The sequence below is a fragment of the Topomyia yanbarensis genome, chromosome 3, assembly GCF_030247195.1.
Source record: "Topomyia yanbarensis strain Yona2022 chromosome 3, ASM3024719v1, whole genome shotgun sequence".
NCBI lineage: Eukaryota > Metazoa > Arthropoda > Insecta > Diptera > Culicidae > Topomyia > Topomyia yanbarensis.
The window spans coordinates 290120898-290259486 of NC_080672.1; the positions used below are offsets into that span (position 1 = coordinate 290120898).

The 138589-nt window shown below is 36.8% G+C and overlaps 3 protein-coding genes across 7 annotated transcripts; 2 read left to right on the forward strand and 1 right to left on the reverse strand.

The window, feature by feature from the left end:
- Positions 1-6034: 6034 nt before the first annotated feature.
- On the forward strand, positions 6035-110395 carry LOC131692754 (arginine kinase 1). Of its 5 annotated transcripts, XM_058979992.1 has the most exons (5): positions 6035-6270; positions 14524-14607; positions 43158-43850; positions 105768-105949; positions 109390-110395. In XM_058979992.1, the coding sequence occupies exons 2-5, from the start codon at positions 14564-14566 to the stop codon at positions 110289-110291; spliced, it is 1821 nt and encodes a 606-aa protein (XP_058835975.1). In that variant the 5' UTR covers positions 6035-6270; positions 14524-14563; the 3' UTR covers positions 110292-110395. The 5 variants fall into 5 exon arrangements, with proteins under 5 accessions (XP_058835975.1, XP_058835978.1, XP_058835979.1 ...); XM_058979995.1 differs by lacking the exon at positions 43158-43850 and having other exon boundaries at positions 6058-6270; XM_058979996.1 differs by lacking the exons at positions 6035-6270; positions 14524-14607; positions 43158-43850 and adding an exon at positions 69265-69402.
- Positions 110396-113656: 3261 nt separating this feature from the next.
- Positions 113657-115989, forward strand: LOC131692758 (putative nuclease HARBI1). Its single transcript, XM_058979999.1, has 6 exons — positions 113657-113869; positions 114194-114510; positions 114645-114748; positions 114810-114954; positions 115009-115146; positions 115204-115989. The coding sequence occupies exons 1-6, from the start codon at positions 113691-113693 to the stop codon at positions 115446-115448; spliced, it is 1128 nt and encodes a 375-aa protein (XP_058835982.1). The 5' UTR covers positions 113657-113690; the 3' UTR covers positions 115449-115989.
- A 562-nt stretch (positions 115990-116551) lies between these two features.
- On the reverse strand, positions 116552-117785 carry LOC131687974 (uncharacterized). The gene is made up of 3 exons (XM_058972082.1): positions 117766-117785; positions 117506-117698; positions 116552-117262 (listed from the first exon to the last, which is right to left on the reverse strand). Exons 1-3 carry the CDS (start codon positions 117783-117785, stop codon positions 116552-116554), a joined length of 924 nt encoding a protein of 307 aa, XP_058828065.1.
- Positions 117786-138589: the final 20804 nt, after the last annotated feature.

Below are 138589 nucleotides of genomic sequence, written 5' to 3' on the forward strand. Positions count from 1 at the left end.
AAAGTAAACTGCATCTGCGATAGGGGCAGTCGGCTTAGAAATACTCCATGTTTTTTTTTATAAATTTAACAAGGATTTTGCTATTGAATAGGTATTCAGGATAACGCACTGTTTTATTGGCGGTAACCAATTTTTTAACTCTCCGGAAGTTCTGTAGCGCACTGATTGCACATCGTTATAAAATACAAAAGATACCGTCTTCGAGTTCAATAGAATCCATACTCCCTCCAAGAATTAAATTAACAATTGATTGCATATTTTGTATTGATAAGAACTTGTATTTCCTACGAAAACACTTAAGAAACTCTATTGACGTCTCTTGTAACAGGTAAAATATGAATTGATAAGGCATAGCAGACTAAGCCAAGAGAATAAATGGGTCATACATAGTTTGACTTTCCGTTAAATGCTATTATTTTATGTATCTGTTGTACTGGTTGGATAAAGGATCCAATTTAGTTTGTATGGATTGTACACATTTGGAGCAAGATCAGATGTTGCTTGAAGTTATTGTCAATTCCTAGTCGCCAATTTTCACCTCCCTCGTTATGGCTTGGTAAGTCTCGGCAGATAGCCCATAAAAATAACAAAATAAAAAAAATCTGCACTTCAATATTTGAATTCCATTACTGAATTGTATGCTGAATCCGAAAATGAACAGTTTTCGAGTTAGAGCAAAAAATGAATTTTACCTTTAAAATAAAAAGTAGTAAAATCCAAATATCTTCGGTTATAGTGCTTCGATATGAAACATTAATTTGTTACATCAAAGATAAATGAATGTACTTTCGGTCATTTGAATATTTTCTTTTATTGCGACTAATAGTTCTGACGTTATTTATGAGTTTGTTGAACTTTTTCATAATTTTTTGGTCAAGATTTTGGGCAAGATAAAGCCATCTTAAAAATATTTCCTTTTTTTATTTCGACTGATTTAGTCACCAAAAGTGCAAAATGCCTACCTTTTCTAAGGCTGTAATTTTTCTGCCTGCTGTCGTTCGCTAGTGCAGGACACCCAGCGCTGCACAGAGGAGTAACTAGAACAAATTTTTGGCCAAAAACCAAAATATTTTTTTCGATTTTTTTGTTTTGTTATATTTTTTTACATACCTGAGAACCTACTGTATAACGTGGCAAAATTAGGAGTATATCAAAAATTGTTAAAGAGTTTTTGCATGTATGCCCAATGGTGATATTTTAAGGGATATTTTAATCGTTTTCGTTATATATTCAGCAAAATCGCTTTCTAGTGATGATGACTGTATTAAATAAGACAATATTATTACAAACCTAGTTCAACACAACCGTTTGTTTAACTTCAGCTTAAAACTAACTAAAAAAGTAGACTTGCTGTGTATTGCACCAACTTTAAAAAATACCTTTTTTAAACATTTTATTCCAAATTTGAATGATAAAAAAGTTATATTATACGGCTAGATTCGGCAAAATTTCAGGAACAGTATTACAAAACAAGATTTCAGCTATACAAAAAATATTCGAACTCTTCCGATCTTGTCCGATCCACCAATCCTAAGCGATTTGAAAATATTGAAATTTTTACTAATTTGAGGTACACCGAAATGCTGTAGGACCAAATATTATGTTTGTCGAAATGTATCTCTATGAAAATATGCACAGGCGTCCCTTTTCTTCTCCCTTTCTCACTGATCAAATGTTTATGCAACTGGAAAAACAAATGTATTCACAAAGATCACCTAGAAATTACTAGTATTCGAAACGATATAGAAAATTGGCCTCTGCACTGGTAGGTGGGTAGATGCCAAATATTTCCAAAAACTAGTAATTGTCTATTTTTAGTTCATACTAGCTAATACCCATCGCGCGTTGCTGCGATTTTCAACGAAATAGGAGGAAAGCACAATTTGTTCCAAAGCGCCAGCTGGCGGGTATATAATCTCCAACTAATAGTACACAAACACGCCCCATAACAAATACCTACTGTGTATAATTTTTTACGGAAATCGGTTAAGCCGTTTGGGAGCCTATAAATCATATACATACAAACTTTGACTTTTATATGTATAGATAGATAGATAGATTAAGGCATAATAACAACAATTGCAGCAGCAAATAATTTTGGCCAGGATTCGACCCCAATTACTCCTCTGTGCGCTGTACGACAGCCTGTAAGCAAAGCAGTAACATGACCAAAAATACTGCCCCCAGTACAGCCACCAGATGCGAGCGGTACAGCTTTCGTGTGCGGGCCTCTCTCTTTGACAGTGCAGAGAAAAGTGTACAAAGCGAGAGAACAAACTTTACTACGCCACACTCTCACCGAGCAGTCGGGGTACAGCAGCAAAACCAAAAAAATATATTTTACTGCTGTACGGAAAAGTGTACTCGGGTTGGCTATCGTTCTGGCAAGAGCAGTAGTGATGCGTCACTGTAGCGGGCTGTTCGGCTTGTGCAAATGTAAATGTACCGGAAAAAATGTAGTTTACCGGTACCGTACGCATCCCTGCTAGTCACATGTTCTTTTTTACTTTTTAACGACATTCAATTAGCTAGAGATTTGGTTAGCAAAGCTGTATTATAGAGCAGTCTTCCCAAATGAACATCGTACACAATGTTCATTTTGACTCTGTGCTCATATTATACCAACATTTTGTGTACGAACTCGAAAACTTTATTTCGTACCAAAACACGTGCACATGTTCACCTGTACAACCAAACCCTGACGTAAACACAAGTTCGTGGCACCAGTTTTCTCTTTCTCACTCTCATAATCACTAGTGTTGACTCTTTCTGCCTCGTATTTTTCTCGTGTACGCACTCGGTGTACGTTCACGAATGTTTGAACTAGAGTTTGTACCAGGGTGGCCTACGGATTTTTCCGCAGATCTACGGATTTTTGTCCTTTCTACGGATCTACGGATTAACATGTGGAATCTATGGAGATTTCGTAACTTCTGCGAAATTCTACGGAAGTTTAGTAAAAATAACACGTATTCAATTTTTTGAATCGAATTTCTATCATGTACGTCCAATAATTGTTTCTTTTTTGAACTTAATATTGGTTTACTTTTCATGGTATTCCTTAACTCAGACATCATATAGACAATCATGCATGCTTTGCTCGATTGGATTCCGAAACCAATCGAACCGAAATCAGTTGATGCACTAAAGTAGCGTCAGTGAACGAGCATACCGAATAACATTTGAATTGAAGACTTTTTCCGAATATTGATCATTTTTAAATTTAAATTTAACAGTTAAAAAACATACTAGTTCATTTGAAGTACAGACTAACGTGAATTCCTAGAATGCACGAAGTAAGGTTTCTCTCACAAAGACAAATATGGAGTGCTGTTGCGACCAATTGCGAGCCAATATTATTTCCTGGTTGCAAATGTGGATACTTTCTTCATTGCTTTAAAAATACAATAAATATTATCGGTTTATATTAGTGAGCTTCATGGAATTTCTTAACATTGCCATGACTGATCAAACCAAACCAACCACGTTATGCATCCATCGAAGACACAGGCTAGTACTACAATCGGACGGTACACCTTGGAAGATGCCAAGTTAAACACATCACTACAAAAACAGCGTCCAGCTCCTTCAAATCAAAAGCCAGCCCCATCCACGAGGAAGCCAATGCCAATGACGGAGAGTTTATGATCGTTACCCATGTGTAAAAGAACAACTGATCGCGAGCGTCAAGATAGCTTTAACGATGTTAACTTTGATGAGACATGAGGTATTTGAATGATCTTCACGATGCGCTGACAAGCAAACAAATGTGGAGATCTCCACGCGCAATAGCAAGTTGCGTATAAGAGATTCGACGGGTACTCAGTAATGTTTTAGCCTATTTTCCAATTGCGTTGTTTTTGAATTGACTATGATCGTGTTCTTTTAATTACTTTAATGGGCGGTAAAGGTTTCAGCATGAAAAAAACACTTTTTTTGCGATTTTTTTAGAACTTTGCGCGAAGCAAATTATAAAAACTTTTGTACATTATAGTGTATCATTTCAAAAACACGCTGTAATTTCTCCTTGCAAAAATATCGACAAACGACTCGGTGACGAAGCTTTTTGTAGAACGTCTCTGGAAAAAAACATGATTTGCGGTGTTACCTGCCATTCAAAAAATGCCTAACCACTACGTTGAGTTTTTGGGATAAAGAAATCGATCCAGTAGTTTTGGAATGGCAGGTAACACTGCAAATCATGTTTTCCAGAGAATAATTACAGCATTTTATTCAAATGATACACTATAATGTACAAAAGTTTTGATCAATTCGCTTCATATAAAGTTCTAAAAAAAATCGCAAAAAATGTGTGTTTTTTCACGCTGAAACCCTTACCAACCGCCCCTCCCCCCTCAATATTCTTTACGATTTCATTATGCATCCATATACTCTAGAACGATTTTACGTGTTGGAATTTTCTACTAAAGATGAGTGTTCGGTTGAGAAAACTTTTTGCAGTTTTCTTCCTAGAAACCATCTTTTCAGATAAAGCAGATTTTTGGGTATAGGTTTGCAATCAAAGTGAACAGCCTATTCGATATGATGAAAAGTCAGAGGAGACCTTAAAGACTCCATTGCATCCTTAAAAGTGACCGTATAGTGACCGATCTCGGATGAACTCAACAGATTATTCCAATCGGGAAAGTCTGAAACAGTATTAGAGAACAGTACATTGACGAATAATGTCAAACAAATATTGGGATATTTTGTGCAACCAGAAAATCTTCAGATTTGTGCTATATACAATTTTCTAAGTAAATTTTCAAAATCTCAATGAAGTATATTTTGTAGTATGTTACTGCATGCGAACCCGAAAACTTTGAACATGTTCGAAGAAGCTGTTTTGTTGGGTTTTGTGCTATATTTACACGACTCTCGATTTCAATATTTGCTCATTACAAACCCTGGATCCCGAAATCACAACTTGCAAACTCATCATCTATTTGAGGATTTTAAGGCAGTGTACAATTCAGGGCAACGAAACGAACAGTGGTGCATGATAATTGTTAAATATGGCTTTCCGACAAACTAACTTTGTTGGCCAAAAGTGCTCAAAAGTGCGTTGCTAAAAGTTGGTGTGCACAGGAACGGAACTATTATTACGGGATCTCACAAACTTCTTAGCATTCGGGATGACATAGACACCATTGGTGTCGACCGTAGAGTAGTTGAAGAGTCTTTTGTGACTTTAAAAAGAGAGGCTGCCAAAATCGGACTGACTATAATTAGCCGACAGAATTCAGGCAGCGTTGTTTCCGACGTAGAAATGAGTGCGGTACATTGTTGTCGACAATTTCAGATATCTTGGAACACAAGTGACATTAGTGACATGTGATGACGCAGATAACCTTTGTTGGGCTTGTTGCTAGGAATGTTGGAAATCTTGATGAATAGAAAAACATTCATAATAGCAAACATTTTCTGTATAGTAAATTTATGATTTGTGGATATAATATGTATATGTAATTGTGAAGTAATTTGGTTTCATCGATTTTTGCAGACTTGTTTTATGAAATATGCGTACCATTGTAACGTAACAGACAAAAGTACCAGCCTTATAGTCCCACAATCAACTTATTCACCTTACCAGGTTTGCTGAAAAAATGCACCATCAGCGTCTCCATCAAAGTATATTCAACCATGCGCTCTCTTCATTACTGTCCACCACTATCTTACATTGTCCCATTTCCCCAAAAGCTCCAGTTTTACTCAATAAACCGTAGTGGTGAGTATCCAGCTTGAAGCTTTTCTATCCATCTACCATTTGTTTGGATCATAACAGAGAGCTGTTCTCCGGTACTCTAGGCTTGCGTATAGATAGTAAAACGTCAAAAACGCTTTTAGATACTTACCGCACACCACCCCGATACCATTGATTTGGTGGCGGTCTACGAGAATGAGAGAACGCGATGATTCAGAGCTGAACACAGTCTGGTTGAGAGTTTTTTCTGCCCGAAAAGTCATTACCGTGCGGTCAGATACTATACGGCGAGATTCGCGAATAAGAGTACTATTGGGTTGGTGTTCATTATTGATGTTTCAGGCTGTCGCACAAATCCGTGATATTTGAATGTTTTTCTTCGGTAGAAGTTAAAGTTGTATAGCAAACAAAACATTTTCGGAATAGGTGAGATTGTATTCGAAACATCGCGATAGATTGTCGTACCTGCCGCCAATATTGTATTAACATTGTGCTAATCGTCGAGTTGTGTTCAGTGAGTTCCAGGTGTAACTACAGCAAGATTTAAACATTTTCTCGAAAAAACTGTGAGTATCTAAATTAGTGGGTGAGGTAAGACATTAATTCCCTGTCACACAGAGTCACCACATAACACAGATTCACCCATATATAGCGAACTCTCTTCTCCGGCTTACGATTACATCACAGAACCGAAATGCTAGGAGGAGTGCATCGAAAATAGATATCTGTCTGAGGAGTTTCTTACTGATAAACGCTAGGATTAGTCATCCGAAGATTGTTTGCAAACTGACTAATTAACATGTGACCAAATAGTGTTCGGTTCCCTCAATTGTTCTAAATTGCTTTCACAGGTCAAAGGGTTACGTTCTTTTGGTGAGTCTGGCAGTGAACTCATAATGCCTCTTTGTTGTTGGCGAGTTTATTAATTCATCACGGTTAGTCGTTTAGCGGGATTGGTAAAAAAATATTTCTACCTTGTTGATTTGTCATTTCAGGCGTTAAAATCTTGGAATCAAAGTACAGTGCTTGCTGAGTTTGGTGAACGGCGCACAGTGGTCGAAAACCGAAAAATCTATTTTAATGCACCTAGTGATGTCTTTTTCACTATTGAGCAGTTCAGTATAAATTTTTAAATGCCGATTATGTTGTTACGCCTGGTATCTATATACAACACTCACAATCGATATTTAATTTATAGGACAAGAAGAAATCCGAGCGTCCATGGGAAAATTGGGTTACCAATTGTCCTTATTTTAAAGGACATTTCCTTAATTTCAACGATTTTGGGGAGCGTCCTTTATTTAACTTCAAATGAAGAATTACACGAAGATCTGTCCGAAAATCTTCAAAATCGCGACCGAACGTCTTCGATACCGATGAAATATTACACATTTCACCGGCATAGAAGACTAAACATTTTCCACAGTCAATGAGATCATTTAGTCTTAGGAGCAATTTCTTGAAAGGGCATAGAAGTTTTTGCATGCAGCGCTTCATAAAAAAATTGTTTGATTACCGTATTTTATATAGGAAAACTTTTCGAGAATGAGTTACAGGAAATAAATGCTTTAGCAGGAAAAAATATGCATTAAAAAAATGTCATTTTTCATAAAAACAAAAATTTATGTTAAAATTAAAATTGCAAACAACTCATTTTATTAATTGTTTTTGTATAATGTCAACAAAAACCTAAAGAGAAAAAACACATTATGAATGGAATTTTATGATGAGGAAATTATCAAAAAAGTTTTTCTAACAAAAACATACATGTTTTTAAATTTCATTTATTTATATTTGACAAATAACACTGTTATTTTATTACAGAACACGATACTGTCATTTAATATTCAAATGCAATTAATACATTTTGCGCTAACAAAAAAATTGATCCCTGATATTATGCTCTTTTTAATAGTTATTCGCATTTTTTCATCCCGCTTTGTACAGGAGGGAAAAGTTTCCATAGCTTTAGTTCAAGAACTGTAGTTCCATAAAGCTGTTGGAAAGCTAGTCTTCGAAGCTTTCAACAAAAATGGCATGACAAACCCACGTGAATAGCATACCCTCTGTCCAACGAACGAATTTGATTCGCTAGTTGGACCGAAACTGCATCTGCTCACATCTCTAATTATTGTCAGTTTGATTATCAAAGTGAAGTTGACACGAGATTTTGACATTCAGATGCTTTTTAGTTTAACAATGGTCCAATTAGCAGAGGTCCAACTAAAAAGCAGCCCAGTTAAAAAGTGACCAACCAGCGAATCACGACTACTACAGCACTACTTATGACGCATGTCATATCCGACATCAGAACTCGTGATATTTGTGCTGTCACGGTCAATATGATTATTGATAAAATTAACAGGAAATACGACTATTGTACGACGTATTTGCCGCATAATGAACCATCACCTTCTGATGATTTCAAAAGAGTTGTATCATACTGTGGCTGAAAAGGGTTTCCACTCATAATCGGCAGTGATGCAAATACCCACCACAGAATTTGAGGTAGTTAACAAATCATTTAGAGAGGCACCGAATTGATGGAATACTTAAGTAGTACGAATTTGCATATACTTAATGCGACAAATCGCCTAACATTTGTGCGACCTGGCAGAGAAGATGTGTTAGATGTAACACTTGCTATGTCGGTATTACGCATGAGTTTGCAAACTGGCTCGTACCCAACGAGCTCGAACCGTCGTTTTCTGATCATAAGTATATTATATTTGATCATTTAAACGTCTCGCTAGACGTCGTCATTTATGGTAATTTCAAATCTACGAACTGACTCCTCTACGAAGAGGGCTAGGCGACTAGCTCTCATGGGTATCTTCGGACGATTGAATCTCAATGTGACTTGAATGAGGTCATGGATTAAACAAATTCACTCATAACACTAGTTTACAAGAAAAATAAAGCTTCAAGAAAAAGTATTTTTTAGACTAATTTTGGGTCGCTGAACACGAAAACAATATTCATTTTTTTGTTCAAAGAAGCGATTTTGTGATTTTCTCAAAAACTCGTTTTTGAGCATTTTTTGTAGTTTTTAATCAATATTTCGTGTCAAAATCATTCAATTATTTTAGTCAATATGCAGTTTGAAAGGTGTTGAGATGCATTTTCCAAAAACATATAATATGTGTCGATCATATGAAAAAATTTTAGTGTTGCAAGCGACCAAAGTCTAAAAAAGTGCATTTTTGACCATTTTTAAAAGTTACTCATTTTTAAATGATTTTTTTACCGAAAACTTTTTTTTTCGTATCTTTTAGAATCTAAGATGACAAATAATATGTTTACGTTAATTTTAAGCCTAATATCACTAACATCGGATGGAAAATGTTGATGCTATGGCACATTGAGCGAAATGGAAATTTTATGATTTTAGCGGACCCTGCCCTAGTGCGGCGGTTTAGAGGGTGTAGCACTGGTCTCATAATTCGAGTCCCCATCGGGAAGGAGTCTCAGTGGGATCGTAGCACTAACCACGTAATATTCTGTGAACTGAGAATCTGCTATGAAGCCTGTTGAAGCAGAAGGCTAAAATTCCTTTAATTCGTAAAATATTTACTCACCACAGACAAAACAAAACATTCCCAACGATATTTCCACATTTTAAAAAGAGCACATAGTTGTACAATGAAATATCCAAAACCATTCAAATGCCGCAGGATGGATGGATGCAAGCTCGAGAAGACAGTACCCAACACAAACAATAACTATCAAGTATAGAAGATTATTTCAGCCGAAAGTATGAATGCGCGAAAAATAAAAAGTTACAATTTTTACTCAGTGCTTCATACCATCTACATTTTTCATCCGACTTTTGTGACTATTGGATTAAAATTTATGCAAAAAGATTATTTATCTCATTAGATTCTAAAAGAATTTTCTTCTGTTCTTGATTTATTACAAAAAAATTACTAGAAATATGCATTTTTTAAAAAAGGTGGAACATTAGACTTCAAGTCTCCAGGAAAAGATGGAATCATTCCAGTTCTACTTCAAAGAGGATATGAACACTACAAGCATATTTTGAAAAACATTCTTACCTGTAGTCTTGCATGTCATTAGCGTGGCGGGTAATAGTTATAAACTTCATTCCCAAAGGTAGCCGCGTTACTTATGAAAATGCAAAGAGCTTTAGACCGAGCAGTCTTACCACCTTCATTCTCAAATTAGCGGAACGTTTAATGGAACACTACATTCGGAATGTTAGTTTGGGCGAACACTCGCTGCATGCAATGCAACATGTATATCAGCGGGGGAAGTCTACTACTACCCTGTCACACAATATTGACTACAACTTTTTCGCAAAACCAATAAAGCTTAGGGGTTTTTCTTGATATTGTGGCTGCTTTTGACAACGTGTCTTTTGGATCCATTTTGGAAGCAGAACGAAGTCTTGGAGTACCTTTAAATATATTGAACTGGGTACACGCAATGCTTAACAAACGACATTTGTACTTATCTTGATGGCAAGTAAAGATAAAGAAACTGAGTGTCCTCAAGGTTGTGCGTTGTCACCACTTCTATGGAATCTTGTCACCAATGGCTTGTTGAGAAAACTTAATGAGCTTGAGTTTCCGACGTTTGGTATCGCCGATGATAATCATTTAATGATCACCGGTTGATGCAGTAGGCTTTATGTGTTATTGGGCGATGGTATTTTCATGTTGGACTATCAGTTAATCCAAATAAAACATATACGGAGCTTTTCATGCAACAAAGGATTACAAACGGGGCTCGTCCGTTGCAGCCTTTTCACTCTGAAATTATTGTCGCAGATCAAGTTAAGTACGTTGGGTTAATTCTTGACACTGAACTAAATTGGGCAGCTCACATCAAGGATAGGAAGAATCGCATCGTTTTACGCTCACTCAAGGCTCATGCGCACTCACCTACCTCCGATGCTTTATTCTGTTGTTCTTGTTTATGAGTGTGCATCTGTTGAGCGCCCGATCGGCCAGAGCCAAGTGAATATGGTATCTCACATGTTCGTATTTTTTCTCTCTTACGCTCACCTTGGATCGCTGCGATTTAGGTTCTTTCCGATACATGTTCGGAATTGGATCCGAACAATGATGATCGGATCCGTTCGGCAATGCGATTCTTCCTCAAAAATTTGGATCGCGATCTATGTTCGCCCAAATCGAAAATCGATTCAATTCCCACCGCATGCGAGCGGGAGCGGTGCTTGCGATTGTTTGCATTGACGCTGCCGCGGTGTTTTGTATCGATGGAGTGGTGTAGTGTTAGTCGAGTGCATGTGCGTGTTTGTAATTTGCTAAGCGAGCAGATTGTCCCTTTGTTTATCATTCATATTCCACATAGGTATAAATGAATAGCGGACTTTACGCGTTCAATATTTTTGATGCACATCATCAATCCAACTTTGTTATACCACAATGGATTATTGAACGCTTAAGAGCCGCTAATCATTAACAGACTTTGGAGTTTTTGTTTTCAATACAGTTTGATGTTTTGCATAATTTGTAGTATGATAGTACAGTAAGTTGACTTTGTGGCCAAGCCAAGGTGCGCGGAATCGGTTTCTTTTACTAGGCTGTTCACAGTGATGTCATGTGGATCTAATTCGGAATGATGAGCGGTCAAGAATGGATCTGTTCTAAATATTGTTTTCCCGATGTTTTGATTGCTTATGCGTTTTGTAGCGCTTTTTGTGGCGCTTTTTGTTATTTCTGCTGTCAATCATCATATATACTAGTAAAGAATGTTTGATTTTGTTTGTGTTCCGTATTAGCGGTCCTTACACGTTCAATTGTTTTGTCAATACTGGAGCGTATTGACAAGGTTTTTCAACGTGTAATGGAATGGAGGAAGTATTGACGATAGGGTGATGAGCCTATTTGCGCCATGTTTCTATTATCACCCTACCCATTTGAAGCCGTTGGTTAGAGCAGTGTCTGCCATCTTTGTTCAACGCATTGAGTCAAATAGTAGCGCAACAATAGGGGCACTCGATATAGCCGAAGACTGTCCAAATTGATAGTATTTATAAGTTCTTCAGTTCTACGCAGTTCTGTATCGTAAGTGCCCCAGTTATCGCAATGAACACCATTCTCAGCAGATAGCTAAGCTTTTACAGGATTGTCATCACTTCTTCCATCTGACACCACACATTATTAAACATACAATTTTTTATATAAACTCAAAGATGTAATTCGGTTTGAGACTCCAAGTTTTCCTAATAGCTTTTCTGTGCTGTCTGAAGGCTTTTCACATTTTTTTTGATCTGACCCTAATGAGAACAGTTTAGTTTAAATTCTAATATAATTCACACAATACTCACAATCATAGAATTGCGACCTGGATTAAAATTCGCATCTTCGTAAAACCATGTAACATTTTTCAAATTTGAATCTTAGGAAAGTATCTTTATACCGTGAGATTTAACCAATTTTCTCTGAAAGTATTATATAACATGGGGTCTACTATTAATATTAGATTCAAACTCAACTGATCTTGTCCGATTCAGAAATTCCAATCGATTTGAAAATACTGTGATTTTAAACAATTTGAGGCGGATCGAAGTGTTGTTGGCCAGTTATCATGATTGGAAAAATATATGGCTACGAAAGTTGCACACGTTTTCCATCCCCGGTTTTTGAATGATGTCTATAAACAAATTCATTCACACCGATCATTCGAAACCTTTTATGCTAAACTTTTTTTTTGGTTTGTTTGTATCAAGAAACACTAGAAACCTCTGATTATCAAGAGTAATGCTTCTATCAGAGTGCTATGACCTGCCCAATTGTTCAATAGCCCATAGCATAGGAAAGATAGACAAAGATTGTTTACATTTATGTGTTTTTATCAGTTTTCAATAATAATGCAATATAACGAAAATATCTATACAAATATCATTTTCACTGCTAACTGAAAATGTCCCTGGCAGCACTGCTCCAGCGGAATCCTTTCAGTATAAGCATTTTTTTGTGCGACTCTATGATGATAGCTCGTTTTTCTAGGCTCAGCTCTACTCTACCCATTTTTCTATACTAGACATAAAACATATATTATTTTCCTCAAATTTTACTTGGTGAGTAAAATAAAATTTCATAGCCATTATTTAACTCCACCGAAATAATGCTGTATTTACCCTTTTTGTATAGCAACACAAGAACAAAGATAAAAAATAATTTATCGGAGTGTATTATTGCAGCGCAAACATGTTAAATTGCATATTAATAATTGTAATGGTTATAAATACACGATACCTATGTACTGATAAGCAATGAAATATTTTGTTTGTATTGTAGCATAACATTGAACTTTATTGTACCTAAATTATTGTAAAATTACTGTGGGGGAAGGTGAGGACACTTGATCCTTGGGGATATTTGATTCCCTGGCCATATCTCACAATCTATACACAAATAGTTATCACAAGATGAAAATAAAATAAAATATTTGATCGCTAAGATTTTTAAAAAACAAATCTAATATATTACATTTGGTTTAGAAAAGTTGTATAATCTATTTATATTCTATATTTTCACATTTCTATATTTCTATATTTCTATATAACCGGTATGTATAAATTTTAACGGCTTAGCCGATTGCCGTAAACATTTATACATAGTATTTGTGTGCTATTGGTTGGGATTATATGCGCGCCAGATGGCGCTTCGGAACAAATTGTGTTTTCCTCCTATTTCGTTGAAAGTTGCAGCAACGCGCGATGGGTAATAGATTATTTTAGAAGTATTAGATTATTTTAGACAATATGTGTTTGAATCCATCTAGAAAATCTTTTTACGAATTTTTTGAACGGTTGTATGCGATCGTCGAACTAATTTACTATTCTTATTTTCAAGTACGATTGCTTTTTAAGGACTTTGTCTAGAAAAACTCGTTTTTCCAATAAAGTGTTCCACAACACATACAATAAAATTTAAGTTTTGTTTACCTCCTACAACAGGTATCTTTGTTCCCTGTAACACTGGTTATTCTTGATCCCTATCATTAGCTCTATCAAAACCTTTCAAAATTTATAGAAATAGAAAAAAACTTCATTTTCATAAAGTACCTGGCACTATTGATTGATCCAAAATGTTTTTTTCCGTGAACAAATTATGGTATAAATTAATGAAGTTTGGAAAAGCCAGTTAAACAGTATTGATTTACCGCAAATACTTTTCTTGACTTTCTACTGTGGTTAAAGTTTTTCGTGCATCTGAAAATGATAGTCTTATTAATTAATTTGTCAGGGTAGGTGATTAGCTGAACTTTCGTGTCTATAAGTCATAGTGTGTTTTGTTTCTTTAGCCCTAGTAGGCAGGGAACCAAGTTACCACACGTTTTTACTAATGTGGTTTTCGTTTGAGGCGAAACTGAGTCAGTTCCTAACCCCGACTGCTGTCAAAATGTATGAACTGACAGCGGTTGGGGTTAGAACCTGACTCAGTTTCAGGTTCAAGCGAAATCGCCATAAAAAACTCGTTTTAGCATGATTTTCAAAACTGTCATATTACTGATAGGAGATAGTATATTATTCAGAGCTCTTGCAATTTGAATTTTGCAATCAAAATTTTTATTTCATTTAAAAGTTATGAGAAAATACAAAAGGCGAATCAAGTGTATCCATTCTATCCTACTGTCACAGTGAAAATTATGGTTTTGTTACTGTACATCGCTGTTCCATACTAATTTCTTTAACCAATTGAGCTCAAATTTTGTAAAGTTTATTTGGGGTCCCAAAAAACACTTAACAAGAACAATGTTACCTCACCCAACTTTATTCATTCCGCACCATATTCAATAATTTTCTATATATTATTTTATTTCAGAGAATTGTTAGCTCAATTTATACTTATACCAATATTAACAATGTTCGCACTTTGGTACTTCTCGCTTGCTGTGGACGAATTAAGGTAAGCGAAGCATGATAATAATCATCAAATGCCTGAGCCTAAATAATACACAGATTAACATCTAGATTTGCTTAAAAATTAACAACGCTGTGGTTCTGCGTTGCAATCAGTTTGTTGTTCGTTATAGTTAATCATTGCAAAGCATGTCAGGCAAGCGCTAGGTATTGGAGCAGATAAGCAATTGTCAGCTTACAACGATATGATTTTGTGCAGTAAAAAGTGTATTCTAAACATTTTTCAATTGTGTCGGTGTCCTAACTTATTTTGTTCATTGTCTATTACGAACTAGTCATGTTTTGAGCATATGTCTGGTATATTAAGGCACTAATTATTATCCAACATATACGGTAGCGCACTGAATTGAATGCTAGAACTCTGTCGACCTATGTGTCAGAAAGTAATTTGCTGTCAGTCTGTTGGATCTGATTTTGACAGCTAGCCATTTGATCTATAAACAATCGGTGAGATGCATTTTGAATTTAGAAAAAATAGTTATTTTTGGTTACAGTGCTGCAAAATATGCCAAATTTCCAGTTTAAAACAAACTGCATTTTTCTCACAATTCGTGTATTTTTGTTTTGAAAATGATGTCATTGTGTTTCTCAGATAGTTTTACACAAAAAACAAGATAACTTGAGCCAATCTCCAGACACCGTTATTTAAAGAAAAAAATTAAAATTTGTTAGCACGTTTCTCACTCTATCTCAGTAACCAAACAGAATGTCAAAATTCTGAAAACGCCACTTTGTAGAGATTTTTTAGACAAGTGATGTGACATAACTAACTCAGTTTACCCCAAAATGGCGTTTGTCATAAAATAGCACAACAGCGACGAGGTGTCAATGAAATTTTTTTCAGAAAATCAGAAGAATGGTTTCTCTAGGCAGAGGCGACGCGTGGATCGACCGTCAACCTGTTCAATACCGCAAAATCCCTCAAAAACGACGATTCTAACATCGAACGAATAGTACCAACGAAAGATGTTCGGCGGACGGGTTTTTCTGATCGCAGGAGTTGAGCAAAACAAATTTGTTGTCAAAACCCATCGGTGAATTATCAAACAAACATCTTGTGGAATACCTAATTCAAGAAAGTCCCGCAGAAAAAAGCAAAAAAGGTATATTACATCCGTATAGGCAACCACTTACTTCGTATTGAAAAAGATTTCTCAACTTAAATTTCAACAACCATGTCTAAAGGCATTATTGAATACTCATAAGTCATGTTATGATTCGAATTAACCTCCAATGTAGAATCTAATTTTTTACACCAAGAATTATTCCTTTTTCTGTATAAGATAGGTTGAAACATTTATTAACCTGTTTGAAATCATCTATTAATTCTACCAAACAAACAATTTCTACGAAACAGAAAGATGGTTCATTACTTTCTTTGAACCAACCAAATTCATACGTGCTTATAACTAATATGTCCCAAGTGCAGAAACATCTGGTTAGACTACCCAAGAAAACAATCGTTCGACCGACAGCTGTGAACGTATGGCACAACTGCGAAGCGTATTGGAAAATTAAAAAGCGCTCTCGTTTCGCACACAGAGCTCTAGCGAGCAAATGGACATCACTACACCGCACGCTGGTTCAATATTTGATTTGAACCGGTGCAAAAGAGAACAAAAAAACCGTCGTTCATGGCTCTCAGGCTGCTGTTGCAGCCATCACCCATGCTGCTGCTGCTGCTCCATCCAAAGCATGTGGTGAGAGTACAAAATGCGTGCATGTTTGAGGATGAACTGGTGAAACCATTTTCTGAAATTTTACTGGAGACCGGTTGGTTTATCGTTCAATTCTGAATAACTTTAGTGTTTTATTTTTCCCTTCATTGAAAATATTTTGCAGAGTTCTACAGTTAATTTAAACTTTAAATGGGTTTCGGTTTGTCTGATTTGGCTTACCTGTTCAATGAACAGTTGGAACACACCGACGCGTCGCCTCTGTCTCTAGGATATATTTTCTTTATAGGCCGTTCAAAATACTAAAGCTTTCGGAAATCTGAACTCAATTTATATCTATATTTGGGTTTATGTGATATCTCAGAGCATATTAGGTAAATTCTCGTAATATCTCAGATCATTCTACGGCTACCCATTGCCACTGATCTTGTTATATATTCAGTACCATTTTGGTGGAAATTTCTTATCGAATCCTACAATTGAATAGTTAAGGGGGGCGTCTGGTGTAAAGTGCTCAAAACGAAGATGATTTTGGTTTACGATTTTGAAGGCAAGGTAACAATGGATTTTTTTGTAATGTTGAGATTTATTTATATTCAGTGTGCGAAAAAAATAATATTTTCAGTCACGCAGAGCCACACATACAAGCATTCCAAGAATAGACGTCCAATCATTTCCACGTCGAGGAGCACTGCGGCGAACACTCGATAAAATGTTTTGTAAAGCTTAGCTTTTCGTCAAAATAATAGGGAGAAATTTTTTTTATTCTGTTTTCTGTAGTTCATCGACAGACTACACATATTGTGCATTTTCATACCAAAAATCAAGTCAATTCGTTGATTAGTTTTTGAGTTATCGTGTTCGTCGATTTGAAAAACGCGGTTTCAAGAAAAACGCTATTTAAGGGTGCCCCATATCAAAATGCATTACAGAAAAAACGCTGTAGAAAATGATCCATTGGGTATTTTCTCTTGAAAGTTTTGGTAGAAGTAGTTTAGAGTGTATTGTTTACACTGTATTTTTATTGCCGTCGGTTTTTTGAAAATCAGCGCCGATAAATTAAAAAATGTGCGTGTTATTGCAAATATGCTCGAGCAATGCATGGCTGCTTAAAACAAAAGAAGTGCAGCGTGGCTTCAAGATTGCGGAAGACTATTCTAGAGGTTCAATACTAAAAATTAAGCGGATAAAAAAGAAGTCGATTTTTTTGCCCACTACACCAGGCGCCCTCCTTAATACGAAGTCTCGTAAAATGCCATAATAATTTTAGCCTATTTAGTGATGATATACATTATCTAATGCAATACAAAAATATTAGCTTTTAACGTTTAGGTCATTCTTTTAGAGTTTGACTAATAAATCTTCTTTAATATGCGATCAAGTAAAGCACACACAACAAATAACATGTTTAGCTGACTGAATAACGATGCCATTTTTTTCAAACCTGAATCACCTACCAACCCTTTCCTTCTAGGCATAATTAACAATATATTTACTTCCACACTCATGTGCTACATGCGATAGAATAAAAAATAAGACCTCGTGGGCATGGCTTATCAATTATGGATTGCTTTAAGCTCGTATTACTCACAAATATAGGCATCCTACAAAATGCTTGCAGCTTGACCTCGAGTACAAGTTTTCTTTCTGTTGCTGTTGAATACAAGAAAAGCAAGCTCATTCCAACTTGTATGCGAATTCAAGCAGCACGTGAGAGAGAAAACCCAAAGGAGATCATAACATTTAGAGGGCGCAAAGCGCTAGTGTCACCATTCATTCGCCAATGAAACCATACTGTCTCGATACGGCATATCATTGAATGTGTGCACATGTCAGATCAGTGCCAGTGCGTCCTCTGTAAGCTATAATCTCTTGGAAAAACCACTGAAAATATGTATAGGGGTTGCTTATCATTTCTCTTATTCCAATTCACGAATAAAGCTGTAGGGTAGTGTTTCATGTCATTACTAAAATTATAACAATTCTGTCGAGATGGAAATTAATCTTATCTAAATTGTCTCGTTTTCGAGTAATTAATTTGTCTCATACATTTTTGAACAGTTGTTACTATAATGTAGTGTTTCAGACGAGTGTGTTGATGAAAGTTCATTAACGAAAATGAAGGAACCTTCTATAGAAAGGCGACCTAAAGTCTTCATGAAAAGAACAAAATTCATTTCGGACCAATGCCAAAAATTAATAGGTATCGCTCTTTCTCAAGTGTGTTCAAACGTTTGACTTATTTATTATACGTGTAGGTACAAGAAAGTGGTATGTGCTGACGTTCTCCCTCACATGATGATAAATGAAAATTACATTGGAGCGATTGCGTACAATATTCGATGGACCAAAATAGGTTTTTTTTTCTTGCGTAACAGCCTAAGGCAACACGCCAGGAAATCTGTAAATAATGTACTTGCACAGTGTACACAGCTAACCCTACTTCCATTGTATTTATCCTGTGTGGATTCGAACGGTAACCGATTCAACGCATTTCTTCTGCATGCTTGAACTGATGGTTTCAATAATCGATAATCCCTCATTCTTAAACCAATGATAATAAATCAACGCACCTGTAGAGAGTTCAACGTTGTCAGAATTTGTTATCATACCAATTTATAGCTAATATCGTTGTATTTCATTTGTTTGCCTTCCGCGCCGAACTTGAAGATTGATTTATCTCTGCTGTAGGTATGTACATTCGTATGTATTTATCACCCGGGATGCATCTTCGAGCTTATTTGTCGGCCGTATCACGTGCTTTAGCACTGCTATCGTCGATTACGTGGGAGACTTGGGTGATAAGTGCTGTCACAGGTTCGTCACATTCACCTGGAATGATTTTGCTATTGAATAACCGGCATGTAGAAAATGGTGCCAATCCGCATACAAGTTGATACAGATGTTTAAAACGCTGCCAATATAAAAGCAAAACCACAATGCTACATTAGTAGTGTATATAAATACTAATTTGGTGTTGGTCCAACTCACTGCAATTGAATTTCAGACTTTGTTGCAGTAACGTCTGGTTTTATCAGTTGGCCGTGTACCTACGATATGAGTTTTGCACATGTTTATTTTAAACTATGTTACCGACGTGTTGAATCCTTATCGTCTACTACGTTACTTCAGGGTGTAGTATAAGAGCCGACAGGGCGCGGCTTGTGGATTTTTTGTCACGTACGCCTTAATTTTAGATACACATTGCTGTGAAAAATATTGTTGATTTGCAAATTCGCTTCTTCGATGCAATTGGGAAGTTGAGATGTTTGCAACGGAAATTCACCGGGATTTAACTGCTGTTGTCGAGAAACCATCAGTTGCTGTCTATCCGAAATATGGGTAGAAAAAAAAGCTTTTCTAATTTTATGAGTAAGGATTAATTTGATGAATCATAACGTTTTTAATCTACCTATCAGTGTGATGAGACATTTCTTATAGCTCAGATATTATAACCATTGAGAACATTTAGAACATAATGTTTTGTCATATTTTTGATAAAACATACTACATGGAATAGTGGCAGGGCTCACAAAACTCTCTAAACCCTTCGGGAAAATCATCACCATAAATGGAACATTTTTTTACGCGAAACTCTTCGGTCACTCGCGCACTGGAAGGACGCTGCTCTGAAAATCTAGCGAAATCGTCTTAGGGCACCAGCAGGTCTCGTTTAGAGCCACTTGCGCGATATCCGGAATTCTAAATCAGTAAAGAATACTAAAAACTACCGTCTATCGTGTAGATTTCGATTCAGCAATTCGCGGGACATCATGTACACCGCAAACTATGAAAAATAATCTGGGTTGTAGAGCGACGGTCACTACTCCGCTTATTAAAAATAATTCAATTTAAAATTTTCACATATGTTATAATACTCACAACCTTATCATGGAAAGTTTGTTTAATAAACTTTTGTAATATTGGTTAAAGAAAATGATGAAAATTCCTGAACTTTTTCAATTCGCATCATATAAAAACTCTCGAGCGTACCAATTAATTTAAGATGGGTGGCAGGCATAGCGCAGTTGGTAGATCGAATGCATTGTACGCAGCTCACTTGGGTTTGTTTCCCAGCCTCGCACATAACGTTAGAGACTTTTGAAAAATGATTTTTCTGACACTTGTCGGGCGCATAATCATTTTAACATAAACTATCGTAGCAAACGCAAGAATGGGAGTAGGTTCGCCAAATTTTGGAAGAAGTCACTATGATAACTCCTTTAAAAACTACCAAAAAATCGGTGTAGTTAATTGCAATAGAAAAAATATCCTATAAAATGGGATGCACCTATTAATGTGGGACACAGTGAATAATAAATATTATACTAAATGGACAGTATGCGAAGAAGCTTCTTGTAGACGAGTGTAGAACGACTTTGTTTCTACTAGTGAAGTCAGTGGCGGAAAATGCTCAAAATCAAACTTGCGACCAAAATGGCATAATTCCGGAACCGTCATATTTGAAGTTTTAAAATTTCGAAGTTTTCCAACATAAATCACCGCATCTTCTGATTTTTTAATTCCATTCCTTTATTTGATAAGGCACGTTTGCGTTAGCTTAAAGGTGCCATTTTTTTCTTTGTTTTACATTTTGAATTTCTTAAAACTTACACAAAATCTCGACCCACATCCATCTTCTTGAACCAAGGTTTCGTCGATACCTTAGGGATTATCCAATATAGCCACCTGCCTAGTTCCCAATTGCTCCCTAAAATTTTCCAACTTTCGAAGGTTCTCTCATGAGTAATACTGAAAAATTCGTTGAAGCAAATTGGTCTTTCATATATGTCACCTTCTAAAGCGCCTGCCTTAGCTAAAGAGTCCGCTTCTTCATTATCTGGAATGCAGCAATGCGAGGAAACCCAAACTAAGGTAATCTTGTACGATCTTACAGACAAAGCACGCAGGCGCTCCCAGATTTTTCCCAGAAAATATGGAATGTGCTTTCTAGGTGTCATTGAACGGAGAGCTTCGATTGAGCTGAGGCTATCCGAGACAATAAAGTAATGATCGGTGGGCTCGTCTTTCATAGATGTGTCGAAGAATACAGTTGAATCAGAAGCATGAGGGAGATTGACAGGGTTGGGATAATATGAAGGATTGATATTTTGTGCCATGTAATTAAAGTGCAAGGACATAAATCGGGTTTGAGAATTGAGCTCGCCAAGCCTCTCGAAATTTGCAATTACTAACGGGTTCAAGATATCGTATCGGATGAGCAATCGATATGAGAGGTCCAGAATCGATTTTTCAGCGGAAGTACGCCCGCCAGCACTTCTACACTCATCGTATGTATCGAGTGCCGGCAAACCAAATCAATCCACAAACAACAATATTGGATTCGCTCTAGTTTGATGAAATGTATGTTCGCAGCGGAGCGGAAACAGAATCTCTCGACTCTATCACCCACAATATCGTTGTTTGGTATAGCCTGATCAGGTCAAGAGTCGAACCAGACCCCGAGATATTTGAAAGTTGAAACCTGAGCAATAGCTTGACCCATTAATTGCAGCTGTAGTTGCGCTGGTTTACGCTTCCTTGAAAATAAGACTAACTCAGTTTTCTCTTTGGAGGACTCGATAACGAGCTGGCAGGCCCAATCAGACAAATTGTCCAAGGTATCTTGCAATGGTACTTGCAAATCGACAGCTTTGGAACAGAGACCACACCGTCATCTGCAAGCTGCCTTAGCGTGCAGGAATTGACAAGACATTCGTCAGTTATTCACGACAGCATTGCAATCGGTCGATACGAGTTGTGGTCGGCGGCTGGTTTTCCTGATTTTTGGATGGCGATGACCTTCACTTGCCCCCAGTAATGAGGGACAATATTACCCTAAAGGAACTTATTAAATAAATTCAACAAGCGTCTCTTGGCAGTCTGGTAGACTCTTTAACAAGTCAAATTTGATTCTGTCTGGCCCTGGGGCTTTATTGTTACATCGTCGCTGTTGTGCTGTCTTATGACAAGCGCCATTTAGCATATTACTAGAAAAACGACTTTTGAAGTTTGTGATGGAATATCTTGAAACTTGTAAATGGTATAAACAATTCAAAGAAGACAATTCATGCTTCTATCTATTTTGTATTAATCCCTCAAATATTACGAAGATCGGTTGACTATGTTGCGAGTTTTTACTATAAATGTAAACAAAAGTGGCACTCACACGTGTCAGCTGTGTATTGATGACAAAATTTGTATGGCGTGTCATAATCGTGCACAGAAAATTTTCCATAGAAAGAAGCATTAATTTTTAACTTTAACTTTAACTTTTTGCATATCTTTGGCTTCATTTGATCTATAAACAATCGGTGAGATGCATTTTGAAGGAATTGAGTCAGGCAATCTAGAAAAATAGTTACTTTTCTTTATATTGTTGCCAAATATGCTATATTTACAGTTTAAAACTTAAACTGCATTTTTCTCACAATTTGTGTATTTTTGTTTTGAAAAAATGGTTTTGCCATTGTGTTTCTCAGATAGTTTTACCCATAAAAACATTTTATACATCAATATAACTTGAGCCAATCCCCAGAAATAGTCATTTGAACCAAAAAATCGAAAATTTCTCAGCACGTTTGTCACTATATCTTAGTCATCAAGCAGAATGTAAAAATTCTGAAAATGCCAGTTTGTAGAGAGTTTTTAGACAAGTAATGTGGCATATCTATCTCAGTTTACCCAAAAATGGCGTTTGTCATAAGATAGCACAGTTTACCCAAACAGATGTTCGTTCGCATTGTCGTGAGGGAACTGTCGGTAGCTGGCTGGTAGTTCGTCAACTCGGAAGGTCTTATACGCGGTGTCCTTCTCCACGTACACGTCTGAGCACTCTTTGTCCCACCATGGGCTGGGACACACAGTGGAATCCTGGAAAAGCTGGCCAAAAGTAAATATCTCGCGAGTGTTGCATTTTAGGCTAGCGATGTCTTCGGGAAAGTTTCTGCACATAAGCAGCACCTGCTTTTGCCATTGACAGATCAATGATTAATCACCCTAAAAGTGAGATCCGAATTTTATTTTTTCAAATATTTCATATTCAAGATCGGTATCTTCGGTAGTTTTAGCAAATATCACCACAAGTAATTTTGCTGAAGACACCAAGTGTCCTTTTCATGAACTAATTGAAATATTAAACGTTTTTTGCAGAAGAACTCTACACAACGGTTTTTACTTAATAATTATTTTTCTTTGACATTCACATGTTTGAAATGTTCCATACTATGATACGCAAAAAATCTCTTAACATTTTAGTACACTAGATCGTGAATCTGGCAAGTTTTTTGAGCGAGAATCAAGCCAGTCAGGAACCCGTACTCTTCCTCCGGAGGAAGCTCTTGTGTCAACTCAACTTTTCCGGATATCGCGGACGCGTAGCACCTCCAATCAATATTTCGTGTGAGGTCATACGAAACATTGATTGTATTCGGTGGCCCTGAACCGTTACCAATATTAATTACGATTGGCAGGTGGTCGCTGCCGTGGGGATCAGACACTACCTTCCACATGCAATCTAACCGCAGCGATGTCGAGCAGAGGAACAGGTCTAAAAGGCTCGGACGCGCTGGACGGGCTGGAATCCGTGTCATTTCACCCGTGTTCAAAATGGTCATGTTGTCGCAAGGCTCATGGAGTGAGGTACATCGATTATCGTCATGAAGGCAACCCCATGCCACACCGTGGGAGTTGAAGTCATCTAAAAATAGCCTCGGTGTGGGGAGGAGTTCCGCAATATCGCAAAGACGTCGGTGGCTAAATGAGGTTCTAGGGGATGTAGGTGGAAGCAATGCAAAAGTCATTGCCTTCAATTCTGGTTTGACAAGCAACAACTTCAATACCTGGTGTCGAGGGGAGGTCGATTCGATTGAAAGAATAGCACTTTTTGATCCCCAAAAGTACTCCTCCGTAAGAGTCTTCTCGATCCAAGCGAATAATGTTAAAATCATGGAAGTTTAGGTCTATTTCTGAAGTAAGCCATGCCTCACATAGTGCGAATGCATCGCATTTCAAGCTATTTAGTAAGATTTAAAAGGAATCGTTGCCGGGATAATGTTTCTGTAATTCCATTGTAAAACAGTGATTACATCCGTGACCTCGTTCGATGAATTAGCCATTGAAGGATACAATCGCTGAAAGGAGGGGTCATTTCGCAGTGAACTGCATTATAAATGTTTTAGTGCGGGGAGGAAGCTTATTCAAATGTTTTTAAGAGTGTCAGAAATATTTAGTGCTGCAAAAATTCGGTCCACAATGTCAGAGAAATTTATTAAGCCAGCGCTGGTTTCTTTCTCTGGCTGAGGTATGGGAATACTTGGGGTTCTTGATGCTCCTGAAAGTGCTGGGAACTCTTTTTCTGAACTCAGGATTCTAATACCGTGAGTGAATTGCTTCGGTTTTGCACCAGTATTTCCTTGAGTAGTTATTTTAGGGGGGGGGGGGGGGGCATGAAGAGACAACTTCTGGCCTTTACGATGACGATTGGGAGAGGAAATGTTCCTCCTTTTTCGTTTGCTTCTAGGCACAGCAGAAGATGTTCCCTCCTGGGGTTCATCACAGTCGCTTTCGTCAGTAGACAAGTTGGTATAGATGTTCGTAGAGGCCGGTGGCGTAGCTATCTTAAGCATTTCTGCAAAAGATCTCTTAGAGCGTCCCTGAAGGGAACGCTTAAGATTCTCCTCGCGCTGTTTGTACGCATGACATGCCGGGAAATCATGTGGGTTTCCCCCACAGTAGAGACACATTTCGACATCCCTTCGACAGGAATCACCCGCATGCTCCTGCCGCATTCCCCACAACGGGCCTTATTAATACAATGGGAGGATGTGTGTCCCAATTGTTTGTAATCAGTACAGTTCATAACCCGCGGCACAAAGAGGCGAACAGGTAGTCGAACCTTGTCAAAGAGGAGGTAGTTGGATAGAGCAAAACCAGCGAAGGTCACCCGATAAGAGTCTGAGCTGACGTATGTTTTCTTCCCGTCAGCTGCGACTGATGCTGAATGCAAACGTTTGCACTCCAGTATCTTCACTGACTTAAGCATGGGGTCTTTGAAATAGCCAGTCCCATGTTTCAGCAGGTCCTCGCAACTCAGACTCGAATCGGAAACGACCCCTCTGTTAGCTGGAATATACACTTTGTACTCCTTCGTAAAGGGCCCGTAGCCAGCAATATCATTTGCCTGATTTAAACTGTCAACAACCACCCGCTTATCAGGGCGAATTTTCGATATTTCTGTCACGGCCGAATACCGATACGTCAGAGCTCGAAAAATACTTTTTTCTTTGGTCCAGAAGAAGATCACGAAGGGCCCGGTGGACTAGCTTGGATATACTTTGGGCCGGGGAGCCGATTTTGTTTCGACGTCCATCTCACCTTGAGATGAACCGCCGTCAGGGGAAGTTATTTTTGCATGGGCCTATTGCCCAGATCAGGTTAGTAGGAGAATCAAGAAGGGGAAACGTAAAATAATACTTAACTTGTGTATGTGATGGTATCCAGATGGCTTACTAGAAGAACACTGCTTCACTGGCCAGCTAACGGTACTCAGAAACAGAAACACAAAAGAAGGGAAAAAATACTGATACCTCGACGAGGCGGAGAAGATAACCTTGAACGCGGATTAGAACTATTCTTAGTCGCTATACACTGCACGGACTGGCAACAAAACACTTGTGTCTCGACCGAGTGCTCGAAAACGAAAGAGCGCATCTTCTGACATAATTATTTGAGTAATTAATTCTTCTAGAAGTAATTACCCCGAACAAAACTCGTCCATTAACAAAGAATCTGCTGCAGATGTAAGCCTCTCTGAAGACGTCAGACCTCTTCCCAAGGTGAGTGCAGAATCTGATTCGAAGAAGTGGCAAGTTCGTAAACGCCGATCGTCTCCAATTTTGACCGATTCCCCAATAAAAGCTGTATTGGAGGAGCAGAAAAATGAAGTCAAACGTAAGCGTACGCTGGCGGAGGAAAAAAATCAGCGAGAGCTGGTAAAAGTTCACTAACGCTGCCAACAGTAAGTCCAAAAAGGTTAAAAAGACTAAAAAGTGAAGAGTGGATTTTATTTTCCTTACTTATATACGAAAAAACGATATTTTTTTTGAATTAAAAGTTTTCCACTGATACATTTGACGCGTTTAACTTATTTTACAGAACTCGGCCAACCTACCCCAGCCCTGGGGTTGGTTGGCCGATTTTTCTTTCCGCATTTGTTTGCTAGTAACTTTTTCCCTAATTTTTTTTTTCATCAATGAAAAAAATTACATATGTGCTCAAGGGTTGTATCTTCATGACAGCGCAAACCGGTTTTCAAAACGTCTAACCAGAATGAATACAGAAATTCCGAAAGCAAAACTGGGCCAACCAGCCCCGGTCTCCCCTACTTTTAACAATGTTACTCCCACTTAGTACTAGTACACAAGGTTGCGAAAGAAAAAAAAATATATTGTTGGGTAAAAAATGTTTCTAGAACTGGGAGTACACTCTTAAGAATTGTGAAGGTGTTAATCGATTTTTGAGCGTAATCTAGCTTCATGAAACTTACCTGACGACACTTAATCACGAAAGCATCAACGAGAGCTAAAAAATACTTCACCATTTTTCAGTTTAGAACCACGGTGCGGTATCTCACCTGCACATGCGGCATCTCTCCCGCAATGACCTTTTTTGAAATGGTCTTGGAAATTTGATGATTTTTTTTCTTAGCAAAACCCATTTCAGTGTTTTGTTTTAGTGTTTCGGATTCTCCTCGTCAGTAACTAGCACCAACTGGGTGTCTAGTTAGACGATGTATCTAAGCTAGTACCCAAATTAGCACTAGTTAGACACTAAAATCCAAAAAAGTCACACGTCTTGTGTGAACTCTAAACAACTGGCTTATACCGAGTGATGTCTCGATAGTAAGCACAGAAGTTCTGTTTGCCGACGAAGAATATGAACCGAAACTGTCTTGTGGTTTGAAGACCCAAACGCCTGAAATTATGCAAATCCCCAAAGGGAAAATTTTGGACGATGCCAAATTTTTTTGTGCATAAGGGCACATACCTTACATTAAGTACGGTTTTTTGTTTTAGTGTTTCGGATTCTCCTCGTCAGTAACTAGCACCAACTGGGTGTCTAGTTAGACGATGTATCTAAGCTAGTACCCAAATTAGCACTAGTTAGACACTAAAATCCAAAAAGTCACACGTCTTGTGTGAACTCTAAACAACTGGCTTATACCGAGTGATGTCTCGATAGTAAGCACAGAAGTTCTGTTTGCCGACGAAGAATATGAACCGAAACTGTCTTGTGGTTTGAAGACCCAAACGCCTGAAATTATGCAAATCCCCAAAGGGAAAATTTTGGACGATGCCAAATTTTTTTGTGCATAAGGGCACATACCTTACATTAAGTACGGTTTTTTGTTTTAGTGTTTCGGATTCTCCTCGTCAGTAACTAGCACCAACTGGGTGTCTAGTTAGACGATGTATCTAAGCTAGTACCCCCGTACTTAATGTAAGGTATGTGCCCTTATGCACAAAAAAAAATTTGGCATCGTCCAAAATTTTCCCTTTGGGGATTTGCATAATTTCAGGCGTTTGGGTCTTCAAACCACAAGACAGTTTCGGTTCATATTCTTCGTCGGCAAACAGAACTTCTGTGCTTACTATCGAGACATCACTCGGTATAAGCCAGTTGTTTAGAGTTCACACAAGACGTGTGACTTTTTGGATTTTAGTGTCTAACTAGTGCTAATTTGGGTACTAGCTTAGATACATCGTCTAACTAGACACCCAGTTGGTGCTAGTTACTGACGAGGAGAATCCGAAACACTAAAACAAAAAACCGTACTTAATGTAAGGTATGTGCCCTTATGCACAAAAAAATTTGGCATCGTCCAAAATTTTCCCTTTGGGGATTTGCACCATTTCAGTGTATTTGAGATAGGGTTACGGTTCCCTTGGTTGGGAAGAGTCTTCTCTAAATATGAGGTCTTGAGAACGAAAGTTTTTTACAGAACTTCAAAGGTGAAATAGATTATGAATTCTGAAAAAAACTGTATTCAAATCTTATTCAAAAGAATATATCATTTTAGTAAAGATTCCGATTTAAAATAAAATTATAATGTTCAAAGTGCTGTACTTTTTTCTTGAAACAGTTCGGAAAGATTACTTGTAATTCATGACATTTGAAAATTAGTGTACTTTCCGTGAATGATTTTTTTGGCCCCTTTCTACCCCGAGGTATGAAAAAAAATTGTTTTCATATGTCTGAAGGAGACGCATGGTAGTGTACGATTACCCATGGTTCGTAATATAATGTATAAATATCTCTCAGCATTATGTACTACAGAAACAGGTCGAACTATTGATGAGTTGTTAATTATGTGAAAAATCCTTTTAGAGGCAGTATTCGTATTGCCTGTAAATTTTGGATCTCCGGCACTAACCCTTATGCTATCCGTGGGCCATTCCTGTAAAAGCAAATGGTTATTATATTGGTGACTATGATACTCATCCGCCTCTCAAGTGACATCACTTCACCACGGCCCCCAAACCACGCATGTATTCTATATCAGGGATGAAGAAGATATGTTTATAGAATCCCACAGTGCGGGACAATGCTTCACTAACCCCTCAATAATTAATGCAAGTTAATGCACGTTTTTGGTTTGGAAAAAAAATAATAACTTACTTTACAACCGGTTTTGATAATAAACAGGTCGTTAAATGCAGAACTTTTTCGTAATGCGGGACATCCAAGATCGATCGTATCATGTACATATTTACATTCTCATTTTTGTTTTGTTTGTGTTTATTATTAGTATTCTGTCAATAAACCTGTCATTTATGATGAAGGATTTGTCTACATTTTATGGATGCCAAACATGACTCCATTCGGCACCGATTCTCACTGACCAACCGGGTGAAAAACGGTAATATTTAGGGGCCATACACTAATTACGTAAGGGCATATGGAGGGAGGGGGAGTTTCAAAATATCTTATAAATTTTTATCTGAGGAGGAGGGAGGGTTCGTCGTTTCTTACGTAATATCATAAAACAAGTATGAAAAATGAAATCAATAAGAAAAATATTCTTTTCATAAGAAAAGAAATTTCTAATTTATACCTGAACATTCTGAATATCAAACAAAATGAGCACATATTGCACATCATGGTCAAGGAAGACATCATGGTCGAATTGCAGTGTATTTGCAGCGGCAGAATATGATTGGTAAATTGCCAACGTCAGGCGCGTCTTAATTGACGACGGTTTAGGAGTAGTTACAGCAATTTCTTGACTCTAGGTGGTATATTGTTCTAATCGGGAACTGGGGTCACAATCTGCCACTTTCGTTTCACACCTGCGAGGTACCCGGAAAATCTTGTCAAAGATCTTGGGCCGAATATTTCCAGAGTGTGAACTATATTTTACTTCGAAGATGGCCATGTCGGAACTATGCGTAGGATAAGCGCTATGGTTGGAACTTAGAATAAATTCACGCCAGACAAGATTATAAATTCTTTTGAGCTCTACATCACAAGGAAATAGATTCCAAGTAAGTGGAATATAGCGATTATGTGCACTAAATCGGAGTTTCTGGTTATTCTGAAATTTCTACTGGGTGATGCAAAAAAAATACTACAGATGATTACAGTTAAATTTAGTCCTGAATTTTCTTGTAATAGCTCTATAAGTATTGTTATTGTTATATTATTATTTAATGAATCAACAATATAATTTTTTAATCACGAAAATCATGATAAGATCTTATGTAGGGGGAGGGGTAGTTCACCAAAATCTTACGAACTCTTATCTGGGGGAGGGGGAGTTGAAAAGTCTTGAAAAAGCTTTACGTAATTAGTGTACGGCCTCTTAGCAGAAACTGAAAATTGAAACTCTAACAAACAATTTAAGTACCAGTTCATACAGATTTGGTTGAAAATGTGTTTTAAAACTGAGTTCGAAATCGGTGTCAATTTGACCCGCTAACACCTTATTCGTTACAAAAAGTTAACACCTAAATAAGGTTAACACCGTTCAATTATTATTCTTCAAGTCTTTTTCGTTTACTTACTTTATTCACAATCAACAGTAGCAACAAATATTGTCCAATTAGGTGATTTAATTCATTTCGTGGTGTCTATTTAAAGAAACATCTATAAGATTGAGAAGCACGAACTTGACACCGGGTTGAATCCATTATTTACTGGCACTGTGAAATTGATCACGCACCTTCACAAGTAACCAAATTTTCAAGCGTCTATAAACGTAGCTAGAAACAAAGATTAAAAATACCTTGCTGGCATTTTCATTTTCGCTCACACTTTGCCCTTTTGTCCTATACTGCTACTGTTCAAGTCAATGTGTATGAGGTTATGTTATAGTTTAACAATTATATTTCTGGTTCTACATTTTGGTTTTTGAATTGTGTCTACATTTATATAAACATTCTCAGCATTTAAGGGTCTAGCTTTCGAAGGATCAAATTTTAGAATTTGATAGACACAGAAATAATGACCATGTTGTTTATGTATAGACAAAAATGTTTATATACCACTAGATATAAGTAAGTACACGACAATGAAATAGTGTGGATTTTGACCAGACAAAGCTTCTAGAATCTAAATAAGCCGTTAATATCCGCTGTAATACTAATTAATATTTGACCCTCTATTATCCGGTTCTGGATGGATCTTGCATAGGGAGTCTTTAATTTAATTTGAGTGAATATCTTCAGAGAGAGAGAGAGAGCGTTTCTATTAGATTTGCGTAAATTGAATATTTTTGTTTTGATTGATAAGCAATTGAAATGCGCGGAATTTTGGAACTATAATCCGAATAAATCGTGCAGGGTTAGTTTCTTCCGACTTCATAGTAATTCGTCGTGGGGGAAAAATGGTTTGAATTCTGCCGTTTTACATCCAAACAAAGTGTGACGAAAAACTCACCGTGCAAAAATAAGCATCAATTATTTTTATTTCTGGAATTCACTCCAAAGTAAGATAATCTTTTTCCTATGTATCTCGTCAATGCATGGGATATTTGCTTTGTGCTTTCGCCTGAAGAATTTCGGAAATCTTCTTTTGAATATCAAGTCAAAATGCCGGGGTATTAGGCCTGACAAATAATAGTCGACTGATCTGTAGTTTTATTAAACACATACAACACGTTTTGTAAGGCTTCCTGTAGTAATTTCATTTCCTTTTCGTTGCTTATTTCTGGGATACCACCAACTTGTCCGTGTTCTATTTTGCACGGTTTACCAAAACCAAAAAGATAAATGAATAAAAATGAAAATTGCAAGCACCGCCAACTAGTCTCAGGCTCCCCTATTCTTCTTAAAATTATAACAGTGAATCGATCAGTTTCTTAGCGAATCCGAATTCAGATACAATTCACTCCTCAAACTGAATCAGTTTACGCATCTGTGGAAACTACCATTAACCATTAGTTATCCGTACTCGTGTTTAAGAAAGTAACGCAAGACTCAGAGATTAATCGAAATTTCCATGTCATTGACGGTACACGCAAAAATACTACTTCCGACCGCAAATTACATTAACTTATCCTAGGAGAAACGCTTGGCATACGATGACACTTTACAACTGTTAAATCACAAAAAATGCACTCATTACATGGTAAGCAACCTAAAACAGAAATCTATTTCGCGCAGTTAGCGACTGGCACACACTGAAAAACATAGAAGAACACATAAGCAGATAATTTGTGTAAAAAATATCACTCATGCTGTGATTTTGAATTTCAACCAATACACTAGGAAGAAAGAAACATCTGTTTGTAACTACCTATTCCCTGTCACATTCGGTACCGAAGTATCCGACCGACGTCATTACCATGAACAGGTAATGGTGGCTGGTGTTTTTCTCTTAGCAAAATGTTCACTCCGTCAGACGGATATAGTTGATTGATTTGTAAAATGACATGGGACTTTTTTCTTTTCTTATATAACCTTCAAGAATCTTCCCGAAGACTGTTAGACCGAGAATTGCATCACCATGGATTCAGATAAATACCGAGTGCTTAGAATAAAAAAAAAATATTAACACGAAAAGGAATAGTATATTGTATGTATATGATTTATAGACTCCCAAACGGCTTAACCGATTTCCGTAAAAATTGATACACTGTAGGCATTTGTTATGGAGCGTGTTTGTGTGCTATTGGTTGAGGATTATCTGGCCGCCAGATGGCACTACGGAACAAATTGTGTTTTCCTCTTATTTCGTTGAAAATCGCAGCAACGCGCGATGGGTATTAGCTAGTAACTTATAAACAGAGCTAATCGTTGCAATTGATTATAGCAAAGATTTCACTACTCCATTTGTTATTCTTTCTATTTCCCTGTTAAAATGTAAGCCAAATTTTTAATTAGCGAATGATATGCAGAAATACAGAAATTTTATGTATTTCGCAAACTACTCTGAACGTAGAGTTATCAAATGCGCCGCGAATCTCCGGGTATCTACTGCACCAATCGTTTTGAAGTTTTGTACAATGCTTCATATAATTCTCCAGGTAGGGTAAGGTGGGGCAAATCTGACTATTGGATAAACCCGACCCCCCTCTGTTATCAAAAATCGGAAGCACTACGCGAACTAACATCAATGTTGTCGTGTGTAACATCAAAAATATAATAATGGTGGCATGATAGCATTTTATTAGTCTACATTGAGATGCTCGAACGACAATAAGTGTGTTTTACAACTTTTGATTTGATTTTTGTGCATCATTGACTACAGGATATTTCTGATTGTTAAAATTATTGCATAAAAAAATGTAAGTGGATTTAAATTGTTTGATTAAAGTCCTACAAAGCGCATAGATTTTTTAGTCCAACTTTTTTCATAATTTTTTTTAATTGCATCATAATGAAAAATTACGCTGTGGGGCAAATCCGACCTCTAAATAGTGGGGTAAATCCAACCGCTTTTGTGCTAAGAACATGTTTATTAATCAAATTGCAATATATATATATATATATATATATATATATATATATATATATATATATATATATATATATATATATATATATATATATATATATATATATATATATATATATATATATATATATATATATATATATATATATATATATATATATATATATATATATATATATATATATATATATATATATATATATATATATATATATATATATATATATATATATATATATATATATATATATATATATATATATATATATATATATATATATATATATATATATATATATATATATATATATATATATATATATATATATATATATATATATATATATATATATATATTAACGACATTCAATTAGCTAGAGATTACTGGGTAAAGCCTGTTCTAATGACCCTGCCACTTCTAGTTTTCCGATCTGTTTACTTCACATCCTTGCTCTCACTTGAGTACTATGGCTCTAAGAATCTTTTGTGAAAAATTTCTAACCCTATGTGCGGGGTCGGGACAAGAACTCATGTGCGCTGCGTACAAGGCAATTGATTTATCAACTACGCTACGCCCACCCCGTATTTTTTTATTGTTATTTATTTATTATTAATTTTGTTGTCTGTTGTAATGAGTGAACTATTATGTTTTTATGTTTGTCCAATATTATTAGACTTTAGGAATTGGTATGTGTGCCTTTTTTTGCGCTTGTCGCAAAGATGAAATAAATAAATAAATTTAAAAAAAAATTGTTGCACAATGGTTCATAATTACAAACGAAAGACGCAAAAACGTGATAAATGTAGTATTCGTCGAGCAATTGCTCCGATGCAAATGGGAATATCTTTACGTTCTACTGGTCGTGATTTTGGCATTCCAAGATTGACATTAAATTCCATTTTAATCATGTTACAATTCAATAACATAACATTCACTGATTTATCATTGAAAAATCATAAAATTTGGGTAATATCTGTACTAAATCAACCAAAAACATTGGCGGTCGGATTTACCCCACCATTTTTGAAAACAGCAAAAGTTAACATTTTCGTAAAACCCTTGTTTCTCAAAATTTTCCCAAGATGCGAATAAAATGCTATGCAAATAAAGTTACCCACAAGTCCAATCTTTAATTTAATATATAAAACCGATTTAATCCACTTATCAGTGAGATGAGACATTTCTTACACATATCACTGTTGTATTATTCATTAGTTTGCCAATCACACGCGAAGTTGGCAAGCAACTATATGTAAGATAAGCACAGTTTCGAGTCTTGCACGAATATCACTTCGAATAAACTGAATAAATTAAAGAAAAATAATAAAACAAATAAAAATTTAAAATAATAGTGAAGCAAAAAATAAAAAAAAATATTCATAAAATAATAAAATGATTAATATAAATCAAATTAATAAAATAAATAAATCAAATTAGCTCAAATGAAAATTAGACAATATTAAAAAAGTTATGAAATTTAATTGTTTCAAGATAACAAACTGCCATACAATAACAAAAAGAACTGACTAAACCGAATTGATAAAATAAATAAACTAACAATTTAATAAAATGATTATAATAAATAAAATAAATACTTTGAATAAAACTATAAAAAAATTAAATTAATAAGATAAATAATATGAATAATATGGATAAAATTAACCCGTTCATACCTAATATTTTTCTAGCACAGATAGGGTTCCAAAACAGTTTTTCTTAAAACTGTTAGAGTAAAGCAACAGGAAAAATCTGTTTTGATCAAGATAGATGCTTATCTAGCAGTGTGAGAAGCTGCTCAATTTTTACATGCCGATCCTTAATACACATCTCCTGTAAATTTTTCAATAGTTCGATTGGGCGGAAAAGATAGCCGAAAGCAGTCTACATTGATAAAATTTATCAGTTTTCAACAATAAAACGAATAGATTGAATTAAATAAACAAAATGAATAAAGTGATAAAATAAATAAAAATGTTTTCTTTCTATATATTTTATATTTTTTTCTTTTTTTGCTTTTATAGATGAAATGAAAAAAATCAGTGATATTAAATAGTAACAGAATTAATAGAATAAATTAAATTGTGTCTTATTAATGTTCTAGATGAAATGAATAAAATGAATGACTGAACAAAATTAGTCAGATTATTAAAATGAATAAAATATGTGACCCCGATAAATAATATGAAATCGCATAACACGAAAAAAGTGAATAAAATAAATTAAATGAATGATACGAATAAGATGCATGAGATAATAAACTGATCGGAATGCATACAAAGAATGAAATGAATGCAATAGAATAAATGAGGTCAAATAAACAAAATGAATCAAAAGAATGCTAAATAAAAAAAATCATTAAAATGAAAGTAAAATATTTAAAATGAAAAAAAAAACAAAACGAATATAATCCATTAAATGAATGATCTCGAAAATATGAGTATATAGAATAATATTTAAAAAGTTATTTAAATGAAGTAAATTAATAAAACGGTTTCCAAAACCATTGTTTCAGAATATTCTGAAGTTTTTGTGAAAATCCCATTGCAAAGAGCATGTTTTCTTTCTTCTTTTCTTGGCGGCATTTTAAAATTATTTAGTGTTTTTACTTTATTGATGAGCATTAAGTAGTCATCAGGAAATCTAGAAATATGTGTTTATGAGTCCTACACAAAACAATACCATGGCAAAGGAATGGTTCAAACTACCAGGATAAGTATTTAAATTCATCGAAAAGCCAGTGGCCATTGAAAGTGTCCCTGGACTGCTTTTAAGACACGAGCATTCTTGAAATTAAATGTCGTATTTTTTCGCAAATAAATCTGCTTTTAGTCACATATATCACGAAAAATGTATATTGAGGTTTTCAGTACAACTCAGAATCAGTTGTACACACCAAAAAAATCTGAATTTTATCGTTGACGTAATTGCAAACATGACACAATTCAACAAACCGTAATTTACGAAATGACGGAACATTACCGTGTTCCATTTAATTTTACATGAAACATATACTTTACATGCGCAATGACATAAAATTACACTTCCTACCATTCAGAATAAACGCTGTATGTGGAGTAAAATTACATGATTTACGAAATTAAACGTCATGTAAAATTTAAATCAAACGTAAAACTAAGTCATTTTTGATGCTCGTATATGTCAGGGTCAGGAGACGTAAATTTACACTTTTTTCTAGGTGTGTAGTTACACAGTAATATTATGATATAACGTCATAGGGATCAACTATCTGTCCAATGCATAAACTGTAATTGTAATCCTCGCTAATTTACGTGTAGAATATGGAGCACTGATACGAAACGTCTATTGAATTCCAATGCCTGTACTAATTCTGGCATTGAAAGTTCAATTGAAGCGTTCTCAGCATAAGGCAAATTTAGGCAATTGAAACCATCGCTGTAATATAAAAGCATCCTTTTCCGGGGTTGCAAGTATAATTGCATAGTTCAGGGATCTATTTTTCCCGGATATAATTTGTGGATATTTCTGGAATGTGATCCGTTATTTTTGATAAAAGTGCATTCCAATACAATGAATCTGCATTTTCAATAATGTCAACCCAAATCAGGTGTTCTCCAATTTCAAATGACACATTTATACATATGTTTCATTCAAAATTCAGTAGAGATATGAAAAGTTTAAAAAAGTGTACGTAAGATGTCTCAATATTTTTTTCTTCAAACAACCATATTATTCAATTTGAAATACCCAAGCATTTCCGTAATTATAGTATATCGTCGCTGTTGTGCTATCTTATGACAAACGCCATTTTGGGGTAAACTGAGTTAGATATGCCACATTACTCGTTTAACGAATCTTTTCAAGATGGCGTTTCCAAAATTTTGAAATTTTGCTTGGTTGCTGAAATATTGTGAGAAAAGTGATCAGAAATTGTGAGTTTTTTGCTTCAAATCATTATATCTTGGGATTAGCTCAAGTTATAATAAAATTTTAGTTGCTTTTATGTGTAAAAATGTCGTAGGAACACAATGACATAATAATTTTCAAAAGAAAAATACATGTATTGGGAGAAAAACGTAGTTTTAACTTTAAACTGGAAATATTGCCTATTTGGCAACACTGTAACTAAAAATAACTATTTTTTCTAGATTTCCTGACTCATTTCCTTCAAAATGCATCTAACCGATTGTTTAAAGACCAAATGAAGCCAAAGATATGAATAAAAGTTCATAATTGGTGATTTTTTTCTTTGGAAAATTTTCCATGCACGATTATGACACGCCATACAAATTTTTTCATCAATACACACCTATGACACGTGTGAGTGCGACTTTTGTTTACATTTTTAGTGAAAACTCGCAACATACTATTCTATTCGAGCTGGTTGTCTTAGACCCTCTTTTCTTTCACTGCAAACACTACATTGCAGACGATCAACACGGATTTATGCCTAAACGATCGACAACGACTAACCTGCTCTCGTTCACAACATATGCAATGGATGGATTCGCTGACGGATTGCAAACCGATGCTATTTACATGGATCTATCTGCGGCCTTCGACAAAATCAATCATGATATCGCAATAGCGAAGCTGGACAAACTCGGTATTCATGGACAACTTCTGCGCTGGTTTCGTTCCTACCTCGATGGAAGGCAGCTCCAAATCAGCATTAAGGACTGTCTATCTACACCATTCTTCGCTACATCCGGCATCCCACAAGGAAGCCATCTCGGTCCAGTGATATTCCTCCTCTACTTTAATGACGTCAACATCAAATTACAAGGACCCCGCCTTTCTTTTGCCGACGACATGAAAATTTTTCAACAAATACGGGATAAAACCGATGCCGAGCTTCTTCAGAGGGAATTGGACAGCTTTAGTACGTGGTGTGATCTAAACAGAATGGTTTTAAACCCGAGCAAATGCTCAATCGTTACGTTCACGCGGAAACGCCATCCGATTCAGTTTAACTACCATCTCTTCGACTCGAGTATTCCAAGACACTCTAACGTCAAGGATCTCGGAGTCATCATGGATTCGGCACTAACGTTCAAACCACATACATCATCCATTGTGGATAAGGCTTCAAGACAGCTTGGGTTCATCTTCCGAATAGCGAAAAACTTTAAGGACGTATACTGTTTAAAATCTCTCTATTGTGCGCTGGTTCGCTCAACACTGGAATATTGTTCTGCTGTTTGGAACCCTTACTACCAGAACGGTGTCAACAGAATCGAGGCCGTCCAACGCCGGTTCATACGCTTTGCACTCCGACATCTTCCTTGGCAAAACAGATTTCAGCTGCCGAGCTACGAAAACCGTTGTCAGTTAATACAGCTCGATACTCTAAGCATCCGGAGGGACTGCTCTCGAGCCCTGTTCGTCTCGGACTTACTGTCTGCCAGGGTGGATTGCCCTACAATCCTCGGACGCCTCGATCTTCAAGCTCGCGTTCGAGCTCTGCGCAATAACTCTCTTCTGCGAGTCCCATTCAGGAGAACTAACTATGGGCGCCAGGGCGCTGTTACCGGACTCCAGCGTGTGTTTAACAGTGTGGCGACGGCGTTTGACTTCAACCTGACAAGGAATTCGATAAAAACTAAAATTATTCGTATTCTGAAATGTAATTAGTTTAAGTAACCACCATTGGGGCCAAGGGGTCTGTTGGTGACGGTACAACAAATAAACATAGTCAACCGATTTTCGTAATATTTGAGAGATTAGTACAGAATAGGTAGAAGCATCAATTATCTTCTCTGAATTGTTTCTACCATTTATAAGTTTCATGATATTCAATCTCAAACTTTAAAAATCGTTTTTCTCGAAATGTGCAAAATGGCGCTTGTCATAAGATAGCACAACAGCGACGATATACAAACGCTCAGAATAGAATTGAATTAAATTGGAGTTGATGTAGTTTTCGATTTTTGGTCATATGACCCTCCTTAGTGCAACGTTTCGAAGGAATAGCCCCTCATCTTCAGAGGAAAGCAGGGTTTGAACCTAAATTAGTTGTAGTTTTCTCATAATATAAATATTTTGCAAATATTGCCAGGACCACAAATATTTTCTTTTTCAAGTAGAATGTAATATTAAGTTTATTTCCGCAAGTGGCTCTGTTCTATACTAAAATGGAAAACTATTTATAGGGAAACAGAGGACAAAAATAGGTTGTTTTAACCTGAACAAATACATCGCAAGATTAAATTAACTTGGATACTAACAAATATTTCAGATTATTTAAAGATCTTATGACACATCTTAGAAATGGATTTGGAAATATCAGAATAGATCTGAGTCGTGAGAGTTGCCACGAACACGATTGTGGAGAGATCGGAGGTGAGGAGGGGCGACGAGAGAGGAATGGTAAATGATGGTTAGTGCTGTGACATTTTTTCTATATGGGGCGAAATTTTGATTCCTTACATCTTTATTAAACATAAATCAACTGATAATATTTACGCCATAATTAGTATAACATAAAGTTTGCAAAAAAAGATAAATTTTCACTAGAATTTTGTTATTCCAAAACACAGTTGATCTCGGTGATGCTACGAGTATAATATGAATATAATTATGTTAGAAATCTATTTTCTCACTTCTAGGTTAATTACTTGGTGATCTGTGCATTCATATACCATCCAACGACTATCTCAATGCTTATTCCAACGGATAAATACATCAACTCTGGAAAAATTTTTTCTTTGAAGTGAATTTACACATTGTTTTGTCTTTGAAGTAAACTTGCGTATTAATTTTTGAGATATGGTTAACAAATTATTAAGTAAATTTACAAATTGTTTTCAAAATCAAATTCTTTGAATAACGCAGATGTGTTTTCATGCCCCGATATTCAAAATTGGTTTAGTTTTGCCCCAAAAACACCCGTAAAGCAATACTCGGTATGCAACAATCTCATTTTTAGTTAGTGGAAATTGGTAAGCGAGCTACAAGCTTTCTAATTATGTGCACTTCATACGATTGCTTTGCTTTGTTCGAAAGTTATTTGCTTTAAACCCTATAAGTTTTGACAAAATCATCCATATCTCAGAAAGTAAACAACATATCAAAAAACAAAAATAATAGTGTCAAATGGCAACGTTGGGCTGTTAGGCCTTTCTAATTTCGTTAAGATCGGTTCAGCGGTTGCTGAGATAATTACATGACATTAGTGCACATACATACATACATACCCACACACACACATACACACTCACACACATACACACTCACACACACATACAGACATTGTCCCAATTTGTCTATCTGAGTCGATTGGTATATAAGACTCGGCCCTCAGGGCCTCGGAAAAAGTATACAAAGTTTGAGCGAATCCTATACATATCTTTTGTAAGAAATGTAAAACGACATGATCCGATGTAAAATAAGCATTTTACAACCAAAACCATTTACTAGGTCGGATTTGCTCCACCTTACCCTATTTTTCTTCCTTTTATCAGATTTTCCAATTTTATGTAGTGCTTGGAAAACAAAAAACCTATTGTTGTTTAAAACGGCTAATTTGTTATTGTGAATATAAGATAACTTTTTATTTTGAAAACGCGTGAAATGAGCGTACGGCGGGGCTATTCGGACCCCCTATTCCATTAACCACCGATCAGCTTGCGGCTGCGCACACTCCACAGCAAAAAAATATGATGCGCCAATCGGCAGCTATGACCACCCAGATCATTTTTAAACTCATTTTATTTTATTTTTGCTTCTTAAGGAGTTTATCCTACAAAGATTTCATAGCTAAACATAATCCCATTGTAGGTCAGGTGATTCGCATTTAATGCCAAAATATCCTGACTCCTGCGTGTAGAAGACAAAAAGTTAAGTCACCGGGAAACTCTAACCTTTCTCATATGACCCCTATTCAACGCTTTTCTAAACTTTCTTCCTTCAACTCCTTGCTCTTCCTTGAGTATGAGTACTATGGCTAAAAATATTTCACGCCTTCCAGTCCTTTGCTAATTAATTTTTGTTACAATATCTAAATCAAATCAATAAAAAAATCAAATTAGTTCAGCTCAACGAAAAATTAGACAATATTAAACAAAGTTATTACATCAATAGAATAAATCAATTTGATTCAAACTAACAAATTGGATGTAATTAATAAAAGGAATGACTGAATAGAATTAATAAAATTAATAAAATGAAGAAACTGAATAAATTGTATGAACTGGAAAAATTTAAATGAATCAAATGAATGAATAAAATGAAAAAAATCAAACATAAAGCAAATGAAATGAATAATATGGATAAAAATAAAACCAAAAAAAATAAAATGAATAAAGTAAACGGAAAAAAATAAATTAAAAGAAAAAAAAATTTACAACATAAAAAATCTGTAAAAGTTATAGAAAAAACTAAATTGCGGGGGTGGGCGTAGCGTAGTTGGTAAATCGATTGCCTTGTACGCAGCGCACCTGGGTTCGAGTCCCGGCCCCACACATAGGGTTAGAAATTTTTCATAAGAGATTTTTGTAACCCGAAGAGGCGAATGACCTTAAGGTTAAAACCTCTATAATCGAAATAAAAAAAACTAAATTGTGCCAAATTAATAATCATGAATGACTTAGATTGTAATGAATACATTGAATGAAATATTTGAACCAATAAAAATGAATAAAATGCATAAAATGAAAACAGTGATTGTATTAAATTAAATTTGTGATACGAATACAATACATTAAATGAATAAACTGGTCAGAATGAATCCAAAGAATGAAACGAGTAATATAGATATAATGAACAAAATAAATAAAAAGAATACCAAATGAAGTAAATGATTAGAATTAAATGATCATATGTTTAGAATTAGCCAAACATGTAAAATATATAAAATGAACAAAACGAACAAAAGTAAATGAATAAAACGAATTGTACGACTTTGAGAACCATTGTTTCAGAAAGATCTGAAATGTTTGTGAAAATTTTCTAGTGGTTCCATTATTTTGGTTTTGACCTCTTTGGTTTTCGTTATTCTTTTCTTGGCGGCAGATTATCTCGTGTTTCCACTTTATTGATGGACCATAATTAGGAACGTTCAATTTGTTCTGAAATTCAATGATGTGTTTTTGGTATCTGCGACCGAAACAAAAACTTTTGTGCAAAATGGAATTTGCTGGTACAGTATTTTAACGTGTAATTTAATTTATTGCCGTTGGCACAAAAGCTGTGTCGTCGTCGTCAGTCGATTACACTAGTTTACAGAATCTCTAAACTCAATAAGCTGGTGCTCTTTTTCAATGTAAAATCGTGGGGTGAAATAGAAAATGAAGTCCTAGGAGGGATCTGATCAACACCCAATAATTAAGTATCGATTCCGTATTAGTTTCAGAAGTATTACCTCGTCCCCAAGTGAGAGGAACTAAAAGTTCAGTATTTTTAACAAGAACAATCAAAATTATAATACCTTTTAGCTAATTTAACAATGCACTGAAATCAATGAAGTCTACAAATTATACATGGGGGGTGCTTGGTCGGACCGGGCTAAGTGATATTCTTATAATTTCGAGAAAAAGTTTTAAAATAATGCTGTAATTTTTGGTTACGGTAAATTTTTTTTTAAATTTGTGAGAAAATAGACCAAGTGGAACTATAAACAACCGAGAGCTTTTAAAAGCTAGCATATCCCACCCCTAGGAGCGCCAGATTAGCCAATATTTTAATGCGCCAACATTAGCCATTATTTAAAATGATCTAGCTTTTAGTCTTGTTTCGTTTAAGCTAACAAACAATCTTAATGTTGATGGTGTTTGCGTTTTTAATTGCTATATTTTATTTGAGTTGCATTTGTTGTTCAGTATTAAATCATTTATATTTGTTACTTTCCGTCACTAATTAAACTAACAGGGGCAGAATGTTTATTAAGTCTTTTTTCATATTTTTCCTTAATTTCTTTGTTTTCAGAAAACGTTTTGGTTTTGTAAATCGACTTTTTATCTTTTTCAACGGCAATGAATTCAATACTCAGCCTCCAGCCATTGAACCTCAGAATCGAAAGACTTCGCCTTCCGTGGAACCTGTAGATCAAATAAAAATAGCGCCTGTACTACCGGAGCCCGAAGCCTCACTTCAAATAGCTGCTCAAGTTCTTCCGAAACCGGTTGATGTTCCTTCAAAACCAATCGTGGTGCCTTCCCCAAAACCACAAAGTGATATTCTTACTAAGCCTTCTCCAGTAGCTCCTATTGTTAAGCCTGCACCGCTTGTTGAGCCTGTAAAACCAAAGATAGATCTTCGTCCCACAGTTGCCAAACCCGAAATCGTAAAGGCAAAAGAACAATCTAAATCCATTGTATCTCCCGTAACACCAACTCCTAGCTCGACCTCAACCAATCCTCAAGAGCCGGCTTTGAATGGTAAAGCTAAATCGACACTGATCAAACCAGCCAGGCAGGCACCGGAATCGAAAGCTTCCGACGCACCCGCACCAATATCACCGAATTCTTCTATTGTTGTCGAATTACCGACCAGCAACGAAGATAGTTTTATTATAGTCGAAAAACAGAAGCCAAAAGCCGCTGTAACCAACGTGAAAGATTCGACCCTTGACTTCCTGAAGGCAGAAGGTGGCAGAGTTGCCGCGCCGACCGTGAGAAGGTAAGGAATATAGTATCTGGCAAACTGCCAAATAAAAAATTCGATCTGGCGCATTGTCGAAAATCTTCAACACCCCAGCAATGTACATTTGGCATACGAACGAATTGCATAGGAGGACATGGGGTTATATGGTAACCCCCTAGGGATGATGAACAATGCTTATGTGAAAAGAAAAGCAAATATATCAAAAACCTCCTATTGTTTGATGGCAATTCGAAAAATATTTCAGTCTAAATTAGCCTAGAAAATCGGAAATCGTACTCAACCATCCCCGATTACGTGTTGTTGGAATGGTAAACTGTGTATTGTCCACAGGTGAATACATCAAACTGGCTCAAGGACGATTTTGAAAAATATGCATGGTGTTTGTTTCATGGTTATGAATCTGTCTAAGGGTGACAGAGGATCATTTTTGGGGAATAAAATTTCTCTTCACATCTCAATTGAACTCTTTGTGTAATAGACTTGTTTGCCTTACAAAGCTTCTGGCTTAAGGTTGCCAGAGAATGCGCCAAATTCGCAAACGAAAAAAGCAGTTTTTTTCCACACCGTATGTCAGATCTTCATAAAAATCAATCAGCGTATGTAGAATGTTGTTACAGTACTGCTGATTGATTTTTATGAAGATCTGACATACGGTGTGGAAAAAACTGCTTTTTTCGTTTGCGAATTTTGCGCATTCTCTGCAACCTTAAAAAAGTGTACTTTTTGTTATGATTCTTTTAGTTTCGAAAGCTGAAGGCTTCCACTATTGAGAATGGTTTCCTCATATCTTTCGTTGAATTAATTGCACTATCAACAACTTACATGTGGTACTCATTACCCATTAACTCAGTCTGTAAAACACCATTTTTTGTTATTTTCCACGAACAACAGCGCAGATTCCGGTTACTTCTCCATAGACTTTGGACAACTTGTTCGTATTTTGTTTACTTTTTACAGGCCGACTGTTCGACCATTTATGGAAACTGTCCTTCGATGTCACCTTCTTTCTCCGAGTTTCAGCCTAGATAAGCTGTGTAGTGTATGTAGTGGTTGTTTTAACCGGCTAAGAATTAGACTACGGATCACTTGTTCCGGTGATAAAACCCACCACACAGGGAATCCCATATGCATAGAGTCATGCGATGATTTTTTTTACCGAAGATCGGATTTATTTTGAAGGATTGTTGTTGGCTGGGGTTTGGTGGGCAGTGGCGGTGCGAGGTGTTTTGTCGCTCGGGGCTAAACATTAAATTTGCCGCCCCTTTACAACGAATTTTCAAAAAAGTTCAACTATGTCCCACCTTTTCACATGAAACGAATATGATAAAGGTATTAGAAAGGATCTACACAAAAATGAACTTTTTCACATTTTATTGTCAATATTTGGTCCTGGCGGTAGTGTTGCGCATAAATTTCCTCGCGAAAGGTGTGGCTACGACTCCGTTCACATGTTCGCTCCGCGCTCATGTCCTTTAATTATGGCAATAATTGGTGCCTAAAATTTTCTTGTTTGAGCAAAGAGACGGCATTCTTCATTTGGTTTATGACTACTGGTACACCTTCTATAAAATATTACATATTAAAAAAAACTGATCAAGGAATTGGACAAATCATTTTAAAATATTATTTTTGTGAGATACTGGCGATCAACCTTTTTTTTTAAATTCTCTAGCTAAACGTTCAGAGAAACATAATTTTCTTTTAACCCCTATCAAACCCATTTTATTTATAAACAATAAAGTTTATCAATTTTTGGCTAAGGAAAGACTAGCTTACAAAACTAATTATTGAGACTATTAAATTTCATTTGAGCACTAGCACATAAAAGTAATATTCATAGAACTGATGTAATTGCAATTTGTCTGGATAGATCCCGGTGAAACAGTGCTGCCAAGGACAGTGGGCATAACATAAATTTTTGATATCTTTATGATGGCTCGAATTATTATTGAAAACTGATAGACTCAATTAAGACCGTCTTTGGCTACCTTTTCCATACTATTTGATTACAGTAATCATTGTAAGGGAATTGTATTGAGCATCGGATCATTAGACCGGTTCTCTTATCGACTATGCTGGACCAACGCACCTGATTTTTAACAGGAACGGAAACAACTTTCCAATGGAATTAAAAGATTGAAAATACAAAGTATACTTTTTGAGTTAGAGACATTTAAAAACAAACAAGTTGTTTACAAAGAAAGTTCAATAGCTTTGTAGTTGAGTTTTGATAGTTTGTGTAGAACGATTTTTTCCCCAAATACAACTCTCTATCACCGCTCGAGAGATTCTTAACCATGAACCAAACACTCTGTATATGATAGAGTTCCCTGGTTTAATCCCAGCAAATTAGTCTGCATACTCCCACTACTTCAAGTTCTTTCGGAAATTAATTTCAGTTGAATCTTTTGAGACTGAGCAATATGTATATAATTTTGTTCGATTGCATCCGTCGTCTTGATCCTCTACTTTTTAATAGTCAATCGCCAAATTAATATAAATTCAAGCGTTTCACCCACACTTGATTTTGATCGTGATTATTGAAACTTGATGAATTATTAAAAAATGAAATAGAAATTTGTTTAGTAGGAAATGCCGCCCCCTGATTTTGCCGCTCGGGGCGGTTGCTCCCTTCGCCCTCCCCCCTTAGCGCCATGTAGTCACTGTTGTGATATCTAATTACAAGTGCCATTTAGCACATTGCGATAAATACGATTTTTAAAGCTTGTTATATCTTGTAGTTCATAGATGGTAGAAACAATTCAGATAAGATAATTTATGTTCTATTCTGCATTAATCTTTCAAATATTACGAAGATCGGTTGACTACACTGAGAAAAATCGATTTCGATTTCGATCAGTTTTCTCCTTTGGATACTACTAAGAAAGTAACAAATAGGGTATTAGTACTTACGTCAAAAGCCAAATAAATGAATTTTTGGGTCTCTAGATGTTACGCAATATTTGTTGGAAATGTAATACAAAGTTTTCTGCAATTATACAATCAACAATGATTAGAATAATACAAATCAATCTCCAGCATACCCGTACAGCACCTATAAAAATTTCTCGGATTATGCAGGAAGGTAAAGCCTCCATAGCCTTAGTTCAAGAATTTTACTTCCATAAAGGAAACTTCTGTATTGAAAAGATAACTTAACACTACCTTCATTGCTTACAACAAGACAGGCACCGCATGACTAACCCACGTGAAATGCCTCATGTGTGCATCCTTGCAAATAATTCTATTGACACGTGTCTCATATCGGAACTCACACCTCGCGATATCTGCTTAGTTACAGTTACTCTGACAATAACATAGACAAAAAATATATACTTTTATATATATATATATATATATATATATATATATATATATATATATATATATATATATATATATATATATATATATATATATATATATATATATATATATATATATATATATATATATATATATATATATATATATATATATATATATATATATATATATATATATATATATATATATATATATATATATATATATATATATATATATATATATATATTAGGTTGGGACAAAAAATAGATTCCAGCTCCGAGCAACTTTTTAGGTACCATTTGGGTCCTAGAACAACTGTACAAATTCTTTGCTCGATCGGTGAAACTATATTTTTGCGCCCACTGTTTAAAGTTTACATGGGATTTTGTATGGGAAAGTTAACTTTTTCAAAATAATTCCTCCAGGAGTCGCCCATTACTTCCTAAAAATAAATCGTTATGTGGCTTGTATAGGAAATTTAACAAAGAAAAAAGTCTCGAAAACCACGAAACGATCTGATGCTTAAGAAAAAAGTTATTAAGCAGAAACCGATTGATGCTCTGACGATTGATAAAATATTCATTTTTTCTAGCACCACTGCTTTTGGTTGTCCAATTATACGCAATTTTGTTTTAATCCTCTCTTAACGTATCTTAATCGTTTATCTATACTATTTGGCCATTTCGCAAGGTTTTGAGGAATAAATCGAAGCTTCTTTTGTACATAATAAGAGAAAGTTAAAAATTTTATATATAATAAAACCGTCAGAAGCAGTGATGCTATGAAAAGTGAAATTTTCATCAATCTTGAGGGCTTCAATCGGTTTTTGCTTAATAACTTTTTCCACAAGTATCAGATCGTTTTGCAGTCTTCTAGACTTTGTTTCCTTGACAAATTTTCTATACTTATTTTTAGGAGATAACAGGCGCCTCTTGGAAGAATTAATTCGCAAAAGACAATTTTCCCATACGAAATCCCATGTAAACTTTAAACCGTGGGCGCAAAAATATAGTTTCACCGATCGAGCTCAAAATTTGCAGAGTTGTTCCGGGAGCTAAATGGGACCCAAAAAGTTACTCGGAGCCAAATTTTATTTTTTTCATATAACCATGTCCCACTCTAATATATATATATATATATATATATATATATATATATATATATATATATATATATATATATATATATATATATATATATATATATATATATATATATATATATATATATATATATATATATATATATATATATATATATATATATATATATATATATATATATATATATATATATATATATATATATATATATATATATATATATATATATATATATATATATATATATATATATATATATATATATATATATATATATATATATATATATATATATATATATATATATATATATATATATATATATATATATATATTGTTCAGCATATCTGCCGCATTTCTTGCCATCACCGACTGACGATATCAAAAGCGTTGTTTTATATTGTAGCAGAAATAGGCTTCCGTTGATTATGGGTAGTGATGCAAATACTCATCAGATCATTTGGGGCAACTCGGATATGAATCTGACAGGGTTTAAACTGATGGAGTATATAAGCCGTGCAGATCTATACATTCTGAATGTAGGAAACCAACTAGCGAGGTCTGGAAGAGAGGAGGTGCTAGACATAACGCTTTGCTCTGAAAGAATTTCGCATGAGCTGGGAAATTAAGGTCATTAAGTCATATGCTGGTTTTGATTTTTTCCGATGCAGCTGACGTTAGAGATATGCAAACGATCATTTTTTCCCTTTTTTGGACGCAAAATAAAAAATAAAAATATTTTTTTAAAATTTAATTATCACGACCACACTTTCCATTGAACTACCTTGATCCCTATCCTTTTGCTGGGATAACTGTCAAAAATGCTAACCCACGTGGGTAAATTCACTGTCAAATGCAAACGATAGTTTCAAACGAGGACGTGTTTACATTTGTTTTAAACCAATTAAAAATTATTTTAAAGTTTTAAGGGATTTTGCCATATTTAGAAAAATGAGCTCTATCGGTTTATGTAATAAAAGACGAATGGCGTCCTCGTTTGCAGCTCAGCTCCACAGATTTTTTCCTAAGTTAAAGAGCTTGAAATTACCTTTAATTTGATATCAATATCATGAAAATTGACGAAGCCGTTATCTTGCAATCGCGGACACCAACTGAATAAAACATGTCGACTTTGCGCGTTAATATCTCCCAAATGAACAAATACATTTCAGAGAAAGGATTTTTTTACATATCTATAATGAAGTCTTCAAAATAAAAAACAAGTATGAGCCTTTAATATGGAAACTTTTTTTTAAATCGCGTGCAAAGATTCAGTATGATTTTGACCGTTTATATGATGATCCCTCTTAATCCAAATAAAACTTCAAAGTGAAGAAGCGAATAACAACCAGAGTAAGACTAGCAAAGCATCTGGGAACTTGGGATAAAGCATAAAAAGTGCTAAGATGGTACCAGTTACTGAGGAGGAGAATCCATAGCGCAAAATTCAACTAGCTTTATGTTAGGTATTGCGCTCTTACTTTCTCGAATTGGAATGATGTCATTTTTCCTTGAATTGGAACGACGCTGGTTCGTATAGGGTGAGATTTTTTTCTCATATAAATTATTATCACCCTAGCCCTAATGCATGAATTTGGTTTAATCTAGATTTTCGCTTTGGGAAAAATCTTTGCATACGGAGAAAGTTGCCATCAGAATGCTAAGAATAATTCAGTATTCTTCATAAAACTTCAAACAGTAAATATCATAGCAAAGATTAGATTAGTATTCTAAACAGGATTCCGTCAGAATACTGAGAAGAAGGATAGTAATTCTTAGAAGCATGCTATCAAAATCCTAAAGGGGTTAGTTATAAAATTTGCGTTTCATCAGAATCCGACACTAACATAGTGACAGGACTAAGCTAGTGCCGAATTGATGGTTGCTCTCAAAACGGTCACACTTATTGTGTTCCCGAGCGTGATGTCCCGAAAGAAAAGGAGCTCATTTTTAAGCTGATCTGAACTAGTACAATCGAAACTAAAGTGCCAATATCTGACTTCAGAATGACCGACCTCAGTCAAATGTCCTTTTATGTGGCAATTTGGCTCACAGTATTAAAATGTTCTCTGATCAGAGAATCCGTATCGCTTCCTGAGAAAGCCAAGCGATTCAAAGGATTTTTTGATCCAAGTGTTGATCATTGTTGTTTGTTTTTCGACTCATTGGGCCTTGCTAATTTTTCATATTCGTGTTTCCTGCCCTCGTCATTTTTCATAACGTTAATATATTTGGCGGCTTGTTGGACCTGCTTCAACACTCTGTCATAACGTAAGATCATCACGTAAATTTTCTTTGTTAGTTGTGTGTTTGGTAGCATTATTAAAACCGCTCTTATTTCGCTCTTACCTCAGAAGGCGATAGTACGAAGTCGACAACGTGCTACGGCATCAATACCATCAATAGACACACGGAGAATCATATTTGGCCAATAGAACCTGTAGAATATTTAGGAATCGTTTTCTATTTTTCCAAGGATCAAACCGTCCTTCAGTTAAATAAAAAAGCCGTTTTAAGATACTTAGTATGATTAGTTTGGTAACCGGTTTGAGCTGCATTTGTCGCTCATTTTCCTCTGTTAAACCCTCAAATGCATACGATAGCATTTGGCAGCATACCAATGTTTGTGATATAAAGTCTCATCGTATCCATCATCTCGAGTATCAAAGAAAAATTAAATTCAGGCATTTAAGAGTTAAAGTTTGGATTAGCGCGACACGTTGACAGATGTGTTTATTTCTGCTATGTTGTTTTTACAACAGTAAGAGGTTATTTTTGTGTTGATACGTGAACAGCCAGTCGCTGAGCGTCGCGAATTATTGCTGCTAAACATATGTGGTATGGATGATGCGGTGAATTGCATATGGTTGGTATGTTTGCGAGATGGATCTGAAAAGGATGCAAATTTATTGGGCGGGACAGCATGTGTTTTTCAAATGTACAGTCTCGATGTGCATTTTGGTATGTGGCATTTTAAATCTACTGTTGCACAACGTACTTCTTCTGCTTCAAAATTTTTCTGCAATAATGCGTCTCACAGTAAGGTTTGGTGTGTCCGTGAGAATGAGAAGAACTTGACAATTTTATATTGATCAGCAACTTCTGTTAGCGACTGGAACAATTTTTGTAACAAATGGCTTACAAATATTGAGCATATAATGGAAGTTTTTTTCCGTAGGCAGTATGTTAATAATCATAGGTGGTCTCATGAATCACGAATCAGCTAGACTAGCACCTTACTAAACTGTATAAATAGTAGAGTAAGAATTTTGTCGCCACTATTAGATTTACAAAGTACACAGCGATATCTGAAATTAAGAAAATGGAAAGGATGCGTATTATAGGATTAGCTTCCCGTGCATTTAGAGGACTGTTTTTTTCTAATGCAAAACAAGTCGAATAGATGCGACCGGAATCGCAAAAATGCAGTCATGGTGCTTGACGCTGAAAATTATTCAGCGACTACAACAATAAGATGCTACGTGTATAACTAAAATCATTGCCAAGGATTTTTTTTTCGCTCACTTGATTTTCATTTGCCGGTTGTAGTTGAGCAAACACCCACCAGATCGGATCGGGTTGACGCGAAAACACCACAGGCAGAGGTTCAGTCGAGTTAAAAATAGCAAAATTTTCAGGAGACCAGCTGTGGTACGAGAACCGGTTTGTAGTGAACAACATTATCTTGTTGATACATTGTTGAATTTTATCTACTGGGAATTTTCAATCATATAATCGGTATTTATACCTATGTTATAACGACATTTAATTAGGGACTGGGAAGAGTGAGTTATTTTTCAATATTTAGAGCCATAGTACTCGAAGAAAAGCAAGGAATTGAAGGGAGAAATTTTTGAAAAGCGTGGAATAGGGTAACATGAGCAAACTAAGGGTTCTCCGACGACCTAACCTATTGTCTTCTACCGCAGGACTCCGGATATTTTGGTATTTTTAAATGCAAATCACCTGAGTCTGCGGCATGTCTGGACGAGCGTAAAGTGACTGTCGGAACCGTTACAACATAAAAAAGGAAAAGTTGACTCACTTGTAGTCGTCAATAAAAAAGGTATTTATGCCATTCTCATCAAAGAAAGGCAATCGTTAGTTTAATAACGCTATAAAACGAGTTCACATAGAACTTATTTTCCATCTATTGCATACATACACACCACTACATAATGATTTACTATGTAATACCATTCAAAAATGAGAAGTAACGTTAATTATTAGTGTTTCACATGTGTGTGTCGAATGGTGCAACTTTTTCGCGGGTACTTGGGAATGGGAAAAGTAAAAATTAAATGGCCCTCCACCATTCAGGGCCGTCGAGTGACTTCTTATTTGAATATTGATTAAGAAAATTGAACCTTTTAAAACAATCAATATTTTATACAATGCGCTTAATTGACACGGCCCAATGTGAAAGCTGGACGGAGTCGTAGGTTTTGTTATATATTTACAAGCTAAAAGGAAAACAAATTCTTGTGAATGCAGTTTAGAGCTTCTAGCGCAAAGTCGTCCATTGTGAAAGGAGATTTTTTTCATGGCGTTATGCTTTCATCGTTGACATTGCCTGGATGCTCGCGATCAGATGTTTTTACTTGCTTCTTGCACTTACGGATCACGAGTTTTGCAATTGATTTATCGCCAATGATGCTTGCTGTCGATTTTAAGATACTGGATACGGCTTTTGTAGTTGACGGCCTGAGTTATGGTTGTGGTATCGCAAACTGCATATTGGATTTAATTTCCACACACGTGTTTTCCACTGCGGTTTCGAAGCATGGTTCTCTGTAATATTCCGACTGATCACAGAACTGGCACGTAATAACTTGTGCTTGTATGTGAAAAAGTTGTCAGTTTGCGTGTCGTTTTCCTGGTTGTCGTATTGTGTTTTGTTGTAATCACGTACGTTGGAACGGATTTGTCCAGCCGCATTCTCACAACAAAAAACACCATCGGACCCATAGTCCATGTATCCTAAGTAAGTGGTGCCAGATCAGATAGTCGTAGCTTGATTTTCCGATCATCCATATGCACCGAAATTCCGATTCTCACTCAACCATGTGTTTTAGGTTGTCATTAAAAATTATTTGTCTGGGCCAATTTATTAAATGCTATCAGAACCGTGTCGGAATTAAATAGAGATGACTTCCGTAAATCTATGCTTTATTTCCATCGTCAATAATTACGCTCCACATTACGAATATGCGAGTTAACGACATTGCTACCCAGGTATGCACAAAAAAAATGCTCACCTGGTGGCCCGTGCGATGGCTCTGGGTTCGACGATCGCCCTCGATAGGGATGTTGGCGCACCAACCATCGTCGCCGCGTGGACAAATAATGCTGACGACGGTATCATCGCTTCCATCGATAGGTGAATTGTAACTTAGCAATAATTAATAACATCAGTCTGGTTAAGACAGTGAGAGGAGTTGGCCTCAACCTTTTTTAAAAAGAACCCCGGGTCGGTGGAAGCTTAACTCGCGGTCTAAAAGCAACAACCACCATATTTGGCCGGAACGCCACGTTTTTCTGCTGATACAAATACAATATTTTGAAATTAGACCATATTAACACGTACCCGAAAGTGGAAAGAATTATATGAGAAATGCATTGATTTTTTCATGTGAAATCTGTTTATAAAATGTTCTAGAAATTTAGAAATTTGGCAGGATGACGCAAGAAATCGTTTTTTTCGGATTCTTTGATTTTTTCTTTTATTTTTGATAACATAGGTTTTAACTACAGGCTAACAGACATAACACTGCGAGGAAATTCCTCCAAAAAAAAAAAATCGATCCGCCAATTTTCGCAGAACACTAGGCCTTATCTTTTGTACATGGTCCCAAAAACTCATTTGGGTTAACCCTCAGATTTGGGAACAATTTTTCACTAGTGGCCCCCACATACTTGTTCAGAATACAGTGGCGCTATCATCGCAAATGTGGCAAAAGCCTACAAATATATTTCAAATAACAGTAAAAGAGGGGGAAGTGTTGTTTTTTGTGTGTTATGTCTGTTAATCTGTGTTTTAACTTTAGGGCCATTCGCTTCTTTATTCAGGTTAGAAAAATCTCCAACTCTATAACCTTATAACCAGCCGAGCTGCGTACGAGATAACCGAGTTGGTAAATCGCAATTTCCGACCCATTTTTTGGATTTGTTTCTAACTATGTTCAATACTATTGATTTTCATCTGCCATGACCAAATGCGTATTAATAAAAAAATCTTTTTCACGGTTGCTCAAAATAACATATATTTTTTGTAACGGTTTTTCAAAAAAAAACCGGACTTTTATGGTTTCTTTTTCCCGGAAAAACGTATTATCAAACCGATTTATTAAAAAAAGTGTTTTTTTGCTAAAACATCTAAAAAATCGCGCAAAAATAGTTTGTGTATAAACAGATGATGATGTATACAAGTACAAAGCGTAAAAAGCAATGCAAAAGACGTAATTATATTAACCAAGCCATGAAATTCTAGTAATCATAAAAGAGAAAGATACAATTGCACCACTAGTCATGTTAAGACTGGTTTTAAAGATATAAAAAGATCCACGGCTTAGTAAAGCTGACGCATTCGACCGTGTCAGATAAAGACTTATTTCAATCACCGCTGTAATCATCAAAAGAGTCAAATTTTGTTTGAACATAGCAGTAATGATTAGCCCAAAGTAGTGATTCAAATGCGCGCATCTGTTGTAGATACAAATAAAGTGATAAAAGGTATAAAGGTTATTAAAAACATATTCCACGATGTTGAGAAAAATCCTAAATAAAAAGAGTGGCCAAAAATAAAGGTCAGAAGCATAAAACGTACCTCGTGTAACCCGCTTCCAATACATATCTTCAAGCGTAAAACTCATAGCGGGAGTTCTTCGATATAAGAGTCAGTTAAAAAAAACCTTCAGCATGAAAACTGGATAAAAATATCCAGTTCTTACAAAGTAATTTTCAAACCGACATTTTATCTCAAATGTAATGAAACATGGATTTCCCGGGTAATTGAGATTTTACGAAGCGGGTACTGTTCTAGTGACTATTATTTTCGGTCATTCAAATGAAAATGTTAAAAAACCAAATTTTTTTCTGGGTCCTTTGAACAATTTTCTTCAAAAACATCCCTTAGATTATTTTTGAGCTAGTATAGTAGAAAATGGAAAGGTGATTAAGACGATTTTAGAAAAATGTGATGATGACGATGTAGTGAGCCCATCATCGGTGCAAGGGCAGTGGTTGCAGTTGCTTCTAACAGCAAAGCGAAATGTTGCTGGCCAACGACTTTCAATTTATCGCCTTATGAAGGGCCAAAGGGTTGGATCCATAAGTAAAAGTTCTTATGCGCACTCCACGGGTACAAAGAATCTCCTTCCAACAATAAAATGTGGACGTGTGAATAGCGGCAATTGCAATACTTGTTAAGGCACTGCCTGATGGTTTGTGTGACAAAAGCGCGTCAAACTTACCGTGCCGCGACAGATAGGAATATCAACAGTAACTACATATTTTCGACAAATTAGTAAGTCAGTGCGCAGACATAATTATCTTCTAACTAGTGACTAGAGACAGTCGATCCACGTACCATAATCCATGACACAGTTCGTATGATGATCTGATGCACTTTTCCTGCCCATTGAAACAAATAAATATCACGAAAAAATGCATATAACGCCAGTAATGAAAAAAAGTTCAAATGATAATAATAAAAAGTAATGAATAATTGATGGGATAAAATGTAATTTATGAATGTTATAAAATTTATGTATATAGCAAATAATACAAGGTTTAATAAAAGCAGCAAGTAAGAAGAGGGGGGGGGGGAGGTTTAAGGATTTCGACATAAAAATACTTTATTAACTTTATATTTTTAGAAATTTGAGTGAAGTGAATTAATCAAAACTTTTGTACTTTTTAATCTACCATTTCAATAACATTTTGTAATTTTTCTATGCAAAAATATCGACAAGCGCCTAGGTCACGAAGCTATTTGTAGAACGTCTCTGGAAAAACACGATTTGCTCAGGGTTGTGGTACCGGTAATACCGTTACCGAAAATCCCGGGAATACCGACCCATTTTTGGTACCGTAATACCGGTACTCAACAAAAGCCAGTACCGGTATTTTCGGTACCATACATTTTTTTATGAAAAATATGTGGACTCTCTAGGGGGACCTATCTCCAAATATCGGTCTGCAAGAAGACTTTTAGTTATATTAATAACCTTCTATAAGTTAAACATTACTAGCTCCCGTTGTACTGAACGGTATGTTTAAATTCCTGCTTTATTTTGTCGAAATTAAATTTTAACGATCTTGTACTAAATTTCAAAATATTCACATCTAGCGTAGGAGACGTAAAAATTTGCTATGATTTCTTTATTAGCGACATTCTGATTGGTTTCCATTATTCATTGGGTGGCGCGTAATAAGACTACCCAAGTAACAACTAAAATGCCTCGGGGATTTATCATTGTTTTATCCTGGTTTTATGAAGGAATCCTTGAAACCGGTGATTTTATTATGCTTTTATGCAGCTGTCATTTCATTTGTTCTTAAATTTCACTATAAAACTATGTTATGACTTCCACGATAAAGCTTTAGGTTACAAGTTTATATAGTGGTTGTGAAACGGGCTTTGTTAAAACTAGAATAAAACTAACATACAACAAGAAATTAAGTTATAAGACAGTTTTATCGGAGATTATTGCACGTATTCAGGTTTTGGAATGTCTATATTAAAACCTCTTTAAAATAATTACTCTTATGAAAGGCACGAGCTATACTAAGGAGTTAGAAATTGTCATCAGAAGCTCGAATCTTATTGTTTACTTGCATGTAATATAGTAACTGTAGTGCAACTAAGTTACTTCGAAAATTCCATTTGGAAATGGAATTCTTCCTCAATTTCTTTTGACCCAAAGCAGAAGACGAACCAAGTCAGGATTATTTCGTCTTTGCAGGTTAATAAGAATTTCTGAACAACCGCTGACAGGAGGATTGGTTTGTTTTTCTCGTTTTTCCAGGATGATTATCAAGGTAGTAAATAAAGGTGAGAGTTTTTTTGTGCGTGCTGTTGCAGTTGTCAATCACGAGAGGGTTGCAATGATTTGTTTTTTGGCTGTTTGCAAAAATTGACTTTGCCGACAAAAACAGCAGTTGCAACAATTTTAAGAACAACTTCTCACATTATATTACAAAAAAGGAAGCCCATCTGCGTTTTAGTAATATAAACAATAAGCTCATACAAATGCATTTCGGTCTAGGGTCAGATCACTCTAGAAATGCATAACAAATTTGAATCCAATTTGAAAAAACCTATTTTAATCCACCTAGCGGTGCAATTGTGCCTTTCTCAATCATGAATCACGAGAATGTGTGCGTTGTTTATATTCATTAAAAACTTTTAAATGCATATATTACATTTTATTATTATACATCACATGACAACTATATACAGGAAAATAAATCATTATTCGAGTTCTAAAATTTTGAAAAAGAAAAAACAGCCACGGTAATATTGAACTGAAAAAAGGTGCGAAATCGGCAAAGTCCCAAAAAGTTGATTTTTACAAAAAAAAATTTTTTCGAGATAACATAAAATCTCGACGTTTCATGCATTTTAAAGATGTTTGGCATCAAAAATAAGAATTCGATTTCTGAAATTTCATGGGGTCCCCCCTTTGAAAAAAATTTTGAGTTCCGGCTTTTATGGGAATTTCATATGTGACCGGACGATTTAGTCTATATTTCCGGAACCATATAAGCGATCCGTACGAAATTTTATAGACATCTGTGTGGATATAATAGCTATCATTTGGGACTAAGTTTGTGAAAATTGGCCCAACCATTTCCGGGAAACTGATGTGAGTTCGTAAATTTTGAAAGATGGCCGCTTTTCCCGGGCACTTCCGGAACCGTCTATGGTGGTTAATGTAGTCAACGAAAGTTTGGTTGGCCGTCGGTGACCTAGAACAGCAAATTTAAGTTGTTTGAGAGACATTTTAGCGAAATTTTTACCTTTTTTGCTTTCATCGGAGTATCGGTTTGAATCACAATTTGCTATGTGATCGCACGCCACAACCTGTAACTCCGGAACCGGAAGTCGGATCGGGATGAAATTAAATAGCCATTTACGGGGACGCAATACCTTTCATTTGAGGTCAAGTTTAGTCGAATCGGTCTAGCCATCTCCGAGAAACCGATGTGAATGTTATTCTGAATTTAGATACTTCCGCCGGGGCTTCCGGAACCGAGGATGGTGGCCAATGTGGCCAAATAGACTTTGAATGGATGTTAGTGACCTAATACTACAAATCGAAGCAGTTGTGGTCATATTTTGGAAAAATTTTCACCTTTATACATTCATTGCAGAATTTATTAAAATCGACATTTTCTGCGTGTTCGTACTTATCACCCTATAATTCCGGAACCGGAAGTCGGATCCATTAGAAATTCAATAGCAGCCTATGGGAACGTTGCACCTTTCATTTGAGACTAAGTTTGTCAAAATCGGTTCAGCCATCTCTGAGAAAAATGAGTGACATTTTTGGTCACATACACACACACATACACACACATACATACATACACACATACATACACACACAGACATTTGCCGAACTCGACGAACTGAATCGAATGGTATATGTCACTCGGCCCTCCGGTCCTCCGTTAAAAAGTCGGTTTTCAGAGCAATTGCAATACCTTTCTATTGAGAAAGGCAAAACGCATTTCATTTCCATTATTGCATCAACTTTCACTCTTTTGCCGAAACATTTGTTCAACAAGCGTCTTACGCTGATCTACTTCGTTCGAAACTTTGTTGGAGTAGAATTAGTTTGTGGCAGGGCTTTGAGGTCTTACACGCAACGCAAAATGCATTTCAAATTCCTATTTCGATGGAAAGTAAATGTTTAATTTCGTTGATTTTTAAAAATGCATCTCAAGATCTGTCCCTAGATTTCGGAACATAATTTAAAGAAAATATCTACGAATCTTTATCGAACGAGGACTATTGACAAATCTCGTGCTCGATTGGAATGACACTGACAGTAAATGGTGAACACACTATAGAGATGGCGAGTATTCAGTGTGTGTATTTTAATCTATTGCGCTACTCAAACTTGACAACCGCACCGCTACATAGTAGAAACCCCCACCTTCCATTTACCATCTTGGACAAAGTCACTGTCAAAATAATCAAAACCAGCAAGCTGTGATTTAGTCCAGCATAAAACTTGTCACTCTCAACATAGAAGCACAAGTGCCATGATAAACACGCTTGCTATATGAATTGCTCAGTTATGACCGTTTTAGGAGGAATTGTCTTATGAAAGAATTATTCAAGTATACCAAGTTTTATTAAAATAAATGTCGCCTTGAAGCAAAAATAGCAAATTGCGAAGTAAAATTTCTCAAATATACGCCTTCTTGTTCGTATGAAGGGTGGAATCAAACGTTTTGAGACATTTTTTTGAAAGAATCTGCACTTTTTAACAAAACATTTAACATTTTTTACTAAAACTTGGTTAAGTGTTGTTTCAATATTTGCAGAAAAATGTTACCGAATGCTCTTTTTAGTAGAATTCATGGGGCGCATTTATTTTGCGTTGCTCTTTCATGATGTTTCACCATAAATCCTTAACGGCATGCCTTCAAACACGCATGGGTGTGTTATGAACAATAATAAAATTCTTTTAATCACTATTCTGAAAAAAATGTATACCTTACAATATGGCATTTTGTTCGATGATTGGCATCATGCGATGTTAAGGGATAAAACCACGATAAAATTTTATTGAATACATCTAATCAGTGTAAAAATTCAGTTTAAAACTGAATGTTCTAACATGGATAGCATACGAAGTTTTATGGACTTCTTCAGGAAGACTTTAAAGTTTTATGATGGTTAAATAGCGCTCATATAGTGGTTTTCCACACTGCTAGGTCAGGAGAAGGTTTTATGCTGTTGGTTTAATATCACATCTAAAGAGTAGAATAGAACTGTAATAAAACTATTACTCCTATGATAGTTTGCATAACAAGTTCTATTGATTACAATAAAACTGGGCAAATTTGTCATAACATGGGTTTATAGCAGCCTCCAGGAAGTACATAAGACCATAAAGTTAGCATGGGAGTTTTTAAATATTAGTTTTATTAAACGCTATAAAACTTCAATATAACCAAACTTGTTACTTGGGTATGGTCTAAGTCATGTCTTTGCTTCACTCTTAAACCTTTATTTATTTTGGTGAACTACTCCAAATGGGGCGATTTGCAATTATTGGTGATTCGAAAATTCAGCAAACCTCCATAGTTTACAGGAAAGCAAGGAGTTTTGGTATGCATGTCGAAACCAATTTACAGAAAATCAAGAGAGGAAATGCGAGCAACCTTAATTCTCGCCTTAATTTACTGTTGTTAATAGTGTTTCTTACATTTACCATCTGTTGAAGTCTACAAAAGTCGCACCGCTTAGCAGTTATTAATTTTAAAGTGGTCTAAATTTCGAAATAAAAGAAGGTGCCGCATACGAAAAGTATTTTCTGCTGAAATGAGTCATGCCATTCCGAATCAATTAAGAGCAATAAACATGTTTTTTGATCAGCAAAAATCAATCATCTGAGAATTTGAGTTTGAGCATTCAACTTCACTTTGAAGCTTTTTTAGAATTTTTTAAAAAAATATTCGAGCACCGGTACTTTACCGGTACTACCGATACTGAGGGCTTTTTTACATTTTAACGACATTCAATTAGCTAGAGATTACTGGGTAGGGAAAGTTATGAAACTTAGAGCCATAGTACTCAAGTGAGAGCAAGGATGTGAAGTAAACAGATCGGAAAACTAGAAGTGGCAGGGTCATTAGAACAGGCTTAATATCGTACGGGTTTAATCTTTGTCTTCTGTTAATGAGGGTCGAGCTTAGGCAGAATAACTACGAATCACCCGAGTTCACTAACATGTGTCCTGATAAAGGTAGACGTGTCTATCTTTACCGTGACAACCGTCGCCTTGCTCCTAACAGTTGAATGCGAAAGTTCTCGTTATATCGGCACCAAACAGTAATGTCTCCTCAAGCTGCAAAATTACACATGATTTTGGTCTTTTCTCATAAACAAATTTTGATTCTAACTCAATAAGAGAATGAAAAATAACGGCAGCAATAACTTTGTCTGCTCCAGTCCGGTTACAAGATTTTGGAAAAAAAATACAAAAAATGATGTAACGTGGTAATGGAATTTGCGTCTCGACTTCGTCTTATTAGAATCCAACACTACTTTAGTGACAGGACTAAGCTCCAAAAAACGAAAACACTATTTGGTGCAAACCCCTAGTCCTGCGTTAGGTCCCGCCTAAGCTTGACTCCTGCCAGCAGAAGATAAAAGATTAGTTCATAAGATTTTAAGCCTGTTTCTATTCACCCGGCCACTGGTAGTTTTCCGATTCTTGCTCTCACTTGAGTACAATGGCCCTAAAATTTTCATAACTTTTCCTACTTAGTAATCTCTAACTAATTGAATGTCGTTAAGAAGTAACAAAAAGAGCCTTCTTTTCATAGAATTGAAGCAGTTTTGAACTTGGTCGTGAACCAACTAAAAAATCCAAATTCCAAGCTGACATACTTCTAGTAATTTGTGTGAACATTCAAGCGTGGAAACGGATACCGCGGTGTTACTGTACGTTTGTACGTTTCAAGTGACCTAGTGTAGGTTGTAGGTCCATCAAGTACAACATAAAATAATGTTTGAAAACTGTTCTATACCCTCAATATCTTGAATTATAGTAGAAACACCATTTTTTGCACTTTTGTATCTGTAAAATTAGCTATGCCGACATTTTTTATTTTACAATGATTCTGGAAAGAAGATTAATGGACCTTTCCAACAGTATGCTATGTTATGTTCTTTTGTTAGAAATACTCTGCAATCTTTGGGGCAAAAATTTGAAAATTTATTTTGAAGTTTTTTCTTGCAAAATGTGTAAATTGTTCTACATTATCACAGAGAAATTTGTGTTTATTAAGATAAAATTTATTAAATCATGCGATTCCCCGACTAACGACCTGTTAATCATCAAAATCGGTTTAAAATATCGGAGTTATTGCATTTTTCCTAAATTAGAAACTCGCATGAACTCGCAAGAGGTTGGTCTGGTATTGTCATGCACCGTGGAATTCTATAATTATATCTTCCGGAATTTTATCCAACTGGAATCTTAAATTTAACACATATATTTTTGAATGTATATGTATGCGCAATCGAGCAAAAAAAATCGAATCCAGAACAAAATTTTATGAGACGGTCCCATAAAAGTTCATGCAAGCAAGTGTATAATTTGGAAAAAGCTAGCTCCGGCATTTTAAAATGAATTTCCAACATTATATACTATATCGCTGGATAGATTATACTTTCCAGAACAATACATTATTTTTCCAGAACAAAATAAAAATCGGTTGAAAAATTATAGCTTAGCTAATTTTATAGTACCAAGAGCACCAATGAATAATTTTCTGCCATAAATCAAAATTTCGATCGAATATTAAATTAATCAAACGTGGTTGTATTTCACCAGACCTACAACATTTATCAGAGCACTTTAAAAGTACATTCATTTTTTTATTTTGCAGCGCCGTGTAATTTTATTTTTTTCTATTTTAGCATTTCAGCAATTGCAACTAGACGCTTTTTGTTTTTACAGATACCTATATCAGAATTTATTGGGCGGCAACGGATGTTACTTGATACGGCTAGTTTCATAATTTCCGAGAAAAAATTAAAGGGTTGTGTACAGGACACGACCACGGTGACATTAAAAATGTAGCTTTTTTCAAGAGCGTGCAAATGTATTTTATCTATCACACATATCGACTCAAGTTCTTGCTCACTCGCCTGTTTTTTATGTTACAATTTGCTATATACCCTCCCCATTAAAACATAATTTATTGAAGGTCTTTTAACGGTAATCTATGAATTAATCAAGTATCTCACTAGATGATTGGCATTATTTGGCTAATCCATCTAGTAAAAATAGGCTGGTCTGTCCAGAAAATATATTTAAAAGAAAAGTTCCATATTTAGAACCGTGACGAGGAAGCCCACGCCCAGCAACGGAAATATACAGATTCTTCATGAAATATGAAATTTCATTTTCCATTTAAATTTTCAATAATGTATTAATGAACTTAAGTAAACAATCTTAAGGTTAAGTATTTCTTGATCGATTAGTGGTGAAAAAAATGAAATTATTTGATAAATTACATTGTTATGCAACGTTCGCACTACCAGTTAAAACGGGTTTTATGCTATCTTGGTGACATTTTCTCTTGTTGCTAATTATTAAAACGTGTTATAACTCTGTAGTGTAAACATTGTATTATTAAACCAATTCTGCAGCGTTTTATGTTATATAGGTGTTTTATGTGGTAATAGGACTGACATAATTATATCTTCAGTACAGCGGTTTGTTGCATAATTTCAAACAGATATATTTTAAAATTTAAATTAGTATATCTAACCGTTCTATTTGTTGTATACTTTAAAACGCAATTAGAACTGTGTTTTAACTACATAGGGCAGGACAGATACTCTGACTGGATAAACTGGGAAAACAATTTTAAGTCCAGTAACGATTAAGGCATGGCTTGAATTTGAATCGAAAAAGAACACCCGCTTCAACTGCTGCTGGGACGGTAAGTTCTGTTTTAAAACTTTCCGTTGTGTACAGTACGAAACAAAAGTGTTTGAAATTAGAAAACAAAAAGTTCTGCTGGGAATGTGATTGTTTCCGATGCAATTACACTCAGGTTTTTTTACGCAGGGGATACAGGCCGTGCAAATGAAAACCGCCTAAATTTCAAAAAAACGCGTAAATGAAAACCGCGGAAATTTCAAAATTCGCGTAAAAAATACCGCGTAATAAAACCTGAGTGTACTCCCCTATATAAAATACTACGCTGCTGAACAGTGCAATAACTACAGAAGCACGTTGTCAGATGCCTTACTGATAAAAAACATATAACCAAAATATGAAACATATGAAAACCAATAGGCTCTTTACCCTAGGCAGCTACAATGCGCCGTAAACATGGATTAACAAGTTACAACGCACACGCATGCATAAAAATAAATATATTTTTTTCAAACGCAACACTCTTAAGCAGCACACACCGTATTGAATTAAATCCAAACCACCCCACCCACCCACTTTGCAAATCATTCTGTGACACCGTGCTGGTACCCGAAAAATCCGCACACGGCCACCGCTGCCGAAAATGCATAGCGTCTACCGCTTATTGTAGTGCCCACACGCTGCAGCCATGATCTTACCCGTTCGACATAAGAACAAAAACTGATTCAAACGGGTACGCGTCACCTCTATTTATAAACTAACCGTATATGGTTTAGTCACATAGGTGCGAGTGTGTGCAAATGCCAATGTTGCCGAAAATCGGTAGCGCTTATTAGGTTTTACACCAACCGACATAACCCCACAAAATGAGCCGGATGAACTTCGTTTGACAATTCTCGGTGGTTTGTTTACATGGAAGTTACGTGAGTTCGAATGTAACAGATGAGCACCCGTTGCACTCGCACTCACGCAACTGACAAAGTAAACAAACCACCGAGAATTGTCAAACATGAACTTCATTCATTATGAGTTCATTCGTGTCGTCATCTTGTAGAACTCAATTGCATCGCCCGGAGACGATGTTGTTCGTATGAGACAAGAGCACAGCGTTGCCATTATTTATTTTGGAAAATCCGCAAATTTGATATCACTGGCTGACGTAAAAATCCGCAAAAATCCGCAAGCAATAAAAGCCCCTCTTTTTCCACTATTAAGGGCTTTTTAAGCTTTTTTACAATCTATTATCGTTTTGTATGAATAACTTTTATTTTTCAATTTTCAATGTTTGACTGAAAACTTTTTCCACACTCACCGCTGAATGTGGGAGAAAATCCACTTTCTCAATGAACTAAAGGAGCTGCGGAAATTCGACCAGACGCATATTTAGTTCTGCGCACCAGAAATTTTCAAAAAGGAACATTTAAAAAAACATGAATTGGAATTATAAAAATTGAAAATTAAATGATCGAAAAATCACAATTAAAACCTAATAAATTAAAAATTAAAAAAAACCTGAACTGAAAAATGACCAAAAAGCACAACAATTTAAGGATGCGTCAATCAATTTCAAAGGGGCGGGCATAGCGTAGATAATAAATTGTTTGCCTCGTTCGCAGCTCACTTGGATTCAATTATCAATCTCGCACATAGAGTTAGAGGGTTTTCTAAAGAGATTTTTCTATCCTGATAAAGGAGGCAAATGACCCTAAGGCCAAAACGTCTATAATCGAAATAAAAACAATCTAACTCAGGAACTCACGAATTTAAAAATCAACGCGCTTCAAAATTTCAAGCTTAATGATTTAAAATTTTAGAAATTAAATATTTTAAAAATCTAAAAACTATGAAATTAAAAAAGTTATTTAAAACTTCAAAAAGAAAATAATTTCAAAATTCAAAAGTTTAAAAGTTTAAAGGTATTGAAAATTGAAAGATATAAAAATTTAAAAAAAATATTAAAATCTGAGGATTCAAAAATTTAAAAAGTTAAAAATTTGAAATCCAGAAATTTAAAAAATTGAAGATTTAAAAATCTAATAAACAATTAAGATATTTTTTTTGCAGGTTCAACTGGAAATTTAAAAATTTACAGGCCTAAACATTAAATTTGAAATTTTTGATTTAAACAATTGAAATGCATAAAAATTTAAAAATATCATTGTTAAAAAAATTTAATTCGAAAAGTAAATATATTTGAGACTTCAAGAAGTTAAACATTTAAAAATTTATATATTTTAAAATTTGAAGATTTGTTAATTGAAAATTTTGTGATATAAAGATTATATCAAAATTTGAGAATTAAAAAGTTTAAAAACATAAGGTTTAAAGGATTAAACATAAAAAACTTTAAAATTCAAAGATTTTAAAATTCCATTTCTTCTCAAAATTTAAAAATCAGAAATATAAAAATTTGAGAATCCAAGAATTTTGAAATTTAATAAATTGAAAATCAATAAGAAAAATATTCATAAATTCAAAACAAAAAATTAAATATTCATAAATTTGATTTTAAAGCATTATACTTTCAAAATTATAGACTTTTAAATCTGTAAAGTTTTAAAACTTTAGCGTTTTTGAATTTGAATGCTTAAAAATTTAAAGATATACTTAGCGAATAGTTGAAACAACGAGAAAAGCGGAACTGAAGAAACAATCTCAGTTTATAGTATTTTTTGTCGAACTTCAACACTTGTATTGTATTGTCGTCGATTAAAAAAATTACATCGCACACTAACTTAAACCTATTTTTAATTTGAACGAGTCTTTACTAATATTAAAATCAAACAAATGATAGACACTGTTGAAGAGTTGACAGCAAACATCCAAAGGATTATTCTGGCCGTACTGCGTGCAATGTGTGGAGCGTAGGAAAAAAAACAATTCTTCGGAAAGATCTTCCAGGAACGTTGAGGTCAAGTTTTACTAGAAGCGCAGGAGAGTCTACGTTGTCTGTCAGAAGGTCGAAAATGAAAAGTCGTTGCAGAAAGATCCGTCTGTTTCGCAACGTAGGGAGATTGATGAGGGTACAGCGATCTTCATATGAAGGAAGCTGGAAACGATTTTGCCAGAGTAACCGACGAAGTGCAAACCTGATAAAGTTCTTCTGTACCCGTTCGATACGATTAATATGTATGGTGTGATAAGAAGCCTAAACAGTAACGCCATATTCTAGAATACAGCGAACCAGTGTAATGCATAGTGTTGCGTTTGATGAGTCCAACTCGTGTAAAAGTGATTGTGCTGCATTTTTGAATATTCACACTCATTCCGTTTCTGTCACTCCAGTCAATGATCCTATCGACGTCCATTTGCAATGTACAACAGTCTATCATAGTTGTTATGACACGGTAAATTTTCAGATCATCAGCATACATGACTTTAGAAGACGATAATTCACTGCAGAGGTTGTTCACAATGAGCACAAATAGAAGATGTCCGAGATGACTCCCTTGAGGAACGCCAGATGAAATGTGAAGAGGATCCGAGAGTATAGTTCCAAGTTGCACCGAGGCGCTACAGTTCGCAAGGTACGAGAAGATCCGTCTAGTCCGCCGGTCCAGTCTAGTCCGGCAGTCTAGTCCGCCTTAGCTTTTCCACAGCAAACTGATGAGGAACACGGTCGAAAATAATCAACACTTAATGTATTTTTATTGAGTTCTCAATGGTTACTGAAACTATTTCGCTGAAATTCAGCAACCAAAATTTACTTTGCCGTTTCGAAATCAATTGTTTACTCGTTCCAGAAATTTCCTAGCTGAGTTAAGTGAGTAGGGGAACATGGGAGACTTACCAAGCGCAGAATTCTATTATTGGCTATGACGAATTCTATGAGGTTCCAAAAAAAAAAATTCAAAAAATTTTCTATGCTTTGTAATTTTAAAAGGCAATTTTAAAAGTTTGGAATAAAAAATCCTTTCCTTATAGAAAATATTCCGTAATTAATAAATTTAAGTTAAATTATGTATTTTTCCCAGGCCTTGGTCAAGTCTCCCCGCAGTTGACCACAGAAAACGTTCACAGAAAAACTTTTACATCTTTTGCAAAAATGTTTTAAAAATTCTGCGAAAAAAATCATGAGCACGCACATTCCCTTTCTACATCATATCTCAATGAGTTTTGAAGGATTTAAAACTTTTTAGAAAGTTATGCAGGTTTAGCTGAAAACCTGGGCAAGTCTCCCCATGTTCCCCTATATGTCAAAGTCGGTTACATTCCTGTACGCCAATAATTGCACAATTTAATTTATTAAAATAATATAATGTACGTATTGTGATTAAACATACAATTTAAAATTGAAAAATTAAGGCCAACCATTTGATTCAATCATGAAAAATCCGCAAAAAATCCGCAAATGCAGAAAATCCGCTGAAAAATCCGCCACTCTATTTTAAATTGCGGAAAATCCGCAAGATTGCGGAAAAATCCGCAACTATGGCAACGCTGCAAGAGCAACAACTGATTTAAACGGACATGCGTCGCTTCTATTTATGACTTTTCGTCTTTCATTGAGTCACTAAGCTGCCCTCTTTTGACGGCTGTGTCTGAGAAATCTGCCTCACGAATGGTAATTTTCCCGTTTTTCGTGAACTTTTTAATTTTACCAATTTCCAAAAGTCTACTTTTATTGGGGAGATATTAAATTATTACCAATATTTAAGTTAGGTGTTTCTGAATCGGTTGGTGTATGAATGATTAAAATCCATCTAGTAATATCGGAGTTATAAGCGTGCAAACCTTACATAGTTTCGTTACATGGGAGATAGTTTAGATTTTAGAATGACACCTAGCCCCAGATAGTGGAGTAAGACATTTTTAATGTCAAAAACAATGGATGCATGTGATATTTTCTCGTAGAAGGGGTTAAAATGATCTTCAAACGTCCGGACGTTGCTCGCTATTGAAATGTGCTTCGCTGAAATATGAAAATATTACTAAAATTAGCTCTTTTTGCGTTATCTGTTGTTATCACACCACCGTGGTTACGTTGTGTTGTTATGTAATTTTTTGGCAGTTTTCATATCGCCAATTCTCAATTGCAACTGCGCATTTCGATCTTACGTGGCCTCACTGTTCTGTGACATTTTGGTATACGAAAGGCGTGCGACACAACCGTGGTTACGTTGCTTCAACATTGTCAGCGTTGTCATCGCATACCAATAAATTTAGTGGTTTAGCTTAAACTAGTCACTAGTGTGCGAATTTGGCGGGCTCGTCAATGCATTGCGTGCATCTTCGTTCTCCGATGCTTTTGATGGCTCCCGTGTATGTGTGTGCGTGGATGAGTCGTTCGTTCGTTCGTTCATACCAGCACGCTACACAACATATTACGATACCAACGCGTCCCGTTCGATTTTTTTGCTGTTTCTATTCTGGCATATGTATCCGTTGCACGCTTGTATCCAACCGCTTCGAGCGTTGGTGGGGGGATTTCGAGCTAGCGAAAGCGATGAAATAAACTCAGGCACCAACGAAATCACTACACGATTGGATCTTGAGTTCAGCGGTTGGAAAAAGAAGGTTGGTGTTCGGTTCAAGTGCAAAGGACTTTTACCTAGATTAGTTCATCCTAGTGGGTTTTTTTCCTGTTACGTAAAGTTAGTTTATAAGAATAATTATTGTATGGTTCTGCTTTTCTGCTAAAAGTATAAAGATAATTTTCAGTGGATAATAATTGACAGTGAAGTGTATTGACTTTTGTCAGGGTTCTGGCCGGTACCGTAAGTAGATACTGCAAATTACTGATTTATTCGTGGAAGTTTACTAAATAAGAAGTTGGTATTTATTGAAAAATGGGCGGATGTTAGTTATTTGTCCCTGTAACCGGCGTTTGGACGCCGGCCGGGTAAGCACCACGTTGTATTTTAAACCTGTTTAGACCGGTTTGAATGAATGGAAGGAATAATAAGAAAAATGGCAAAGTTACTTCTTCATGACCGCGCGATATACTGTATATGTGAAATGAATGTGCAAATTTGGAGCGCGGCCTGTGTTGGTGCTGGTTGGAGTTGGCACTGAAGTTCCTCAGTTTGAAAATGTAGGCAGTTCTTTTTCATATTTGGCCCATCGTGAGAGTCATCCCATCATGCAATAAGCGATTAGATAATAATTGCTATATCCTACCAAAGGAGGAAGCAAGCGCAATTAATAATTTGGATCAGTTTTCCGCATGGAATGGTTGTGTTTCGTGGATTGGTATGAGTAGACGATATGATCACAGTTTCTCTAGTGAATCCGTTGCTGAGACGATGTACTTATTTAGCATACAATAGAGTGCTTCGGAGCGGTTGGATAGACTCCAGATTTGCAGTGATTAGGTAATCAACACAATTTTCTTCCTCTGTGTAGTGGCTGGCAGGAAACTTGGATATCAGCGCAGATGCAGCATTTCAAGTGCATAACTAGTGCCGGTGCAGTGTGACAAAATATGTTGTGACGTATGTTCTCCTACAGGATGGTCGTGACATCTGACTGGTTTTGCGTGGGCGGTACTGAGAGAGTAGGCTTCTAGAATCAGCAACGGGTTTCAAGGACAAATTTTCTCCAAACGATGTTTTGTCTGTGAGAGCTGCTTGGTGCAATCATTGTATCATTGCACCACGTGATGATGGTGGGCACTGATTTTTATGTACTTTTTTAATCAGTGTATTTTTGCTACCTGCTTGTTTGAATTTCTAGCACAGTTTGATAAAAAGCATTTGATCAAATAGGTATTTTATGCTACATTAGTAGGAAAATACCTTTCCACCTCGTGAATTGATTGCCAAAATTTGCCGATAATGCGGAAGGAAGTGGAATATTTTGCTTTTCTTTAATGAATGAGATCAGTAGTTCATATTATTATCTAATCTCAAATATATTGGTCGAAAAATTATTCTCATTCTCTTGCCACCATTCTTATTGAAATCAATATCCGATATCAAATTGACCCAAGTCATTCTGAGCTCTTAACAATGATTGAGTTATATTTTTTCATGGACAAGTACTAATCAAACCTATAATATTGCTAGACCCTTGTGAGTCGAAAGAGATTTAACTTATGAGCAATTAATTGACAATCTTTTTCATTCACAATTATTTCGCTGATCCCTTTTTCATTTTATTTAGTATCTATTCTTTGGTTGTTTTGAATTTAGAACCGGATAAATTTATCTGGTGCTCTGAAAAACAATTTTCTGACAAGATGTTTCACTCCAAGTACATTTATTATTCGATTTTAATTAAATGCTAGTAATATGGGTGCTCGAAATTTGGGAAATGTTTCAAAAGATTTGTTTTTAAATGCGCATTTTATGGAGTTATATTTTATCTGCGAAGTTTCCTTTTTAAGATACGTTTTCCTTACGACCAACAAATTTAAAGCTATGCATTTAAGCAAACCCCCCCCCTCCCTATGCTGACATCTGAGACGAAAGGGTTCTCAAACCGGCGGAAAGTACTTTATTGTCTTTACCTAAAACCTCTGTAAATTTTTTATCCGAATCGCAATGAATCTAACCTAATTTAGGCAATTTCTGTGCGTACGAGGCTTTGGGGTAGAATAATATAAATAATTATGAATTCTGGAACTGTTTGCAAGGGCTGAAATGACAGACACCCTACTTTTATTTAAAGTTTTGAATTTATCATTATACTAAGTATAAAGAACGCAGCGAAAATTTGAGAACAATAAATTAACGAAATAAAAAGGGATCACATAACGTACCGCTATTTTGGGCCTCTCATCCCACATGTAAGTCCTATGAAATTGCATTATTGTGCCAACACGATCTCGACAAACATGTCAAATGATCCTAAGTGCAAAATTTGTTTACTTTCTCTTTCGATTATTACGGCGTCATCTTAAAACTTTTCAATATTATTTTAGGATATATCGAAAAACTCTGATTTCGACTAGCTTATTCTGCTAAGAGTTGAGTAACAAACATATAAACTGCCGAGTTATTAGCGAAAGAGAAACTGTCATTTGCACTTAGGACCATTCGACATGTTTGGCTAGCGATAGAGTGTATAAATCAATAATATTAATCAACATTTTGCCTGTCACGGAAAGCTTGCCGTCTGTTTTATATCGCGTATAGTCTCGCAGCACAACAAGGCGACATTATTTAAACGCTGGGGATGTCCTTGGAATAGTTGGATTTTACTGAGTACTTTTATCCTGTCAACCACGTGCCTTCCCTTCGTTCCTTATCTGTTAAAATTCTCACGCAATAGCTGCAGGATATGGAATTGGACAGCCTCATCCTATTAGTTTACGTTTGTTTTCATGCCTTCGCTCCCACGTTATACAATTTATGTGGAGATCCAGTACGTAAGGTGTTAGATTATCGTATTATCAACTCGTTCCCATGCCACTGCCATTGCCACAACTCAGTTATAACAACATCAACAGTCGGTCTGTGGTAATGCTTTCGGTAAATGTTACGTAAGTAATCGATTTTGTGTACCGGCTCCTGTTCTGTGGGTTGATACACTGTTTTATTCTTGGAATAAATCTTCTATTTTATGCATTGTTATTGTGTTTGAGCGAATGTTAAACAAATTCGTCCGAGGACTGTGGGCTAAAATTAGATTTCACCAGCCAAGATTGTGTTGCTCAAGTACACCTAGTTTGCCAGAGGACATCCAGAGCGGCGCTCGGATCGCATCACATCGGGTCTGTATTAATTTAAAGTCACGTACCCCCAAACACTGGCGGAGCGAAAGAAACGAAGGGAAATTTATTACGCTTTAGGTCTACTAGGTATATAGGTATGAGCAAGATTGTCTGCGAATATAAGATTCATTGCAGAAGTGGTTAGTAGGAGTATCATTACTGATAATTATCAGGTCTTTTATACCGTGCATTAAGGAACGGATTCGTTTTACGAATGTTATTTCGAATTGGTTTCACACATTATAAACATTAGTTTACTTTTTTATTTACGTGTTTCATGTACGCGGTTAATTACCTAAGAAGAGCTTAGATATAATTGATGTTTGATCCCGCTAAACTGGAGACTAGCACATTTTCTAATGTCGTTTTTGCGTAACCCCAAAAGCGAATCAGATTCCAAACCCAGTTCATATATTATGACTGCCGTTGAGGTAGAAACTAAGACTCTGTTTTGCCTCACGTAAGAACCAAGTAAAATTGGTATACGACACGCTTGTCCTTTTCGTAATCTGCAAAGCACTGTTGATTTGTATAGAAATTGTTTGTTTGGCTATGGACATAGTTAATATGTCACTAATCAATGCAGAGGGCATTTTCTGTTTAATGAATTCCTCGAAGGTTTTTCCATGCGCAATATTATGTTTTGGTACTACTTTCCTTATTGGAACTTGACCCTCAATTTTGAAACACATAGTGTATAGTTGCATTAAATTGTTTTCGTTGTTGAGTAGATCTTCAGCCAACTGCTAGTTAATTTCCGTATCAATAAACTTTTGATAGTTAAACAGAAAGCAACTCTCATTGCTTTTCTATCTTTACGGAATGATGATCTATGCTAATAAATACTAATGTGAAGTACAAAATATTACGCAACTTTGTCGAAGGTGATAGATAACACACATGCGTGTCGTGAATATAACTAGATATCAGCTACCTTGCATAGTGTACGATGTGCTACCAATAACGTATAATACGCTTGTTCTGATTACTAACCCGCTTGTGTGCAACCCTGACCTCGCAACATTTCCCATGTTACCAGCTAATAAAACGGAGTGGTCGGATAGGGGACGTTCAGAAACAATGCTGTATTTCCTTATAATTTACTCCGAGAGAAACAGACTGCTTTACCGCATCACACGTTAGCGAAATATATATCCACATTTCGCTAATTGCGAGTGTAAAGTACAGTTTTTAAGTCTCATCCATGCAGACGTCGTTTCGCTACATTGCGACGCATAGTGATCCAAAGTTGTCTTGTGAATTTATGCATGCAAAGACCCCAAAAATTAGCGATTAGTCGTGCTGCCTGCAATTTTGTGAGTTAACAATGCATTTAATAGGTCGTATCTGTAGCTCATAAGCCATTAACACCACGTTAGCAAGGACAACGATGAATATTCGTATGCAGCAGTATTTGTGTCAGGGATGAAACTTTTGTAGGGTTCCAAATATTTTCGTAAAGGAACGATGAGGCATGTAGCCTTTAACTTCAGGAGACATCATCAGATTAGGATTATTTCAATGTTCAACAATTATTTCAATAGGTTCAATTCATTTAATATGGTCATGGAAATCATTTTTCCAGTGCACAGTGATCTTTTCCCGGTAGTAAAGCATAGTCAACGTCGCTGTGTATCACCTTTGGATCCTTCATTTTACTTTCTATAGATATCGTTTCCATCCAGCTTTCTCGCTGTCTATGTTTTGTCGTTTAACCCGTAATTATATTTATATGCCATTTTTTCAAATTTTCTGAAAATTATTTAACAGCTCTAATACGTTGCAATGATAATTTTGAGAAAATTTTCACAATGTTGTTATAAAACAGCATTGCGCATTTAAGGGTTAACTTATTTACAAGGGGTTCTTTTTTCTCAGGTAGCGTAAAGTGCTTTCCATAGGGGGAGTTTACGGAATTGACTCGCACCGATCTGATTTTCCTAACTACATCGCGTTGTCTGGGCACTACGAGAGCCACAAGCCGGGGCTACGAAGGGTGGAACGTTCTTATAAAAAAATCGGACAAGTTTAATTCCTGTAATCAAATCTCCGGTAGTTAGAGGCAAAAGAATTCTGTTGTCATCCAGATTTAAACACCATCGTTCTCAGTGCTGTATTTTATGGCGAAGATTTCTTCGAAAAAATACGATATGAATGAAATCAGTAGAACTAAGTCACAATTTTTCCAAAAAAATATATTAAAGATATTCATCCGGAACTATTTTTGTTTTGTTTCGAGGGTTGTCATACTGGAGCTGTAGAGCTAGGTTCGCAGAAGTGCTCCCCGACAGAATCACTCACTACAATTGCAGATGAGACGGGACATGTTACCCACTAAAGCACTGCTTAAGGCCAATTGCAGCGGGCTGTCATTGTAATATTGAGTGTACGGTTCAGATGTGCGGACGTAGGGACTTAACGATCGCGTAGAATTGAGCGTAGGGGAGACCGGGGCTAGTTGGCGGAGTTTTCAGTTTTAATTTTTTCCCGCTTTGATTTGCAAAATGGAACACATGGCATGCAAGGGCAACATCTCTGAATTTTATTAAAATGTTTCATGCATTGTCTCCATTTTTATAGACAACAATATAGGCCAGGGGTAAGTTGGCGGTATGTATAGATACACCAAAAAATAAGCAATCAAATGGACAACCAAATACTTCAGAAGTCCTATTGGAACGTGCTGAATGTCTTTTAAAGCAAACTATATTAATCGACATTTGCTATTATATTTCAGTCTCAATACCCCGGCATTTTGATTGTGACGCGTACTCCATATTCAAAAGCAAATTTTCGAAAGGCGAAAGAATCTTAAGGTGATTGGTCGAAGTAAATGACTCCTGCTTTGACGAGATGCACAAGAAAAAGATTTTCTTACTTTGAAGTGAATTCCAGAAATAAAATTTTTGCACCGTAAATAGTACCTCCAACTTGCCCCGCGAGCATCACCGCCAACTCACCCCAACTCCATATTTTATGAAAAAAATACTTCTGTTCTAGGATAGATGTAATATTTATACGGATACTGAAAGCTCTTGGCACGTACTATCGAAAAATATAATTATTCGGGAAATAGATTGAAAATCACCCTAAATAGCACAAATTGTTTAAAATTTAGAAAATTTTTTTGGTGTGCTCGAAAACACAATATCACCCACAACTTCTACAAAACAAAATGTTTTGCAACCAAAACACATTGGATTTGGAGCTTCTGCCGATAGGCTTTGAGGGCAGACATCAACATGCCCCTCCATAGCTCTTTCACTGCCAACTGTCTGGTGGCGACTGAGTTAGGAAATGGGGGCAAACAGTGATAATAAATATCTCAAGCCTTGAGCGCAGATTTGGCCCGATCGGTGAGAGGCAGAGGTGACGATCTGCTTATAGGAGACATTGGGGGTCGATGGGTCAATTAGGAGGTATTGGAGTCTGCAGCGATGATCACAAAAACTGTTGGGAACATGTGATGGCATCATCACAGTTCCTCGATGGCGGAGTGGTTAACGCACCCAACTAGAGACTGGGAAATCGCAGGTTCGATTCCTGCTTGAGGACATATCTTTTCTCAGTGTTTCCAATAAAGGTGAATTTTCACCGTTTCTTCATTCTCACCGTTCCGGTCATTCTTTCTCTGTCTGTTTTCCAGTGGACACGTTCATAAAAAATCCTTAAAAAACTTGTTACCAAAAAACTGAATCCTACTGTATTAAACTAATCAACTGGAAATGTTCTATTAAATTTCGAGGTACTTATGACTACTATGAATGTGTGTAACCCTCTAAATCCCACTGGCCGGCAGTGGCATTATGAAAAAGTTTTCTGTGTATGGTCGAATCACCCCATGCTAACAACTTAATCTTGGGATGTAGCAGGTGTTAGCTCTACCGATTTCCAATGACCCATTTCAGAATGACAGAGACCTAGCGGTACATTCCGAGGCTATTCTCCAGATGTACCACTATCATGCCAGTATTATAATCAAACTTGCGATTCTTTGCTACGAAAGCGTGTGCAAGGAATTGACGCGTATTTAGTGTTTCATAATTGCATGTTTCAATATTTGCGATGGCTGCTTTTTCAATGAACACTTGTTGGAAAATCTATGAAATCTTTGAATAACGCAAAAACTTTCGCAAATGACGCGGACAACCCGCATTAATTTTTGTGCTAAATGCTTCATTCATCGTTCGTTAGTCGAATGAGAAGCATGTCAGATGGCGCGATAAGAAGTATGCAATCAGAATTTTCATCTCCCATATATTATTAGTTTTGATCAGCCTTAATCTGCATTACCACGGAATGCTTTTTGGAACGAATGCGATTTTCATTCTCAAAACGACAAATCAAGTGGTTGTCAAATTCGATCCAAATTACATTCGTTAATATCGCAACTATAACATTTTGTCGAAATGTTTCTTAGAATTTTTCAAATAAAATCCATTTCATATCATATTTATTTGGTTTGTAAACCGCGCAAAATCTCATGCGGATTTGGTGAGTTTTTATTTTGTCGTCTTCCGTAACAACCCTGTTTTGGTAGATTTCAACGATAGTAGCAAAAATCGATAAAAAATTACTAACGAAAATGATTTCTTCTAACGTTACTGTATGATACCATTCTATTCGGGACATGACTTGATTGAAAACTCTCTACAAAGTGGCGTTTTTAGAATTTTGAAATGCTACTGGGATATAGCGACAGTGTGAGTTTTTAGCTTTAAATCCCTGTATCTCGGGATTGGTTTAGGTTATCAGGAATCAGAATATATTGGCTCAAATGGCACGTTCTCCGTACATAGTCGGGGATTTGTGAAGAATTCTTTGCCTTCTGCTAAGTAGGAGTTGGGCGTTGCACCCAAGTCTACCGCATGATCGTTCTAGGCGAGGATTTGTGAAGAATTTTTTGCCAGCGTCGGCGGTAAAACATGATGAGTTATGTTCTACCATAGACCATGCGGTAGACTTGGGTGCAACGCCCAACTCCTACTTAGCAGAAGGCAAAGAATTCTTCACATTTCCTTTCGATCATGTCCATATGAGCCTGCCTAGTCCTAGTTTTCCGTTCTAAGTTTATAACTGATTCGCTCTAGAATACCTATCCGTCTTTCAATTTCATTGCTTTCGTTTCTCTTAGTCTCAAATTTGCCGAAAAAAGCCAACAAAATCGATACAGTAGAACCTTGCGGCAATTAAAACATAGTAACACAATTATGACATGTTCATCATACTTTGTCATCAATACACACATATGACACGGGTAAGTTCGACTTTCAATATAGTCAACGTATCTTCGCAATAATTAAGGGAATAATACAGATTGGATAGAAGCATCGATTGTCGTCTCCGAATTGTTTCTACCATTTTTAAAGGTCGAGATCTCAAAGCTTAAAAATCGTTTATCTCGAAATGTGCAAAATGGCGCCGCCTGTCATAAGATGACACAACAGGGGTGATGCATCATTGCAGAATCACCGACAATACCGCCACATGTCTACTCGATTCGGATGAACGGAGAAGTTACCTTCCCTAATGTCTGCGACGACTACAGTAATGAATATTTCCGGTACTGAGCTATTACTGCGGTTTTAATAAACCTACCCATAAATACGTTTGTACTGTACAGCCCGAACACAGCACATAGATACTTGTACCCCGAGCTACTCAGCACTTGTACCTCCTCTCTCCCCTCTGAGCACACGAGTTATTTCGCTGGTGATGAGATGAATTCTGCCAGATTTTGCATATTCAATTGCCCCGGACTTAGCTCGTGTGGGTGTGAGCGAGTAATATTGTTGGCTAGTGGCCAATTCTTATAATGCAGCTGAGGTAGCTGAGCTTGGCAGCGACATCAAACAGCCTCCACCGAGGTATGTGAAATTGTGAGCGAAGTGTCTGTTTTTTCAAATAAAGTTTTCATTTTCTGTGTAATTTAAATTTATTACCGACAGATGCTAGTTGATGATCATTTAATAATAAAAAAAATCAATAAAATTAATTTCGGCATTTTTGAATGGAGCAGCTAATTTTAATCTATATTCAATGGTTCTTTGAAATTTAAAAAAGTTTGCAAATCCTAACTGGACATGATTACCAATATTTGAAATTTGCGATGATTTCCAAAAGGTTTTCTCGAACACGACAAACATACCACAAACACAGATCAAATATATCGTCGTAGTCTAAACTTATGTGGTCAACTGTACTGTTTTATTTATTTCATTCTCCGGTTGGGCGCGGAATGTTGGAACGATCGTTGCATGTGCTGAGTCTTCGTTTCGTGCTTGTCCGACCGACATTTAGTTAATTGAGCGATCAATTGAGTTTCATTAGTGTGGTATGTGTCTGGCCCGGCGTGCGCTGGATTTGGCATCTGTGAACGTTTTTTTGTGTTGTTTGAGATTGATGCTTATGCTGCATGATACCTCCTTATCAGAACGACTAAAACATGTAACCAAGTCGGAGATCAAAGCGTCTGGAGTTGTCGCTCAAAACCATCGAAACTTCAGTACTGATTTCTCCTAGAACAAAACTAGCACCGATAGGAATGCCGGGGTGGGTGACCGAAATGCCTGGTTTTCCACCTTGTCCGCGGTGACAGTATATTCGCTAACATTTGCATGTGTGCATGTAACTTCTTTCGCATTTTTCGATTGCTAAAATACTAAACTGGCAGGTTTTAGAATCCATGTACAGCGAGTCATTTATAATCTTTCGAACCCGTACTAAGCGTTAATACGTGATAATTTACCTATGTACATTTGTCACCAGCCTCTAACCAAAGTCATATGCTTATTCACGAAAATGTATGTATGTGTATCGAAATAAATAATTTCATTTCATTCTGCCAATTAATGCGTCTCCTGCTATTTAATGATAACAGCATGGCAAAAAGAGATAACGACATCAATTGTCTAATAGGTTCTAGTCAAATTAGAAAAAAGGTATGTGAGAGTCTCGTTTATGTGCGTGCGTTTAAAGTAATTGTGAGTTTATTTTCTTGAACACAAGACTAATTCTAGCTGCTTGAAAAGGTCTATTCCTGAATGGTTTTCCAGATAGTATAGTCATCGCTATATGTTTCTTACGTAGGGTAACTGTTCTCTAATTTGACTAAGGTCTTACTTTCGATATACTCAAGCAGCGCCTGCTATCTGTATTGAACGATTTAAATTTTCACCTCGTTCAAACACGAGTAGTTTTCATTTTTCAAAGTTTCGTAGTTATGTTGTTACACTGTATTTTTGTACATCTACACAAATTAACTTTCTTAAAGGGTAACACCACTGTAGAGCACAAAAAAAGGAATATTTCGCAATAAAGAAATGAATATAACTATTAAAGAGATGAATCCAAATTCCTTGGGATGGGACTTGTAATAGTCATCGTGACGCATGCAACATATATTTTCTAACAATTTTATCACAAGACGGAGAAAGGGACCACGGCCGGAAATCAATCTCCAATAATATTTGACCTGGAGCAAGAATTTTAGTTTTTTATTGCTTAGAACAAAAAAATTAGTTAATAAATTAAGTAAAACAATAAAATGACGCCGAAAATGACTTAATAAGTGACGCAACATGGCTTAATGTAATAAAAAGATAAATTCTGATCTGGGGAAGGCAGTCTTGAATATACTGTGAAAATTTCAATCAAAGCGATCAAAAATTATTTGTTAGAGCTACATATCCAGCACGCTCAAAAAAGGATGAGTAACTCGAAAAAGGTAAACAGCCCACAAACTGCATGTGATGTCCTCGAGTTGAAGGATTGAAAAAAAATCTGTTTTTTATTCTACCGTGCACAGTAGCCCAGAATGTGAATATGGCAGGAATTTTAACCTTTGAAGTAAAAGTACTTTCAACGTTTCAATATAGGAGCCCCGCGTCAAAATTTTCGATCGATTTTTCAACGTGAATAACTGCGTTCTCCTGAATGTCAAAATTAGATTATTACGCTATATGATTGGAAATATGAACAACAATTTTGTAACTAATTCCGTAGAATGTGCAATTACCGAAAATAACGTAGATTTTGTGTCTGCTCCATGAATGGTCCGTTCAATTCGACCACAAGCGAGCCAAAATAGTTTTCGTTCGAAGCTCCACCTCTTTGACGACGGAAGTAAACTAGGACATGAGCGTTTATGTTGCTTCCGTTCGATGGCAACCCGTTTGGCTTCGGACATAACTGAAGCAAGTACAAAACCGGCCATCATTCTCGTGTTACATTCGTACTAGTTGCATCGAACATACGCTCACTATATCTGGACATGAGGAAAGGAGAAAAAATTACTAACATCCCGCTCGGTTCGCACCAGTCTCCAGTTTCCTGTCGGCCGAATCCATCATTTGCTGAGAAAGGGTCACTACGCCGAACATGTCGGTGCCTGAGCGCCCCTCTACCTGCTAGCAGTGATGGATTATTTTGCCGCCGAAGTATTGGAGCTGGCAGTGAACGCTGTCCGTGATAACAAGAAGACCACACGCAAAAAAAGATTTGTAGGTCCAATAAACATATGAATTATATTCATTTAATAAAATTTATTGCTTCAAGAAAAAAAATCATTGTTTCCTTTTTTAATAATTATTTTATTGAAAGTAAAACAAAATTATTGAAATTAACTGTTTTTATTGAAAGAGAAAATCTATTGATGTTCTAATAAAAAATGTTTTTCGACCAATAAATTTGTTGGTTGAAGTAATAAACAATAAAAGATTTGATTCAATGACAGTGCTGCGAAAATTCAAAATCAGCTACCTATTTCTGCTTGTATTTACCGAAACCAACATTCAGATTCACCGCCTCCCTCCCTTAATTTCCCAACTAACAGAAATTTTATGCAGAATGGAATGCTTGAGTGCAGAGGAAACATAAATTCCTTCATCAACCAAAGCATTTATTTGTTATTATGTGGACAGTTTGAATGCAGAAATCTTCAAAATTTTCGAGCATAAGTGAACTGCATAATCTATATCTGGTTCACTTTTGCTCAATTATCTCTCTCAGAGCTAACTTAGAAACAAAATTCAGTTTGCTTCTTAAACCGAACATATCCGAAATTGAAGACGATGTGCGTGGAGAACGAATGACGAGGAAAACGACCCAAACATTTCATTCATCGCGCCGGGCATGAAGTGAATTTCGTTTTCTTTCAAGTTCACGCAGGAATGTCATTTTTTTAATGTAGAATACATTTAAGGTTTCAATATAGGGGTCCCGTTTCAAAATATCGGCTGCGGCGCCGCGTCAGATTTTGAACGTTAATAACTTTTATCATACTTAACAGAATGATTTGATTTTCAGACCAATTTGTTGCAAATATGTTCCTCTATGCTGTATTAAAATTTGAAGTATGTATAACATGTACTAATAACAAAAAAAATGTGTTTTGAAAAATCTTTCGAAAACGACTCGGAAAAGTGAAAATTTTCAGCCCATCCCGCACAGAGCCGTCGTTATGGTAGACCAACCGAACAATAAAATAATGAAAAGTTTATATATAGGTCCATTACATGTTTGTTCGTATGGTTATTCGCATTGGGTTGCTTGACGAGAGCACTTGGTGGGGGAAAGACGGCATATTCCTTTGGTTAGGCCATTAGAAGCCGGACGGAAAGGAAAGGCTCATGCACGGCACGAGAACGAGCGAGAAAGCGATAGTAGTGCATATTAGCGCGATTATATAAATATCTGTCGGTCGGTTTTTCTCATCATTCGTATTCGTTCAAGCACTAGCAAGCAGCCAGTCCACCGAAGAAAAGCAGTCGGCGATGACGACGGCGGAAAAAGTGCCCCAGTTACTGGTGACTCATCGCAACCCGATCAGGAACTGTCGCCCTGCAAGAATTTCGCCCCAACTAAAGGGCAACAGAGTAGGCTATCGTTCCAGCGTCTGGGTCGTGAGATTGTGCAGGACTGCAAAGTCGAGCTACGCTTACAAAGCTCAGTCGTAATGATGCCCCGAGAAGCCAACGATGCCTACTTGGTCGGTTTGTTCGAGAATGCAAAATAGTGCTTTCTAGCTCACCGTGTCCGCGGGGAGTGCGTCTGAATTATGCTCCCGCAATAAAACAATAAACGGTTCTTTACAGGACCAATTAATTGTGTTCTAATAAGAGTTAAACTGAAATTTACATTTTATGGTGTATAACAAATAATTTTCAGAAAGCAATATAAGAAATACGATGTGTGGAAAGAAAGAAAGAGAATTTAAATTATCCTCTCGCTCGTTTTCGTGCACTGCTTTTCCATTCCTTTCTGCTGCTACTACCATCATAACTAAAACGAATGTGCGTGTTCCCCCACCATCTCATGGCCAGTGTTGCCACAATTGCATGTCGCTATAACAATTTGAATTATTTTATTGATCCTCTCTAGTATTGATAAAATATAGAACATGCAAAGTACACTAGTCGCATGCTTTTATTCGAACTTTTTGGCAGCCTCCGTTGATTAACTGCATAAATCGATTTGTTTGTGCAGCTCCTTGCTAGTAGCAAACTAAATAGCCTTTATCAGCGCTAACAAATAACACGAAAGAATTTAAATTTGTGAAAATCTTTTCCTTCCTTCTTTTCAAATCTGCAACATTCTTTGAAAATATTGTTTGAATGTTGTTATTGAAAAACTGAACATGCAAGTTTGCTAGCACTGGCCACTAGATTGAAGGCGATGGAAAGACAGAATATTCGTTTTGGTTATGCTAGTATTGGTAGCCGAACGGAAAGGAAAGGCGCAGGAATGGCACGAAAACGAGCGAGAGAGCGATAGTAGTGCTTTCTCGTGTGTTCATATATGAATATTGGTCGTTCGGTTTTTCTCATCATTCGTATTCGTTCAAGCACTAGCAAGCAGCCAGTCCACCGGAGGAAAGCAGTTGGCGATGATGACGGTCCGCAAAAGTGCCCCAGCTACTGGTGGCCCATCGCAACCAACTACCGATCAGGAACTGTCGCCATGCTAGTATTTCGCCCCAACTAAAGGGCAACGGAGCAACTAATCCGCTGGCTAACATTCCAGCGTCTGGTTCGTAAGGTTGTGTATTACTTCAAAGTCGAGCTACGCTTACAAAACTCAGCCGTAATGAAGCCACTGATGCCTACTTGGTCGGTTTGTGGGAGTGGGCGTAAATTACAATAAAAGCAACGGTTCTTTTCAGGACCAATCAATTGTGTTCTAGTGAGAGTTAAACTGAAACTTTTATTTTAAGGTGTGTAGCAAATTTTCAACAAGCAACATAATACGTTGGGTGGAAAGAAGTAGCTTGCACACGGAACAAAAATTTAAATTATCGTCTCGCTCGTTTCGTGCACTGCTTTTCCATTCCTTTCTACTGTTATTATCAGTATTACCAAAACGAATGTGTTATTGCATGTGTTTAAGAGAAACGTTGAAGTCGCATGCTTCTATTCAAGCTTTTTGGCAGCCCCCGTGAACTAACTGCATTAAATGATTTTTTTGTGCAGCTCCGTGCTAGTAGCAAACAAAATGGCCCTACCAGTGTCTGATTCGTGAGATTGTGCAGGATTTCAAAGTCGAGCTAAGCTTATAAAGTTCAGCCGTAATGGTACCCGAAGAAGCCAGTCTTGTCGTTTTGTTCGAGGCTACAAAACAGTTCGCCAGGCACGTAACTATCATGCCAAAAATATCCAACGATCCAGCGCATCACCATCAACACCAACGCCGATACCAAAGGTTCTTTTCAGAACCACCATTATTACCATAGAGAATTATTTGAAAATTTCCCATTCAAACGTGATTCTGTTGAATATTATTAGATTTAAATTAACGTCTCGAATTGAAATCACGACGCTCCGGTTATGTGACAGACATTACCCACCAATCTTTTTTTATTGTGACCACGACTAACGGTTTAATATAGACACCCCATTTCAATATTTCTGAATGAACAGAAGGTCGAGTTTGGAAAGTTTGTAACTTTCATTGTACTTAACCAAATTACACAATGTTCGCACTAATGATTCAGAAATATGATCAGGAATCTTCTGTTAGATTTGTAAGTATGTATAATTTACATGAATAAAGAAAAATTGATTTTCAGGAATCAATTATTATCTGTTCTTCCATTGGCCAGTACTACGCGACTTCCTCATGCTAACAATTAATTTCATCGTTAGCCATCTCCCTCACCAAGGCCAACAACGCCAACAAAACCGGTCCTTTTCAGGACCACCATCATTTTTGTAAAGAATAATTTGAAATATTCCTCACCCAAATCAGCTTTTGTTCGAAAATCCTAATGAGTATCAACATATTTGAAGAACGTGTTCCTTATGTATTCTACATCTCTCCGGTTATGTCGCAGACATTACCCACCCATCTTTTTATTTCTGAAACATATTTTTGTTTCAAATATGCTTAATTTTTCTGTGTGCAGGATCATCCCCCGTCATCTGCAGCTGGTTATGCGAAATGACGAATAGCTGAACAAATTTCTCTCTGGGGCGTGACAATCTCTCAGGGTGGCGTGTTGCAAAAAATATATATGCCATAGCGCTGCCAAAAAAGACTGAAAGAAGATGCCGAATCAATTCTTTGTTGTCCACTGAAACTATGCAGAGATAAAAATCTAACCCGCCCTTTTCAGGGCGACCAGTTAATCAAATATCATATATCAATATATCAAATCAAAACTTCTGATGCAAATACAATGGTCGCGACCATTATATTCGCATCAGGAGTTTTGATTTGATATTGCTTCCCCCTCCTTCATTGGAATGCTTGTTTCGCAAATAAATCTCCAACAAACCCACGCCTTTCCGTGCGTAAAAATCAAGCCTGCATCACGTATATTCGAAATATGAAACGTGTGTGTCAATAGGCCAATTACAACACGTAACTAGAAATCGCCGAAAACACATCATTTACCGAATGCACACACAAGCTTATACATTAAAAAATATCCCAATTCGTAAACTCACGAGCAGCACACACCCTTCGCATCCAGCACTCAATTCAAACTCACCCTACCAACCTATCTTTCCCACCCATATTGTTAAACATTGTGTATAAACGACTCGAACCAATCGCATTTCCATTGTTGTGTATGGAAAGTTTCAACTTGCGCGCGTGCGATAAACGTCGCACATAACAAAAAAACGGGTGCAAGTTGTGCACAGTTTAACTGTGTACGGGTAATAGAAATGCTATTGCGTCCACCGCGTATTATACTGTCCGAACGAATTAAGTCATAATGTTGCTCGTTTGGAATGCAAGCATCGACTCACTCAAACAGACACGCGGAGCCTCTATTTATAATCTGGTGATATTTGATTGAGTCGCTAGGTGCTCCCTATTGACGGCTCTTCTCGTTTTCACGTTTTCCGGTATCTATTCATTTTACCGGGTTTTCCAATAGCGCACTGTTGAATTACATAAACTATATAGTAATAGAAAATAATCTCAGTAAATTCCGAATTGTCTGGTAGTGAAAAGGTGGAAATATATCGACAAATAACAGAGATATTAGCGTTCAAAAACGTGGCATCGTTTGATTTTAGTTTTTAGAATGACACCCAACCCCAGGTAGTGCAGTGAAACATTTTCAATGTAAAAATGCCGAAAGTCAGGTTCAAAAAAAAAGGTATCGTCTTTTAGATGGCAACTATTAAACTATTGACCCACAGTACAGAGGAATAACTATTTAGCACATATTCCTGCTTTTTCTTTATATTTCCCACAGCGAGAGTGGTTGGTGCCTTTGTATTTTTACGCAATGCTAAATTGTTACCCTGACTGACTACATAAAGAATGGAAGGGATCGTATTTGTCTGTTTTCAACTCATTAGGTAACAGTAATTAAAAATTGTCCAGCGCATACCAATGTCTCTCGTAACCCCTTGTCCACGTTGCTTATAAACAACATTTTGAAAGTTCTGTAACTTTAAGTTTAGGCAAGATTTGCCCAAAAACATAGGTAAGGCCCATAACTGGCAAATATTATCCTTCATTTAACAGTTGTTAATACTATTCGTAGAGCTGAAGTGCTTCAAGGGACATTTTCAGTCAACGCTGTACAAATATATGTTGATATATCTTCGTAGTTTTGCAATATCATTGAAAACTGATAAAACCTATCAATTTCAGGGCAGGAAATATTCGAACCGAACCTATGTTCGAATACTTTCAAAGCACGAAGCTTTGCGTTATTGGTTCGTATACACAAGCTTCGCATCACAATCGCTTACCATCGTAATTGCGGACATTTGGGCGATACTTTTGCATGCTCTTCGGCGAGGACAAATGAAGCTTCTTGTTCATTTCATTGATGTTCGGAAAGATATGTAAAAGCTTTTGCGTAGTTTTCGACGAACACGAGCTAAGCTCTTGGTTCGTGTGATCGATATTTTTGAAACATTTACATGGAGCTTCGAAACGATATTCGCGAACACAGAAAATAAGATTACCTCGAAGTATTTCAGAATCACGAACATCGAAAGATTATATCAATTTAGCATCGCGAGGGCCATCGTTAACATGTTCGCCGGACGATATTAGTTTTCTTTATTCAAATATCTACCTACTAGTTATGCAAAAAAAGTATATTCTAAACAGAGGCCTTGTATTAAGGGTGGAATAGGTGAAAAATAATTGTGACAATGTGTAGCTTATGAATGCTGGGGTTAACTGAAAAGTGACGTAACAAGTTTATTTAAGATACCCTACTGATATATTACCAGTAGGGATAAAATCAAGATTTCGCTACAGGGCGGGGATAAATTTTCAAATGAAATAAATTAGGGCTAGAAAATGAAGTTAAATGCAATGTACACAACGTATTGAGTGGCTCGCTTATCTTAGTCATGTTCCTATAGTCACCTACCAGTTATGTCAGTTTCTTGAGGATAAAGATATCGATATCCATTCAAAGGAAAAAATCGATTATCAGTTAAATAAATAACGTCATGATGTGTATGATTAATCCTAGAAATAAATAGGGAATGTCAATAAACTCGACCATTCCCGATTCATATTTGGCAGTTCTGGTCGTTTTGTAAATCTTGTTTTCGACTAACAGTAAAACCATTTTGATTCAGAAGTATGTTTTAGAAGGGCGCATGTTTTTTCGTGCACTTATTTAAAAAAAACGCATTGAATCCATCTACCAGTGTGATGAGACATTTTTGCCTTTCTCATATAGAAAGGTTATGCAATCACTCTGAAAAACGTTAACCCAATCCCGGCCCGGAGGGCCGAGTGTCATATCCCATTCGACTCAGTTCGTCGAGATCGGAAAAAGTCTGTATGTGTGTGTGTATGTATGTATGTGTGTGTGTGCATGTGTGTGTGTGTATGTGTGTGTGTATGTGTGTGTGTGTATGTATGGCACATTTTTGCCTTTCTCATATAGAAAGGTTATGCAATCACTCTGAAAAACGTCAACCTAATCCTGGCCAAATTTTTTTTCGACTCTCATAAGGTTTCTGGATTTTAACAGGGGCGTAGTTGATTGTTTACGGAGAGGGGTTACACCCCCCCCCCCTCTACTGTTCACTTCCCTCCTTTAAAAATCTCCTTAAATCACCCCTCAGACCACCACCCCATCCAGCCCTCATACCCCTCCCTTTCAACCCCATCATCTTTAAACCACCACTATATCACAAAGCATACCAATTTAAGCTCGGGAGTCGTTCGTTCATGGGACTTTCGCCCTCCTCACATACCCACCCCCGCATGACAAAATGAGTTAGCAAGCAGATAACATTGATCTAATGCTGATTAGGCTAATGGAGTATTATATTTTTTTATTTCAAGTGTTTCACCGTCAACTCAAGTTCGTGGCTGGCATGCCATTGTGTATAAGTGCAAAGTGTACTAAGAATGTAATGGACATTTCCACAATTATGTTGAACATAAAAAGCCTCCGTGCCATAGTTTAGAGAAATGAGAAAGGCACAATTGCACCGCTAGGTGGATTAAAACAGGTTTTTATAACTGTTTTCGAATATTATATCGGTTGAGAACTTTTAGAACATGATATTTCGAGAAATTTTGAAAGTGAAATTCAATCAGTTGTAAAGTTATAGAAAATAGCCTTTTAAAATGAACGGACAATTGAATTATTACTAATACTTTATGAATACATTATCTAAGTTCTTTATTCAATGCAATATGTATGCAAAAAGTTAAAAACTGGATTTCCCTTGAGAACTGGGCCAAAAAATCGAAAAAAATGTGTTGGCGATCCGAGAACTAGAACAGAAATTGTAACTCTTGGACCTCTGAAGTGCATGCGTACAAAATGCTATAGTCTAATGTTTGTTTTCATTCATTTCATTTAATAATTTTCAGTTGAGCAATTCTGTCGTAAACTGCATTGTGGAGCGAGGGTCATAACTTCCTAAATTTAAGTGTTCCCATTAATTTAGTACACTCTCTTTAACATAAACTACTCTAACGAATGAACGAATGGGAGTAGGTTCGATAAATTTTGAAAGAAGCCGTTAAATCAACCACTTAAGGGATTACACCACCGCAAAATTAAAAAAAAAATCGAAATTGATCTTGATTGATTTTATTATTCCATATCAACATTTGAATAGGGCTAATAAGATTTGTGAACAAACTTTTGTTTTGCTGATTTCTCTTATGTGGTTTTTGTTTGAGGCGAAACTGAGTCAGTTCCTAACCCCAACTGCTGTCAAAATGTATGAACTGACAGCGGTTGGGGTTAGAACCTGACTCAGTTTCAGGTTCAAGCGAAATCGCCATTAATTTGTTATCATTTCAACACAGAAAACATTTGAAATCGATTCTACCAAGGGCAAAGATGTTGATTCATGTGTATTTTTCATAAAATTCAACTCTGTAGCGGAAAAATGAGCGAAATAAGTTTGTTTACAAAAGTCTCATTAGCCCTTTTGAAGAATTACTATTGTATTGATCTAAAATATGGGTCTTCAATATAATATATCAAAATATGGAATGCGGCAAAAAGCGAATAATAATGGAAAGACAGTATTCGAAAAAGTTCGAGTTTAGAACGACTTTCATTCTACTTGGAGTTATTTATTTCGCTTCTCATTTTCCGAGATTTCCCTTACATAAAGCATTTCGGCTATAACTGAGTCAAAAAAAATACAGGGGGCCCTAAGTATTTCTTTCATTTATTTTTTATTAGTAAAAGTCAAATAAGGAAAGATTACATCATAGAGAAGATAAACCAAATTTTGTCCTTTTCAGAATTGTTTTTGGATTTCCAACAAAAAAAATCACTAGAACATTGTAAGTTTTTTGCGTTTCTCCATCAGTAATTAGTTAACAAATACAATACAAACAATTTGGAATATCCTTTTCATTATTTATAACAAAACACATGTACAGGAGTCAGGAAATAAATTTCATAAAAGTGGAACATGTAATAAGTTTAACACTTCATTTATTAAGTGAACAGATTCTGTCGAAAATGTTTGAAAATAAATATTTTGTCTCTTGTGATTAGGTAATCAACCAATAAACTTATAAAACAATATTATAAAAATCATTTGGAAGCTTTCCTCTTGGTTTGGTACAGGTGCCTGGAATGCAACATTATAATTCAACTAATGACAATAATAATGGATTCAAATATGTAGGTACTAGGTTAATAAATTCATTTGGTAAAATTAAAAATAACGTTTAACACACAAATCATCGCATATTATTGAGTGAATATGACTAGCCGATTTAGGAATGTTGCGCAAGAACGTTAGAAATCGCAACAAGTTGAAAACAAAGGCCAATGGACTACGCCTAACTACCCCTCAGTGGATGCAAATAACTGAAGTTCGCCGTCTAACTGAACTCAGACGTCAGCTGTGAGATTCCATCCGAAAATTGTTCTTTTTAGGAAGAATTTGTTTTAGATAGGTAGATTATTAAGAGAGGGGTAATGGTTTTAGCGTTAAAAAACACTATTTGCGATTTTTTTTTAGAAATTTGGGCGAAGAGAATTGATCAAAACTTTTGTACATTATATTGTATCATTTCATCCAAAAGAATCATTTCACAAAAAAAATAAATTTCACGCTGAAACCCTTACCCCCTTAAACATACTTTATACATCTTCACCTAAACTCCTTGGCAGGGAAAATATACTCCGATTGAAGAAGAAAAGACGAGTTTGCAATCAAAGTAGCTAGTAAACATAATTGTATTCCGAAAAAAAGAATTTGAATTTCACTACCAATACGCTCATTCAAACTCGTGGCTCATAAATTGGTAAGGTATGCGACGCACCTAATCCCTAAATCCTAAATTATAATCTTAAAATAATCCATTTTATTTATGCTCAAAATAAGATTTACAGTTTATGCTTTTAAGACAGATAGTCACGTAGCGAACATGTTCGCGGTGGCCTCATGATGCTGATGCTTGAAGCGATATAAAACTTCGATGTTCGCGATTCTCAAATAAACGAGGTATTCGCTTTATATGTGTTCACCGAATATCGCTTCGAAACTCTGTGGAAATGTTCCAAAAACGCAAAAACCACGAGCCACGAGCTTACCTCGTGTTCGACGATGTGTGCTTCTAAGGTTAATGTGAACTTTTTCGAACATTGTAAAGAGCGAACTAGATGCGAAGCTCGCTTCGTCCGAGCAGAGATAAGTTTTACCCCTAAATGTTCGCAGCGATTGTGTCAAACTCATCGATTGCATGTGGTATGCTTGAGAAGGTGCTTCGTGAAGCTTCGAACAGCAATCAATTCATTTTTCGAACTTTTCCTGCCCTGATCAATTTAGATTGTCTCCGGTTATCTTGTGCATGTAATTGGTTTGCGTGACTATTCTAGAAGAACTGTATTGAGCATCAGAAGATAAGCTGGAGCTGGAGAACACGATTCTTGTGCTTTGAAAATGATCTTTTTTAGAAGGAAAACGCTTATATCTTATCTTATTAGGATAAAGAACACGATAAAACACTTCGAATTTATACCTCAAACTTAATTACTTTTGCCATAAAAAAAATTAGCCAAATTAAGCTTGTTCCAGTAGGAAATAAGTCAAGAAAGACAAACCTATTATGACTCCTTTCTATATGAAAAATGAGAGTTGTGGGTGTAAATTCCTATAATCCAGAAAAGTATCCTTCAATATTTTCTAAGAAAATACAAAAGGCTCGAAAACCCTTAGTGTTATTCAGTTCCATGCTTGCCACTTGGGTAGCGCCGCAGTCACAAAAGAGTGGCTTGAATTCTTCAATGGATGATTATTAATCTTTATCAGCATAATATGCCTTACTAAATCTACTGGAACATGCGATAATAAGTGCGTTTAAACGTGCACTGCAGCGCGTTGTACTACCAGAATATAACCGTTGAAGCCTTTGCACCATATCAACTGACCATGACATTGCCCTTGTGAGTGACGCTTTAAGTAAAAGCTTTCTAGCTCGCCTGGTCTCCATCTAGCTTCGACTAGAGGAACTAACAAGCATAGCTATTTCGCGATAAACTTTCACTTGTTTGTCTTCTTCCCAAATTCGTCTTTTATCACCGCAAATGCATACATTCAATTGAACTTTATCTGATGTTGAAGCTATTGTGTAATTAGCCAACTTTTGCACGGATAGATAAGACCTCTTATCTTATGCCGCCTTATGCACTCGAGTAAATTTAGTTAAAAAGATTGCAAACTAGGCTAGAGCTTCTTGTTGCTATCGCGAGCAGAGGGGACAGCTCCTTATCGTATACTTCGGACGGGTGATTGTAAAAGGTCGTAAATAAGACGCGTTCAAGTCATCTCCCGTTCGTTTAATTAGCTATCTGACAGCGGGGCAGTCACATGGGGTTGCATTCTCTGGAGAAGAATATAATGGAAGTAATCAATAAGTGTCGCGTTTGGCTTCACACTGCTTTGTGACGAGTGCTATCAACAGCCACGATCACCACCTTGGGAATGATGAGGCAGTAAACAATAAGAATTAGGAATGGCCTTCCACTTCAGTAGTCGAGTTTAGTGTGATAGTGAGTGACCGTTTGATAACTATTTGAACAAACCGCCATTAATGACACATCACCGCTGTTGGCTATCGTGACGAAACGCTCGCACTTGTCCCGGCGGGTTAGATGAACCGAACGCGGAGTAGTTACCCAAATTACCAACTGACACAATACATCTACCGGCAGCAGCAGTACACCATCACCTTGGGTTTGATAGTACCCGCAAGCACTAGAGAAGCGAGTAATCGCGAGTCCAGCAAATCGAGTAGCCAATATCAGTTGACTTTCCGCAATCAACGTGTGTGCAACGGCTGCTGTGATTCCCTCTCTCTTTATCTGTAAAGTGTGTATGGTGTTGTGTCATTTCTTTACGCAAAAGTACCTGTGAATCCCTTTGGCTTAAGAAAGTTACAGGTTCTTAGACTACGGTTTGCTCAATGGGTAGTTATTTAAGTGGTTTTGTAGAAGATTTCCACTTAAATCAAAACTCGAACTTGAACAACCTCTTTGGTTATGATTAAGCTACTTTGCTTGTCAGCAATTTACAAGACGTCATGTAATAACAAACCATCATCTTGGACACGTACGGATAAACTGAATTAAACATTGGCAGACTGGTAGCAGTTGATGATCGCAGTAACTGAAGTTAATGGATTATAAATATGTATCTCGCACGTCCGCCACGCTACACGCAGACATGTACCCGATATGAAATACAGGAATGACTGATGGAACCACCAAACCAATACAATTTCTCACTAATGGATGCTTGGAATGAGGTGTGCAGCAACGTGGAAATTGAATCTTTTTGGGTACATCACCACCAGTATCGAGTGGTGTTTCATATGAATTGAGACCCTGATGTGACCAAGTTTCCACACCTTTCACGATCCAGGTCGCAGTGAGTGAAAAAAAACAATGGCCTCCGGTGCGGTGCTCAATTGCCGGAAATACTTAATCGTGTTCTACGGTTCCTTTGGGGCATACTTTGTCCTGCTGGCGATATTGTACTTGAGTGGGTTTTTCTCAATCGAAGATTACACCGTGACCGGGTAATGTGTTGTTAAATGTGTCTCTTCTCTCATATTTCCAGGATAAAGTAAAGTAGTCATGTGTATTATATAACCGGTATGCGTGTTGTGTGTGGAATGATGTAGAAGTATGCAAAAAACTGGAGGCGGGTTATGCTAAAACGCAGGTGACGCTAATCCTTGATGGAAATGTAAATCATATCGTGACAATCCAACATCTAGTTGCAATGGGTATTGGCTAGTAGTTAGCCACACGCACACACTGAGACACCGTATCTTACATGGACTTTTAATCATTTTCACCGATAAATAGATAAAGAAAAGACGTTATTAGAAAAGGGGAATCTAAATGAAGTATTTCGCAAATAGCCCCCCCCCCCAAAGCTAATTGTTGGTGATTAATTGTAAGTTAAGAACTTGTACCGGCATATTAAAATATAAATAGAAATTTTCTGATTCTGATCTCAGGTTACTTAGGGTAAAAAGCCTACTTGGGCCGTATCCTCCCTAGCGCACTATTTCAATAATTACGCAGCTCCCAATCGATGAAGTGCATATAAATTGGTATCAGCATCTTTGCTTATTAAGAACCAATATAAAAACAAAAATGGACTGAGAATGGTAAAATTCTTCTGTTTGAGAGGAACGAAAACTCGAATCGAATGCCTCAATTCCTGCACTACTATTTGAGCAAATTGTTCGACAAAGATGGCAGAGGCTGCTTTAACACGGCGTCTGATGGGTAGGGTGAACATAGGCTTATTATCCTACATCAGAAAATCTATTCAGCTTCAACGTTTCATTCGATTGATCTTCAGTTTTCGATATTATTCAAACAATAAAGTTGAAAAGGACTTTGTCTTGTTCTAACAGATATCCCGAGCAAACGAAAAGCCCACGATACCCCCATGGTCGATAATTAAAACCAAGTATCTAACGGGGAAACTGAATAGAACAAAGTGTTGGGTGGTAAGGGCGGTTGTGTGCAAGGATGCAAAATGCCTACCTTTTCTGCGGCTGTAATTTTTCTGCCTACATTCTCATTTCTCTTTCGACGCTGCTGTCTTTCGCTATTGCAGGACGCCCAGCGCTGTGCGGCAGTCTGTAAGCAAAGCAGTAACATGACAAAAAATACTGCCCCCAGTACAGCCACCAGACGCGAGCGGTACAGCTTCTCTTTCCTTATTTTACACTTTTTAATATTCTTAATCTAATCAATATTTTCAATCAAAACCGACGTCAATGAATGCTGTTCGTTTACGCCACGACCGGCATCAACGCTTTCGTGTGCGGGCCTCTCCCTTTGACTGCGCAGAGAAAAATGTACAAAGCGAGAGAACAAACATTACCACGCCACACTCTCACCGAGCAGTTGGAGTACAGCAGCAAAACAAAAATGTATTCTACTGCTCTACGGGAAAATGTACTCGGTTTGGTTACCGTTCTGGCAAGAGCTGTAGTGATGCGTCGCTGTAGCGGGTTGTACGGCTTGTGCAAATGTAAATATACCGAAAAAAATGTAGTTTACTGGTACCTTTGGCATCCCTGGTTGTGTGTGATCTCGCTTTAGAAGCAGTGGTACAATCACTGTTGGCAATTCGATAATCATGTGTTCTTTCTGGAACGTCATCGTAGCACAGAGATAGTACATATAAGAGTTTGTGCATTCGGTCGGAGTCCTAAGGGTTGCTGGTTCGAATCCTACCTCTAGGGTGAATTTTTCACATATTTGCTTTCGTTTAACACACCATTTCGATCTGTCTTCCTCGGTGGATACCACCAAAGCAGTTTTAAATAAGTTATTGGCACTTACTTCAAAACCCAAAAAAGGCAATTATTTGTGTACAATACAAGATTTTATTTTGTCACCCCCAATGAAACCTTTTTCGACATTCCCACTTATCATAGAAATACATTGTTTGCTTGTTTAAATCATTATATAAAATGATATTTGAGTTTAAAGTTCAAAATTTATGGAAAACGAGAAAAAAGCCAATTTACATGTGGTTGAATTCCGTTGAAAAATTATGACGCAGCTTGAAATTTTCAAAAATATAAAAATTAGGAATGTTACTTTATAGTAGTACTTTACCGTAGAATTGAAATGTTGTGAAATAAGTTGAAACTACCTGGCCTGTCAAAGGGACCTGTCAGTCTATCTCAAATTTAAATTAAATTGAAGGGAGTTCAGGACAGTTTGGTGGGTTCATGTCTTGTTCAACAAGTTACATTTTATGAAGAATAATAGATGCCCAAGAGAATGATAAAATTTAATATGAATGTCAAAAGGCCCTATAAACCAACTTCTCGTATTCGGACAAAGGTCAAAAAGGTTCCGTTCGATTTCTGAGATTTTTTCACATTAGAAAAACTGCAAAATATGTATGATTTGCATCACGGAGCAGATAAATCATTAAAAATAAGGGACTTTGATGCCAAAATGACCCTGTACTCCACTTTCCCTTATTTTTCTAGAAACAGGAATATCTTCATTCAAATACTAAGATTATTTCCTTTAAAACATTGTAATTTTCTATTTGTTACTTCAAAAGCTATAGCATTTAATTCAATTCAATTTACATAGCACCAATTTCAAAAATTTCAAACGAAGTGGGCGGTAGTCTAGAATTGTCCAAACGATGTGAAATTTGGTATCTGAGTTTACTTTGACATTTGTCACAATATGAGTCACAATTGTTTGCAATGCCCTAAGATACACCTCCAGAATATTAAATATTCTCCTGCTAAAATCAACTAAAAAAAATGGTTGTTAATAGTTTCAAAACACCAAAATCCAGCTTTATCTTCAATCCATTTTTTTCCCTTTATTGAGTAAATTTTGCATAGTACCAGACGTTTGCATCCCAAGCTAAAAAAAACAAGAGATTGTTTTTGCTTTCTCATTGTCAAACCAACTTTTGTGCTTGCTTTCCGAGATATAATTCGTAATCAGTCGAGTTGCTTAAACAAGTTGTGTGTTTGTTTGGATTTATTGTCTGACTATTTTCGTGCTAGTTTGCATTTATCGTTTAACTGGCCCTAAGTTGATGTTAGTTACTGACGGGATGAATTCGAAACAACAAAAACAATTTTATCTAAGTCATTTGAAATTTTAGTACAATTTCAGAAATAAATTTGTCCAATAAACCACTACCAGCTTTATATTATGCACTAAAACGATCATTAGCAATCCGGAAAATTCACACATCGAATTTCAAAATTTCATTTTATGGTTTTTCTTTAAAATTATGAGATGCAGTCAATTGATAATTTTTAGGAAAATTTTCAAATATCTGCGTAAACCCATACAAATTTTAAAGAAAATGGACTGTCCCCGTACCGTATTCTACGTTTATGCTTTACTCCTTCGTATGGTTGCCGCTTGAGCAGCGTTGCAGTCGCGGAAGAGTTGCATGAAAAAATAATAACTCCGCTAGCCGCTTGGGCTGCGTTGCCGTCGATAAAAGGTTTTCTCACAGTTTCGTCAATCGAGCACCAGAAGGCCTTTCTATCCAGCATCTTCTTCGTCAGATGGATCTGATGATGCTTCGTAGGAATTCGTGTTAAACAAATCGTCGCGACCTTTCCCCTATTACAGCGCTATCTACGCGGAAAACATAACTGAAAGGGCGATGTTTTTGAAATGTTTAATGATTTGGATGTCCTTTGGTTACTTTTTTTTAAAAATTTACCGACGGCTTGCAAATAGAGATGTAAATAGTATTTTTTCTTACACAATGGTATATTTCCCCCTAAGGAGGAAAAATTTAGGTGACAACCTATCTACTTTAGTAACAAAAAAAACAAATTATTGATTCATCAATTACCGAACAGCCCCAGAACCCGAGCAGAGTCTGACAACAAATTGAAAACTAAATTTGATGTTGTGATGTTTGGCAAATGATTACTCGGGTTGTTGTCGTTTTGGTCGTTTAATCGGTTAAAAGATCAAAATGGAGAGCAGCAAAATTGTCCTATGACATCAAACAGAAAACTAATTCTGCTATCAGTGAGAGTAAATCGAAAGCTCATTTTTTTTGATAACAAAATATGTATTTACTTTGATGTTTCACCAAAGAAATAAAAACAGAAAATTCTTCTAAGAAACAAGGTTAACAAAATGAGATCAAAATTTGATGTTTTATTTAAAAAATCTAAAGCTAATAGCCAAGTTAGATTTCAGTTTGATGCTATTATCAAAATATGATTTTTGCTTGTCGTAATTTTGATGTTCGACTTTGCTCGGGAAGTTGGTTCCATATGTTCGTAACAACATCTTGTCATTAATACGACGCAAAGATCGATGGCGCTCCCTTTTACGCGAAGCCTCGTTTTGCCTTTTATTATTGAGCTGTCACTCTGACGGCGAATCGGGTTCATTCAGGAGCCTTATTTTGATGGCAAATGCGAAAACTCTGACCAATCTATCTTTGTCATTAGCATCCATCAGCACAGGCACCATCACGCTCTCATAAAAATTCTAAGCGATTCTAGTTCTCTTTGATTGTGGCCCAAAACATTTCTACTTATTACGGAGTGACTCTGACAGTGAAAGGAAAAAAAATCATTTGCAAACTAAAGATGAATAGATAATTTTGACGACAACATCACAGTGATGTAGAATAAACTTATGTCAATTATCGAGTTATTCCTCAATGCAACTCATTTTCTCTCGCATTTAATGCCAATCCATAGCAGGAAAGCCAAATGATTTAAAAAAAAAGTCGGCCTGATTCTGGCTCGCAAGCTAAATAAACGAGGTACATTAATACGCGACTTGTTGCTTGGAGTGGATATTAGAATGGTTCGACATATGCAATATTTCAGTACAGCACTTTTGGAGTTCCTTTTGTGGTTCCAAATGGTTGTAATGGAGTTTTTCATTGAAAATCCCCGGGCCAGTGAATTGCACGGGTGTTGCATTTTCTAGCAGAAGAGCAGACCACTAGACGTGTTTCATTCCCATTTCTGTTAGAAAGCGCAAAACAAGTGCAATCCACTGCCACGGTGATTTTCAATGAAAAACAACAGGTTCTGGGAGCGATTAGTAACTTCTCGGCTTTGCGCATTGTGCTTAAGGTTTGTATGGAAATTATTATTTATAAATCGCATTTTAACTCAAATTAGTTTGTCCAGAATGTGATGAAAAACGTTCCCGAAAACTACGATTTTCATATAGAATCAGGAATCAGAATATATTGGCTTAAATGGCACGTTCCCCGTATGTAGTCGGGAATTTGTGCCTAATTTGCTGCCTACACTGCAAATGTATCACCGACACATACGTTTCAATCCTAAATATCTCATAGTATGTTCATCACAAAAACTTGATGTCTTCGATACAATTTTGCAGAATGATTTTGTGAATTAAATGAACTTAGTTGGGAGGTCAAAAAAAACTGATTCAATTCTTCTATCAGTGAGATTGAACCATTCTGATATAATTTGTCAACAATTGTCATTGACTGGTGATAGATACAAGACATGTGACAAGGTTTTATTTGTTCAAGTCTCAATCAAGAAACATTTTCTGTGTAAGAATAAGCATTTAAAGTTTGCATTACATAGCCTGTGAATTGTTGTGGGTTCCTTATTTAAAATTAGTTGGATGGCTATTTTAAACGCATAACATTTCAGACTTAGGAGTGTTACTAGATTTGCAACTTACGTTTAAACAGCACGTCTCCTATGGTTAGCAAAGTATCTCGAATGCTGGAATGCATCTTCAGCATAGCCAACATTTTTACGGATATTTATTGTCTCAAATCGCTGTACTGCTCTTTGTCGCGGTCAATCCTGGAGTACTGCTGTGAAGTTTGGAGCCCGCGCTATAACAACGGTGGTGAAAGAATGGAGTCCGTGCAACGTTTTACGTTTTTTTTGCGCTTCGTAGGTTGCCCTGGAGAGATCCCGTCCGCCTGCCCATTTACGAAAGTCGGTGCCAGCTGATTCATTTTGAACCCCTGCTTGTTCGAAGGAATACGAAGGAATTTTTATGGCGTATTATAATCGTGCATGGAAAACTTTCTATACAAATAAAGCAACAATTATTAACTTTTATTCATATCTTTGGCTTAATTTGGTCTATACACAATCGGCGGAAAGCATTTTGAAGGAAATGAATCGGGGAATCTAGAAAACAATAGTAATTTTCAGTTACAGTGTTGCCAAATATGCTATATTTTCAGTTTAAAACTTAAGCTGCATTTTTCACAATACGTGTATTTTTATTTTGAAAATAATAATGTGTTTCTTAGATTGTTTTACATAGATAAAGCATAAAGTTTTTTGCTATATTTCAGTAATCAAGCAGAATATTAAAATTCTGAAAAACGCCACTTTGTAGAGATTTTTTAAACAAGTATGCACATGCATATCTAACTCAGTTGATCCCAAAATGACGTTTGTCATAAGATATCACAACGGCGACGACATGTGATAAATAATATCGGAATGATCCGATCTCACTGAATGTTGTACTTATTCGTGGAACCGCTATTCTAAAACATTAATTTTCACAGCCGAGTCAAATTCTTTAGTTTTTTTTAGAAAGGAGATACAACGTGTTTCATTTTTTTGCCATCCTCAAAACAAAAATCATTATAATGGTAGAACTATGATCAAAGTAACAAATGTTGTAAAAACGAAAAAATAACGGGCTTTGATTTTAGAAAACTTGAGGCTCCCCTTTTATGGAATGATTTTTGTTTGGGTGAAAACACAGATATTTTCAACACGCTCACCAGTTTTGTGCGAAATGAGCGTACGGGGCTAGCCGGACTCCATATTCCATCAACCACCGTTCAGCGGCTTGCAGCTACGCACAAGATTGTACATGCCACATCATACAAAATACATGATTCGCCAATCGCCAGGCTATGTCTAACCAGATTAAGTTGTTGTAAGACATTTTTTTGCTTTTTATGGAGTTACTCCAATAAATATTCCATAGGTAAATATAATTCCATTGTCAAAAAAATGATGGTCTGAGTTGGCCCGTAGGGAGGTCCGAATTACCCCTACATTGTAAAAGGATTGAAAAACGAATAATCTAACTAGACCTAGAGTCTGTACGCTTCAAGAGTCCTGTACAGGGGAATGCGCAACTCTGCATAAAATGATTAGTTCTGAAGAAAATTTTCAATAAGACCTTAGTAACATTGCTAGCCTCTCTTTGTTTACTTTCTCTTTCGATTATTACGACGTCATTCTGAAAATTTACACAAATTTTCCAGTCCATAACGAAAGCCTCCGAACTATGGTCCCAAGCCGCATTCAGGAAGACAAAACTTCTGGTGCTCAAGTAGTCTGATTGAGTTTTATGGTGTCTTTGGAAACTTTAGTATTTTGTTGACGATTTTTCCGAAATAGTGCAATAATGATGATCCTTTTGGTTGCACAATGTTTGACAATGTTGTAAAACAATAGAATTGAAGTAAATTTGCTGAATAACCTAGGTCATCTGTAATGCTTCATTCGTCATGATTTTTTAAAACTTTAAGGCAACTCATGAAAAATCAGGTTCCTTATATTATTTTTTCATGTATTATTTTCTCGCAAAGGTTTTGTTCTAGAGATTTTTAAAACATTTTATAGGCACAAATTTTTACCAGAGCAATGCAGTATTTTATTTTGATTACGCTATGTTCGCCCCCAGCAATGAAGTTATCTGGACAGTTACAAGTGATTTTCACAACAAAAAGGGTTTTTTGACACCTAAATATCTTCAAGGATTGCAATACTGTTAATAACTTTTCATTTAAAACCCGATGAGCGAAATCAACCATGTAGTAAATTGTTTGAGTTTTGCTGTGCAGTGGGCCAAAGAAATCGGATTCGAATGCACGAAGAAGTAAGAATTCTACTAGACTACGACTGAATTTGATAAAAACTTCAATTCTGAATATTTTCTATCATTTCATTTCATTTTATATATTGTTATGCATTTTAAAAAATTAACATTACAAATTAAGAATAAAAATTTAAAAAATATGGTTTCGTTATTGGTACGGTTCCAGTTTTGGCAACAGGAAATATTCTTGCCAAAAACGGAATCGAATTGTAACACTTAAAAAAATCATAGCAAGTTATAGTTTTCGGCGATGGTGGAAACCTTGTTCTGAACTATTGTTTAATTGTATTATGTTTTTCTAGTTGAGTGAAATAGCGCTCTGTATGTGCGGAGATGCAAAAAAGTACATTTTCCTATTATAATTTCCATACAAACTTTAAACGCAATACGCAAATCCGAGAAGTAACTAATTGCTCCTATTATTTGCACAGTATTTTGAGAGACCTCAAAATATTGTGCTCTTGCGCTGTTACTTTTACTAGGGGGTCTTAGTCCGCCTTCTCTAGAATTGTCATAACCGTCTATGCTAGAAGCACTGTTGTCTTCTTGTTTGTTTATTGGACGACCGTCTACCACCGTCTTCTTTTGTATTTTTGTTCATTTGCGACGATAGTCTGTTGACGTATATGCTTTGTAACAGTCTAGAGAAAATAATTGCTTTTTCGTTGGCGATTATGGCTTTTGATTTGGAGGTTGAAGGCGCAATCATTGTGAAGAGTTTCGTGTAATGTACAAAGGTTAAGATCCATTTTTACTATCAATAAATATTCTTCTTCGCGATCAGAGAGGCAGACACAGCAATATTAAAAAAACAACAGTGGTGATATGTACATGTTGAATTTGAAATTTTTGTTTTTGGCTTCAACAACTTCACCATTTATTGGGTTTCCCATGCCTATCTAATATTCGAACATTTTTTCGAATTTTAATTTCCCTTTTTACACACGTGTTGAGTTACATTTAAATTTTGTTGGCACGATGTTTTTCGTAGCGGAGCACAGTGCTTTCAGTTAATTGCAGATTTACCGATTATCACGTATAAATAATCTAACTCACTGCTTGTAACAAATTTACTTTTAATCGTTCCAATCTATCTGCCATTTTTTTTACTCCATTGTGACTTTTCGAGTATTAAAATTGCATGTTAATTACATAATCGAGTCGCAAGCAAAGTTTGGTGCGGCGGTACAGATAGTCTACATTGACGGATACATAAATTGCATGTCAAGCTTACGTTGAAAAATCTACCTAACCATGGATTGCTTTCTGTAACGACCAAGGAGTTGTTGTTACGATAACCTTGACATTTTTCAAATTGAATATAACCGTACCTCGGCGACAGAGCATCCCGTTTGAACCTTAAAGCATCGCATGTTCCGAGCTCTGCTTTAGAAGGATGTTCGGTGTCAGCAGAATCATAGCAATTAATTCTTCAAAAGGGCTAAATATATACGTTAAGCCACAGCTTTACCCTTCGTAATAGCAATTGCAAAAAAAATCTGCGCAGAAATTCTAGATAACTCAGAGAAATCATCAAAACAAAACTCTTTATAGAAAATCTATGAGCCCATTGGAAAAGTTATCATCGTTTTGTCTCATGCCCTGGAGTCGAATGCGAAGTCTGTTGAAATAGAAGGCGAAAATTCTGCAAGGTTTTGTAGTACCATGACTTTGTTTGGGCAACGAAAGTATTAAATGATGTTAAAGAAACGAATTTACTGGAAGATATTACTAAAAAACTATGTAATAGAACAGATAAGGAAAATGCTTTAACAATTCTAAAGCCAATCAATAATCAATGACAAATGACGCTAGTGATCCTAGATAATTAACCAGAAAGATGTCAGATTCGAATTGCTTATCTAAACTCGATTCAATAGTCGCTTGTTGCATGTCCAGCTAGTATTTCGCCCGATATCAGTCGGCTGATTGAACACAGTATAGACCCGATTTTGTCAGCTTTTTGACCGGATTTTGTCAGTCTCACATGAAAATTCGTTTGATGGGCTTTAGCAGACGAATCAAGTCAAATTCAACTGAAAATATGTCCCGACTTTTTCAATGTCCCCATTTTGTCAATCCAACGTACACCAACTTAAACTGTAGTTATGAAATGCAGAAAATCACTTGTATTATGAAGAAATATGTAATTTTTTTAATGGTTGGCCAAATTGTCCAAAGTCATTCATGTCCTCGAAAGTTAGTAACATACACCTGTTATCGCAGTGCCCTGAATGCTCAGTCCACATGATTGTGTTTTACTTTGGAAGTCGTTAATTTTAAGCGGAAAAGTTTCGCGCTGCGTTCGTCCGTTGTGTGCGTGGAAACGATTTTCTTTAGTTTGTAGCGGTTGGCAGTTCTCATTAGGGTGCGACCCGACATCGGACGCACACCACTACTATTATTATTATCGAAGTGGGGTGCAATATTGTCTTAGGAAAATAGAGTTCTGTTGAATAAATCCAAACAGGAGAGCCACGTTTTTTTCTGAGGGGTGTGAAGCTCTCTCCGGAGAGAAAAGGCAAATGGTTGTCAAAATTGGTGCGAATGAGATATCTCAGTCTATCTCGGAGAGCCAACGACCCTTCCAGCCGGGGTTGAAAAACCACCCTTCGTGCTGTGACGGGCGGCGTAAAAGAAGGCTGCGATCGTAAAGCAGCGTCGCGTCCGTGTGCAACCGCATACCAGGCAAAGGCCGGTTCGTGAGCGAGCGCGAATAGTTACTCGTAGAATAGTGATAGGCGAGTTTGAACGCTGTAGCGTGTCTACAGGACAAAACCCACTCGATATAGGATCTGCTTCCTTTTCAATCACTGCCATCGAAACTGGATAATATTTTGGTTAAGTAGTTTCCGGATGCCGAAATCAAACCTTAACAAAATATAAGTGAACGCACAAAAATGTCTGCTGTACTCTTCAGTCGAACCTAAATGGACATAGTAGTATGTGAAAAAGGGTGTGGAAGCTTAGATCACATTTCGCAGATGAAACACACGGCCACAGACGACGGATGCAAACAAACTAAATCTTAACCGAAGCCAAACAGCGTGTATGTGATAAATTTAGAAGGAATAATATACATATTTTAATAATTCAATAATTATTCCTGCTGGAATCAACGAGCTGCCGCCTCAGAAAGGCAGGAAACGAAGGGGATAGTAGCGGTGGATTGAGGCTGGCAGAAAAGAAGGGCGTGTGATTTGTATAGCCTGGAAGGTCAAAATCGAAGCCGATGCAAGAGTTGCCAACTGTTTGATATTGAAGGCGAATTCAACTCCGGGATTTAGCGCGTTAAAGTGATCAACCGAAAATTGGAACTAATTGCTAAAAACTTCGTACTGATCCGCGAAAAACTGGTTCCAAGAGATATTTTTACACTCATATACTCGTACATTTTACACCAAACCGGAATACTACACTAAATAGAATTCGCATACTAGATTTTGTAAGGTGCAAGGAATTTTCTACGGAAATCTCACGACAAACGCACATATGTAACAGTGAAATTGAGAATCGAAAATCGTATACTTTACTTTAAAGCCAAAAAACTTGAGATATATTATAAAAATAAGAAAAAGTAATATTTTCCTAAAAAACAGCAATCTTCTGCTGCTTACATACAATACATCTACACACACACAAACTTGCAGGAGGAATTGAAATAGCGTGAGCAGTAAGGAGTAAGAATATTAGAAAAACCAAAAAAATGGGTGGTTGTGCGTCAAAGGATAAGAAGGAAAAAGTGGTCGAAAACGAAACAGCTGCCAGTGGAACCGGCGATGGTGGCGACGCTGCAAACAATGGTGGTGAAGGGTGTGTATCTAACTCGATGGTATTTTTGTCGAGGTAAGTGCGGCATAATGAAACAAGTTGCTAGGAAAACTACCGACCGACCTATTGGGCGGTGGGGTTCTATTGGTCTGAAAAATGTGTCTCTGGGGGAAAGGAGACAGTCGTTTGATTTCTTTCGAATTAATTAATTCCAGCCACCGCCTTCAGCTCCTGTTCACTTATTTCAAAGTGCGGAAAATGGATTGGTGTGGAAGCGTAGTTTGAGTCAGAGTTGCTAACTCGTGTCTACAATTTCGCGTTTAAATTGCATTATAATTAATTCTAGTTTTTTTTATAAAAATGGACGACTTCTTGATCAATATGTTATAATTCAAAGTGGAACTTTGTCAATTAATTATGCCGCACATTCGTTACCTTCTAGGCCAGTAAACTCAAAACCATCGAAAAACAATTGTCTATGTATATTTATACATCTATTATTATGTACAAACTTCCATGATAAATCGTTCTGTATATGCAGTATCTACAATCATTCATTTCGTTCAGCGCATAAATATAAACCGATAGCATTCTAATCAAGGCACGAATTATTCAACCTTTTTGCAGAAATAAATCAGACACCATGGTTGATGCTGCAGTTCTGGAAAAGTTGGAAGCCGGATTCGCCAAGCTGGCGGCTTCGGACTCCAAGTCCCTGTTGAAGAAGTATCTGACCAAGGAGGTCTTCGAAGCCCTGAAGAACAAGAAGACTTCATTTGGTTCCACTCTGTTGGACTGCATCCAATCCGGTAAGTAAAGACATAGTTTAGTAGCCGGGTTTTGATATGATATGTACAATCCCACGAAGAAGCACTTACTAACTGCGGCATTCGGCTATGTTCAAACTCAAAACTTTAGGCCAAGTTTCGTTTGAATTTTCAACGTAGGGTGTGTCCTATCAAAAACGTCACCCATACAATATTACCGTTTTTGGCCACCAAGGGAAAAGTTTTTAGTTTACAGTAAACAATCATACTCGTTTGCGTCATCAGACAAATAGAAATAAACACAAGCACGCTATGGCAAGTATCGTGTTGAGACGGTTTCTCATTATTAGATGTAGGATATTTTGTGTTATACAGAGTAAAATATCATGTAGGTGAACTTTGATATAACGTTCACTCCCCTTCCGGAGGTAGGATACAAAACTGGGATACTAGTTATTGATTATGGAATCGTAGCAGTAAGGGGCGTAAGGGTTACCGTGAGTGATCAAATCATCATATGACCTCGCAACGATAGGAAAGTACATATATTGAGTTTTCCTAATAAAAAATATACACAAACTCAAATAGTCCAACGATACCACATATTGTTTGGATGATACCCTGAACAGGTCGTTAGGCTCTTAAATCATACGATGTTTATTAGGGTTGTGTCTTCAGCAATGTTGTAGAGCATGCTTTTGCCAACGCTGAAGTCACAAAATCTTTATCTTTAATATCTTCAACATTATTGCTTGCCGTTTGTGAATGACCCCTTAAGGAGTTACATACCTTTTTGTGAGAAAAAAATGAATTTTGTTTACTGCTATGTAGCAATAGTTTTATAACATTAAAACTAGTTTTGCGATAGTATATTTTTCAGTGAAAAAACAGGCATTAGTTTATGAAAAAAAATATTGATGATTGGTGGAGTTATGGTTTTTTCTCCAAAACACTTTTATATAAGAGGCTTGCGGTGATCACGATGGAATCAGGAATCAGCAGCGACTGGCTCTAATGGCACATTCCCCATGTTGTTCGGAAATTTGAGCCTTGCCATGATTTATCTTCATAATTTTCCTGATGGGAAGGATTGGAAAAGTGGTTAGGTTAGGGACAAGGAAAATAACGACACAGAGAATATAGACAATACGGAAGTATTGTTCCCTCCCAAGGAATAAAGGACACTTCTCGATGTGTTACTATATCAACACACTCGAGGAGATAATGAGATAACAAAACGACAAGACTCCCGAAGAGATATTGTCAATCAATTTCGGCTTAGGCCGATTTAGGTTTATAAACTTTTGCCGCGACTTTTTAGAAAGCCGCAGTTTAGTTTATAACCTAGGGCAAGTCGAAGTTTAGTTTAAACCGGGAGGGCAGATCGGTCGTCGATACTGCAGAAGTACTGCTGTATTTTCCCTGCAATCGACTTGGTTCTCAGAACTTCCTAGCAAACTGCCAACGTACAAGGATTATGGAAATCTAACCTCATCAAAACATCAGAACTCTTCAAACATTCCGTGGATTTCCACGGAATGTAAAGGAATACCTCATTCTGGTGAAAGCTATATGGTTCGGTAATAAAACGGAAGTCCCCTGCTCTCCCACTTATCACCTCCAATTTCTGTTTCAGTCAAGTACAGCTTTGTTCGTTATATGGATAGAATCAAACAATGCCATACCTTAAGCCGAATCTACTGAAACTGGGGATGAAAGTGTTAGGAGGAATTGAAAAGAGAAGATATTTTAACAGATCATTCTTCAGCGCAATCTAAAAGCTTGCACTCGATAAATATTGTGATTCGAAGATTATATTCAATGAGCCGAAGCCCTGTTGGAGAAAGCACCTCTGCAATTGTGCTTTTTCTTCTTTGATTGTTATCAACATTTTACCACATTTTTAAAGGATTAGAAGAAACACGCTTTTCGCAACCAAATGAACATCGTACATAATGTTCGTTCTGGTTCTGTGCTCATATTAAAGCCACATTTTGTGTACGAACTCGAACACGCTATTTCGCACCTAAACAAGTGCACATGTCCGCCTGTACAACTGAACTCCGTGTACGTACACGGTATGCGTACATTCAGGAAGTGGCTCAATTTTCGATTGACCGAAAATCCGAAAAGAATGCAAATAATGTGAACGCATTAACGGTTTGTTCAAAAAGAGTGGAAATTTTCATTCCAGTAAACTGCCGTTACACACAAATCATAGAGAGAGAGCTACATCTAGACGTTTAAATAATCAAAGACGATCTACTTATGATCAGATAACGTCGGTTTGTTGTGTACGAACCAGTTTGCCAACTCAGGCGGAATAACGTCTGAGCAGAGAGTTACATCTAACACCTCTTCTCTATCATATCGTGTTTTTGACTCCTGTTTTCAGTCGCTTCTTACGACATGGGAGCAGGAAACCAGTGGACCAATTCTTGGCTGATATACTTCAACTCGCTGGATGCCACACGGCCTCTAGGTTGGTTTTGTCCGTAGAAAAATAATAGACTATTATCATCATCCTAGTGGACCACAGACACGTCTGTTGTTAGTCGCCCCTACGACATGGGAACAGAAAGTGTCACTTCTATGCTGAAATACTTCGAGAGATTACAGTCCGCAGATAAACTAAAATCCGGAAACTGAAATTCATTAGTATAAGAATATTTTGCGTATCTTAATGATTAGTTGGATAAATAATATTTTTCCTGCGTACGGGAACATTTTTCTCAAAAAATCCATGTTTTGAACTCTAAAAATTAAAAAAATTTATCCGCGAAATAAAATTTTTACGTAAAAAAGGATTCGTTAAGTTACAGGAAAAAAATAATTACGAACGATTGAAAACAAAAATGAAAAAGATCGGTTGAGTAGTTTTTTGGCAATCGTGATCACGGAAAAAATATTTTGAAAAACTACTTTTCGAGATAATCGAGTTTAAATTTGCAAGTTAGGTAGACGATGCGCGCTTTGAAGCGCTGTAGCTTTCGATCCATTGCTCGAATCTCTATAAAAGTTTTGGAAAATATTCTTAAGGAGAACATTGTTTTAGACCATTTTGCGCGTAAATGACACGAAACCTTTAACTAAATTAGTTATTAGAGGCCTTTCGAGTTCCTCTCATTAGAATCCGACACTAACATAGTTAACGGACTAAGTTAGCGCCGGATTGACGCTAGCTCCAAAAAAAAAACGAAAACACGATTTGTTTCTGAGCAAACATCTAGTCCTACGTGATGTCCCGTATGAAAAGAAGTTCTGATTAAAGCTGATGAGAATTAATTTTTCTCCACCAAGCAGAAATATAGCATAGTACATATTGCATTGGCCTGCTAAACCAAACCAAGTTTCGGTTCATTAATTCTCATCAAATTAAATCAGAACTTCTAATTAGTTATAGGTATATGACCAAATAGTCTTAATTTTATCCAAATAGCACTGCTAACGATCGTATATTATTTCCTTCCTTTCCTCGACAGGCGTTGAAAACCTCGACTCTGGTGTCGGTATCTACGCTCCTGATGCCGAATCGTACTCAGTTTTCGCTGATTTGTTCGACCCCATCATCGAGGATTACCACAAAGGCTTCAAGAAGACCGATAAGCACCCGGCTTGTGACTTTGGCGATGTCAACACTTTCGCTAACGTTGATCCGACCGGCGAGTTTGTCGTTTCGACTCGCGTCCGCTGTGGTCGCTCGATGGAGGGCTACCCGTTCAACCCATGTCTGACCGAGGCCCAGTACAAGGAGATGGAGCAGAAGGTTTCTACCACCCTGTCCGGGCTTGAGGGTGAACTGAAGGGCAAGTTCTACCCACTTACCGGTATGGAGAAGTCCGTCCAGCAACAGCTGATTGATGATCACTTCCTGTTCAAGGAGGGTGATCGTTTCCTGCAGGCCGCTAATGCTTGCCGTTTCTGGCCATCTGGACGTGGTATCTATCACAACGACAACAAGACCTTCTTAGTCTGGTGCAATGAGGAAGATCACCTCCGCATCATCTCCATGCAGATGGGTGGTGATCTGGGTCAGGTCTACCGTCGTCTCGTTAGTGCCGTTAATGAGATTGAGAAGCGCGTTCCATTCTCCCACCATGATCGTCTCGGATTCCTGACCTTCTGCCCGACTAACTTGGGCACAACCATCCGTGCTTCGGTCCACATCAAGGTACCGAAACTGGCCAAGGATTACGCTAAGCTGGAATCGATTGCCGATAAATACAACCTGCAGGTCCGTGGTACACGCGGCGAGCACTCCGAGGCTGAAGGCGGCATTTATGACATCTCCAACAAGCGCCGCATGGGCCTGACCGAATTCCAGGCTGTCAAGGAGATGTACGATGGCATTTCTGAACTCATCAAGATTGAGAAGTCGTTGTAATTTGAAAACACAACCCACTAATCCAACACTAACACAAGCAAGAGAAAGAACACAATTGATAATAATCGTTAAATGAAAGCCAAATAAAAAGTATAAAGTGAAAATTTCCACGTTTGATTATTTTTTAAATAAACCTCTGTACGTATGTACGAATGAATAGCTTTATCCTTAAATGCAATATTTTTAACTTTCCTGGGCACCTAATTCACAAGAAGGATCTCTTGGTAAGATTTTCTTCTAATTTGTTGCCAAATGGCAACGGTATGCATTTAAGGTTCAGAATATGTTTACGCGTTTGTCAAAACGGTTTTGTTAGTTTTTGTGAATCGGTAATTTCTGCCCAGCTGTGAGCTATCTAGTAGACAAAACGTTATTGTGAAACGCATTGGGTATCCTTTAGTTACAGTTACTCAAAGGTTTTTTGTTCAATAAGATCTAGAATCGAGAAATGGAATAAATCAATCGACAAATACTTAAAAAGGCATTTATGGTTCCTCGCCAATCCTGTTGAAACTACGTTTCGATAAATGAAATACTTATTGTCTATTATTTTAAGTTTTTTCCTATAATATGAACTTCTATTTATATTGCATGTTGTGCAATATTCCTCTACAGTAGTTAAAAATCAAAGGAAGTAAGCAGCCACCAAGATAGCAAAACCGTGACCACGCATTTCGAATGAATTGTTTGGTAAAAATAAATCACGCTATGTCATTAAATTTTCGATTGCTTTGACATGACAAAGGAAAATTGGAATGTGTTATAAAATGCTAGTAGACTTTCAAATATACTAAAAGTGAATCACATAAAATGTTGGTAATGTTGTTAAGATCCGATAGCCATTCTTTGTCGCACCACTCGTTTCTTGTTCGGCACACAGTTGTGCCAAAACAAAATAAACAGTCGATACGAAGCCCATAGACTTATCCAGCTGCGTTGGTATTGTGCCGTTTTGACGTTTGAATTGGGAGGAAAACAAATCGTTTGCACGACGAATTGGGAGGAAAACAAACCGCTTCTGGGCTCAAGGGGAGGGCGGTAGTATAAAAATGGGAGATCTCAGTGTGCGTATTTTAAACGTCAGATATCTCAATTCAATCATTTTCGCAAAACAATGTATTAGCGCATTTGACCTTTTCCAAACGAGAGGAACAGCCCTGCTTTATGAACCACCGCACTTAGCCAATCTGTCATAATGTCGCAAATTTGCATAACAAATGGCTGAATGAGAACACAAGTTGTTCCAAAAATCTAGTAAAAATAAGTATTTGAAAGCGATGACAGAGTTTTACAGGATTTGTCACACTACTGCATATCCCTTGTTTTGACGTGAGTTTTTGTTTTTTTTTCCTTTTTCAAGGATTTTTATGAACGTGTCCACTGGAAAACAGACAGAGAAAGAATGACCGGAACGGGTGAGAATGAAGAAACTGCGAAAATTCAACTTTTATTGGAAACACTGAGAAAAGATATGTTCTCAAGCAGGAATCGAACCTGCGATCTCCCAGTCTCTAGTTGGGTGCGTTAACCACTCCGCCATCGAGGAACTGTGATGATGTCATCACATATTCCCTAAACAGCTTCCAATACCTCCTAATTGACCTATCCACTCCCAATGTCTCCTATAAGCAGATCGTCACCTCTTCCTCTCATCGATCGGGTCAAATTTCTTTCGTTATCTATTTTTTGGCGCTCAGGCTTGAGATATTTATTATCACTATTTACCCCCTTAGCTAAATCAGTCGCAGCCAGACTTTGGTAGTGGGTAGAGCCTATGGAGGGGCATGTTTTTTTCTCTGTTTATTTGACACGGCTCAACGCGTTAGCATAACTGAGCCGGACATCTTTTAATCTTTTACAATATGTAAAAATAAAGAGTTTAACAGTATTTATTTTTTACTCGTACCATCTTGTTGACGCAGCTTGCTGCTGCGTGTTGAGATTCGTTTCCTTGGCGGTGAAAAGTTGTTCGCCGAATCTTGAGGGTCATTTGTTTTGGGATATTTCGAATATCGGTATATTAAATATAGCACAAACTACGGTTAAACACTGTATTCGCGTATCGCAACGGGAGAAGATAATAAATGGAATAATCGAGAAGTCCAAGATAATGTAATAGGTGTAGTATATTATTGCGGCAAGTGTTGCCAAATTTAACACTCCTCCTCAACAGTTGCCGATCGAGTTTCTTGATCCCCTAGACCAATAAGAATCGAAAGTTTCGTGATCTTCGTAGTAGCAAGTGGTTTCGTGAGAATATCGGCCGCCATATATTCCGTTGGGCAGTACGCCAGCCGAAGTATTCCCTGCTCGCACAACTCCTTAACAAAATTTTGCTTTGTTTCTATGTGTTTGGAACGCCGGCTGATCCGTTCCGAGGAAATAAACTGGATGCAACTTTGGTTGTCCTCCATGATACAGGTAGCCACGTTCTGGGTCTCTCCGAAATCCGATAGCAGTTTACGGAGCCAAACTGCCTCTTGGCCTGCTTCCCCGATTGCAACGTATTCGGATTCCATAGACGACAACGCCACACAATGTTGTAGCCGACTACTCCACGATATAGCACCTCCTGCAAGCAGAAACACAAACCCTGTTCTTGAACGTCGAGTGTTGAGGTCACCTGCCCAGTCTGCGTCCGAATAACCGAGAAGTTCAACACTTTCACCTCCGTAAACTAACCGGGTCTGTTTGGTGGACTTTAGATAACGCAGGACTCTTTTTGCTGCCGTCCAATCAGAATGACTCGGGGAGCAGACTTTTCGCCCCAAAATCGATGCACTAACAGCCACATCTGGACGAGCGCATACAGCAACATACAGTAGTGCACCTACGAGGCTGCGATATAATGTATTGTTCGGAAATAATTCACTTGTATCCTCAGCGCCAATGAAACCAGTATCCATGGGATTCTTAGTGGGTTTTGCATCTTGCTGTCCGAAACGTGTAGAAATCTTATCTATATATCCCTCTAGCGAAATACTGTATTTCCCGTGCGAACGAGTTATTTCCAATCCAAGGAAGAGCGACGGTTCGCCTAGATCCGTGATATCGAACTTCTGCTTCAGAGTTTCACTGACATCTTCTAATAGCTTCGAATCCACACAACCGATGAGTAAATCATCCACGTACACCAGCAGACAAATTCTAATTTTGCCAACAACTTTAGTGTAAAGACATGGATCTGCATCGCTTTGCACAAAATTCAACTGCTGCAGAACCCGATGTAGGCACAGATTCCAACACCTGGGGTGGAATCATGTAAGGTGATAGATGATTATCACCAAGCGGTGATAATAAGATGATCACCGTAAAATTCCGAATCAGATAAGATGATCACTTTGACTGTCACCAGCATAATGACTGAGCTCACGTCATTCTCTTGTGAGCTAACTTGGCATGCTTAATTTCACTAGAATCTGTCACAATATGTTGTCGATAAAAGGTTATTCCTCCAAGATGTTTTTCAGTGATGTGTTTTTATTCAATATACCGAATGAAGAAGAGCATCGTCAGATAAAATTTTACCGGAGGAGCCTTAGGGATTCGTCAAACCCGTTGGAGTTGCCTGAGGAATTGTAAGTTGGAATTGATTATTTGCAGTAGAATATCGAAAACTCTACTAGCGGAAAGCGTTTGTTATTTCATGTTGGGCGTAATTTATATAATTTTACAAGTAATGCTCATTATAGCGAATTACTGCGCTTTTATGTTACATACTAAGTGATAATTACGTTGCGCGCAAGAAGTTATTATAGTTTTCTAGTGCAGTGACAATTTTTATTATTAATAAGGAACGAATATGGTTCCAGGAACGACAGCAAAGTAAACATTCTTTGAAAGCCGTTCTAAAAATCAATCGATCAGAATAATCTAATGATAGGCATATTCTCCTATTCCAGATTTTTAAGACGTTATAGAGTAAATAAAGAAGTGTTTGTATATCTCCATACTCAGCTCCATTTGCCTAATGGAGCTAGATGTACTTTTATTCCTCCCATCCTACAATTGGCAACGACATTACAACTACTGGGCGGTGGATCATACCAGTGGCAAGTTGGAGTAGATTTTGTCGCTCCAATGAGTCAAAGTACCGTACATTATGTTACTACATCTGTTATTAAAGAAATGGAGAGCGCATTTTGCAAGAAATGGATTCGATTTAAAATTTCGAACGTAACTAAGCAATTTTTTTATGCGAAATATCGTATACCAAGCGGTAAGTATTGTTAATTTCTTTCTGGATATTGCTCGCAGGTTTAAAATGTATGTCTTAAATACTGTACTATTCCGGTTCATTTATTTACTCTGTGCGATATAATAAAATAATCCATTGTTATTCTATATCAACAGTTATCGGTTGTATTGACGGTACACACATTATGATGCTACGCCCCCAACAAAACGAGCATATGTTTTTCAATCGCAAGGGAAAGCATAGCATAAATGCTATGATTGTAAGTAAATCTTTCGTTTATAAGTCGTATAACTCATAATTGAATCCTTTTTTTTCTATAGATTTGTAATGAAACGCTGGAAATTATGTCTGTGAACGCTAAATATGGAGGCTGTGCTCATGACAGTTTTGTTTGGCAACAGAGTAAGGAGCGTGCTATGTTGGAAACTGAATACGATAAAGGAATGCGAAATTTTTGGCTTCTAGGTATGATCAAATGTTTACTCTGATAATTCGAAACTATTGATGAATATTTTCCAGGAGATAGTGGATATAAGCTGGAAAATTATTTACTTACGCCGTACCGGGTGTCTGAAGAAAACTCACCTGAACACGAATTTAACAAAACGCATTCGAAAGCTAGAAGCATCGTTGAACGAAGCATTGGTGTCTGGAAAAGTATTTCTCTAATGTTTAAAATTATTTGTTTCTAGAATTTCAAAATGTCTCTTTTAGGTCGATGGCGTATTGTACTGGAAGAAAGAAAATGCCGCTATACACCCCAGAAGTTAGCAACAATTATATACGTGACAGCAGCTCTGCACAACATATGTTGCCATTATCGCGTTGCTTTGCCAGAAAGAATAACCGAAAATACGGAGGAACGGTGGAATAATATTCCCATAACGCAGAACGCAGAATCTCAGACCGCGACATCGATTAGAGATCGAATTAGAGATGGATTGCTAGGGTTAAACTAGATAAATTAGACCTTTTTTTGTCTATTTAAGCATCATCGTTGGTACATTCGTTGGCTATTCTGGATAATAAAATTACCATGTAAGCAGTGTTTAAAATTTGTTTAAAGATTGAGTTCAAATATGTATTAACCATAGTCGACTACACCAACGTTCGAGAGGCAGCATCACAGACAAACAAACATAACACTGAGGAAAATCTTTAAAAAACTATCGATCCGCCAATTTAGTTAATACACTGCTCCACCTTTTATACACGAAACACTCATTTGCAAGAGTCTTATTCCTCATGCTCGGGAACAATTTTTCACTAGTGGCCTACTTACGTATATGTCTCGTGTATGCGACCACAGTACCAGCTAAAAATTTATCGATAATGGCCATTAGAGCAGACGAAAAATTATCTTCGAGTGTTATATCTGTTAGTCTGTGACAGTATGACGACAAGTTTGAGTCAAGAGTTCCGATATTATTTTTGCGTCATAAAATCCGAAAATGATACTGCATAATAACGTCGTGCAGCACAATAACCGTAATGTACCCTCTTTGGACCTCACGTTAACACCACAGTTCTTATATGTTATAATATCTGCGACTGAGTGCTCAATTCATCACGGAGTTTTTGTCACATCTCTGTGAGTAGTACATCATTCGGATGTTAGGACACAAGAATCATTTCAAATCTTTTTTGTATGTAATGTAATACCTCTTGTACGTTATATTTCCGACTTTGTGACGCACACTGCTTTGGCATTTTATGGCGTAGATCATATGCTACATAATATTCATAATGAGTGCATCAATGTCCTTAATCTATTGCGACAAAATATATCGAATGTGCATCGAAAGCCCCCTAGGACGCACCCCTATTTAAATATTGTAGGGCATGACGCGGTGTCGATTGCTCCTGATCCTCCAGTTGGCTAAAGTACCATTTTACACAAAATATTGCTTGTGAGTCTTCGCAGACCTAGTCACAGAAACAATCCTTCATGTACATAGTCATACGCACAAAAAACACAAGAAAATTAGCAATATTCACAGCTGCTTAATACAAAGTATAGCCAAACGTTGTTTTTCTATATTATTTCTATTCACAGTACATTTTAAGCCGTTTCTGTACCTATCTTAAGGCGCTTCAGCTCATTTGCAGCTTGTAGCACTTCAATGTTTATTTTTTGTAATTCCAATTTTCTTTTTGTTAACTCAAAGTTTTGTTGTTTCTCGTTTTCCAGCATATTGAGCTTCCTTTCTAGCAGCTTATTTCTCTCTGCTAGCAATACATTTTCCTTTTTCTTATTTCCGTTGAAATCGCGTAACTCGTACTTGATAGATTTCAGTTGCCTTTGCTGTTCCAGGGATGTGGACATGATAGAAGTTTGAAACATTTTCGTTTGTTCCATCATTTCCTTAGAGGCGTTAACGAATTGCTCAGTCAACTGCACCTGACGTCTTAACATCTGTGGTTGCGAAACTCTTCTTAACGATGTAACCGGTGTTACTAGAGGCGTTGGGTTTTCTGACTCATGAGTTACTGGAAATGCATTTCCAATCACATCTTCACATCCGAAGTGTTCCAAGCCAGCCGGTGGGTCATTTTCAATATCCATCTCAGATTCAGATCCATATTGATCAACACCGTATGAACCAACGTCGGAAATCCCAGATACAGTAGCTTCAAATCCACATGCGTCAATTACTGTTTCTTCGGCGGTTGTGAGCTGCTGAATATCATATGGACCGCCGCCAGTTTGCCGTATGGACCGTTTGTTTTCCGACAACTTTTTTTTGGCCTTGTACTTTCGAGTAGTCCAAACCTTTAACAAAAAATGAATTAATTGTCAGAATAAAGCCAAATTTACACCTTTCCGATCCATTTCAATGACGGTTCAGTACCGTGTACGGACACCAACATTCTTTCATACAATTCAAATGGGAAGTGTGAATACTCACATTTGATTTGCATGAAAGAATATTTGTGTCCGTGCACGGAACTGAACCGGCACTGAAACGGATCGGATAGGTGTAAATAGAGCGTAAAAGTACACAGATTTACTTACTCTTTTCCATTCTGCTACGGTTTTAATCGGTGGCCCAGCAGCATTAAGTTTTGCTTTAAGTTCCACCCAAAGTTTAGCGGCACAATCCCGACCATTTGCTGCTTTTAAAAATGATCCCTTGGCCAATGCACTATGTTTGGACATAAACTCGTCCAGCAGGTGCAATTGTGCCTGCGACGCATTATTACAAGCGCTGAAAGCAAATACATAATTTATAATAGTGAATAATTATTATAGATGAAAATTTTACGAAAACAAACCTTTTTTGCTTGCTAGCCATTTTTTCGCAACAAACGTTTAATGAACACGGCACCAAAGTGATAGCTTTTTTGTTGTCACCGATAAATTTGACAGCTTGGTGACGATAAGCGGTGACAATCACCTTATATGATTTCAATGTTGAGAGGGTGATAATTTGTTGGTGACAATCACCTTACGCGATTCCACTCCTGGCTGATTGCTTTAAACCATATATGCTGCGCCGTAACCTACATACTAAGCTCTCCTTTCCTTTCTCAGCGAATCCTGGAGGTTGTTTCATATACAGCTCCTCTTGTATATTGCCGTTTAAATATGCGGTCTTAACGTCGAGATGTCGCAGGGTCATGTTGTTCCGGGATGCAACCGCCAAGAAAGTGCGAAGTGTTGTTTGTGTGGTCACAGGTGCAAACACTTCATCATAGTCTTCACCGTATGCTTGAGAGAAGCCCTGAGCCTTGCGGAGCAAGGAATAATCGGGTTTTGCTCCCCACCAACGTTCGTAAGGTGTTCCTTCGACAGCAGATGCTGGGGTTAAGTTCAGCAAAAAATTAGCAGTTGTGACGGCCTCTCCCCAGAACCGTTTATCCAAGTGTGCTTCTGAAAGTAAACATCTCATCATTTCTCCAAGCGAACGGTTTTTCCTTTCTGCTCTCCCATTTTGTTGGGGGCTATAAGGAGCACTCTGCTGCAAAATAATTCCATTATCGGTCAAAAACTTACTCAATTACTTTCCCGAGTATTCTCCTCCTCCATCAGAACGGATCACTTTTGGCATTCGGCCGAACTGGTTCTTCAGCATTATAGTGTACTCTTCAATTTTATCTGCGCAGTCCGATTTCTTTTGCAGCAAATATACAACACAATATCGACTGTAATCGTCCAGCATGGTCATAAAATATCGTTTACCGCTAGGGGTAGCGACCTCCAATGGCCCGCATAAGTCTGTGTGCACGAGATCCTCCACAGCGCTTGATTCAGACTTGGATTTCGGAAACGGTGAACGAGCCATTTTCCCTACATAGCAAACATCGCAGACAGATTTGATTCCACACTCTCGAATTTTTAACCCACTGCCAAGGACTTCTCTGTTAATCTTCATAATCGCCTTCTCATCCCGGTGACCTAGACGTCGGTGCCACGTATGTATACAGTTATCATTATGGCCGCTAACCGTCAGCAATGTTTTCTGCGAGGACGAGGACGGCTTCAAGTGGTATAAATTTCCACTCCGCTCCCCACACAGTACCACCTTTCCATTCTTGCTGATATCGCAGCCTGCCTGCTCGAATTTTACACAGTAACCCTCGTCAGTTATTTTGCTTACTGACAACAAGTTGCCAGCCAACGTCGGAACGTAGAACACTTGTTGCAGCTTCACGATAACAGATTTACCATTTTCAGCTATCGAGCAGAATCTGCTGCTTCCAACTCCAGCCGCCGTAATTTTACTTCCATCAGCTAGACCAATACTCATGGTCGTTGAGTGTATCTCTTCCAGAAGCGACTCATCACTGGTCATATGCGAGGTAGCTCCAGAGTCAAGGAACCACACCACATCTCTCGCTTTTCTATCCATTTCACTAACGACCAAGCAAACTTCATTTTCTTCGTCATTAGTAACCGCTATATTCGCAGTTTGATTATACTTCACTTTTCTGGCAGGACAATCTCTTCGAAAGTGTCCTTCTTCGCCACACTGATGGCAAACTTTTGGTTTCTCTCTTCTGTATTTGTCCACTTTAAATCTATCACTGATTTTCAAAGCTTTTTCTGTTCCCACGGCATCTCTTTCTACTCGCTTCCGCCATTCATCCATCAGCTTCCCTTTGATAAACTCCAGAGTAAGATCTGTCTCCGGGCGGCTTTCCAACGCAGTGATTAGTCCATCATAACTCTCATTCAAGCTAGACAAGATAATAGCCACTAGCCAATAATCCTGCAACTGATCGCCCATATTCGAAAGTCTATTTGATAGCTGCGTGATGGCAGACAGATGATCTGCCATGTTACCATCTTCCATCAGCTGCAATCGGAGCATTCTTCTTAAAATGTGAATTTTTGTAGCAAGTGTTGATCTTGCATGATGCTTCTGCAAGGCAATCCACATATCCTGAGCTGTTTGTGCTTTGATGACATGGCAGGTTTGACTATCATCGATGGACAAGCCAATGATCGCTCGAGCCTTCCCATCCTTGGCCAACCAATCGGCGTTAGGATCCTTCGGAATTGGTTCATCGATTACGCTCCGCAGTCCCTCGCGAATCAACAACAAGTCCACTCGAAACTTCCATATTTCATAGTTGAAATCATTCAATTTTTCCACAACAAGATTCATATCCGCCATTTGCTTTATCACGCTAGCTTTCCACCTAGCGAAGCGTTCACGCCCGCGAAAAAAGAATAAATGTTTTCCTGAGCCAGATTTCCACTACTACGACAATACTACGCGAATCGCGGAACTGGGCCCATAACCTTTTGGGATATTTCGAATATCGGTATATTAAATATAGCACAAACTACGGTTAAACACTGTATTCGCGTATCGCAACGGGAGAAGATAATAAATGGAATAATCGAGAAGTCCAAGATAATGTAATAGGTGTAGTATATTATTGCGGCAAGTGTTGCCAAATTTAACAATTTGGTCTGCCTTCCTTCTCGTTGTCGTACTCGTCCATATCCTCATCTGTGCTACTCGCATGCTGTTCACGATCGGTTGTTCTGGTTTGTGCTTTAATCGTATGGGTCGCTATTGTGTGTCCGTTCTCTTCTGATTTTGCTTCATTGTTGTTGTTGCTGGTTGTTGGCTTAGAGACCTTAAACGCGATCGTTGTAGAATTCATGTTTGTTGCTTCTTGATCCGGAGAAGCTGGTTTTGCAGCTGTTAGTGGTTTAGCGTAAGATGGTTGTGTGCTGATTTCAGTTGGATTTGAGTTTTCCTTAACAGTTTCTACGCAAGGTTTTCCGAGGTGCAGCTTCTTCGTGCAGAACTGGCACGTAGGAATTTGCCCTGGGTACGTGACTAGTGATGTCTGTTAGCTAACTCAGTCGCTTCCAGACTTTGGTAGTGGGTAGAGCCTATGGGGGGCATGTTGATGTCTGCCATCAAAGCCTATCGGCAGATGCTAACCACAAATCCAGTCGATGGACGTGTATTCCTGCAAGGCTTTTTTTTCCAATTACATCCGTCTTCTTTTGCTCTTGCGAGCGCCTTTATTATCCCTTGGTTTTTCCTTGCGACTAAACCATTCGATTGTGAGTGCAGAGGGATTGACCGATAGACCTTGACACCTTTGGATTCCCAGTAGCTGTTGAACTCGTGTCCTTGAAACGGTGGATCGTTATTGCTCTGTAGCGTTAAAGGAAGTCCCCAAACGTGAATGATCTTTGATAGTGAAGAATTCGTTGTTTTCGCATCTATAGCCTTAATTTCCATAATGGATAAATATCTCGAATATGTATCAACACATACCAGCAGGTCACAGGATCCACATCCGGGAAACGATAGAAAGTCGATTTGTGACATATGTCATGGCCCATCATGCAGTTTACGACTTGTAAGAGGAATGGGTGGATTCCTTTTTGGTAATATAAGACAAACACCGCATTCTTTGACAAATTTCTGTATGTCCTTACTCATACCCGGCCACCAGAAGTACTCTCGCAGTCTCGCACGATGCGTTTCATAGCTGCACAGCCAATGTGCCCTTGATGTGCAGTTGCCAAAGTATTTGAACGAAGGCTGCTAAGGAGCACGGTTTTGTCGTCTTTGAATACAATTGTTCTGAAAATTCACAAAACTGTACAATGCACCACAAACCGCCGAAGGTGTTCTGGCCATATTCCAAGAGGTTAAGGGGAGTAAAGGTTCCAGCGTAAAAAAATCAGTTTTTTGTCATTTTTTTAGAAAGATGGGTGAAGCGAATTGATCGAAACTTGTGTACATTATACTACATCATTTCAATAACATTCTGTAATTTTTTCTTGCGAAAATATCTAGAAGCAACTCGGTGACGAAGCTTTTTGTAGAACATCTCTGGAAAAAACATGATTTGCGGTGTTACCTGCCATTCAAAAACTACTTAACCGATTTGTTTCAAGCTTTGCATACACATTTTATGTAAAACTACCTAACCCCTACGTTGAGTTTTAAGGATAATTTTTCAATTAAGGGGGCTTTTTACTCATAAAATGGCGAAATTTTTCTTGAAAAAGAGCGTTTCCGCCGTTTTATTAGTAAAAAAACCCCATTAGTTGAAAAATTATCTCAAAAACTCAACGTACGGGTTAGGTAGTTTTACATAAAATGTGTATGCAAAGTTTGCCGCACTCTCTATATCTCGTATATGGGGTCACTTTTATACGGTAATATGATATTGTGAGATTGTCTTTCGAAGAATTATAACACTGGAGATGTAAAATAATCCTTATTATTAGCTTACGAAAAGTTTAATAATGATTTTGTGCTTCCAGTTGCATCACAGAGTGTCGAAAATTTTTCAGCACCGCATTAAAATTTCGTTTTTTTAAGGTGCTCGATTTTTTTTCTAGAAACATTTACTAGAAAGGGTTACTACCATTTCTAGTAAATGTTTCTAGAAATGGTAGTAACCCCTTAAGAAATGTGAAGGTGCTAGCCGATTTATATGTGTAATCAAATTTCATGAAACTCAGCTGAAGACACAGAAACATCGAGGAGAGCTAAAAATACTTTTGTTCACCATTTTTCAGTTTGTGACCACAGTGCGGCGTCTCACCCGCACATGCGGCATCTCTCCCGCAATGACCTCTTTTTGTGAAATTTTCGTGGAAATTTGATGAATTTTTTTTCATGACAAAAACCATTTCACAGTATTTTAGAAACTTGTGGCAATTGATAAAAATGATTTCATCAATTATTGAATGGTTTACTTTGATGCAGGATCGATTTTTGGAAATGTGCGGCATCTCTCCCCAAATTACCCTATATGTAAGATTCTCGTTTTGCCTTTCTCATTTTGAAAGGTTATGCAATCGGTCGGAATTTCGACTTTTTAACCGAGGCCTACAGGGGCGAATCTCTTATACCATTCGACTCAGTTCGTTGGGATAGGAAAATGTCTATATTTGAGTGTATGTATGTGTGTATGTATGAAATAACCTCACCGATTTTTCTCAGAGACTGCTGGACCGATTTGCACAAACTTAGTTTCAAATGAAAGGTACAATTTTCTTATCGGTCGCTATTGAATTTTTTAATCTGACTTCCGGTTCCGGAGTTACAGGTTAAAGAGTACGATAACACAGCAAATTCTCATATAAACTGTTACCACCATGATGTCCAAATGATGCAATACATATTGAAATATTGCAACAACAACATAACTTGGATTTGCGTGTTTAGATTATTAATGACCAACCAAAGTTCCAATCCATGAATAATATTCCGAGCGTCGTGTAATGGTTTTCGAGAAAATATCAAGACTATTTTAATTTGGTAATCCAATTGACAGCCACTAATACCAAATAATGATCAATATGTCATAAAACATGAATCAGTTAACGTGGTATATTCGGTTCATAGACAATGTTCTCCTAGATTTGTGGATAAAATTATGATTCAACAATTTTCGAGTTCGCGAATTGTCGGCGTGGGAAAAATGTATCGGTGGCGTGCCGTCGGTCTACCGTTCGGCGTCGGCGTACGTTAGAAATTACGGTAATTGTTTACTTTAGCTACTTTTCCCCATGGAAAACATGTTTTTCTTTCGTGAATATGCTAGTTTAGTGTTGTAGATTCATAAAAAAGAGGCGGAAAGCGAAGTCGGACAGCATGAGAAAAAAAATCGATGTGGCGTAGCCACATTAGGCATTTCAAATCTTTTATTTAGTAACAATAGGATTGTATTTATCGGCAAAAATTAAATTATTGTCACTGCCTAATGTGGCTACGCCACATCGTTTCAATTGGGTGCTGTCCGACTTCGCTGCCGCTCAGTCGGACTTAAACTAGGGTAGCCCCTATGTTTGAGTATACCGGGAAAACGAGTGGATCACAGGTTCGCTTGCGTTTCTGATGACAAGTACAAGTAAGGCTCGTTCCGCGGATCCTCAGCGGCTTTGCGCCGCTTCGGATACTTGGAGTCGGCAATGCGGCGTAGCCGCATTTAACTAGCTTCGCCAAAAATCTTACTTTCGGGAGCACAATAACCCTATGCGCAAGGTTAGTAGGTAGAACTTATTTTTAGTCTCATTAATGAAATATTAAAAATTTTCGCTTTCCGCCTCTTTTTTATGAATGTACAACACTAAACTAGCATATTCACGAAAGAAAAACCGATTTAATCCACCTATCAGTGAGATGTGACATTTCTTACACATATCACTGTTGTATTATTCATTAGTTAGCCGATCACACGCTAAGTTTACAAGCAACTAGATGTGAGATAAGCACAGTTTCGAGTCCTGCACAAATAACGCTTCGAATAAACTGAATAAATTAAAAAGAAAAATAACAAAAAGCGAATGAAAATTTAAAATAATTATGAAGCAAAGAAATAAAAAAGTTACTCATAAAATGGATAGAATGATTAACATAAATCAAATTAATAAAATAAAAAAATCAAATTAGCTCAAATGAAAATTACACAATATTAAAAAAGTTATGAAAAAAATTAAAAAATAATTAAATTGTTTCAAAATAACAAACTGTCATACAATAACAAAGAGATCTGACTAAACGGTTTAGGTTATTTGACGGCGTTTTTAGTATTATCTGGTGTTTCTACTTTATGGATGGGCCTGAATTATTCATCAGGAAATTTAGAAATCAGGAATTTGTTTTGGAATTAAAAGATATCTTTTTGGTCACAAATATCTGAAAAATTATTTTTGTACAGAATAGAATTTTCAGGTCCAGTATTTTAACGCGTAATTGGAAATAGTAAACTGAGAAAAAGTCACCTGTAAATAGTAAATTCATTTGCATTGAATTTTCTAGAAAAGAGTGTCAAGTGTCCAGGCTATGTTGGCAATTATATTATTATCGATGGCCCAAGAGCCGTACATTCAGTCGATTACAATGCAGTCTCTTTACTTGCGAATTGTTTCGTTCGGAATTCTCGTTCTGGAGATATGGGTTAATGAGTCCTATACAAAACAATACCATTGGAAATGACTCAAACTACCAGAATAAGTATTTAAATTCATCGTGAAGCCAGTTAGTAATGAAGTAAGTGCCCCTGGACTGCTTTGAGAGACGAACATTCTTGAAATTACATGTCGTATTTTTTCGCAAATAAATATGCTTTTAGTCACATTGATTATGAAAAATGTGGGGTTTTCAATACAACTCAGTGTTAGTTGTAGTTATATAGTAATATGTGTGACATAAATTCAGTGAGATCAACTATCTGTCCAATGTTTAAACTCTGATTGTAATCTTCGCTAATTTAAGTGCAGCATTCGAAGCACTCAAACGAAACGTCCATTGAATTATCCAATGTCTCTACTAATTCTGGCATTGAAGCGTTCTCAGCATAAGGCAAATTTGGGCAATTAAAGCCATCGCTATAAGTTAAAAGCATCATTTTACTTGCATTTTGGGCCCATTTTTTCCGGATCTAATTTGTGCATATTTTTGAAATTTGATCAGCTATTTTTCTTAACCATCCGTCACTCGCGCCGTTGTATTTAGTGCAAAACCTTCAGAAACTAGCGAAATCTTCTTTCGGCACCAGCGGCTGCTCATTCGGGAAGCCATTGACGCAAGTGCCGGAGGGTTAAAAGTGCATTCCAATACAATGAATATAAATTTTAAATAATATTAACCCAAAAACAGGTATTTTTAATTTTCAAATGACATATTTGAACATTAGTTTCATTCAAAATTCAGTAGAGAAACGAAAACTTTTAAAAAATGCACGTGGGATATCTCTTTTCAAAATTTTTGTCTTCAAACAACCATAATACCCAATTTGAAATACCCAAGGATTATAGTATATGCAAATGCTCAGTATAGAATTGAATTAAATTGGAGTTGATGTAGTCTTCGGTTTTTGGTCACATGACTTTCCTTAGAGCAACGTTTCGAAAGAAATACCCCTTCATCTTCAGAGCAAAGCAGGGTTTGAACATAAGTTAGTTATAGTTTTCTCATAATACAAATTTTTTACAATTTTTGCCAGGACCACAAATATTTTCTTTTTCAAGTAGAATGTAATGTTTAGTTTGTTTCCGCAAGTGGCTCTGTTCTACACTAAAATGGAAAACTATTTATAGGGAAACAGAAGACTAAAATAGGTTTGTTTTCTCTAACCTGCACAAATACATCGCAAGATATTAGCTTGGATACTAATAAATATTTCAGATTAGTTGAAGCTCTTATGACACATCTTAGAAATGGGTTGGGAAATAGAAGGATAGATCTGAGTCGTAACAGTTGCCACGAACACGATGGTGGAGAGATCGGAGGAGGGGGGGCGACGACAAGTGAGGAATGGTAAATGATGGTTAGAGCTATGACCTTATTTTGCATATAGGGCGAAATTTCGATTCCTTACATCTTTATTATCAATTATGCAACTGGTAATTTTTACGCCATAATTAGTATAACATAAATCTTGCAAAGGAAGATAAACTTTCACTAGAATTTTGTTATTCGAAAATACAGTTGCTCTCGGTGATGCTACGAGTATAATATTAATATAAATTATATTAGAAATCTATTTTCTCACTACTAGGAAGATTACTTGGTGATCTGTGTATTCATATACCATCCGACGTTTATGTTCAATCCAAAGGGTAAATACATCAACTTTGGACAAATTTGCACTTTGAAGTGAATTTACACATTGTTTTGTCTTTGAAATGAACTTGCGTATTAATTTTTGAGATATAGTCAATTAATTAATTAATTATTAGGTAAATTCACAAAATGTTTTCGGAATCAAATTTCTGAACTCACGGATATTCAAAATCGGTTTAGTTTTGACCCTAAAGCACCAGTGAAGCAATAGGGGAGACCGGGGCTAGTTGGCGGTGTGTTCAAAATAGAACATGCGGTATGAAAGAGCAGACTGTTGGCAACATCTCTGATTTTTTTGAAAGTGTTTGATGCATTGTCTCCATTTTTAGAAACAAAAATATGTAACGCGGAAAACCCGCCAACTTACCCCAGCCCCAGGGTAAGTTGGCGGGATGTGAGAATACTCCATAAACTAAGCAATCAAATGAAGATGCAATTACTTCAAGGGTCCTTTAGGAACGTGTTGAATGTCTTTTCGAGAAAACTGTATATTAACCAACATTTGCTATTATATTTCAGTTTCAATATCCCGCTATTTTGACTTTGACGCGTACTTCTTATTCAAAAGCAAATTTTCGAAATTCTTCATGCAATTGGCCGGAATAAAGGTCTCCTACATTGGCGAGATACACAAGAAAAAGATTTTCTTACTTTGGAGTGAATTCCAGAAATAAATTTTTTTGATGATTTTTTTTGCACTGTAAATAGTACCGCCAACTTGCCCCGCCTGCAGCACCGCCAACTTACCCCAACCGCATATTTTATTAAAAATTATTTACAAAATAACTTTTGTTTGCGGATAGATGTAATATCTATACGGTTACTGAAAGCTCTTTCCACGCGCTATCGAAAAATATAATCATTCGGGAAATAGATTGAAAATCGCCCTAAATAACACAAAGTATTTAAAATTTAGAAAACCTTGGTATGCTCGAAAACATATCACCCACAACTTCCACCAAACTAATTATTTTGCAACATAAACATTTTGGATAACGGGTTTCACATAACTTGAGGTACACGTGAAATCATGAAATCATGAAATCGTGAAATCGTGAAATCGTGAAATCGTGAAATCGTGAAATCGTGAAATCGTGAAATCGTGAAATCGTGAAATCGTGAAATCGTGAAATCGTGAAATCGTGAAATCGTGAAATCGTGAAATCGTGAAATCGTGAAATCGTGAAATCGTGAAATCGTGAAATCGTGAAATCGTGAAATCGTGAAATCGTGAAATCGTGAAATCGTGAAATCGTGAAATCGTGAAATCGTGAAATCGTGAAATCGTGAAATCGTGAAATCGTGAAATCGTGAAATCGTGAAATCGTGAAATCGTGAAATCGTGAAATCGTGAAATCGTGAAATCGTGAAATCGTGAAATCGTGAAATCGTGAAATCGTGAAATCGTGAAATCGTGAAATCGTGAAATCGTGAAATCGTGAAATCGTGAAATCGTGAAATCGTGAAATCGTGAAATCGTGAAATCGTGAAATCGTGAAATCGTGAAATCGTGAAATCGTGAAATCGTGAAATCGTGAAATCGTGAAATCGTGAAATCGTGAAATCGTGAAATCGTGAAATCGTGAAATCGTGAGATCGTGAGATCGTGAAATCGTGAAATCGTGAAATCGTGAAATCGTGAAATCGTGAAATCGTGAAATCGTGAAATCGTGAAATCGTGAAATCGTGAAATCGTGAAATCGTGAAATCGTGAAATCGTGAAATCGTGAAATCGTGAAATCGTGAAATCGTGAAATCGTGAAATCGTGAAATCGTGAAATCGTGAAATCGTGAAATCGTGAAATCGTGAAATCGTGAAATCGTGAAATCGTGAAATCGTGAAATCGTGAAATCGTGAAATCGTGAAATCGTGAAATCGTGAAATCGTGAAATCGTGAAATCGTGAAATCGTGAAATCTTGAAATCGTGAAATCGTGAAATCGTGAAATCGTGAAATCGTGAAATCGTGAAATCGTGAAATCGTGAAATCGTGAAATCGTGAAATCGTGAAATCGTGAAATCGTGAAATCGTGAAATCGTGAAATCGTGAAATCGTGAAATCGTGAAATCGTGAAATCGTGAAATCGTGAAATCGTGAAATCGTGAAATCGTGAAATCGTGAAATCGTGAAATCGTGAAATCGTGAAATCGTGAAATCGTGAAATCGTGAAATCGTGAAATCGTGAAATCGTGAAATCGTGAAATCGTGAAATCGTGAAATCGTGAAATCGTGAAATCGTGAAATCGTGAAATCGTGAAATCGTGAAATCGTGAAATCGTGAAATCGTGAAATCGTGAAATCGTGAAATCGTGAAATCGTGAAATCGTGAAATCGTGAAATCGTGAAATCGTGAAATCGTGAAATCGTGAAATCGTGAAATCGTGAAATCGTGAAATCGTGAAATCGTGAAATCGTGAAATCGTGAAATCGTGAAATCGTGAAATCGTGAAATCGTGAAATCGTGAAATCGTGAAATCGTGAAATCGTGAAATCGTGAAATCGTGAAATCGTGAAATCGTGAAATCGTGAAATCGTGAAATCGTGAAATCGTGAAATCGTGAAATCGTGAAATCGTGAAATCGTGAAATCGTGAAATCGTGAAATCGTGAAATCGTGAAATCGTGAAATCGTGAAATCGTGAAATCGTGAAATCGTGAAATCGTGAAATCGTGAAATCGTGAAATCGTGAAATCGTGAAATCGTGAAATCGTGAAATCGTGAAATCGTGAAATCGTGAAATCGTGAAATCGTGAAATCGTGAAATCGTGAAATCGTGAAATCGTGAAATCGTGAAATCGTGAAATCGTGAAATCGTGAAATCGTGAAATCGTGAAATCGTGAAATCGTGAAATCGTGAAATCGTGAAATCGTGAAATCGTGAAATCGTGAAATCGTGAAATCGTGAAATCGTGAAATCGTGAAATCGTGAAATCGTGAAATCGTGAAATCGTGAAATCGTGAAATCGTGAAATCGTGAAATCGTGAAATCGTGAAATCGTGAAATCGTGAAATCGTGAAATCGTGAAATCGTGAAATCGTGAAATCGTGAAATCGTGAAATCGTGAAATCGTGAAATCGTGAAATCGTGAAATCGTGAAATCGTGAAATCGTGAAATCGTGAAATCGTGAAATCGTGAAATCGTGAAATCGTGAAATCGTGAAATCGTGAAATCGTGAAATCGTGAAATCGTGAAATCGTGAAATCGTGAAATCGTGAAATCGTGAAATCGTGAAATCGTGAAATCGTGAAATCGTGAAATCGTGAAATCGTGAAATCGTGAAATCGTGAAATCGTGAAATCGTGAAATCGTGAAATCGTGAAATCGTGAAATCGTGAAATCGTGAAATCGTGAAATCGTGAAATCGTGAAATCGTGAAATCGTGAAATCGTGAAATCGTGAAATCGTGAAATCGTGAAATCGTGAAATCGTGAAATCGTGAAATCGTGAAATCGTGAAATCGTGAAATCGTGAAATCGTGAAATCGTGAAATCGTGAAATCGTGAAATCGTGAAATCGTGAAATCGTGAAATCGTGAAATCGTGAAATCGTGAAATCGTGAAATCGTGAAATCGTGAAATCGTGAAATCGTGAAATCGTGAAATCGTGAAATCGTGAAATCGTGAAATCGTGAAATCGTGAAATCGTGAAATCGTGAAATCGTGAAATCGTGAAATCGTGAAATCGTGAAATCGTGAAATCGTGAAATCGTGAAATCGTGAAATCGTGAAATCGTGAAATCGTGAAATCGTGAAATCGTGAAATCGTGAAATCGTGAAATCGTGAAATCGTGAAATCGTGAAATCGTGAAATCGTGAAATCGTGAAATCGTGAAATCGTGAAATCGTGAAATCGTGAAATCGTGAAATCGTGAAATCGTGAAATCGTGAAATCGTGAAATCGTGAAATCGTGAAATCGTGAAATCGTGAAATCGTGAAATCGTGAAATCGTGAAATCGTGAAATCGTGAAATCGTGAAATCGTGAAATCGTGAAATCGTGAAATCGTGAAATCGTGAAATCGTGAAATCGTGAAATCGTGAAATCGTGAAATCGTGAAATCGTGAAATCGTGAAATCGTGAAATCGTGAAATCGTGAAATCGTGAAATCGTGAAATCGTGAAATCGTGAAATCGTGAAATCGTGAAATCGTGAAATCGTGAAATCGTGAAATCGTGAAATCGTGAAATCGTGAAATCGTGAAATCGTGAAATCGTGAAATCGTGAAATCGTGAAATCGTGAAATCGTGAAATCGTGAAATCGTGAAATCGTGAAATCGTGAAATCGTGAAATCGTGAAATCGTGAAATCGTGAAATCGTGAAATCGTGAAATCGTGAAATCGTGAAATCGTGAAATCGTGAAATCGTGAAATCGTGAAATCGTGAAATCGTGAAATCGTGAAATCGTGAAATCGTGAAATCGTGAAATCGTGAAATCGTGAAATCGTGAAATCGTGAAATCGTGAAATCGTGAAATCGTGAAATCGTGAAATCGTGAAATCGTGAAATCGTGAAATCGTGAAATCGTGAAATCGTGAAATCGTGAAATCGTGAAATCGTGAAATCGTGAAATCGTGAAATCGTGAAATCGTGAAATCGTGAAATCGTGAAATCGTGAAATCGTGAAATCGTGAAATCGTGAAATCGTGAAATCGTGAAATCGTGAAATCGTGAAATCGTGAAATCGTGAAATCGTGAAATCGTGAAATCGTGAAATCGTGAAATCGTGAAATCGTGAAATCGTGAAATCGTGAAATCGTGAAATCGTGAAATCGTGAAATCGTGAAATCGTGAAATCGTGAAATCGTGAAATCGTGAAATCGTGAAATCGTGAAATCGTGAAATCGTGAAATCGTGAAATCGTGAAATCGTGAAATCGTGAAATCGTGAAATCGTGAAATCGTGAAATCGTGAAATCGTGAAATCGTGAAATCGTGAAATCGTGAAATCGTGAAATCGTGAAATCGTGAAATCGTGAAATCGTGAAATCGTGAAATCGTGAAATCGTGAAATCGTGAAATCGTGAAATCGTGAAATCGTGAAATCGTGAAATCGTGAAATCGTGAAATCGTGAAATCGTGAAATCGTGAAATCGTGAAATCGTGAAATCGTGAAATCGTGAAATCGTGAAATCGTGAAATCGTGAAATCGTGAAATCGTGAAATCGTGAAATCGTGAAATCGTGAAATCGTGAAATCGTGAAATCGTGAAATCGTGAAATCGTGAAATCGTGAAATCGTGAAATCGTGAAATCGTGAAATCGTGAAATCGTGAAATCGTGAAATCGTGAAATCGTGAAATCGTGAAATCGTGAAATCGTGAAATCGTGAAATCGTGAAATCGTGAAATCGTGAAATCGTGAAATCGTGAAATCGTGAAATCGTGAAATCGTGAAATCGTGAAATCGTGAAATCGTGAAATCGTGAAATCGTGAAATCGTGAAATCGTGAAATCGTGAAATCGTGAAATCGTGAAATCGTGAAATCGTGAAATCGTGAAATCGTGAAATCGTGAAATCGTGAAATCGTGAAATCGTGAAATCGTGAAATCGTGAAATCGTGAAATCGTGAAATCGTGAAATCGTGAAATCGTGAAATCGTGAAATCGTGAAATCGTGAAATCGTGAAATCGTGAAATCGTGAAATCGTGAAATCGTGAAATCGTGAAATCGTGAAATCGTGAAATCGTGAAATCGTGAAATCGTGAAATCGTGAAATCGTGAAATCGTGAAATCGTGAAATCGTGAAATCGTGAAATCGTGAAATCGTGAAATCGTGAAATCGTGAAATCGTGAAATCGTGAAATCGTGAAATCGTGAAATCGTGAAATCGTGAAATCGTGAAATCGTGAAATCGTGAAATCGTGAAATCGTGAAATCGTGAAATCGTGAAATCGTGAAATCGTGAAATCGTGAAATCGTGAAATCGTGAAATCGTGAAATCGTGAAATCGTGAAATCGTGAAATCGTGAAATCGTGAAATCGTGAAATCGTGAAATCGTGAAATCGTGAAATCGTGAAATCGTGAAATCGTGAAATCGTGAAATCGTGAAATCGTGAAATCGTGAAATCGTGAAATCGTGAAATCGTGAAATCGTGAAATCGTGAAATCGTGAAATCGTGAAATCGTGAAATCGTGAAATCGTGAAATCGTGAAATCGTGAAATCGTGAAATCGTGAAATCGTGAAATCGTGAAATCGTGAAATCGTGAAATCGTGAAATCGTGAAATCGTGAAATCGTGAAATCGTGAAATCGTGAAATCGTGAAATCGTGAAATCGTGAAATCGTGAAATCGTGAAATCGTGAAATCGTGAAATCGTGAAATCGTGAAATCGTGAAATCGTGAAATCGTGAAATCGTGAAATCGTGAAATCGTGAAATCGTGAAATCGTGAAATCGTGAAATCGTGAAATCGTGAAATCGTGAAATCGTGAAATCGTGAAATCGTGAAATCGTGAAATCGTGAAATCGTGAAATCGTGAAATCGTGAAATCGTGAAATCGTGAAATCGTGAAATCGTGAAATCGTGAAATCGTGAAATCGTGAAATCGTGAAATCGTGAAATCGTGAAATCGTGAAATCGTGAAATCGTGAAATCGTGAAATCGTGAAATCGTGAAATCGTGAAATCGTGAAATCGTGAAATCGTGAAATCGTGAAATCGTGAAATCGTGAAATCGTGAAATCGTGAAATCGTGAAATCGTGAAATCGTGAAATCGTGAAATCGTGAAATCGTGAAATCGTGAAATCGTGAAATCGTGAAATCGTGAAATCGTGAAATCGTGAAATCGTGAAATCGTGAAATCGTGAAATCGTGAAATCGTGAAATCGTGAAATCGTGAAATCGTGAAATCGTGAAATCGTGAAATCGTGAAATCGTGAAATCGTGAAATCGTGAAATCGTGAAATCGTGAAATCGTGAAATCGTGAAATCGTGAAATCGTGAAATCGTGAAATCGTGAAATCGTGAAATCGTGAAATCGTGAAATCGTGAAATCGTGAAATCGTGAAATCGTGAAATCGTGAAATCGTGAAATCGTGAAATCGTGAAATCGTGAAATCGTGAAATCGTGAAATCGTGAAATCGTGAAATCGTGAAATCGTGAAATCGTGAAATCGTGAAATCGTGAAATCGTGAAATCGTGAAATCGTGAAATCGTGAAATCGTGAAATCGTGAAATCGTGAAATCGTGAAATCGTGAAATCGTGAAATCGTGAAATCGTGAAATCGTGAAATCGTGAAATCGTGAAATCGTGAAATCGTGAAATCGTGAAATCGTGAAATCGTGAAATCGTGAAATCGTGAAATCGTGAAATCGTGAAATCGTGAAATCGTGAAATCGTGAAATCGTGAAATCGTGAAATCGTGAAATCGTGAAATCGTGAAATCGTGAAATCGTGAAATCGTGAAATCGTGAAATCGTGAAATCGTGAAATCGTGAAATCGTGAAATCGTGAAATCGTGAAATCGTGAAATCGTGAAATCGTGAAATCGTGAAATCGTGAAATCGTGAAATCGTGAAATCGTGAAATCGTGAAATCGTGAAATCGTGAAATCGTGAAATCGTGAAATCGTGAAATCGTGAAATCGTGAAATCGTGAAATCGTGAAATCGTGAAATCGTGAAATCGTGAAATCGTGAAATCGTGAAATCGTGAAATCGTGAAATCGTGAAATCGTGAAATCGTGAAATCGTGACATCGTGACATCGTGACATCGTGACATCGTGACATCGTGACATCGTGACATCGTGACATCGTGACATCGTGAAATCGTGAATCGTGAATCGTGAAATCGTGAAATCGTGAAATCGTGAAATCGTGAATCGTGAAATCGTGAAATCGTGAAATCGTGAAATCGTGAAATCGTGAAATCGTGAAATCGTGAAATCGTGAAATCGTGAAATCGTGAAATCGTGAAATCGTGAAATCGTGAAATCGTGAAATCGTGAAATCGTGAAATCGTGAAATCGTGAAATCGTGAAATCGTGAAATCGTGAAATCGTGAAATCGTGAAATCGTGAAATCGTGAAATCGTGAAATCGTGAAATCGTGAAATCGTGAAATCGTGAAATCGTGAAATCGTGAAATCGTGAAATCGTGAAATCGTGAAATCGTGAAATCGTGAAATCGTGAAATCGTGAAATCGTGAAATCGTGAAATCGTGAAATCGTGAAATCGTGAAATCGTGAAATCGTGAAATCGTGAAATCGTGAAATCGTGAAATCGTGAAATCGTGAATCGTGAAATCGTGAAATCGTGAAATCGTGAAATCGTGAAATCGTGAAATCGTGAAATCGTGAAATCGTGAAATCGTGAAATCGTGAAATCGTGAAATCGTGAAATCGTGAATCGTGAAATCGTGAAATCGTGAAATCGTGAAATCGTGAAATCGTGAAATCGTGAAATCGTGAAATCGTGAAATCGTGAAATCGTGAAATCGTGAAATCGTGAAATCGTGAAATCGTGAAATCGTGAAATCGTGAAATCGTGAAATCGTGAAATCGTGAAATCGTGAAATCGTGAAATCGTGAAATCGTGAAATCGTGAAATCGTGAAATCGTGAAATCGTGAAATCGTGAAATCGTGAAATCGTGAAATCGTGAAATCGTGAAATCGTGAAATCGTGAAATCGTGAAATCGTGAAATCGTGAAATCGTGAAATCGTGAAATCGTGAAATCGTGAAATCGTGAAATCGTGAAATCGTGAAATCGTGAAATCGTGAAATCGTGAAATCGTGAAATCGTGAAATCGTGAAATCGTGAAATCGTGAAATCGTGAATCGTGAAATCGTGAAATCGTGAAATCGTGAAATCGTGAAATCGTGAAATCGTGAAATCGTGAAATCGTGAAATCGTGAAATCGTGAAATCGTGAAATCGTGAAATCGTGAAATCGTGAAATCGTGAAATCGTGAAATCGTGAAATCGTGAAATCGTGAAATCGTGAAATCGTGAAATCGTGAAATCGTGAAATCGTGAAATCGTGAAATCGTGAAATCGTGAAATCGTGAAATCGTGAAATCGTGAAATCGTGAAATCGTGAAATCGTGAAATCGTGAAATCGTGAAATCGTGAAATCGTGAAATCGTGAAATCGTGAATCGTGAAATCGTGAAATCGTGAAATCGTGAAATCGTGAAATCGTGAAAATCGTGAAATCGTGAAATCGTGAAATCGTGAAATCGTGAAATCGTGAAATCGTGAAATCGTGAAATCGTGAAATCGTGAAATCGTGAAATCGTGAAATCGTGAAATCGTGAAATCGTGAAATCGTGAAATCGTGAAATCGTGAAATCGTGAAATCGTGAAATCGTGAAATCGTGAAATCGTGAAATCGTGAAATCGTGAAATCGTGAAATCGTGAAATCGTGAAATCGTGAAATCGTGAAATCGTGAAATCGTGAAATCGTGAAATCGTGAAATCGTGAAATCGTGAAATCGTGAAATCGTGAAATCGTGAAATCGTGAAATCGTGAAATCGTGAAATCGTGAAATCGTGAAATCGTGAATCGTGAAATCGTGAAATCGTGAAATCGTGAAATCGTGAAATCGTGAAATCGTGAAATCGTGAAATCGTGAAATCGTGAAATCGTGAAATCGTGAAATCGTGAATCGTGAAATCGTGAAATCGTGAAATCGTGAAATCGTGAAATCGTGAAATCGTGAAATCGTGAAATCGTGAAATCGTGAAATCGTGAAATCGTGAAATCGTGAAATCGTGAAATCGTGAATCGTGAAATCGTGAAATCGTGAAATCGTGAAATCGTGAATCGTGAAATCGTGAAATCGTGAAATCGTGAAATCGTGAAATCGTGAAATCGTGAAATCGTGAAATCGTGAAATCGTGAAATCGTGAAATCGTGAATCGTGAAATCGTGAAATCGTGAAATCGTGAAATCGTGAAATCGTGAAATCGTGAAATCGTGAAATCGTGAAATCGTGAAATCGTGAAATCGTGAAATCGTGAAATCGTGAAATCGTGAAATCGTGAAATCGTGAAATCGTGAAATCGTGAAATCGTGAAATCGTGAAATCGTGAAATCGTGAAATCGTGAAATCGTGAAATCGTGAAATCGTGAAATCGTGAAATCGTGAAATCGTGAAATCGTGAAATCGTGAAATCGTGAAATCGTGAAATCGTGAAATCGTGAAATCGTGAAATCGTGAAATCGTGAAATCGTGAAATCGTGAAATCGTGAAATCGTGAAATCGTGAAATCGTGAAATCGTGAAATCGTGAAATCGTGAAATCGTGAAATCGTGAAATCGTGAAATCGTGAAATCGTGAAATCGTGAAATCGTGAAATCGTGAAATCGTGAAATCGTGAAATCGTGAAATCGTGAAATCGTGAAATCGTGAAATCGTGAAATCGTGAAATCGTGAAATCGTGAAATCGTGAAATCGTGAAATCGTGAAATCGTGAAATCGTGAAATCGTGAAATCGTGAAATCGTGAAATCGTGAAATCGTGAAATCGTGAAATCGTGAAATCGTGAAATCGTGAAATCGTGAAATCGTGAAATCGTGAAATCGTGAAATCGTGAAATCGTGAAATCGTGAAATCGTGAAATCGTGAAATCGTGAAATCGTGAAATCGTGAAATCGTGAAATCGTGAAATCGTGAAATCGTGAAATCGTGAAATCGTGAAATCGTGAAATCGTGAAATCGTGAAATCGTGAAATCGTGAAATCGTGAAATCGTGAAATCGTGAAATCGTGAAATCGTGAAATCGTGAAATCGTGAAATCGTGAAATCGTGAAATCGTGAAATCGTGAAATCGTGAAATCGTGAAATCGTGAAATCGTGAAATCGTGAAATCGTGAAATCGTGAAATCGTGAAATCGTGAAATCGTGAAATCGTGAAATCGTGAAATCGTGAAATCGTGAAATCGTGAAATCGTGAAATCGTGAAATCGTGAAATCGTGAAATCGTGAAATCGTGAAATCGTGAAATCGTGAAATCGTGAAATCGTGAAATCGTGAAATCGTGAAATCGTGAAATCGTGAAATCGTGAAATCGTGAAATCGTGAAATCGTGAAATCGTGAAATCGTGAAATCGTGAAATCGTGAAATCGTGAAATCGTGAAATCGTGAAATCGTGAAATCGTGAAATCGTGAAATCGTGAAATCGTGAAATCGTGAAATCGTGAAATCGTGAAATCGTGAAATCGTGAAATCGTGAAATCGTGAAATCGTGAAATCGTGAAATCGTGAAATCGTGAAATCGTGAAATCGTGAAATCGTGAAATCGTGAAATCGTGAAATCGTGAAATCGTGAAATCGTGAAATCGTGAAATCGTGAAATCGTGAAATCGTGAAATCGTGAAATCGTGAAATCGTGAAATCGTGAAATCGTGAAATCGTGAAATCGTGAAATCGTGAAATCGTGAAATCGTGAAATCGTGAAATCGTGAAATCGTGAAATCGTGAAATCGTGAAATCGTGAAATCGTGAAATCGTGAAATCGTGAAATCGTGAAATCGTGAAATCGTGAAATCGTGAAATCGTGAAATCGTGAAATCGTGAAATCGTGAAATCGTGAAATCGTGAAATCGTGAAATCGTGAAATCGTGAAATCGTGAAATCGTGAAATCGTGAAATCGTGAAATCGTGAAATCGTGAAATCGTGAAATCGTGAAATCGTGAAATCGTGAAATCGTGAAATCGTGAAATCGTGAAATCGTGAAATCGTGAAATCGTGAAATCGTGAAATCGTGAAATCGTGAAATCGTGAAATCGTGAAATCGTGAAATCGTGAAATCGTGAAATCGTGAAATCGTGAAATCGTGAAATCGTGAAATCGTGAAATCGTGAAATCGTGAAATCGTGAAATCGTGAAATCGTGAAATCGTGAAATCGTGAAATCGTGACATCGTGACATCGTGACATCGTGACATCGTGACATCGTGACATCGTGACATCGTGACATCGTGACATCGTGAAATCGTGAAATCGTGAAATCGTGAAATCGTGAAATCGTGAAATCGTGAAATCGTGAAATCGTGAAATCGTGAAATCGTGAAATCGTGAAATCGTG

Coding starts and splice junctions, on each gene's coding strand:
- LOC131692754 (XM_058979992.1), top strand. CDS start 14,564: ATGTTCGCACTTTGGTACTTCTCGCTTGCTGTGGACGAATTAAG. Junction 43,851..105,767: donor GCCGCGCCGACCGTGAGAAG/GTAAGGAATATA, acceptor ACCTTTTTGCAG/AAATAAATCAGACACCATGG. Junction 105,950..109,389: donor GTTGGACTGCATCCAATCCG/GTAAGTAAAGAC, acceptor TTTCCTCGACAG/GCGTTGAAAACCTCGACTCT.
- LOC131692758 (XM_058979999.1), top strand. CDS start 113,691: ATGCTTAATTTCACTAGAATCTGTCACAATATGTTGTCGATAAAAGGT. Junction 113,870..114,193: donor TTGGAGTTGCCTGAGGAATT/GTAAGTTGGAAT, acceptor CTCCTATTCCAG/ATTTTTAAGACGTTATAGAG. Junction 114,511..114,644: donor GAAATATCGTATACCAAGCG/GTAAGTATTGTT, acceptor CTATATCAACAG/TTATCGGTTGTATTGACGGT.
- LOC131687974 (XM_058972082.1), bottom strand. CDS start 117,785: ATGGCTAGCAAGCAAAAAAG. Junction 117,699..117,765: donor ATGGCTAGCAAGCAAAAAAG/GTTTGTTTTCGT, acceptor ATTTGCTTTCAG/CGCTTGTAATAATGCGTCGC. Junction 117,263..117,505: donor CCGTAGCAGAATGGAAAAGA/GTAAGTAAATCT, acceptor TTTTTGTTAAAG/GTTTGGACTACTCGAAAGTA.